Source organism: Macaca mulatta, chromosome 17, assembly GCF_049350105.2.
Source record: "Macaca mulatta isolate MMU2019108-1 chromosome 17, T2T-MMU8v2.0, whole genome shotgun sequence".
Taxonomy (NCBI): domain Eukaryota; kingdom Metazoa; phylum Chordata; class Mammalia; order Primates; family Cercopithecidae; genus Macaca; species Macaca mulatta.
Window position 1 is genome coordinate 6723716 of NC_133422.1, and position 144179 is coordinate 6867894.

Below are 144179 nucleotides of genomic sequence, written 5' to 3' on the forward strand. Positions count from 1 at the left end.
ATTGATAAAAATGGTACTTAATCTCTGTATTTGGTATGTGAATTACGTAGCATTTATTTTAGGAGATTTCCATGGAATTCCATTTATCTCAGCAGTTTTGAGGGGAGAAGATAATACTGTAGATGTAATTTGCTGGAGTACTTTAATTTTAATTCTGTTGACTGTTGCTGTGTATAGGTTTATTACCACTTTAATTTCTTCAGTTTACTTTGTATGTGGAGTTGTATAGTCACTGAATCATTATTCCTGTGCTCAAAGGTTCTACAAAGATGAGGCCTTCCTTACATCTCTTCTAGACTTTGAAAGAAGCGTCCTGTCACTGGAATATGGATGATAGTGGATGATGGAGAGAATAGGGCCAGAATCTGGATCTTGGTACCCTCCTACCTTCAGGGTTGACAGATTCAGCTGGCATTTTATGCAGAATTCAAGTTATTAACAGAAAACTCTACAAAATCTAATGAAACTTTAGTTAAATAAACGTGAGGATTTCAAATATCAGAATATCTACTGTTTGGAATATCTACATTCCTGTACCCTTTCAGTGAGTACATTGGCCATTATTATCTTTGTTTGTAGAAAACAAAGAGGTGCTGGTTCAGGGATATTTGATACATTGGCCACTGACCTCAAGCATGAATTTTGTCATTTGGAGACGGATCAGTGCTGCCACCATTACCTCAAAGAGTGAGGATGTGGCCTGTCATCTGCATACACAAATGCAAAGATATCCACACTTCCTTTTTGCCAAGAGTGGGCTGAGTAAAGCTGCCAGATTGTGATGGGTGTGCTTGTCTGCCCACAGGGAGCATGTTTTGCTTTTAGTTGTCTAGAAATAATAACTACCATTTATTAAATGCCTCTGCTACCTTGCTATGTTCTTTGCCCATAAGACTTCATCCTCCCCGTCACATTTTAAGGGGAGGTATGATTAGCTTTATTTTTATAAAAGGGGAGCTTGAGACTCAAACAGTAATAACTCTTCCAAGGTCCAGAGCTTTTCGATGGTAGTGCCAGGGTGGAACTCAGATCTCTGACCCCATGCCTCCCATCTTTCCCCTTTACCATGCAGCCTCTGGGCTTCAGAAAATGTTTCCTACAGGATTATATTGGATGCCACTGATTAAATGATTACTGCTACTTAATTAATTGGAGATAGAATTTGATGCTAGAAATGTTTTTGGCAATAATGAGTTACTTAGGTGACTGAATTTTTACATTCATTTCTAGGAAGTCATTTTTTCCTTGTTTTTGTTTGTGTCTTCTCTCATAAATTGTAGTATTCTTGTGGCATGAAGGTGGGCCATTTAGTTCCCTGATTACTGTAGATATAGTGTGAGTTAGGTTTTGACTAGAGGCTCAGGGGCTTTGAATGTAGACATGTTGTAAAATGTTATTGCTGTGTTTGTCAGTCTTGTTTGAACACATAGGATCCCCTGTGGGTACAGGTTTATGAATCTCTTTGTTATAGTGGCCACTATTATACTGTATCCTCAGAGAGAGAAAAAGAAAAACTGAAGTTATTTGCTGAATTGCACATGAAATCTTTATGTCAGGTTTAGTATTATAGAGGTAATTTTGAAATATAGTTTGATTTTGGAGTATTTAAATATTGTCATGATAATAATGAAAAAAAATACCTCTGCAATGCAGTATTTACATCTTGCTATTTCTATTTGATAATATACAGATTTGCTGTGTATTTTATGCACTTATGTAATGATTTTCATTATTTTCTTTGTCCAAATGTAAGACTCAACACATTCAATGAAACTAAGTGGAAATCCTGATTTGGTTATGATCTAACCCATTGGTATCCAACAGATTGCTGACTGTGTGGTATTTTAGCCTGGGTTATTTGTCACCTGATTTTTAAGTCTTGAGCTTGAAGACGAAGGAGATAAGGGCCCATGGGGAGGTAAGAGTAATTGCTGTTGGTACCTCTGTTAAATGTCTTTCTCCTGAAACAGCTGTGGAAGTGCAGAGCTCCAGGAATAAGCTGAAGGTAAAAAAGACAGCACTATCCTTCTGGCCAGCTGTAGAAGGCTCAGCAGCATCTTGTGCTGGGGCCTGGGTGGTACCTTTTGTAGGGGTTGGACTGTGGTTAATATGAGGACAGATTAGAAACTCTGGATTCAGAGAGCAAAGTGAGGCTGGGAGGTAAAGGTGTTCCAGCACCTGAACAGGAACCAGGTGAATCTTCAGGAATCAAGGTAGGTGAAATCAAGGAAGTAAAAACACAAATAACTAGTTGGTCAGTTGAGCAGGTGCTCAGGAGGCAATACGAAGTCAGAGACCAGGGATGGAATATAGGCATAGGAGAAAGGCAGAGACTCAAACCAGTAAAGGATGTAAGGCAACTTTAAGCACAGCTAAGAAAACCTCTTTTGGGCTGTGCGTGGTGGTTCACACCTATAATCTTGGCATTTGGGAGGCTGAGGCAGGAGGATCACTTGAGGCCAGAGTTTGAAACCAGCCTGGGCAGCACAGTGAGACCCTGTGTCTCTCTACTAAAAATGTTTGTAAAACACATTAAAAAGGGGAAACCTCTTTTATACTTATTTATGATGGCCTATGAACAGCTTTAAGGATTTTCTGGTTGGAGGCAGGATGGTGGGGCCAAAGCTAAGGGTAATGCCCTGGTTTGGTTGCTGAAGTTAGGGAAAGACATTTGTTTACTAGATGATTCTTAGGTGGCATCATAAACAGTAGTTTAATGTGTATGTAAATACGAGGGCTTCTGATTGAGTTGAGAAAACAGAACCTAGGCCTCTGAAGGTAAATCCCAGTGGAAAGTAGCATGTGTTGGGTTTCACATTGGTTATACTCCTAGTGAGTTCTGTTGGAGTTAGGAGGATGGGGTGAACTAGCTGGGTTGGGGTGGTCCTGAAACCATAGTGAAGAAGATAGAGTCAGTCATAGAAGGAGTGGAGTTCGGAATAAACCTTGAAACTTAGGTGAGATCGATGTAGGTGAGTGTGTCTTTCACCTGTATTTACTGTGTGATTTTTTTTGGATGAGTCATTCTGTAAGACTGTTTCCTAATTTGCAAGATAGTTAAACTAATTCCTAACTTGCAGGTGTCAAGGTTGTAGGGGATTACATGAGATGATTTATGTGAAGGCCCTTTGTAAGTGGCACTGTGGATTCAGATGTAAGTTGTTATTAATAAATTGCCAGTTGCAGTGGGGAGCCTGTTGGATAAGAGCTTTGTTTTAATTCATTCATCGTATGTAAATGAGGTGGTACTCTGCAATCATAGCTGTTTAATGAAGGTCATGATTAGAGGGAAAGAGTCAGGAGGCTGTTTTTAAGTAAGGTTGGTATATGCCTGAGATTTCACTTACAACCTTATAAATACATAATTAGTATTGAAAATTACTGTTGAATGTGCATCCGAAGTGCTTTGCATTTTTTTGGTTGATAAAAAGAAATGTATTTGAAGAGTAAGTTACTGAGCTATAAAAAAAAAAGGAGTCCATTTAGTAGCAAAATTACAGGATGCTTCTCATTCTACGTTCTGAAACAGGCTATTTTTAGCGTCTCTTTGAATCAGGGATGAATTCTAGTTATAGGGTTCAGTAATTAAAGCTGAGAAATATACAAAGTAGTTTGGGCAAGAAAATCTTTTTACTTGGGTTGGATTTGTTTCAAGGTTTAAACTGTCATCTCAAGGGCCTCCCTGGAAGCCACAGTTTTTGTCATCTTTATGGGGTGAAGAGCAATAGAAAGTGCCAAAAGATCAGCCAAGGACACAGTGTCCCACTTTTTTAAGAACAGGGGAGTTTTAAAAATTCTGGAATCCTGTTATTTCCTAACTGGTGACCTTGTTGCATCTGTGTTCTCTGCGCAGTCCTGGACAGAGGCGCAGGGTCCTCTGGCCTCTCCCTGTCTTTCCTGTCCTCAGGCCCTTCCTTCTGGTCAGTGCTTCCACCCTCAGGACCTCTGCTCCTCTGTCCAGCTATCCTGCAGACCCTGGTTTTCCTCCAGTTCTCAGACTGCTTCTGAGTATCGCTAAAGAACACTGCTTAGTGATGCCCTTGGTACCAGTCCACATTTGTATTTAATGATGGTAGATTATTCAGAATGTTGCTGAACTAGCTTCTTGGTTCTAGTCAACAATCTTTCCTCAAACTGGAAGCCTTATTTTATCATGAGAAAGTTATTATTTTATCTTTTTATGCCCATCACAAAGAAGCTCATTAACTGTTTGGTGGAATTGAAACAACTGTTGATTCAAATTCTCATGCTTTATGCTTTTGTGGCACTTAAACATGGTGATCACAGAGCCAACTCAGGGTCACTAAATACGGGGCAAGTCCAGCTTTTCTAGTTGAAGTAGGTTGGGAAGATGCATTGTTTTTCTTTTAAATCTCTGCATTTGGGAAAAAAAATCACTTCTTTGACAAATGTTTTTGAGTGTTGTCTATGTGCCAAGTAATGTGCCAAGTGCTGGAATTAAAAAGAAAAAGATTTGTCACAGTGAAGAAGGGAGTTAGGGATCAAAGTATTAGGATCCACAGGTGGCTGCCCGGGGCCAGACCTGTCTACTGTGTACCTTAAAAACGAAGCTTAACTGTCACATGTAGGCAGAAACATCATAGGATTAGATAATCGAGTTTTCCTTTGAAAACCAATTATATTTACTATGGATTTCTAACCATTTTCAACTTCTTAAATTTTTTGGTTTCTAGTAGTTCTGCACTTTTTGTTGTGGTAATGAATAACTAGGCAAATTTAAGAGTAGGACTGAATTTGAACATAAATCATTCTGGTTTTAGGTTTTTGTTTGCTCATTTGTTCATTATTTGTTTTGTTCTGAATCCACATTGATTGAGAGGTTGCCATGAACTCCTTTCTATGTGAAACCCTGGGATTGGTACTGAGATGCAGTGGACATGCTCCCAGCTCTGTGAAACCCTGGGATTGGTACTGAGATGCAGTGGACGTGCTCCCAGCTCTGTGAAACCCTGGGATTGGTACTGAGATGCAGTGGACGTGCTCCCAGCTCTGTGAAACCCTGGGATTGGTACTGAGATGCAGTGGACGTGCTCCCAGCTCTGTGAAACCCTGGGATTGGTACTGAGATGCAGTGGACGTGCTCCCAGCTCTGTGAAACCCTGGGATTGGTACTGAGATGCAGTGGACATGCTCCCAGCTCTGGTGGGTTGTCCAGGCTGCTAGGGCGGCACCTGCAGTAACAGTGATTGGTGCTCTTTATTGCTTGTTAAATGAGGCAGACAGCTCTTCCCATGGGTTAGCTCATTTAATTCTCACAGTCTGATTTGTGTAGTTAGGGAAACGTAGGTTTAAATAAACTGCTCAGAGTTTTCTGTAGCCTCACAGGAGACGGACAGGTGGATACATACACGCTTTATCTCAGGAGCAAGTTCTGCATCTGGAGCTGTTCGACTAGGTCTCTTTTTTCCTTTCTCTCTCTCTCTCTTTCTCTCTCTCTCTCTCTCTCTCTCTCTCTCTCTGTGTGTGTGTGTGTGTGTGTGTGTGTGTGTGTGTGTGTGTGTGTGTGGCGGGGACAGGATCTCACTCTGTTACCCAGGCTGGAATGCAGTGGTGTGATTGTAGCTCACTGCAGGCTTGACCTCCCAAGCTCAAGCGATCCTCCCACCTCAGCCTCCTGAGCAGCTGGGACTACAGGTATGCGTCACCATGCCCAGCTAATTTTTTTTTTTTAGAGACTGGCTTTGCCCTGTTGCCCAGGCTGGTGCCAAACTCCTGGGCTCAAGCAATCCTCCTCCCTCACCTTCCCAAAAGGCTAGGATTACAGGTGTGAGCTACTGCCCTGGTCCTTTGACTACCTCTCATAGCACAATATTTAGATGGTGTTAAGAGTTTATCTTCACGTTGACTTTGTATACTCTTTGCATCTCAAAGGACAGAAATCGGTCTCTTGGTGTCACTGTTCCTCTCTTGTTTACTGCAGCTAAAACCAGTCTTCTGTCATAGCACTTTGCATGCTCAGTAGTCCCCCCATATCCGAGGTTTCACTTACCACAGTTTCAGTTACTGGCAGTCACCTGTGGTCTGAAAATATTAGGATATTTTGTGCATACACATGAGAGAGAGACCACATTCATGTGACTTTTATTACAGGATATTGGTATAATTGTTCTATTTTGAGTATTGTTAGTCTTACTGTGCCTAATTTATAAATTAAATGTGCCTAATTTATAAAATAAGTTATCCTAGGTATGTATGTATAGGAGAAAACTTAGTATGCAGGGTTTGGTACTATCCACAGTTTCAGGCATCTGCTGAGTGTCTTGGGCTGTATACCTTTCAGATGGTAGGGAGGATTCCTATGTCTCTCTTTTCACTTAACACTTTATAGCTTGTGGTGTGGTATTTTTTGGTATAACACATAGCTTTATGTTTGTGTGATTCATAGTTATATTTCTAATGCATAATAGTGGGCTAGTGTCAAAAGGCAAATTAAAAATCTAATTAAAAATCAAGATCTAATTGGCTTTTATTTGTGATTCTAGCATTGAATTGTACCTCATTCTATAAAACAGGATGGGTGTTCCAGTGAGCTGAGGAGAGGAGCGTGGCTTTGTAGGCAGAAAAAGGCTGAAGAAAGCAGAAATAAAGAATGAACAGCAGATTCGTTATTTCAGAATTACTTTCCTTATAGGGTTAAAATGGAGGAAACTTTATTATCTCAGCTCAGATAAACTGGGCCACTTCTGATTGGTTGCCATGAATCTCTTATTTTTTTGTTTTTAATAGAAAACTGGCTTGTTTCAGAGCAGTTTTTTTTTTTTTTTTGGTTTGTTTGTTTTGTTTTTTGGAAACAGGATCTTGCTCTGTCGCCCAGACTGGAGTGCTGTGGAGTGATCTCAGCTTACTCACTGCAGCGTCAGCCTCCTGGGCTCAAGTGATCCTCCTGCTTCAGCCTCCTGAGTAGGTGGGGCCACAGGAGTGTGCCACCATGCCTAGCTAATTTTTAAATTATTTGTAGAGATGAGGTCTCCAATGTGTTGCCCAAGCTGGTCTCAAACTCCTAGGCTTAAGAGATAATCCTACCTAGGCCTCCCAAAATGCTGGGATTACAGGCATGAGCCACCGTACCCAGCTGAGTTCAGTCTAAGTGACAGTTACCACAAGTGACTCCATTCTGGTTTGGTCTGGTCTACTAGGGCCTAGTACAGGGGCTCAGTCCAAAGTAATGTCCCCTGTCTCTTGTCCCCCATAAACTGTGTTGAACAGTAGTAAATGCTTGAATGAACTGATGTGCGGTTGATGTGGCCCAGATCGTTGTCAGGCTGTCAGATTCTCTGGCCACTCTTGGATCTTTACAGTGTCATATCAGGAATTGGTTCCTTTTTCTTTGTGTTTTACTAGGCAGTTATTGTTCATTAAATGGAAGGGAAATAAACTATTATCTTATGATTCTTGTATTTACGTCTGTGATAAGTAATTTTTGAGTGAATAAAGTACTCAAAACTGGGAGAATTTCTCTTCATTTGCTCTCTTTTAGTATAATTAATATAGTTTTATTGAAATTAAAATGTACCTAGCCGAGAATGTGATACACGTAGGTGTTCAGTGAATGTCAGCTAATGTTGTTCTTGTTTTAACTTACAGCAGTATCTCTTCTGCTACTTGTTTTGTATTTATTTGTGTTTGTTTACTCTTCCCCACCAGATCAACTTTTTGGGGGCAAAGACCTTACTACTTGACCTTGTTTTTGCCTCACTTTCTGTAACAGGTCAGTTATGTGTTGAATTGTATGGTGGGGCCAGCTAAAATATGTTCATGCTGGCTCTGACTTCTAAAGGTGTGGAACTGTTGTAGCAGTGGGGTATCAAAGCTCAGATAGTCAACCAGAGAGCAAGAAAGAGGAGAAACACAAAGATTGCTGTCTTGTTATGCTAGACGTAGGCTTTTTGCTAAAAAATTCGTACTTGACATTCTTATGAGATATATTTCTCTGAAGCTAGAAGTGGTTACATTTCTATAGTGTCTTGCAATCTCGTAAATAGAATGTTATATGTGAATAGTTAAAAACATTGGTGATGTGATCTCGTCGATAGAGGTGAAAAGAGCAGAATTTCAGGCTGGTTTAGGAGGTAAGGCTGGAAACAGAAGTGGTGAAATAGAGCTATATCTCGTGCTAGCTTCTCATTTCTGGGAAACTAGAATTTGGAGGCGTATGAGAGATGTCAGGGACTAAAATAGTAAATCCAAATACAATCAGATTAGGATAATATTGGTAGATTAACAGTGGGTCATTTAGATCCAACCTGTTCTCAGGTTAAGTGTTTTCAAGTAGCAGAATTCTTTATTTCATATTGATTTTGGATGTTGTGGATAAGTAAGATTAAAGGGCGTATTACTAGGGAAAATTTTATTATCATTGACCTTGTAAAATGCCCTGTAGTACAAAAGTAGGTATTTCATTAGATAAACTCTGTCATTTCTCTCATCAGACTACAGAGAAATGTAACCTGAATGTGAAGTGAGCTGCTGACGAGGTGAATGGTCTAAATGTATTTGAAATTACCTGCGCTCGTGTTGGCTGTCATAATGCTGTGTGGTCCCCTCCTCCCCTTCCCCTCTTCTTTTTGGAAAAAGACTTTTTGTTTTTTACTAGGCAGTTATTTTTCCTGGCTTGACTTTGGTCTGTGATTATTCTCTAAATTGTGACTTCCAGTGGTTTCATGATGTCATTTTTCTTTTCTTTTTTCCCTGAATGGTATAAAGAATTTTTATTTAGTAGTAGTATTTTAATACTTAAGCCTAGAGACAGCAGGATTATATTTTGTTGCTACCATATTGAGGTCATTATTTGGAACCTGAGCGAACAAGGATAAGTACATCTGTGATGGGATTTTAGCGGCAAGGGGTCCTTAAAGATTACCCAGTTTGTTCCTCTAGTCAGTGATTTGCTTATTTATTCAAATATTTGAGTGTCTATATGCTTTTCTTTGCAGTATTTCTTTTCCCAGATGTTGGTAATAATACCTTCAGTACAACTATCTCAAGCCAAAAATCTTAGAAGAGTACTGTCCAACATAGTAGCCACTAGCCACATGTTACTATTTAAATGAACATTCGTTAAAATGAAGTAAAATACTGAGTTCCTTACTCACATTGGCACATTTCAAGCTGGATCCAGCACTCCATGTGGCTGGAGGCTGCCCTGTGGGACACGGTCACTGTATAGAACATTTCCATCACTGCAGAACATTCATTTGGACAGCGCTACCTCAGAGTACTCCTTGACTCCAGGGGAGTCAGCATCCCCATCCACTTAATCTCCCGAGACCTATGTCTGTCAGATGTGTTCCACTTAAAGAATCCTCCCTTGTCTTAGTTTAGGACTTCATCACCTGTCTTCTGAATTACGGCTTAAATTCAGTGACCAGCCTTGTGAATCTGTCCCTGCCGCTGCCCCTCCAGCTGTAGCCACCTTCTCCCTTGTGCTCTGTGCATCCCCCACATACACCTGTCAGTGCGCTGGCCCCATGGATTGCTACCTGCTTGTTTACAGACTTTTCTTCTGGTGGACTGAGAGGTTCTTGGGAGTCCAGGATTGGGCTTTGGTTTTTCCAGGGGGAGGGGCAGGCATAGTGACTGACACATAACTACATATATATATGTGTTTATTGAGCAGGTAAAGGCATGGATGGATGGAGGCCATAGTAGGTTGCAGTTTGAAGGCAAGAGACCTTTGGATACCTGGAAACTAGACGACAGGAGGGCATTTGTGTCGGGGGGAGCGTAACGGATGCAGGGCCAGAGGTAGGAAGTTACAGGGCAATTCTGCTTCTGGACAGTAGCCACAGGAGAGCACTGTCAGCACCATTCAGAGTGTAGCCATGGACGGAAACAGAATTGGAGCGATGGTGTTGTATAGAAGCATGCTTCCCTGTTCTGGCCAGTATTGTACTTCTTCGTAGAGGTGCTGTGTTTCCAGTTAGCAGCCTTAATCTGTGACTTCAAAGGAGTTACTGATATGCTCTCCACTGTCAAATGAGGCTACGTATTAACAGAGTCTAGTGAATTCTTCAAGACTTTTATGGTTCCTGACTTATGTTAGAAATGTTAGCAGCTCAGCAGCAAGGAAAAATGCATGTGTCTGTGTCCAGAAGGAGACAATCCAATGTAGATATTACTTACTTACTCCTTCCTTCCTTTCTTCCTTTCTTCCTTCCTTTCTTCCTTCCTTCCTTCCTTCCTTCCTTCCTTCCTTTATTTATTTATTTGGTAGAGACAGGGTTTCGCCATGTTGCCCAAGCTGGTCTCAAACTCCTGGGCTCATGATCCACCCACTTCAGCCTTCCAAAGTGCTGGGATTACAGGTGTGAGCCACACCATGCCTGGCAAGAACAGTTACTTTCTAGTCAGACTCATCCTGACTCCTTTTTTGCCTACCTGTGTGATCCTCAGCAGCTCACTTTTTGATCCTAATTTCTTCATTTTTAAATGGAGCTATTGCCTGTGAGGACTAAGTTAAATGTATATGAGGTGTTAGCTCTATGCTTGGACCTGAGTAAAGCATTTACCAAATAATAGCTAATAACAAAAATGATAAGTCCATAGCCTTTCACACAAATGGGAAAATTCATAATTGTGTTTCAAAAAGGAAGAGTTAACATGTGATTCTTAAACAGAAGCGGTCATCCGGGAAATACATACGATGTTGGACATTTTCCTTATCCTTAGGCACAGTTAGCTGGATATAACCATCTCTTAAGTGAAATGTATAGTGCCAGTTACCCTCAAAATCATCAAGTCGAATCAGCTGATCTAGTAGAGGTAAAATTAGGCCTGGATAATCTAAACCCAGGGATAATTTTCTGTATTTGGAAATAAGGTGATCACTTACGCAAAGTACTTAAGAAAAAGCTCACTTTTCTCTTTTACTCAGCATCAAGAGCGTGCTGTACAGCTGCTCCGAAGGAAGAGAAGAAAATCGTGCTGCTTGAGTTTTAAATAAGTAAACTAGGATGTATAAAATAGAGTATCGTTGAATGATCATTCTGGTTTTTTTTTTTTTTTTTTTTTTGTACTGTTAAAAGGATGGTTGCGGTCTTAACTATGTGAGTTCTTAGAATCTACTGGCCTACATAGAATTGATGCAGGTCCAGATAATTCCTTTTAGTAGACTCAAAGTTGCTTTTCTTCTATAATGAAATGGCACAGTCTCTGCTTTCTCATGCCTGGACCTCCTTTCCCAAGCTTAACGCCTCCCACCCTTGTTTGACTTTCCTGAAGCTGCACCCCACCCCACTTCTGGGCCGCTGTTCTCTTGCTTTCTTGCATCTACCTTATTGTATTAAAATTATCTGCATTTATTTGTTACCCTCACAAGACTGAGTGCCTTCACAAACAGGCATTTTCTTACTCATTTTTATGTGTTCAGTGTTGAAAGAGGGGCTGACTTCTACAGGATGCTTGGTACACTCCTGCTGAGTGAATGGATGCCTGTTCACTAAAATTGTCTTGTATGTGTTCTTCCCAAGTGGAACATAATTCTGAGTGGGAAACTATATCATGCTTCTGGTTACCTCATAGCTCTAGCACATTGGTATACAACATTGATCAGTTTGCTCTGTAGCCTTGCTGTTAATGTCCAGTGTCCTGGAAACACTTTCTAAGGTCTATTTGGCAGTTATTAAATCTGTTACTATTTTATCCTTGTACCTACTATTAGAATATTTATAAAATGATCACCAAGACTTTTATTAAATGTGAATATTGTTAGGGGAAATTGATACAAATGCTCTTATTAGGTACAGTTCTTATGTGAATGATTACTATTATTTGATTCAGTCTGTAGGCAGTAACAAAACCTAAAATATATGTGTTGTTGAGTAAATGAATTGAGTAGTTTAGTTGAATACACTTAAACTTGACTTTTTGTGTTTCTGCCCTTTGGCTATTATTTACTGTGAGTCCTTGAAGTTAATTTCAGAGGTTTTTCCAGAATAGGGGGTTGGAATTATACAGGATTTCACACACCTTATTAGCTTCTTACTTAAAATAATTAAAAAAGAACTGGTTCAGGGATTAGAGCTCCCTTGAAATTGTTGAAATGTGAAATTTGAATTTAAGACTTTCTTGAAGACTTGAATGCATTTTGCCTACTGGTAATTAATTCTTTTTTTCTTTTCTTTATAGTTTTAGTTTTGATTGCTGTTACTCTTACTGATAACTGAGCCAAAGTGGTGATGCTACTTGAGGGGAATTTCTGCAACCCATCGTCAACGATTATATGGTAAGAGTGTGTGCCTTTTACCCTTAAAGCCATTTAATTCCTGTAACATAGTGTAGAAATTTAATTAGAAATAGAAATAGCATAAAATATTTTAATATTTTTGAGTATTAAATATTTAATATTAATATGCTTTAATATATAAATATTAACCACAGGTAATATTTTAGAGTTTTAGATCCTAATCAATAGTTTAGGACATTGAAAGAGAAAAAAAACTTGATATATTCATTTCCATATTAATTTTCTTGTGTGAAAAACATGGTTATGTAGTTTATGACTTATTAAGCTGAGATCTCAATTTTCCTCCATTTTTGCCCATTTACTTTTTCTTTCCTGGAATTTAACCAGTTCTTTGTTATCCGAATCTTGCTAATAATGAATGGGTATGAGAAGTCAAGATTTGGAAAGTTAAACCTAGTCAGATGGCCGGTGGCTCATGCCTGTAATTCCAGCATTTTGGGAGGCTGAGGCGGGTGGATCATGAGGTCAGGAGATCGTGAAAATCCTGGCTAACACAGTGAAACCCCGTCTCTACTAAAAATACAAAAAAATTAGCCGGGCGTGGTGGCACGTGCCTGTAGTCCCAGCTACTGGGGAGGCTGAGGCAGGAGAATGGTGTGAACCCAGAAGGCGGAGCTTGCAGTGAGCCGAGATTGTGCCACTGCACTCCAGCCTGGGCGACTGAGCAAGACTCCGTCTCAAGAAAACCCAAAAACCCAAAAGCAAACTTAGTCAGTTTTACTATAATTTATTCTGAACTGAGGTGGTGGTGATCGTGATAGTGGCTAAAATGAGGTTTTTGAATTATTTATGGATTTCAGTGAGCTGTCTTGCTCTAATTTTAAGGGGTAATTGAGGAGTAATGAGACATAGCAGACTACTAGGGCAAGTTATTTCTTTGAGCTTCACTTTCCTCATGTGCAGAATACTATCATCTATCTTGCCTGATCTATGGAATTATAAAAATCAAATGAGAGGATGTATATGGAATTTTCCTTCTCTTTCTTTTGAAAGGATAGGGAGAGAATAACACGTCTTTTGGCTTTAAGATGGTATTGAGAGGTGGAAGAAGGGCTGTTATACCAGAATTAGAAGCTGGAAGATTGATCTCTAATCCTAGCTTGCCTTGACCTTGGGCATATCATTACGTATTAATTTACCATAGAAAAATTGAACTTGATTTCCATACTTTCACTTTATGGGTAATTTTTCAGGAATATATCTGTGTTCTCTGACCACGTTTAATTAAGCTAGAAATCAGTATCAGATACCCAAGAAATTCCAAAATATTTTGAAATTAATGATCACATCCTGAAAACCCATGGTTAAAGAGGAGCTTACAAGGCAAAATACTTTGAATGGAATGAAAATGAAAGCATAATGTATCAGAATGTATGTGATGCACCTAAAGCACTACTTTAAGGGGAAATTTATAGTGTTAAATGCTTCCATTAGAAAACAAAAGTTAAATAGCTTTTGGGCTTTTCCTGTGTGTCATGATGGGTTACAGGCTGATTGTAGTTCTAATAAATGGTTTCTTTTGCTTCCTATCCAATTAATGTGAAGAGGGGAGATAGTTAAATTTTCTTGTCAGGCAAGCATTTATTTTAGTATTTGTGTTCCGCTGTATAGTTTTTTGGGGGCTTCCAGGTGCGTCATCTCACCACAGCCTTTTGAGATAACCAGGAAGATATTACTGCTTTCATATCTAAGATAAGGACTGGAGGCTTACGGAGGCCTCAGCTCTTGAAGAACGTGGGGCTTCTGCTTGCCACGCCATCTGCTTGTTTGACTGCCGCGCTGCATTTCCAGGCCTTTTGAAGAAGCGCTATGTGTGTTCAGACTGTTGAAGGTGGCACACTCGGATTAGCTTGGTGAAGCAGATTCTCTTCGATGAGGCAATTCTCTAGGAGGAGTATTTTTCTTAGTTTGTATTATGCCCATCAGAGGTGGCCTGTTATTAAGTACTGTTTTGGAGCTATGCCCGTCTGGTTGCTAAATGTGTCTTTCCTCTCTCATTTCTTTTATCTTGATATTTAGTCCTGTGTGGTGGCTAACAGTCGACTTATTTTTACTTGACCTTCATGTTAGAATGCACATATTAAATAAACATTCGGTGATCTCCTACTTTTTCATACTCAGATGATCTGTCTCCACAGATTCGGTTTTTTTTCTTTTTTTTGTTCGTTTTTTGAGACAGAGTCTCCCTGTGTTGCCAGGTTGGTGTGCAGTGCCATGATCTCGGCTCATTGCAACCTCTGACTCCCTGGTTCAAGCGATTCTCCTGCCTCGGCCTCCCAGCTGGGATTACAGGTATGTGCCACCATGCCCAGCTAATTTTTGTATTTTTAATAGAGACAGGGTTTCACCATATTAGCCAGGATGGTCTCGATCTCCTGACCTCGTGATTCACCTGCCTCTGCCTCCCAAAGTGCTGGAATTACAGGTGTGAGCCACCTTGCCTGGCCCACAGATTCATTTTGAAACTGCTTTATTGAGGAATGGTTGACATACAGTAAACTATGCTTATTTAAAATGTGTAATTTGAAATATGTCTACACCCGTGAAACCATCAATGTAGTTGAACTGGTGATCGTTGTTTCCTCGTGGCCCTTGGTTATCTTTCCCTTTTGTTTCTCTCCTACCCTCACATAACCGCTGGTCTGCTTTCTGTCCCTATAAATTAGTTTATGTTTCCTAGAATGTTATGTAAATGGAATAATACAGTATGTAGTCTTTTTGTCTGGCTTTCATTCAGCATAAATAGAGATTCATCTCTGTTGTTGCATGTATCAGTAGTTCATTCCATGTTATCATTGAATAGTACCTCACTATAGGGATGCAATGCAGTTTGTTTATCCATTCACCTGCTAATGGACACTTGGGTTGTTTCTAGTTTTTGGCTGTTACAAATAAAGCTGCATGAACATTCGTATACAAGTCTTTATATGGGCATATGCTTTTATTTCTTTTGGTTAAATACCTAGGAGTAGAATGACTGGATCATGTGATAAGTGTATGTTTAACTTTTTAAGAAACTTGCAAACCATTTTCCAAAGATGATTTTATTTCTCTTGAGCAGTGGCTGATAGTTCCAGTTTATCCATGTTCTCATCAGCACTCTGTGTGGCAGTCTTTTAAGTTTAGCCATTCTCATCAGTGTGCAGTCACATCTCCTGCGGTTTTAATTTGCCTCTCCTTAATGACTAATGCTGTTGAGCATTTTTCATGTGCTTGCTTGCCATCTGCATAACTTCTTTAGTGAAGTGTCTGTTCAAATCTTGTGCCCATTTTAAGAAATTGGATACTTTATTATGGAGTTTCAAGAGTTCCTTATATATTCTGTATCAGATCTTTATTAGATATATGATTTGTACTTTTATTCATTTTAATAGCATTTTTTTCCTTTTTACCCCAGAATGAAATTTTTGGGAGCCATATGGGATTATTTTTTGTTTGTATTTTTTGCACTTTCCCCAACCCCCACAAAAGTAGTTACTCTTTGTCATCCTCTTCCTTTTCTTCCGTGTTCTGTCCGGGCACTCAGTTTGTATTCTCTGTTTTCGGGGCTGTACATGAGTCAATACCTGTGAGGTGGTTTCCCCTCCCTTCAGGACAGAAGACCCCTAATTAGTGAATATGTTTGCATGGCTGGGATGGTCAGCTCTTTATTTCTGGAGGCTGGAGATCTGCCATTCCAATTGTCATCAGTATTGACTTGGCATCCCTGGGGTGCAGTCAAAGGACTCACCTGGTGTACTCCAAGGTCAGAAGCCAGAACAGGGCCAGATTGATTCAATGATGAAAATGCTGGAGACAATTTACCAATATCCCTTGATTTTTACATGTTCATTTCTAATTGAATTGTATTGTGCTTACTGTGTGATTGTAATTTTCTGTGTGATTGCAGTTAACTTTTTTGTGTGACCTAATTCATAGTTATTTCTTACGTTTTCCTTTTTTTTTTTTTTAAAAAAAAATATGCGTTCTCACATTTATGTATAACATTTAAAAAAAACTATCAATTAAAACTTGTTGGCCGGGCACAGTGGCTCAAGCCTGTAGTCCCAGCACTTTGGGAGGCCGAGACGGGCGGATCACGAGGTCAGGAGATCGAGACCATCCTGGCTAACACGGTGAAACCCCGTCTCTACTAAAAAATACAAAAAAAAAAAAAAAAAATACTTGTTAATTGTATTATTCAAATCTTGGTCTTTGTTGGTTTCTGAGAAAAGTATGTTGGGTCTTCTACAAAAGGATAATAAAAGTTCATAATTGTCATTTTTAATGGTTTTTTTTACCAATTGAATATGGTATGTGTCTTCACCTCCATCTGTTTTTGTTGCCTTCACCTTGAGTTTCTCTTGTGTCTTAGACCCTGACTCCCTTCAGTTGTTAGCATTTTCCTGGTGTATACTTTTAATCTCTTCATTTTTATCACTCCTAGTTATTTCATTTTAGATGTATTCTTGAATATTTATCTTACAAAACCCAAACAACTCAGTTTGTGTGTTGCTTTGTTCAGTGGCAGCTGTTTGGTGAGTGGTAAAGGACATGGACTGAGTCCAGGCTGCCTGGGGTTGAATTTAGGCTCTGCATAAACTGGCTGTGTGGTGTCTCTCCGGTTTACTTAACTATTATCCTGTTTCTTCCCTATACAATGGAAATATTAATGGTTTCTATCTCATGTTACGAGAATTAAATGAAATAATATATGTAAAATTCTTAACAGTGCTTGGCACATTCTGTAAGTGGTTTGGCTGTGTCCCCACCCAGAATCTCAGCTTGAGTCATAATCCCCATAATCCCCACATGTCAAGGGAGAGACCAGGTGGAGGTGATTGAATCATGGGGGCAGTCTCCCCCATGATGTTCTTGTGACAGTGAGTTCTGAAGACATCTGATGCTTTTTTAAGTGTTTAGTAGTTCCTCCTGCATTCATTCTCCCTCCTGCTGCCTTGTGAAGAAGGTGCCTTGCTTCCCCTTTGCCTTCCGCCATGTTTATAAGTTCCTGAGGCCTCCCCAGTCATGTGAAACTGAGTCAATTAAACCCCTTTCCTTTCTAAATTACCCAGTCTCGGTAGTATCTTTATAGCAGTGTGAAAACAGACTAATGCAAAGTCTTAGCCAATAATAGTGAGTTCGCCCATTCACACTTACTGTGATTATTTGGAAGGCCATAATCACTATTAATGCCTTCCTTTTGTTAAAAAAATTAATCCTTTCTTGTCCATTGCTGACTTTATTACAATTTTTTCCTGTGATGGTTTGTTATTGATATATCCAGTACCTTCTAATTGTTTGTACAAAATCAAAATATTGATTATGCACATAACACCTGAATATATATGTCTTTTTAAAACTTGCAACACATTTGCAGTTTAAGTACCTTTTGAGTCTCAGCTCTGTTCCTCCCCACTTAGAGGTAATCCATTATTATGAATTAGAGATGTTTCCTTCTCTGTCTCTCTCTCTTTCTCTCTCTCTCACACTCTCTTTCTCTATTTCTCTCCTCTTTTTCTTCCCTTCTCTCTCTCTCTCTCCTCTCCTTCTTCCTTCTCCCTCTCCTTCTATCTCCCACCCCCCACCCCACCCCATCTCTCATATATATATGTAGGACTGCATAGTACTTTTTACTAAATGGCATGCTGTAATTCTGAACTTTGTATTTTTCATTCATTGCTATGTTTTGGAGGTCACTCCATATATATATTTATTTTGTTTCTTTTAACAGCTGCCTTTCTCCTATTGGTAGTCATTTCCAATTTATCTCTATGTCATACTGCTGCTGTGAACATTCTTGTACATGAATTCTTGTGCACAAGTGAGAATGTTTCTCAGAATAAGGATGGAAATGCTAGGGTCAATAGTATACATATTCCTGGTTTTATTAGATACAGTTCTTTCAAAGGATAGTTTGATGATTGGCTGCCATTTATATTTCTCTGATGTAAATTACCTAGATCTTTTCATTATGGTTCTCCAACCACACATCTCATGGCCACAGTCCTTCCTGTCATATTTTTGACTTGTGGTTTCTTCCTTTAATCTCATTCTGTTGCCTTTCAACTTTGGAGGTTATCTATCATTTGTAATCCTGTAGTATTGTTGCACATATTTTGAATGTACATCTTTTTCATCATTTCTGTGGATTTGAAACAAAGGAGAGGCCTAGTCTAGGTGCTCTGTTTATTGGATTCTATTTCTTTAATCTTCCGTTTCAAATTATATAACTTTTGAAAGGATTTCCTATAAATGAGCTAAGGTTATGCACATATACACATGCCATACACAACCTGCTTGTCTGATTTTAATGGAGAAATATGCTTAGCATATGCTGCAGCCTTAAATGGAAAGTAGATTACATTTAATCCCAAATCAAGGAAATGGAGATTGTTGTTCTTCCTTGTCTGAGATATCACCTTAAACTGCTGTTTTCTTTAGTTTACCCGCAGCAGCATTTCTGTAAGTCTCCTTGGAGGCTGGGTATATATTCTAGTCTTATGCACACAGCTTCCTGTCAGACATCAGATGGAATTTGACTTACCAGATGTCGTACTGAATCATGGTCTGCAGAGATGTGGACGGATCGCATCCTTGGCCAAGGAAGTGGGATGGATACAAATATCTGGGTCAATTCAGTGGTTAACCAAAGTCAGTCATGTTATTAAAAAGTCATGTATATCAAAAATACAAAACAGAATAAGATAGGGGGTCTGAAGTTTATGCATGCAGTCAGCAACAAGGTAGTGTCAGGAGTTGAAGGACCAGACAAAACCATCTGTTTAATAAGATAATAAAATCCGATATAAAAGGAACCTTGGAAATGTAAACCACTTCCTTCCTTTTTGGTCAGAGCTGACTCTGCATGACAAATAATCAGGTGCTTAGAGGGTTAAGAATGGGGAAGGAGCTGCTGGGATAGAGGGAAAAAGAGTGAGTAGAAGCGTAGTATTAGAAGTCAAAGATTCCTTGGATACCAAAGCAGACAACTTTCCCCTCCTTGGCTGCCTTTTTATCCTAGTAAGACACAGAAATGAAGTAGCCTTGGCTTATTGGCGTATTTGTAAATGGGACCTGCAGGAAGTGTTTACAAGGAGGGTGTGGTGGGCGGAGCACCGATGGAAGTCAGAGACCGAGATTCTAGTGTCTCCAGGATGCAGGAGATTTTGGGTCTCTTTGTCTTGATCTTTGATTGTAAAATAAAGTTATGCTAGAACTCCAAGGTTCCATTTATCTTAAAAAGTTTTTTATTAAGTAGCTGATTTTATCTGGCTGGTCAAAACAGGGAAGGAAAATAGCTCCTGGTCAAAGCATCTCGGAGGTTCCTGGGTTAGTAATGTGCGTGAGAATACGTTTTTATGCATAATAAAGGACTATAAAACAGATGTAGGTTCAAAATTAAATGTATTCTTCAGTCCCACATGTTCTTGAGTATCTAGTTAAATGGACACCATGGCCTAAAGGGACTTAGAAATAAAATATGGGTATATTTTTAAAATATTTTATGTCTAATAGGAATTTAGTAATTTATTTAACTTTAAAAAGTCTGAACTGAAATGAACATAACACAGAGCGTAACAATTAATTGAAGTATAGATATGTAGAAGGCAGTAAGTTGTAGAACAGCAGCTGTTTTCAGAGCCCCCTTTACCCTGTCCATGGCTAGAAGAGAAGAACAGGGGAGACCAGAGTCTTGATCCTCACAGGCTCTCACACCACTTCTGTAATCCCCACCGTGATGCGTTGTTGTTCACTTTTACTCGCTTCGAGGTTTCTTCCCACAACAGAGAAACTGCAAGACAGGAGCTAATGGTGAAAACCCCAGTGGAGAGAGATCTCGACCTAGACTTCGAATCCTTCCCTTTTCAGTTAGAACCATATTAGCTTCCACCTGGAGGATCTTTAGGTGCCATTTTGTGGCCCTTGAAAGACAAACTGTGTCCCAGAATGTCCTCTAAAAATAGGTACTTGACAAAGGTGTTTCATTACATTATTCCATAGACACAAAGTTGCCTTTTTCTGGGAGACTTATTATTTAGTTGTTGAGGCTGTATAGCAGAAGCCAAGTGATGTTTTAAAATGGTGGAATGCTGCTTCTAAGCCTCGTGTGAGAGCATCACTCTTCCATCCTCAGACCTGTTGAATAGCTTCCCTATGCCGAGCAGGATGCTGGAGGGTCTGTGATGCCATGTCATCTCCCTATTCCCCACTGAGAATGGAGTCTTTCTAGTTGTGTTTTAATTTCCAGGAATGAGACATACCTTTAATGTAGTGCTTGTCACACTGTGTTGTAACTTTATTTGTACGCCTGTCTCTGCCACTAAACCGTTAGCATCTTGAGGAAGGGAGTTTGTTTTATTTTTGTTTGTTCAGTTTTTGCATTTCCACTAGCTAAAGCATCATGAAAACACACTACATGTTTGGAGAGTAGGTGAGTCCGATATGGTAGTTTCTGAAAGCCATCTGAATGTGTCACTGAAAGGGAAAGCATACCAGAGCTGGAGGGAACCCAGGAGAGCAAATCTGTTCTGCAGGAGAAGAAACTGAGGCCCACCCTGATGAAGAAACTTGCACAGAGTCGTGTAGTGTTAGTGGCAGAACTTGGACTAGAACCCCGGTTCCCCCAGTCCTGGTCCACTGCTGCTTCACTGTACCTCTGTCTCCCATCCTGTGGAAACATACAGACCACGTTTCAAAGAGCAAAGGAAGTGTGAACATTTGTCCCAGTGAAATGCGGTTGATTGAATTTTATGTGGTCGTTCTTCCTTCCCTCCCCCCAAATCACAACTTCTAATAAAGCTTTAAAAAGAAGCAGTGTGGCTCCAGAAGGCAGTGTGCCAAGTGAGGAGTTTAGGAAGCCGAGGCCCTTCCTTTGGCGGTGGGAATGTTACGTCAGTGAGTGTCTTTTGGGAGTTGTCAGTAGGCACTTGACTCCAAGCAGAGTGCTGTAAAGTGGAGGCAGGCAGACATAGCCCTTGTCCTTCAGAATGAAAAGGGCACACTGAGGGGAAAGGTCAGAGGCAGGGCTTGGGCCAGCATTGTGTCACTCTACTCTATGGGCCCTGGCTACTTTTGCTTGGGTCACTTTCGTTCTGAGGGCAAAACTCATACATACAAGTGAAACATGGTTAAAAAGCCAAACATCTGCAGTATACACACATTTAGTTTTGTGTGTATAATATAGCCACGTGTTTTGGTGCTATCATGCACTGTGCTCTAATTACCTGGCATGCAGCAGTCAGAGCAAAGGTTACCAGCACATAAGGACTAGAAGAGAGAATCATTAAACACTGTCAGGTTCTGCAAACTGTGGTTGTTCTGAAAGCTCAAAGGTCAGTCTTTAATGGCTGCATAGTGGAAAAGAAATCCACAAAATCTATTCAGTTAATTTTGTATAGTCAACTACCTCTAACTACCAGTAATATAGTTTTAAAATATGTAATAAAGACTTAATGCAGTTAACATGTTACTCTACATCCCATGAACCCTTACTGCAGTGGGGAATGATCACAGTTGTGGGTTTCAGTTGAATTTATATGCCCCATTACAGTATATTCTATGCATGAAAGCTGTTATCCATTTTAATATAGTGGCGGGGGGGGGGGCTTTTTTTTCTAAAATAGTCTGCTCACTTTGGGGTCTGCACACCGAAATTCTTAAGCGTGTACTCATATGTTCACTCATCAAGGATATCAGTTTACTTAGGCAGATGTGGTGGTGGGTGCCTCTAATCCCAGCTACTCGGGAAGCTGAGGCAGAAGAATCACTTGAACCCGGAAGACAGAGGTTGCAGTGAGCCAAGATCGCACCACTGCACTGCAGCCTAGGAGACAAAGCGAGACTCCGTCTCAAAAAAAAAAAAAAAATTCTGTTTACTATTCCTTTCTTTTTTTGTGAAAATAGTTACCAGCTCAATGTCTTAACAAAAGAAGAAGCTGATACATTATCCTTGTTCTTACTGTGGAGGTGGAGTTTCTTTTCCAATTAGGATATAAGAGAACATTGCTTCTATTTTAAGAAAGAAAAAAGGCCAGATGATCTACAAAGCAATAACTTTTCTTAAATCGCAAAGAGTGACAAGCCCGTCTGAGAGTAGACAGGACACTTGAACTGTTTCACATTTAGCGGAGCACAGGGTGAACAGGTAACCACCATAGAAGTGCATAAGAAGAATTCAGCAAAAATTGTAATGCATTCTGAAGGTTGAATATGGGATCATGCATCAGTTTAGAATAACCAGGCACCCCAGATATAAGGGGAAGGTTACACTTATTCATAAGCTGTTTTCGGTAGCCCTCCACTGGGTACTCTTAAGACAGCTTACGAGCAAGCCTGGAGACTAGACAGAACCTCTTCTGATTGTGCTGTCCTGCGGGAGGTAATCTCAGCTGCCACTGGGAGACAAGCATGATGTGACACCTGCTTCCCCACAGCCTTCTCTCCTATGACAGAGTTCCCAGGAGGGCAACAAAACCTCTAGCCCGTAGGACTCAGCAAAGATCTACTTCTGGCAGAGGTCTAGGAAGCCCTCTTTCCTGCCCTGTGATCAGCAAGATCCTCTGCTTCTGGGACAAAGGGTAATAGCAAAAGCAGGACAGCCTCTTAGGCTCATGATCTTTCACTGATGCAAAGCAAAGTTCTGTTTCTGCTGCATCAGGGATAGGAACTCTTTCATGCCCAAGACAGGGACAAATGTCAGGCAGAGTTTAGTTGCCTTGGAGAAGAGAGGCACAGATCCTGAGAAGGCCCCACTCTGAGGTCCAGGTATATGGATCATTCCTAAAATTTAGGCTGGGCCAGGGAGAGCAAGGAGCCTAGCACCTAGTAACATAGCAATAGCAGTCATCTCCAGAGAGCAAGAATGTAAAGAGGAATTTGTGTCACTTTTGTGATATAAATGTCAAGGAACTACAGCGTAGGCCAGGAACGCTGAAAAAAATCTAGCACACTAGGCACAAGACAGCAGCCCATGGCTAGGGGATTTTGATGCTTGGTGTATCAGATGACAATAGCAGCCATCTCCCTCAAACCCTAACTAGGTTGACTCAATCTGCCTTAGTAATGGCTTGCTAGAAGAACATGCAAATTCATTTCTGGACAAGAAATACGGTTTACTTAGTCTCTACTGCTTTGCAAATGATATCCAGCATTCAGCACAAAATTATGAGACAAAAAAGGCAAGAAAGAGTGACCTGTTGTAAATCAAGAGATAAAGCAATCAGCAGTCAATGGAAACAGACTCAGATAACTTAGATATGGGAACTTAAAAATAACTGTGATTAATATATTGAAAAATGTATTGAGAAAAGTGGACCACACACATGGACTTATGGAAAATATCAACAGAAATAAGGAAACAAGTTTTTAAGAGTTAAATGGAAACTGTTGGAAATGTAAAAACAAATTGGATTTATTAGCAAACTGGATGTAGCTGAGAAAATAATGAGAGCTAAATCAACAGACTATAGAAAGGAACAATGAAACAAAAGAAGAGACAAGGAAAGAGAAAAGTAGGGTGGGGAAGGGGAGGGATGACAAAACTGAACATCAAAGAACTATGGAACAGTATCAGTAGTCTTAACACACATGTAATTGGAAACCCAGAAGGAAAAGAGAAGATACTGTCCAGAAAAAAATACTAGAAGGCACAGTTGCTGAGAATTATCCAAAATTAATGAAAGACAGGAAACAATGAATAAGACAAACAGATCCAAGAATCTCAGAGAACCCCAAGCAGGATTTTTTTATTTTAAGAACCCTCCAAGTTCTAGAAACACTGGACTCAAGTTGCTGAAATACCCAAGGTAAAGGGGAAAGTCTTACAGGCAGCCATAGTTTAAAGAAAATGAAACATTACAAACAGAGGAACAAGAGTATAAGAATAACAGCAGACTTCTTGTCAGAGACTATGGAAGTCATTAAGACAGTGAAATAACATTTTTAAAATATCAAAAAGAAAGCTCAAACCCTGTGGATGCATAATTCTATACCCAGCAAAAATAGCTTTTTAAATTAAAGGCCAAATAAATAATGTTTCGGACAAACAAAAGCTGAGGGAATTTATTGCCACAGATGTGCACTGTAAGAAATGAAGGGAAGTTCTTAGGCAGAAGGGGCATCAGATGGCAGTTGGGATCTAAACAAAGAAATGAAGAAACCCTGAAATGGTAAAAGAGAATAAATACGTTATATTTTTTCTTATTTTTAATTACATTAAATGATAATTGTCCAGAGCGAAAACAATAGTAATATTGGGTTTATAAGAGGTAAAATATATGACAACATTGGACAAAGCATGGAAGAAGAAAATGGAAATATACTGTTTATATTAGGGGATCTCCAGAGAAATAGAACATACAGGATATGTAGATCTACGAGGAGATTTATTATGGAATTTGGCTCACACAATTACGGACGCAGACACTGGGGACGCAGGCAAGCCAGTGGTGTAACTCATTGTGCCTAGCTCATGGTGTAACTCCCAGTCCATTGCCAAAGACCCGAGGACCTGGGATTGGGAAGGTGGTGCAGGTGTAAGCCTTGGAGTCTGAAAGCCTGAGAACCAGGAGCTCTAATGTTTGAGGGCAGGAGAAGATGGATGTCCCAACTTAAGAAGAGAGAGAGAGAAGATTCATCCTTCCTCCACTTTTTTGTTCTGTTCAGGTTCTCAATGGATTGGATGATGCCCACCCATATTGGGAGGGTAGATCTTTATTTACTCAGTCCACTGGTTCTAGTGCTGATGTCTTTCAGAAGCACCCTCTCACAGACTCACTCAGAGATAATGTTTCAGCAGCTCTGGGTATCTCCTAGCCCAGTCGGGTTGACACATAACATGAACCATCACATTATTCTAAAGTTACAGTGTTCTCACACTATGCATGAAGTTCTTTACTATTATTCGAAGGTAGATGTGATAAGCTAAAGATGTATATATATATATAGAGTAAGCTCTAGAGCAACTACTATGAAAAATGTAAAAAGAATAAAAACCAGTTATGGAGATGAAATGACATCATAACAAATAACTGAAAGAAAGCAGAAAAAGAGCTTTTGGACCAAAGAACCGATGGGACAAATAGAAAACCACTAACAGGATGTGTTAAAGAAAAAATTGTTTAATAAGACTTGTTAAAGCATGGTAAAGACTTTTATTCAGGACCATTGCAGAAGGTGGAGGAGCCACTGTAACAGCATCTTGCAGTAGTGGGGAGAGATTGGGTTCAACTCTGAATACAGCGTGGGCAAGTGGGGACTTACGGCCAAGAATCAGTGAGAGGGTCAGTGGATGGAAAAGTACTAAGAGGAGGACCTCAGGGGTTAGGAGAATTCTGGCTGACGCCTAAGAGGATTCTTGCTGAAGATAGCCAGGGTGATCTGATGTCATCTAGGGGGTGGTGGACAGTTAGGAACCTGATGAGATATTGAGGATAGACAAATTTTGAGGATGGCAAGGAATTCTTGTTAAACACATTTAGCAGGGGTCTTTGCTAGAAACTGAATTTTACAAAGACGGTGCACAGATGGGCCGAGCAGAAGGTTCAGAAGCCTGACTAAAGTTTGGCCAAGCAAAGAATCTTTGTCAGATGGAAGGTTTAAATTCAGCCACATCAACAATTACATTGAATGTAAATGATCTAAACACCCGAGTTAAAAGTCAGAGATTGTAAAATTGGATAAAAAAGCAAGACAACCATATGCTGTCCAAAATAAATTCTCTTTAAATACATAGACCTGAAAGGTTAAAATTAGAAGGAAAAACTTGTAAACACAAATCAAAGTAAGGAATGACCGTTACATAAAAGTAGACTTCGGAACAAGGATTATTATTAGGGGTAAATGGGACATCACATAATGATATTGGGAACATTTCCCCAAGAAGACTTAATAATCTTAAATATGTGGCTACTGTCAACAACACATCTTTAAAATACAGAAACAAAAACTGATGGAACTCAGGGGAGAAGTTGACAAATATACAATTATTGCTGACATCTTCAACAGCTCCTCTCTGAGGACAGTAGGAAGTAAAATTAGCTACCCAGTTTGCTATAAACACATACAGATGTTGGATAGAGTATAACCAAGAAAGTAGAAAGTAGAAAGCACATTGATATGATTTTGAAATTCTTTAATAATTTGGCTTTAATTGGAAGAGTACCAATTGGAGAAGTTCAATGCCAGTATTCAGGCATTTAATTGCACTACATGTAAAATTAGAGGAGAAATTTAGGTTTAGATTAATTGCATGAGAAATAAAATCAGAGGGCAAATGTTAGTATCTTATTTTGGTAATGATACAAAATTAATTAAAATTATATTACTATCAACATCTTACACTGTACTTTTGTTTTTTTTAATTTTCATGTGAGCCTCTCAACAACCTGCAAGGCGGCAGGGAAGTTATAATAGCATTCCTGCACAGGGACTCATGGAGTTATTTTGATAGGGTAATATATAAATCAAGAGTGGAGTGTACAGTCATTGCTCTGCGTGCAACATTGTCTACCCCATTTCTTGTAACTAATATCTTCAATATCTATCTGGTTCTTCTTTTTGGTTTTTCACCTATACCTGGTCAAAGTTTATATGTGTTACTGTTTATTCATTCGGAATACATTTGAGGATACATTGGGGTAGGCTGGGGGGACGTGAAATGTGGTAGGTGTTGTAGTAATGAAGGGACGATTAAAACGAAGGCTAAGAATTCTTAAGAGAATCCTTGCAAATGACAGTAGGAAGTAAAATTAGCTACCCAACTTGCTATAAACACATACAAATGTTGGATAGAGTATAACCAAGTATGTGTGTATGTATGTATATATATGTATATATTTATATTTAAAATATATATGTATTTTAAAACATTGCCATGCTTGAACGAATCAGCAATCTTCCCTAGGTGTTAGGAGCTGAGAGAGTCAGAGGGAGGATGCATAGAGCTAGAGGCTAGAGTTTAATGCTGCCCATACATGGAAATGTGTTTCAGGCCAACCTGATGCAATGAGCTAGAACTGAGACCTCAGAATAAACGCTGGGATGTTCAAAGTGTCAAATCCCGTAAAAGTTGGGTAGAAAACCTGTGCTCGCCAGTCCTAAGAAATAGCTTGCCATGTGCCTGGGGCTCCAAATAGTAAGAAAACAAAACAAACAAATGTGTTAGGGAGAAATTAGAACCCCAGTCTTGGCCAGGGGCACAGCAAAAGAAAACATAAAATTGTTCTACAAGGGAACTTTTCTAAAACAAGGTGCAGAGAACAACCCCCTACCCCCACCATGAGAAAGAGTTTGCAATAAGAGGTTAGACACACTAGGAAGTGTCAGCAGGTGCTGCACATGTGTGAGGGCACACGCACGCAGAGAATTAGCACAGCAACTATGAATTAAGGTAGGTAATTAAGCTACCTGTCTCCTCCCAGGAGGAAGCGCCAGGTAGGGTTACAAGTGCAAGGATCCTGAATGGATCACCTGGGTTCCTTCTGCCTTCTTTGCATGAACACAGTCTTACCTCTTCCTGCTGGCTGGAGTCAGTTTCCTCTGCCAGTATGGAGATTCCTCTTTCCATTTTCTGTTCCATAGTAACGTGAGTCCAAAGTACCGTGGTGGCATCCAGAACTTGCAGTTCAGTGGGACCTTTGCCTTATTCCTAGTGTGTGTCCCATTTCAGACACCCTCCCCAGCATCTGTTGTTTCCTGACTTTTTAATGATTGCCATTCTAACTGGTGTGAGATGGTATCTCATTGTGGTTTTGATTTGCATCTCTGATGACCAGTGATGATGAGCATTTTTTCATGTGTCTGTTGGCTGCATAAATGTCTTCTTTCGAGAGTGTCTGTTCATATACTTTGCCTACTTTTTGATGGCGGTTTGTTTTTTTCTTGTAAATATGTTTAATTTATTTGTAGATTCTGGATACTAGTCCTTTGTCAGATGGGTAGATTGCAAACATTTTCTCCCATTCTGGAGGTTGCCTCTTCACTCTGATGGTAGTTTCTTTTGCCATGCAGAAGCTCTTTAGTTTAGTTAGATCTCATTTGTTTATTTTGGCTGTTGTTGCCATTGCTTTTGGTATTTTAGTCATGAAGTCCTTGCCTATGCCTATGTCCTGAATGGTTTGCTTAGGTTTTCTTCTGGGGTTTTTATGGTTTTAGGTCTAACATTTAAATCTTTAATCCATCTTGAATTAATTTTTGTATAAGGAGTAAGGAAGGCATCCAGTTTCAGATTTCTACATATGGCTAGCCAGTTTTCCCAGCACCATTTATTAAATAGGAAATCCTTTCCCCATTTCTTGTTTTTGTCAGGTTTGTCAAATATCAGATCGTTGTAGATGTGTGGTATTATTTTTGAGGCTTCTGTTCTGTTCCATTGGTCTCTGTGGTTTGGTACCAGTACCATGCTGTTTTGGTTACTGTAGCCTTGTAGTATAGTTTGAAGTCAGGTAGCGTGATACCACCAGCTTTGTTCTTTTTGCTTAGGATTGTCTTGGCAATGTGGGCTCTTTTTTGGTTCCATATGAACTTTAGTTTTTTCCAATTCTGTGAAGAAAGTCAGTGGTAGCTTGATGGTGATGGCATTGAATCTGTAAATTACCTTGGGCAGTATGGCCATTTTCACGATATTGATTCTTCCTATCCATGAGCATGGAATGTTCTTCCATTTGTTTGTGTCCTCTTTCATTTCGATGAGCAGTGGTTTTGTAGTTCTTGGTGAAGAGGTCCTTCACATCCCTTGTAAGTTGGATTCCTAGGTATTTTATTCTCTTTGTAGCAGTTGTGAATGGGAGCTCACTCATGATTTGGCTCTCTGTTTGTCTGTTATTGGTGTATAAGAATGCTTGTAATTTTTGCATATTGATTTTGTATCCTGAGACTTTGCTGAAGTTGCTTATCAGCTTGAGATTTTGGGCTGAGACGATGGGGTTTTCTAAATATATAATCATGTCATCTGCAAACAGAGACAATTTGAGTTCCTCTTTTCCTAATTGAATACCCTTTATTTGTTTCTCTTGCCTGATTGCCATGGCCAGAACTTGCAACACTGTGTTGAATAGGAGTGGTGAGAGAGGGCATTCTTGTCTTGTGCCGGTTTTCAGAGGGAATGCTTCCAGTTTTTGCCCATTCATTATGATATTGACTGTGGGTTTGTCATAAATAGCTCTTATTTTTTTTGAGGTACGTTCCATCAGCACCTAGCTTATTGAGAGTTTTTAGCATGGAGGGCTGTTGAATTGTGTCAGGGGCCTTTTCTGCATCTGTTGAGGTATTCATGTGGTTTTTGTCGTTGGTTCTGTTTATGTGATGGATTACGTTTATTGATTTGTGTATGTTGAACCAGCCTTGCATCCCAGGGATGAAGCCCACTTGATCATGGTCTATAAGCTTTTTGATGTGCTGCTGGATTTGGTTTGCCAGTATTTTATTGAGGATTTTCGCATCGATGTTCGTCAGGGATATTGGTAGAAAATTCTCTTTTTTTTGTTGTATCTCTGCCAGGCTTTGGTATCAGGATGATGCTGGCCTCATAAAATGAGTTAGGGAGGATTCCCTCTTTTTCTATTGATTGGAATAGTTTCAGAAGGAATGGTACCAGCTCCTCCTTGTACTTCTGGTAGAATTCAGCCTTGAATCTGTCTGGTCCTGGACCTCTTTTGGTTGGTAGGCTATTAATTATTGCCTCAATTTCAGAGCCTGTTATTGGTCTATTTGGGGATTGAACTTCTTTCTCGTTTAGTCTTGGGAGGGTGTATGTGTCCCGGAATTTATCCATTTCTTCTAGATTTTCTAGTTTATTTGCGTCGAGGTGTTTATAGTATTCTCTGATGGTAGTTTGTACTTATGTAGGATGGGTGGTGATATCCACTTTATCGTTTTTTATTGTGTCTATTTGATTCTTCTCTCTTGTCTTCTTTATTAGTCTTGCTAGTGGTCTATCAATTTTGTTGATCTTTTCAGAAAACCAGCTCCTGGATTCGTTTTCTGTAGGCTTTTTTGTATCTCTATCTCCTTCAGTTCTGCTCTGATCTTAGTTATTTCTTGCCTTCTGCTAGCTTTTGAATTTGTTTGCTCTTGCTTCTCTAGTTCTTTTTAGGGTGTCGATTTTAGATCCTTCCTGCTTTCTCTTGTGGGCATTTAGTGCTATAAATTTCCCTCTACACACTGCTTTAAATGTGTCCCAGAGATTCTGGTATGTTGTGTCTTTGTTCTCATTGGTTTCAAAGAACATCTTTATTTCTGCCTTCATTTCGTTATTTACCCAGTGCTGATTCAGGAGCAGGTTGTTCAGTTTCCAGGTAGTTGTGTGGTTTTGAGTGAGTTTCTTAATCCTGAGTTCTAGTTTGATTGCACTGTGGTCTGAGAGACAATTTGTTGTGATTTCTGTTCTTTTACATTTGCTGAGGAGTGCTTTACTTCCAACTGTGTGGTCAATTTTAGAATAAGTGTGATGTGGTGCTGAGAAGAATGTACATTCTGTTGATTTGGGGTGGAGAGTTCTGTAGATGTCTATCAGGTCTGCCTGGTGCAGAGCTGAGTTCAAGTCCTGGATATCCTTGTTAACTTTCTGTCTCATTGATCTGTCTAATATTGACAGTGGGGTGTTAAAGTCTCCCATTATTATTGTGTGGGAGTCTAAATCTCTTTGTAGGTCTCTAAGAACTTGCTTTATGAATCTGTTTATGAATCTGGGTGCTCCCGTATTGGGTGCATATATATTTAGGATAGGTAGCTCTTCTTGTTGAACCGATCCCTTTACCATTATGTAATGGCCTTCTTTCTCTCTTTTGATCTTTGTTGGTTTAAAGTCTATTTTATAGGAGACTAGGATTGCAACCCCTGTTGTTTTTTTTTTTTTTTTTTTTTTCTTTCTTTCCATATGCTTGGTAGATCTTTCTCCATCCTTTTATTTTGAGCTTATGTGTGTCTCTGCACATGAGATGGGTCTCCTGAATACAGCACACTGATGGGTGTTGACTCTTTATCCAATTTGCCAGTCTGTGTCTTTTAATTGGAGCATTTAGCCCATTTACATTTAAGGTTAATATTGTTATATGTGAGATTAATCCTGTCATTATGATGTTAGATGGTTATTTTGCCTGTTAATTGATGCAGTTTCTTCATAGTATTGAGGGTCTTTACAATTTGTCATATTTCTGCAGTGGCTGGTACCGGTTGTTCCTTTTCATGTTTAGTGCTTCCTTCAGGAGCTCTTGTAAAGCAGGCCTGGTGGTGACAAAATCTTTCAGCATTTGCTTGTCTGTAAAGGGTTTTATTTCTCCTTCACTTATGAAACTTAGCTTTGCTGGATATGAAATTCTGGGTCGAAAATTCTTTTCTTTAAGAATGTTGAATATTGGCCCCTGCTCTCTTCTGACCTGTAAGGTTTCTGCCAAAAGATCCACTGTTAGTCTGATGGGCTTACCTGTGTGGGTAACCCAACCTTTCTCTCTGGCTGCCTTTAACATTTTTTCCTTCATTTCACCCTTGGTTAATCTGACCATTGTGTGTCTTGGAGTTGCTCATATCGAGGAATATCTTTGTGGTATTCTCTGTATTTCCTGAATTTGAATATTGGCCTGCCTTGCTAGGTTGGGGAAGTTCTCCTGGATAATATCCTGAAGAGTGTTTTCCAACTTGCTTCCATTCTCCCCGTTACGTTCAGGTACACCAATCAAACGTAGATTTGGTCTTTTCACATAGTCTCATATTTCTTGGAGGCTTTGTTCGTGTCTTTTTACTCTTTTTTCTCTAAACTTGTCTCCTCACTTTATTTCATTAATTTGATCTTCAATCACTGATATCCTTTCTTTCACTTGATCAAATCGGCTATTGAAGCTTGTGCATGCATCATGAAGTTCTCGTGCCACAGTTTTCAGCTCCATCAGGTCATTTAAGGTCTTCTCTGCACTGTTTATTCTAGTTAGTCATTCGTCTAACCTTTTTTCAAGGTTTTTAGCTTCCTTGTGATGGCTTAGAACATGCACCTTTGGTCGGAGAATTTCGTTATTACTGACCTTCTGAAGCCTACTTCTGTCAGCTCGTCAAAGTCATTCTCTGTCTAGCTTTGTTCCATTGCTGGTGAGGAGCTGCGATCCTTTGGAGCAGAAGACATGCTCTGTTTTTAGAATTTTCGGCTTTTCTGCTCTGGTTTCTCCCTGTCTTTGTGGTTTTATCTACCTTTGGTCTTTGATATTGGTGACCTACAGATGGGGTTTTGGTGTGGATGTCCTTTTTGTTGATGTTGATGCTATTCCTTTCTGTTTGTTAGTTTTCCTTCTAACAGGTCCCTCAGCTGCAGATCTGTTGGAGTTTGCTGGAGGTCCACTCCACACCCTCTTTGCCTGGGTATCACCAGTGGAGGCTGCAGAACAGCAAATATTGCAGAACGGCAAATATTGCTGCCTGATCCTTCCTCTGGAAGCTTTGTCTCAGAGGGGCACCTGCCTGTATGAGTTGTCTGTCAGCCCCTACTTGGAGGTGTCTCCCAGTTAGAGTACACGGTGGTCAGGGGCCTACTTGAGGAGGCAGTCTGTCCGTTCTCAGAGCTCAAATGCCATGCTGGGAGAACCACTGCTCTCTTCAGAGCTGTTAGACAGGGATGTTTAAGTCTGCAGAAGTTTCTGCTGCCTTTTGTTCAGTTATGCCCTGCCCATGGAGGTGGAGTCTAGAGAGGCAGTAGGCCTTGCTGAGCTGCAATGGGCTTTGCCTAGTTTGAGCTTCTGGCCGCTTTGTTTACCTACTCAAGCCTTAGCAATGGCGGACGCCCCTCCCCGTGCCAGGCTGCTGCCTTGCAGGTTGATCTCAGACTGCTGCACTAGCAGTGAGCAAGGCTCCGTGGGTGTGGGACCTGCTGAGCCAGGGAGAGAATCTCCTGGTCTGCCGGTTGCTAAGACCATGGGAAAAGTGCAATATTTGGTTGGGAGTGTCCTGAGTGGGAGTGTCCTGGGTGGGAGTATCCCGTTTTTCCAGGTACAGTCTGTCATGGCTTCCCTTGGCTAGGAGAAAGAAATCCCCCAACCCCTTGCATTTCCTGGGTGAAGTGATGCACTGCCCTGCTTTGACTCGCCCTCTGGGGGCTACGCCCACTGTCCAACCAGTCTCAATGAGAGGAACCAGGTACCTCAGTTGGAAATGCAGAAATCACCTGTCTTCTGCGTCGATCACACTGGAAGCTGTAGACCAGAGCTGTTCCTATTCGGCCATCTTGGAACAGAACTTATTTTTATTTTTTACCACCAATATCTCTGCACCATCTGGGGTCTGCTGGATCATACAGTCTTAGCAGCCAGGCTGCTTGCACCGCAGCCTAGACCTGCTGAGGGGTCCTTTCTTTCTCTGAGCCCCACTCAAAGCTGGCAGCTGCTGTGTCATGCAGTCTGTGGACCAGAGCCATATCCCAGGTGTATTGCCCCCACAACCCAACCTAATCGGCACTGGATTGGGGGATGCAAGATATAGCAAATTGTCTTTTCCTTAGAAGGAGATATCCCAGCATGCCCCTGACCTCTGGGTCCCTCCAAACTTCACCGCAACTCCCAGACCCAGAATCTTCAGAGGGCTTATCTGCCACCTCTGGAGCATATGTGTCTTACCAAGACCTCCTATGTGCTAGCCACCCTGTGCTTGTTCTGTCCAGTCAGCGTGGCAGTGTTGCTCTCTTTCCTCTCTTAGGCCCAACACTGTCACAGCTAGGTTGTTGCTGGGATTCGTATTTTGTTATCGACTTAGCATCCAGAAAGAAGAGTTGCATGTAATGCCTGTAGGGGGAGGGTGCCTGCTGCCCGGTAGGGGAGAGGCCTCTGCAGCATCTTCCAGCTCAGCCAAGTGCAAGCCCAGAGGGTCCCAACTGGGGGACTTGCAGGTAGGTTGTTTGGACTCAACAATATCATAGGCATTCATCTAGAATTCCCCATCCCAGTTTTCAGAATGTCGGGTTTTCTCTCTCAGGGCCCAGACCTGCATACTTCACCTGCCTTGGCTGAGATTTAAACATTTCCAGCTCTTAACTCTCACAATTAGACCTTGGAAATTGGAAACCCACAGCTTTCCATTGTGTCTAACCATCCAATTCAGGTGGTGGCGAAGACTGCTTTGTACCCACTAGGAAGGCCCTGTTGCTCTCACACTTAGCTGGTAACTGCTTGTTAACTGCAGTTCAGTCTCCCATTATCCTTATGCAGGGCATTAGTGTGACTTTAGCAGTGACTAGCCAACTCCACTGCTTTTCTGGCGTTTTTCCGCTGAATCTGCATTATTGCCTTGGACATGAAGCATATCCCTTCATTTGGACATTTTCCAGGTCACCATCAGTGTAATCTTTAGCAATTGAGCCATGACCTGTGCCAGGGACTACCCTCCTATCAGTTAGGATAGCATCCTCAACTGCAGAGTTGTCTGTGAGCATGTACCAGACCCCCCATCCCACCACCTGCTTTCTCAGATCATTCTCAGGGCCACTTGGGTTAGTCTGAGTCTGAGCAACAGACACCAAGATGGGATCACAGTTACAGGATTTGATTAAGGATACCACCCACCTATGTGAAAGAAAAGGGGGTAGAGAGACTACTGGGGAGGCTGAGAGAGGCATCAAACCACAGTGCAAACCTGACCCTTGCAGTGGGGAGGAGAGGGGGTTGGGGTGTGAGCAAGCTCTCCTGGTCTGCCATGAGGTCTAAGGGAGATTCAGCAGAGCTGTCAGGGAATTCTTGTCTTTAATTCATCTTTGTCAACTTTTCTCAGTTATTTCGTCCTGCTTTCTTGCTGCAGACTAGTTTTGTCATTCCCCATTTCATGTGGTAGGAGTTATCCATTTCCGTAGTTGAAGAGAGCAGTCAGACCAAGCTGGATAGCATAGTCCCACCTCCCAATTCCTAGGGAAGGACCGTGGCCCAGTTTCAGCCATGTCTGGGATCTAGTTCACAGCTACGGGAACCAGGTTGTCTCTCTCTAAATTGAGGTATTTGCCAGAAAAGCCGGACAAACTACAGACCTAACACTAATAAACACTTTATATAACCTCTAATAGTCCTAAACATTTCATTAGCAATATTGTTTTATTCTTCACAGACAGACTTCGAAGAATGATTCAGATGGGTCATAGTTCTTCCAACAAAGGAATCGAGACGTACTTAAGTATTCTGTTGGTGACTAACTGGATTAGTTCGTTAAATGTTTGTTTTTGTAATTGCAAAGTATTTTCAAGGGTAATCACTGATCCAGCATTTTTTCCTTTGACTCTTCCTTGCTCTTCAATTTATTCAAAGCTGAATTAGTGTTAGAGAAGATAAAAACTGTCTGGGAGAAGAATACATTTGTTAGAGTACCGCTATGCTTTGGATGTGGTTTGTCTCCATCAAAACTGATACTGAAATTTGATCCCCCAGTGTGGCGACGTTGGGAGGTGTGGCCTAGTGGAAACCCTTATGAATAGATCAGTGCTTTCCCTGTGTGGTAAGTTCTCACTCTTGTGGGGATGGATTACTTCCTGTGAGAGTGGGTTGTTAAAAAGAGTCTGGCTTCCTTGGTTTCTGTTTCTTCTCTCACCGTGTGATCTCTTTGCCTACACCCACTGTCCTCCTATTTTCTAGGAGTGGAAGCAGCCTGAGGCCCTTACCAGGTGCAGCTGCCCAGAATCACAAGCCAAGTAAACCTCTTTTCTTTATGAACGACCCAGTCTCAGGTACTCTGTTATAGCACCACTAAACTAAGACAAGTAATTGGCACTGAATTTGAAGGCCATAAAAATCATTGCTACATGATTAGAACTTTAAAGAAGAGCTGCAAAGCCCTCTTTTCTGAAGTTGTAGACAGGTAGCATGGCCTCTGTCTGGTGTCTTTTGTATTTATACAGGCATAGGAGCTCCAAATAGAGGTTTAATGAACGTGAGAAATGAAGGCTGGGGATTAATTAGTCAAAGATGAAATCCTGGAACAACAATGTGTGAAGTACCCCAAGGGAAGGCCAAAGAGAAATATGTATGTAAATGTCTCTGGCTGTACAGTCAGCAAACATTTTTTGAATAATCAGGTTGTGTCGAGGACTGTTCAGGGCATGGTGGGGAACACAGAATTCATGGACTCAGTCCCAAATTCAGGCAGCTTGTAGTTCATCTGGGAAGAAGACAACTGTCAGTCCTGCCTCTGCCAGGCGTAGAGACTCCTGCAGTTTGCTTGGGATGGTAAATGGGGAAATGAATGAAGTGCCCACATATTTTCCCTTCCGAAGCCCTCTCAGAGCTCCCTGTTGTTCTAAAATAGAGTGTATTTATAGAAAATGTGAGGTATAGTGAAGCCAACAGGTTAGGAGACAATGCCATAGAAAAGATAGCTTGTTACCACAGTTCCCAAGAGGAGGGGTCACACCACACCACGCAGGGCCACATAGGAAGCCCAGCATCCCTCAGGAGGCAGAGCGGGAGGGGGAACTGTGGACCGGAGCCTTTTTTGTGGTTTCTGTGGGAAGCAGTGTACGAAGCAGGGGAAGCAGACTCAGGATTGGCGGGTTTGAAGTTTTGGTGGGCTGTCAGCTTGGGGGCTGTTTCTAGTTGTCTAGTAGTTTGGCCATGGGGTGATTTGCAGTGGGTAGTGGCTGGGAGTGTTAGAGCCTCATGGAGGAGGTGATAGGTATGTGGGCTGTGGGTTGGTTGGTTTGCATTTGAAGAGGGCCCTCTTAGGTGAGTTGTTTTCCATCTATTGGAATTAGTAACCCTGGGAGGATGGCACCAAGCTATCCACCCCCATGATCCAGAAGCTTCCCACTAGGCCCCACTTTCAACACCTTAGATCACATTTCAACATGAGATTTGGAGGGGATAAACAAACTGTATCAATAATCTTGTGAAAATGAAAATATATTCCAGTCATTGAATTTTCTAGTATTGTATGAAGATGAGGCTGGTTGTGTGATTAGGAGGTTTGAAAACTCTATAAACTTCTTAATAGAAAGTTGAGATTTTATTTACCATCTTTTTTTTTCTCACTGCAACCTCTGCCTCCTGGGTTCAAGTGATTCTCCTGCTTAAGCCTCCTGAGTAGCTGGGATTACAGGCACCCGCCACCATGCCTGGCTAATTTGTTTTTGTTTTTGTTTTTAGTAGAGACGAGGTTTCACTGTGTTCGTCAGGCTGGTTTCGAACTCCTGACCTCAAGTGATCCACCCACCTCAGCCTTCCAAAGTGCTGGGATTACAGGTGTGAGCCACTGAGTCCAGCCTATCATCTCCTTTTTGAAGAGAGGGGTGGGAGGGGTGAAAGGGATGCCTAGGATGTTGGAGAAGGCTTTCCTGAAGTGTCCGGTGATCCTTAACTCTTATTTAAGTCTGAGGCACTGGCGCTTGGGGAGATTTTGGCAGGTGTTAACTGCCTGGCTGGCAGTTTCAACAGGGGAAAGCCTCCCTCCCCAGTGTTCATATTTGTAGATCTTTTCTCTTCAGATATTCCCCAGGAAGGAATGTTCCAGTCTTTTTGGATGGGAGTAAAAACCAGGCTGCCTGTGTTCTAGGAGCCAAGTGGAACAAGGGGTCAGGGGAGCTGTCTCACCAGTCATTGTAGACTTTGATTTAATTTCCTGTTTCCAGTACATTTCCTCCCCCTACCTTTAGCTATGCCTGGAGTCCCAAGTTCAAATTCTTTAATTCACCTTTCTTTTCCAGAGAGTAAAACATCCTGGGTTGGGTGGAGGAGGGGCAGCCCAGGAAGAGAGAAGGCATTCTTAAATGGAGTTTTAAAAGCCACCCCTCCTGTTTTATCTCCCCTCAATTCCCGTTTTGCACTTACCTGGTGCCTCCTACTCCTGAGCCCTTTTGTAGGGAGGGGGAGGTTCTGTGGCTCAGGTGGGTTTACTTGCTTGGGATGGTAAATGGGGAAATTCACCTGCTGCCCCCAGTTAGCAGTCTAGGTGGACCACAATGCCAGAGGTTTGTCTAGGGCCAGTTGCCTGCCACACAGAAAGCCAATCACTGAGACAATGAGTGTTGTCAGGGAAGAAAGCTTTGATTGGGTGCCATAGCTGAGGACATGGGAGATAAGCCTCAAATCCATCCTCCTGACCTACTAAAATTAGGGGTTTATATATCAGGAAGAAATGTAACCATACATTTAAAAAACAGGAATTAGGGAGAGATAAGGAAGGGGAGTTGGTCAACAGGAAACAGGTGGTCTTAGGCAGTCATGATGGGTGAGGAGTCTGACTTCTCATGTCCAGATGAGATGACCTAGGAAGTTTTAGTTCTTTAATACTACCTGGAAGTCCTGATGGATGGTTGCTTGAGAAAGCAATTCAGATAAGACAAATGTAACTTGCTCAGGTTTCAAGACTCAGAGGGTCAATTTCTGTGTTTATTTAAAGAAACCATAAACACCAGTTCTGTGGGACAACTGGGGTGATGTCACAGTGATGGCCTTTCCTGTCTCTTAATCTGGTTAAGTGGCCTCAGGTTTGTGGCTTTTGTCTCCTCTCTTGCTCTTGGTACATGTGGACTTTCTGCCTTTCCTCTCTCTCCTCATTTTAGTGAAGAGAGAAGTCAGAAATATGGCATGTATTATTTTTCTATAAAGTGAGATTATACTGTACATAGACCTTCAGGATCTATAAAACTCACTACAGTAATTCACTGTTTGTTGCATTTTAGCTGATTCTGTCACATAGAAATTTTAGGATAATGAAAATTCCTGGAAAATTATCAGTTTTCAAGGGAATTAAAATTCCAGATTTGTTAAAATGTGAATATGAGCTTATAAAGAATGTCTTTTCAATTTTCAGATTGTGAGCCATGCCTTTGGTGAAGAGGAACATTGAGCCCCGGCACTTGTGCCGGGGAGCTCTGCCTGAAGGAATTACCAGCGAACTTGAATGTGTGACCAATAGTACTCTTGCCGCTATCATACGCCAGCTGAGCAGTCTGAGTAAGTCATCTTTTTTCTGATTACCAGTGACATTACCTTTTTGTTAGCAAATTGATTTTAATAGTTAAGTATTGTCCAAAGAAGAGATTGCAGCTTTAAGGAAAAGATCCTTTCTCCTTCTGTATGTCCCAGTGTGAAATTGACCACTGCACCCATACTGGGCTTGTGATGCTTAACTTCAGGCAATGAAGATGTGATGCTGTTACCAACTCAAAAATTGTTAGATAAGATCAAATGTGCAGATTTAAAATAGTGTTAATTTTTAAAAGCTTTTGAAAATGAAGATAATTGGTAGTTTTTTTTTAAACTACCGATTATGATGAATTATTTGTTAAACTTGAGTAGGACCAATTGTTTTGTTTTTTAAGTGTAGTAGATTGAAAACTAGTTAACACCTGTGATATGCCTGGCACATAGTACCTACTCAACAAATATTTGTTGATTGAATAACATCCCAAATGAACCATAGTGTAAAGCCAAACGATAGATTTGCCGATTTTAACCAACTAAAAGTTAAAATGCAGATACTGACTTCCACATTGAGGTGAACAGCTCAGCTGATTATTGTATGTATGGTACCAGGTATGTATTTGCACGCATAGATGTATGGCAAATGCAAGCATAGGAAGAAAAGGCTGCTTCTTATTCTAATTTTGAATATTAACATTAAATATCCGAAGAATATTTTATAAGACTCAAATATGCATGAAAATGCTTTTTCCTTCAAAGCTTTTTGAAGTTGCACTATCTTTCCCCTAACTTTTACATTTATTTCGTGATCTCGTTTTCTCACTTCATCCTACTCCTTTTCAGTTTAGATGGTTTATGTGGCATTTTTGGTGACAGGTTTTCACAGTTAAATTTTGCAGAAACTCTGTTAATAACTAGAAAATCTTCCATGAAATGTCCCATATTGGTAGCCTCAAGCAAAGGGCAAAATTTTTTTAACTCAATTACTTTTATTTATTTTGAAGAAACGCTGCAGATAAGTATTGGTTTCTTTAATAGAATTGTACTATATTGTTACTGATATATTTTTAATAATATCTATAATCATTAGCTAAGGCAAAAGTATGTAAGGAAATTACATAAAATGTTTTAAAATAAAATTTTTCTGGAATCTAAGCTCTATTATAATTGATTTTTGGTAGTGGCTACTGATAAAAATATGCAAATTCACATAATTACATGAAGACTCCTTATAAATTATTGAAGGGTAAAATTGTTTTTGTTTGTGTTTATTTTTGTAGGAATGCTTTTAGTCTTTTGTTTTGATGGCTGAAATGCCTGTTGGCACAAAGTGTAAGTGATGAAAGCCAACATAACTGTCAGAGTTTTAATAATCAATCTGTATCTCATGCTATAATATTCAGCGGAGTGTTGTATTAGTTGTGTTTATGGTGTTTGCTTGGCCACAGTCTCCTGTAAGTGAATCTGCCCACACAGTATGCCTTGTTCTACATGGCCCTTCTGGTAAATTGAATAGTAATAGCCCCTCCAGATATGTCCATGTCCTTATCCTTGGAACCCGTGGATGTGGTATGTTATGTGTAAGAGGGAATTAAGGTTGCTGTTCATCCTGGTTTACATGGTTGGGTTCAGTATAATCCACAAGGGTCCTTTAAATGGGAAAGGAGGGAGGTAGAAGAATCAGCACCAGGGTGACGTGATGTGGGAAAGACCCAGCTGCCATTGCTGACTTTGAAGATGGAAGAAGGGGCCATGAGCCAAGGAATGCAGGCAGACTCAAGTAGCTGGAGAAGGCAAGGAAATTGATTCTCTCCTGAAGTCCCCAGAAAGAACACAGATCTGCCGGTACCTTAGTTTTAGCCCAGTGAAATTCATTTCTGACTTCTGCCATCCAGAACTGTAGGATAATCATTTGTGTTACTTTAAGCTGTTACGTTTGTGGTAATTTGATACAACAGCAATAGGAAACCACTCTAGCTTTGGTTGTGTTTTGTACCACCCTATCCACTGTAGCCTCATGATTGGACCACGGGTGGGAACCTGCCTAGTGGATAGTCAGTTCTGAGTTAGGCTACTGCAGTGCATCTCAGCCTGGCTTCTCTATCAGAATCACTTGGAGAACTTTAAAACAGGATGCTAGGAATCACCCCAGAGATTGTGCTTCTGGTAAGCACCAGAGGTGACCCACAGAATTAGATACACACGTGTCTAGATTGAAACGATGAGCTGGGTCAGTCAGATACTTTCAGGAAGTTCGAACTAAGAAATGCAGTGAATTTGCTGGTCTCTTATGGGACCTACAGCTAAAATGTCATCTGGGGTTGAAAAAGCCATAATGACCACCTGTTAGGCAAAGTTGTGGGAGGGGGCAAAACCCAGGAGGAAACTGAAGGAAGCCAGTTGGTGAGGAAAGGCAAAAGAAGGATGTACAAAGAGAAGCAAGAGCGTGAGCGAGACCGCGAGGCCCACAAGGTGGAGGCAGCAGCTGTTTCTAGACCTGCCCAGGATGGCTTTTCCCTCCCATTTGCCGTACAGGGCTTGGGAGTCCTCACAGTGACCCTTCCTCACTTCAGGTTCCTTGAGTGCATCTGGGGCTTACAACCCAGAGAGCCTTACAGAAGGCACAGTGATACATACTGCCAAGGATGTAATTTTGGAAAATGAAGATAACTGAGTGCAATGAACTGTGTCTCCCAACAATTCCGCATTGAAATCCTAATCCTGATTGTGATGGTCTTTAGAGCTAGGATTTTGGGGAAGTAAGAATTCATGAGGTGGAGTCCTCATGCATAGGATTAGTGCCTTTATTAAAAAGTCCTGAGAGAGACACCTTGCCCCTTTTGCCTAGTGATGCCATAGCAATGAGGCACTGTCTTGAAGAAGAGAGAGCAACCCTCACTAGACATCAAATCTGTTGGCACCTTGACTTTGGAATTCCCAGCCTCCAGAATTGTGAGAAATAAATTTCTATTGTTTGTAAGCCACCTACTCTGTGGTCTTCTGTTATAGTAGGTCAAATTGCCTGTGACACTGAATTACTGATTGGTGATAGAATATCAAAGTAGATTATCTGAAGTTTATGAGTGTTTATTCATTCAGCTCCCCTCTAAATACAGGAGACAGCAAATAACTTTGAATTGGGTTCTACTTAGAAGTTAACCACATTTATAATTTAAAAAATACTTGGTAAGTCACATCAACAAGATTATAAAGTAGGAAACAGATATGCAGTTATTACAACCTGCTGTAAGACAGCACTAGCACATAGTAAATGACATTAATGTTTTGCATGAATCTTTAGTTGTTTGTGGTTTCCCACTGGGTATTAATATATTACAGGGGATGAGGAAAGTAATATGCAAATGTATATGAGCTCAAGTTGTTAGGAAGAATAAGAGAATTTAAAGGAATGTTTTATGTTATTTTTAAATTTTGTAATAATTCATCAGGTATTTAAAGAGATTTAGGAATGTATGAACCTATAATATTAAAAGTCTTCTTTTACAGTGTATTCATTCCTATGATAAAGTCAAGACATAATCATTTTTAAAATTCCTTTGAGGACCTACCTGGCCATTATTCAGTGGGTTCAAATGAGAATGGATCATCTGAATCCTCCTCACTTCCCTGCTCACCCCCACACCTGTGTCACTCGCCTCCCACCCTTATCTCCACTCCCCACAGTAGAAAATCATTTTCAGGTACAGATTGCGATAGATGATGTATAATTATCTGCTTCCTATAAGTGATACAGAGGGGGACTAGACTTTCTTTACATGTGTATCTTAAGGGAAACACCAGCACAACTTAGGGATTTGCCTTGAGCCTACACTGGTCATCACTGCTTGAGCAGCGGGGACTTGCCCTGGGAGACCTACTGTGAAAACCAGGGCACCTAATTGTTCTAGGGAAGGAAAAACAGACCAGGACTCCACAGGGAGTTTCTTTGGTGTTTTCTAAATAGGAAGAGAATTACCTGATCTTTCTGATTCTTGTCACATTTATGGAGACGGTTCAGGGTTATGAGGATTTAAATGACTTTGCATAAAGCAAGAAAAGTATCTGGTCTTAGATAGCTAATGGAATTCTGAAGGTCCTACAACTTTACATAACTTTTGGGAAATCTGTAGGTTTTTAGCTCTGGATATGCTTTTACTACATCCAGATCAGACACTTGACTTCAAGGGCCAGAAATTTGTCAGCGTTAAATTTTTAACAGGCTTTTTAGGGAATTGAAATCTTTCCAGTGAGACTATATTGAATTTAGTAACAGTCATAGGGATGAAAGAGAGGAAATTTGTAACATGAATGACCATATAGTTTAAAAAGATCACCAGTTTCACAGGTTTGTCCAATAAATTTTTTTAAGTCTTTCTTAATTTTCAGATTTTTTTCTTTGAGTGTTACCTCTGATACAGTACAGTGTGAGCAGTCAGAGTGGCCGGGGGAGGAAAGCCGCTTGCCAGACAGTTTTAGGTGTGTTACTTGGTTTTCCAGCTAGGGAATTTCATTATCTTTTTCTTCAAATAATGACAGTTTAGTGTAGCAATTAACATTAAACTAGGAATGCTGTTTCATCATTTTCCTTGATTAATCTGAATGCTCTTGTTCCTGTCAGCTAGTTGGTCAATTAAAATCACAGTATCTTGTAATCAAATTCCTACTGATACTGTGATGTAGTTTCAATATAATTTGCTTAAAAAGGAGATGACATTTTTGCCAAGATGACATAAATACTTCATAAGTTTGATTTTGCTACTTTTTTTTTCTTTGTTCTTGTGATAATAGCTGTTTCTCCCTCCTCCCCCTTAAAATTCTTCTCAGGATGTCACAAAGAAAGGAGTTAGAACTTTAGTGAGCCCTGCCAAAAAAAAAAAGTTTGGGTACGTTAATGGTACTATTACGATAACATAGAACATTTAGCACAGAAACATACAAAAGAGTCAACTTTACAAAATTCCATTAATCAGAAAAAATTATTTGTAATACTTTGAACATATCTTTATACAGATGGTATCTCATTGTACATATAGTTTTATAGCCTGTACTTACTGTATAGTAAACGTATGTGTTGATTCTTATAAGACACATTTTTGAATAGCTGGAGATTATGATATTGATACACCATAATTATTTAACCATTTTACTAATGTTGGACATATAGTTGTTTATTTGTAGGGGAACACTATTATAAATTCTTATTCAAAATAATTACATACATCTCTGGTTATTTTTGATTTTTTAAAAAAAGATTTCTTATGCCTGAGGAGTCATCAGGCTTCCTCATAACAAGCAAAGATAGTCATCACAAATAGCCCATAATTCTGTGACTCCATTAATTTTAAATATGCTTCTCTCTTTATAAATCATTATAAAATCTATTTTTATTTAATTTTCACGTGTGGAGTAATTGTACAAATGAGAAAGGAAGTCTGTGTTCTTCCGAAGGGTTTCTAAGTGATTGTTTTTATTAATGCTCCTTAAGATAGACGTTGTGTTTCCCACTAAACCAAATGCCCTCTCATACATTGGCTTTATATAAGTGGATCTGAAATTTGGAGGTGTGTTAAGTGACATAAGTGCAGTTCTACTCAGGATAGAGATTTTAGTATTTTAAAGGCATGCGCTGAATAAATTTCTTGGATGATTTAGCCAAACAAGATTTTGGGGGAGAAGAGGAGGATAAAACATGGGTTTTGAAGGAACTAGATTGTAAGTACATTTCTATACAGTTTGAGGCTAGGGTTGTGGGCAAGTTAAGATAAAATATATTGAGGTATCTGGACAGAAGTTGACTGGAAGGAACACAGCAAGAATTTAAGAATATTTAATGCTGTGAACTTCGTTTTTGCATCTCTCATGAACAAAGAAAGCCAGTGCAGGTAAGTAAAAAGTAATGTGTACTTAGGAAACTAGAAGATAGAATTCTGTCAGCAGGAGAATTGAAGGCAAGTATAAAAGCCCCACCACCCCGACAAAAGGCAGTATTATAGGGGATTTACAGACTCTCCTGACCCACCATGTGACCCGGAATGTCAGAAATACTTTCTTAAGGGTATTGTAGAAGTAATTATTAGTTGGGTTGTTTTTTATTTTTCCTTCCTCCATATGGATTTTAATACAGCAAGATTTAATTCATCATAATTCTTAAGAGCACAAGTTAGAGCAGTTCTGGCTGTCACTAAATTTATCTGGCTTTATCATCTCTCTCGTTGTATTTCATAGAATTATATCTCATATCAGGTACATGATTGTGATTATCAGCAGCCTAAAGTAGTAGTCTTCCTTAAAAGACCCCCTTTTAAAAAGGGAGTAAACATTCTCCGCTTTAATCTACTGTTCTTTTACACACATTGTCTGGCAAAATAAATATAAATATGAGATAGGTGGAAAAGGAAAAATATGTGACCTGTAATCAAGAGAAACAGAAGTCAGTCAGGAGAAGCAAGACCCACAGATGACTCCAATTTGGGAAATAACTGGTAAGTACTTTAGAGTAGTTATGAAGAATTTATTGAAGGGGTGTCCAGTTTCTGGTCTGGCTTTATAGAACTTGGAAGTCACTCATGTCTACACAGTAAGAGGAAGCTCAGTAATCTGAAAACCAACCTTTTGAAAGATCCATCAAAGAAATGAAGTTACAGGACAAACTGATGCCCCCAAATCTGGAAACACAGAAACCCATGAACAGAAAGCCTTGTGGGAAGCATTTCAGGGTTGCAAAAACTTGGTGAGTTGCTGGAGGCTCAATGAGGACAAGTTTGAGAGTTAGAAGCTCCAGAGGGGCCCAGTCAGAAGGGCTTCCATACTTGTGTATTTTACTGTGAGCAACCTTACCAGGTTCTTACACTGAAGACTGGAGAAAAATCTCTGTTCGTCCATTCAGGGGAGAGGGGAATGGACTTTAAGCCCAAAACATCTGGGCATAGTGGCTCACACCTGTAATCCCAGCACTTTGGGAGGTCGAGGCGGGTGGGTTATGAGGTCAGGAGTTCAAGACCAGCCTGCCCAAGATGGTGAGAACCCATCCCTCCTAAAAAAATACAAAAATTAGCCAGGCGTGGTGGTAAGCGCCTATAATCCCAGCTACTCGGGGGGCAGAGGCAGAGAATTGCTTGAACCCGGCAGGCGAAGGTTGCAGGGAGCAGAGATTGCACCACCACATTCCAGCCTGGGCAACAGTGTCACTCTGTCTCAAAAAACAAAACAAAACAAAACAAAAAACAGCAACAACAACAAAAATGCCCAAAACATTTGAGTCTTTTTAACCTGCCTGCCCTCCAAAGAAATTATTTCAGCAGAGTCTAACAGACTGAGATTTTACCAGAGCTTAACAGACCTGGTTGGAGGGAAATACACAACAGCTCCAGTCCCTTCTGGTCTTCCTGCCTAACCTGAGGGGAAGTGGGAGTGAGACCCAGGGTCCCAGGCTCATTAGAAGACTGAGACCCCAGTCATAGGACTGTGGAACACTCCCTTTTCACACCCAGCCCCCCACCCCCTGACACCTTACCAGCCCAGCACTAAGGGCCTGTGTACTGGGATTCCTTTCACCTTGTGTGTCATGTCTGGTTTTCATCAGAAAATTACAAAGCGTACTAAAAGGCAAAAAACACAGTTTGATGGGACAGAGCTAGCATCAGAACCAGATTCAGATATGGGAGGAATATTGGCATTGTCAGACCAGGAGTTTAAAAGAACTGTGATTAACATGCTGAGGGATCTAATGGAAAAGTAGACAACATGCAAGGACAGATAGGTAATGTCAGAGAGATGGAAATTATAAGAATCAAGAAAAATATATTGAATGTAGTGCAAAAGTCGAACAACGTGTGAGGAAATAGAAATCATTTTTTTTTTTTGTTAATGCTAGAACTGAAAAATACAGTATCAGAAAGAAAGAATTCACTTGTGGGGACCTAATAGCAGACAGGACACAGCAGAAGTGATTGGTGAACTTGGAGACAAGTTAATAGAAATTATCTAAACTGATTCACAAGAGAAAATGAATTTAGAAAGAAGGCAACAACAAAAGTTTAGCGCATCCAAAGTACGGGACCATATCAAATGGTCTGACACATACATAATTGGAATTCCAGAACAAAAGGAGAAAAAGAGAAGGAATAGAGCAGAAGAAGTAATGGAAGATAAGTTTTGAATATTGATGATAGATATCAACTAACAGACACAAGAAGCTCAGCAAAGTATAAAGTATACAGAAGGTATAAAGTATACAGAAAGTATAAAGAAAACCACATCATAATAAAATTGCTAAGGAGGCCAAGGCGGGTGGATTACTTGAGGCCAGGAGTTCGAGATCAGCCTGGCCAACATGATAAAACCCCATCTCTACTAAAAATACAAAAGTAGGCTGGTATCGTGGTGCATGCCTGTAGTCCCAGCTACTTGGGAGGCTGAGGCATGAGAATAGCTTGATCCTGGGAGGCAGAAGTTGCAGTGAGCTGAGATCATACCACTGCACTCCATCATAGGCAACAGAGCGAGACTGTAAAAACAAACAAACAACAACAAAAAACAAAAAAAAATTTTGCTAAAGGAACAAAGGTAAAGAGAAAATCATAAAAGAAGCAAGAGGAAAAGTATACATTATGTAAAAGAAGGGAACAATGTTAAGGATGACAGCTGACTTGTCATCAGAAACATCAGACCAGAAAACAGTGGATAAGTGCTAAAAGAAAGAAAATTGTCATTCTATAATTCTATAGTCGGTGAAAATATCTTTTAAAAATGAAAGACATTTTGTTCAGACAAAAATCTCAGAGAATTAGTCTTCCAGCAACCTGTACTACAAACAATTCTTATGCTGCAGGGAAATGATACCATTTGGAAACCTGGATCTGCAGGGAGTCCAGATTACCAGAAAAAGTAAATAGGGGATTAAATAGAAAAGGTCATCAATAATTAGGTCTATGTCTTCTTAAAAGACTAGTAACTGTCTAAAATTTATGGCATTTATAATCTATGTGACAGTAAAATATGTGGCAGTAAATGCTGAGTGTGAAAGTGATAGACTTACACTGTTGTGTTTTACGTTGTTTATGAAATATTATGTTATTTGAAAGTAGAGATGAGTTAAGGGCACATAGTATAATTTCTAGTAACCATCAGGAATAACATACAGATATCAAGCAAAATCCTAAAATAATGATTTGATTATCCCAGAAGACAAGAAAGGAAGAACAAAGGAAGAAGAAACAGAAGGGCTAAATGGAAAACAGTCAGATGATAGATTTAATCCTAACCACATCAATAGTTTCTTTAAATAGAAACATTTTAAACTTTCTCTTAAAAGGCAGAGATTATCAGGCTAAATTAAAAAGTGAGACTAAAATACTTGGATTTTGAGGATGAAGACACTGATTTAAAGAAAGTTAATGAAAAAATATGCCCTGCAAATGCAAGATGTAAGAAAAAATATGCCCTGTGAATACAAGATATAAGATATGGTTTTGTGAATGTTAGATAGACTATAAAACAGATAAGCCAGGACCTTTAATGGTGGTAAAAGAGTCAAGAACACAGAGCTTTAAATGTATATGTACCTAATAAGAGGGCTGCAAACTACATGTAATAAAAATAGAACTGAAGGGCGAGGTAGGCAAACTCAAAATCATAATCGGAGATTTTAACAAGTACCCCTCAGTAATTGAAAGAACACGTGGACAGAAGATCTGTAAGGATATAGGGGGTTTGAAGAATATACCAGCCAATCTGACTTAATTCATCTTTGTATACCAAACTCCCAAGTTGTAGAATACACATTCTTTTAATTTCCCATGAAACATATACCAAAACGGGACATCTGATAGGCCATAAAATAGTAAGTTTAAAAAGATTAATATACAGAGGGTGATGATAATGGGATAATTATTATCTTTTTAGATAATTCTCAAATATTGGAAAATCAAACAGTATTTAAAAATTAATCCTCGGGTCAAAGAAAAATTCAAAAGGGAAATTAGAAACTATTTCTAACCATGTGGTAATGAACACAAAATACCAGTGTATTTGTGGGATAAGTGTGTAGAGAAAAATTAGTAGCTTTAAATGGTTATGTTAGAAAAGAAGAAAGATTTAAAATCATGAGCCCATGCCTCAGGTGGGCCCTTGGTGTTGCTCTGCACTCCTGTTGTAATCTCTGTGTTAGTTTTTGTGCTCCTAGTTGCCTATTTCATGTCTTTCCACCTCGTACCTCCCTACTCTGCTGATGACTGTGCTTCTTATTTCACTGGTAAAAGAAAAGCAATCAGAGGAGCAGTAAAGGTCTCCCTCTGACACATTGCACGCTGATAGGCCCCGTACCCATGTGTCCTGCTCACCCTCCCTTAAATGGACGGACTGTTCCTGCTCCTATCCAAGCATCTCCTCCAGCTGAGCACTGGATTCCATACCCTCAGGCTCCTTCCAGGCTACATGCACCTTCTGTCTTCTCTGTATTTTCTTTTCCCCTTCTTTCTGTGTCATTCTCATCAAGTATAAATATGTAAAGAAATCTCCCAATTTGAGTACATTTCAAATCATCCTCTCTCTCTCATCCATTTCTTGCTCCCACAGCAAGATTTCTTGAAGGATGTATTCATAGTCTATATCCCACATTGTCTGTTGTCCCCATTGAGATTTCGTCACACTCATGCTTTTGAAACTGCTCATTGGCATGGCCAGTGACTTGCATACTGCTAAAATCCAGTGGCCAGGCTCCCTTGTTACTTCATCTGTGACTGGCATGCGACTCAGAGATAACTGCCTCCTCTGGAGAAACTCTCTTCACCTGCACAGTGGTCTGCCACCCCACTCTGGTGTTTTTCCTACCTCACAAGCTGTTCTTTGTCTCCTCAATGATCTTCCCCACTTGGCTCTTCTCTGCCTGTTCTCATTTACTAACTGACCTCATCAGGTCCCATGGCTCAAAATAACGTCTTTATGCTGATGATGTTCAAATGTATGTCTTCAGTTCTGACCTATCTCCTGGTTTCAGACTTACATACAACTATACAACTGTCCACTCAATATCTTCACTTGGATTTCTAATAGGTATCTCTAATCTCACATGTCTAAAACTGCAACTACGATTTCTTTCTTTCCCAGCCATCCCCCATCTGTCTTAGCAAGTGGAAACTGTCCTCTTACAGTGCTTTTGATTATCTTCTTTCTCTCATATCAGAGACATCCAGTCCAATAATGAATGAGGTCAGTCATCTTCAAAATGTATAGCAAATCTGTATGCCTGTTAGCTGCCCCGATGTCACTATTCTGATCCAAGTCAGTATGCCTCTCGCCTTCTGTCGGATTTCCAGTCACTCCCCTCAACCCCCTCCCCAACACAAAGGGAAGGGCATCCATTTCTCTGTCCTCTTCTTCTGCCCTTTTCCCCATCACTCGCTGGGCTTTAGCCACACTGGCCTCCTTGATGTTGCTCATATACACCAAGCATGTATTTGTCTTCTGTCTGGAAGGTTCTTGCCCTAGATATTCATCTTCCCCCTCTTCAGTCAGTTGATACAATCTTATCAAAGAGGCCTTTTGTGACCACTGAAATACCACCACCCACTTCCTTCCACTCTGTTCTCTATAAAAAAATACGGCTTTATTTTCCCCGTAGTGCTTATTTTCACCAGTCACATTGCTTGTTTATTGTCTGTTTTCCTCAACCGTAATATACCCTTCATGAGAACAGGGCCTGTGTCCACAAGTGTATTTCTTCAAGCAACAAGGACAAGGCCTGATACACAGTGGATGCTTGAATATTTGCTGAAAAAATGAATACGCTTAATAATCAATGTCTGTTAGTTCTTAAAATGCTTAGAAAGAATATTGTAATGAAGTATTTTAAAAGTTAATTGTAGTTAATTATGGTTGACGTTTCTTTTTATTTTTCTGAATTTTTCAAATTTTCCATCATGAGCATGTGTTTTATAATCAGGATGGTAGCAGTAGAGTCTTTAATTGGACTTTGGGTCATTTTTCCTACTGTTTACTTTCCTGTATTTTCTGTATTTCTTACAATAAGCATGTATTGCTTTTATAGGAGAAAAAATACTTTTAAAAAAGAGGGAAAAAACTTTAAGCCCAATATTATGACTTGTTATTTTATGGAATTCAATAGGAACTGACATTACAGATACTATAATGAAGTTTCTTTTTTAACTTTTCATTTTGAAATGATTTTAGACTTTAAAAAGATCAAAAACAGTACAAATAATTTCCATAAGCTTTCACCCAGATTTCCCAGATTTTGTTTTACGTTTCTTCTTTTTCTCAGACCTCTCTTCCACTTTCCCACCATACATATGCATGTATGCATATATATTAAAAATGATCTCTTTTTTTGTTTCCTTTAATCTGAAATAGTTCCTCAGTCTTTCTGTGACTTTTATGACCTTGACGCTTTAGAAGGGAACCAGCATTTATGTTATGGAATGTCCCTTGGTCTGGATTTTCTCATATTTCCTCGTGACTAGATTTAGGATATTGACAGAAATACCACACGGGGATGATATGTCCTCCCCTGTGCGTTTCATTAGGAAGCTCGTGTGTCTGCTTGTGCCATAACTGGTGATACTGATTTTCATCAGTGGATTGATTACCCGAAGTTTCTGTAATGCAAAGATTTTTTTCCCTATGTAATTAAAAAGTATCATATGGGGAGACACTTTGAGACTGTATAAATGTTCTGTTTCCCATCCTTCTTTGAACTCACTAGTCTCAGCATCCACTGATGATCCTTGACAGAAACAGTTGCTGTGGTGGTTGCAGAATGATGATTTTTTTGGTCATGCCATAATTTCTTCAACATTAGTTAGTTAGCATTCTGCTGCAAATGCTTTCACTTATTTCCCTATTTATTTACTTGCTCATTTATATCAGTATGGACTGATGGATTATTTTATTCTGTGGTTTATAATCCATTGACTTATTTTGATCCTTACATTTTTCTACATTTGGCTGGTGGGAGCCCTTTCAGACAGGCTTCTGTGTCCTTTTGACATCTCCCCACCAATCTCAGAAGTCAAGTCCTTTGAGCACTTTACTCTTTCTAGCACAGCAGTGCATTCTAGGCTCATGTGGTTTTCTACCCTCCGCCCTGGAGTCATTTTCCCAAGAAACCTGTTTCCTTTTAGTGGAGAACAAAAAGCCAAAATCTTGACAAACCGAGATCTAGGTGCTAGTGTGTGTGCTGAAATTTATGAAAGCTCTAGTTGTGACTGCTCTTTTGTTCCCCGGGAAGGACTCATACAAGATAACTTGGTTGTTTCCAGTAAATCTTCACTTTTAAATACAGCTGAAAAATCCATGTACAGTTTTTATGCTTTGGCAATTTAGAGGTGTGAGATAAAGTCAAAATATTAGTGATTTTCTTTATACTTTGTTTTCCAAAGTAAGAAAAGTTTCTTTTAAGCTATTCATGTCTTTAAACAACTGAGTATAGTTTTGTAAACAAATTAAAACATTTACCTTTTTCTTTACCTAAACTCTCTTTACCTAAAACTCTCCAGAATTTAGAAACTATTTATCAGTGGCTAAGGCCAAAATAATTGTCACCCAGTTACTAAAAATAATTCATTATTCAAAAAATAACATGTAATTTTGTGTCATGACTGACCCCATATTACTGACAATCTGGCCAGCCTACAATAAATAACAAAGTTATTTTTCCCCACCAAGAAACATGACTTCCTGGTAATAAACCTTCCCAACACCAAGAAATAAAAAAAGGTATTATTCTAACCCAAACAAAAATTAATCATCAGTACTTCTATAAAAATTTTTAATTTAAAAGTGCAGTTAGTATACAAATATATCCCAATTTTGTTAGTTATGTTTTCTCCGATCTATAACTCACTTTTATGCTATTTAAATTAATTTATTTTAAATACTACCATATATAATCTATAGTTCCTTGTAATAGTCCCATTAAAAAATATTAGGTACAGAAAAAAATGACATCAAGCAAAAAACGAGATCATATGAATTAAAAAAATAAATACAGTCCAAAACGTGTTTTCCAATAAATAGACGAGTATACACACCAAACCCGATACTCATTCCTTACGACTGTGACAACTGTGACTAAAGACTGTGGACTTTCCTAGACAAGAGCCTTCCCGACTACATAATACAATCACTGCTGCTCTTGTAGATACAACCAGAGGGTGGAATTATGACCAGAAGGGGGAACTTGTGAGCCCTTTGCTCTTTGCCAGCAGAATTTCACAAAATCCCTTGTCAACAAAACTTCACAAAGTGCCTGACTCAAGAACTGAGAGCAGCCCTCTGGAGGAATGCCCTAAAGATGATACACGGGGTAGAGTGCAGGTTCCCGCATCCCCTGCCTAAATCACTGCATTTTCCAAAAAAGGTGAATCAATAATCCTAGCCCTTATCTTCTCCTCTGCAGAAGATAATGTCTATTGATTTTGCTTTTATCATGTATAACCAGATGTATCCTCACATTTTACTCTATTGTAACATCTATTAGGTTGGTGTAAAAGTATTTAATATAACTTCTAAACACATTTGATGTACCTGCTAGACACAGGCAGGGCCACCATCACTTATATATAAACTGTGGTCCAAAATACTACTTTAAAATAGTCTAACAACTCCTGAGAAGCCTCTCCCGGGTTACATTCCTCAGTAAGACTTACAAATAAAGCTATTTTTCGAATTCTTCAAAAGCCTGGTTTTTCTTTAGTTGACAGAGGCATTTATCTCAACCTGATGTACTTGGATATGAGTTCATGTGGTACTAGTAAGTCCAGAAGTGGAACCTTTGTCAACAAAGAATGAATAAATTGCATTTACCTCAATGTGGTCCGTAATTCAGAATTAGTTTAGCTATTAATGGACTTGCCATTGAAAGAGTGAGTAGAATTCAGCTTTTCAAATCATTTGCTGTTTGCAAAACTGAAGGCTGTAATTATAACACTTTATTCTTATTCATCAGAAAATATAGCTCCTTCCATTTTTTTCTCTTCAGACACTTGTCAGCTTTCAGCAGCTGGCAAAATATTAATTATGCAAGTCTTTAAATTTTATGTCCCTTTATAAATTGAGAACTTCTGAGTGGAAATGCAGTATCAGTTGCATGTTTTTCAAGTAGGGTTAGGCATCGGACATAGAGGCAAATGTTGCCTGTCCTTTTCTGCTTATACAGCATTGAGCTGAGAGTACATGGTGGTGTTCTCAATAGTAGTTGCTGTGCTTTGAGAATATTGTTGTCACTTTTGCAAGAGGCTATGGGATACACTCCCATATTCTTGGTATATATGCTGTCCCTATTAATTAGTTTTCTGTACAGCCGAAGGGGATGGAATGGGAGCTTTTAAGTTACACTGGAGTATGTGTATATATAGAAATTTATTTTAAACTGTGAATGGTCAAGCAGAAACACAAAAATTGGTTTCATTTTGTGACTATGTCAGACATTGAGAAATAAAGAACTGATAGACTTGAATATGAAGCATTCGGAACATGGTGTTCATCTACAAATCACCCAGCATTTCACCAAATGGATTCTATAAAACAGTAGTTTTGAAATATGTTATTAGGTGTTTCCAGGCCCAGTCGCTATAAGAACATGATATGTGAGATGCTTCTCTTGCAGATTGCCAGTGCACATTAGCTTATTAATGACTCTGAGACACCCCAAGGCATAGAAACATGTTTAATCCTTTAGCTCCTCATTGCCCAGCCTTCCTTGAGCAGGAAGCATTTGTTCGCTTTGTGCTTGTTAGCAAGAAACACTGGCATAGATCATGTGTTTTTTATTCAGCTGGTAGTTGTTGAGCACTGGCTGAGCACAAGCAGTGCAGAGGTGAAAGGCAGAGCTCCAGCTCTCCTAGAGCTTAGATGAATGAAGGCAAAATTAGAGTTCTCTGACGAGTCCTGTGATCCAGGTCAGCTCAGGGCATTGTGGAGCACAGCGGGGGGGCAAATGCTCTTACAGAGCCCAGTCTACATCCTGAGTTAGCCAGGACTCAGTTCTTGTGTTTTTATTCACTTATTCTGAAATCTTTTCTGAGTACCTACTACAAGCCAGGCGTGCTCTAGACATTGGAGACTGATAAAGCAGTACACAGAGCTAAGGGGAATCCTTGTCTTTGTGGATCATATGTTCTAGTGATGGGTGACAGACAGGAAACAAGATGAATACATACAAGTGCATAGTTTATTACTTGGTGATTAGTGCTAAGCAGGAAAATACAGCAGAGCAGGGATAAGAGGGGTGTGTGATCACATGTGGGATGAGGTGATGGCATTTAGCCAGGGCTGCTAGGAAGTCCTCACTTAGAAGGTGACATTTGGGTGTAGAGCTAGATGAAGTGAGGGAGCAAACCACGTAGTCTCTAGAGCAGAAGTGGTCTACACAGAAGGAACTGGAAATGCAAAGAACTCGGGAGAAGGGGGATGCTTGGCATGTCTGAGAAACAGTGAGGAAGCCAGGGTAGTTGGAGTGGGACATGCAAGGGAGAAGTTAATAGGAGATGAGGCCCTAAGGTGAACGGAGCTAGGTTGTGTAGGAGCTTATAAGTGGTCATCTGGCCTTTAACTTTTATTCTGAGTGAATTGGTAAGGCATAGAATGGATTTGAAAACTCAGAGGAGCAACAGGACCTGAGGCTGGTTTGGACAAGATGGCTGGGGCTGCTTGGTTGAGAGTGTTCCGAGCAGGGGCGTGGATAGAGGCAAGGTTGCTGGAAGGCCAATCCCTTGGCAGTTAGGGAGGTCGAGGCGAGTGGTGATTATGCCTTGGGGCAGGGTAGGATCAGGGCAGGTGGTGCAGAGCAGTCAGACCCTGGATGTATTCTGAAAATGGATGTGTGTGACAGTTTGCTGGAGAGCCAGTGTGGAGTGTGAGTGCAATGAGAGATGGCAAGGATGACCCTAAAGTCTGGGACTGGAGCAACAGGAAGAATGGAGCTGGCTCTTCCAACAGGGGAAGACAGGAGAGGAGCAGGCTTATGAGGGGTATGTGGACTCCATTCCGGCCAAGTTATACGTTCAGTTATTAGACACCCAGTGGTGCCGTCGGTAAGGAGCTTGATACATGCGCCAGGATCTCAGGAAGAGGTCCATCTGGAGGTAGAAATTTAGCAATCGTCAGCATAGAGGAAGTGTTTACAGCCATTAGGCCGGATGAGATGCCTAAATGAATGTTGATGGAAAAGAGAAGAGGTTGGAATATTTAACACAGAGCTTTTTTTCTGTGTCAGTAGTTTTTAAAAGTGGAGTTTTTGGAAATATTAAAACACTAGGTTTAGAAGCAGAAGTAATTAGTTTTCGTTTGTTTGTTTTTGTAGCAAAAAGAACTTTTGTTAAAGAAAAAGAAAAAGCCAAGACCTTGAGCTCTGGGCTCCTGCAGAGTTTTGAGTCTGGGGAGGGAGGAAGCAGCAGAGGGAGTGGAGGGCCTGTGAGGCGGGAGGGCACCTGCAGGCTCTTGGCAGGCAGGCAGGCCTGGGCATCATGGTCAGCACTGGGCCGTGCCACAAGAGGCCGGATGGATGAGACCTGGGAACTGGCCCTTGACTTAGCAGGGAGAGATGGTCTGCCGAGTTGGGTCAGCCCTTTCATAGAGTGATAGGGCAAAAACAGGACTGGCGTGGGGTTGGGCAGAATGGGGAAAGGGGCGAGGACAGAGCTTTGCTGTGAAGGGAAGAGAAAGAGTATAGGGTGAGGAGCAGGGGAAGAGGGAGGGTTTTTTCAGTGCAGAATTCTAGATTTTTATGATTTTCTTCTCCAGGTTTTTTTTTTTTTTTTTTAATTGTGATAAAATTTACATAACATTAAATTTACCTGAACCGTTTTTAAGTGTACAGTCCAGTAGCGTCTTTGTGTGTTGCTGTAAAGGAATACCTGAGGCTGGGTAACTTATAAAGAAAAGTTTATTTAGGTGATGATTCTGCAGGCTGTATAGGAAGCATAGCACCAGCATCTACTTCTGGTGAGGCCTCAGAAGGTTTCCACTGATGAAGGAAGGTGAAGGGGAGCTGTGTGTGCAGAGGGCACATGGAGAGAGAGAGGAAACAAGGAGCGGAGGTGCTGCCAGGCTCTTTTTAACAGCTAGCTCTCACAGGAACTGCTAGAGTAAAACTCGCTCACTCAGGGAGGGCATTAGTCTATTCATGAGGGATCCACCCCCGTGATCCAAACAAATTCCATTACGTCCCACCTCCAACATTGGGGATCACATTTCAGTATGAGATTTGAAGGCAACCAGCATCCAAACTGTAGCAAGTAGTGTTAACCACTGTGTACACATGGTTGTGCAGCGGATCCCCAGAATGTTGTTATCTTGCAGAAGTAAAACTCTGCACTCATTAAAGAACTCCCCATTTCCCTCCTCCTCTGACCTCTGGCAACCACCATTCTACTGTCTCTATGAAATGGACTACTTTAGATGCCTCATATAAGTGGAATCATACAGAATTTGTCTTTTTGTGACTGGTTTATTTTGCTTAGCCTAATGTCATCCTCAAGGTTCATCCATGTTGTAGTATGTGTCAGAATTTCCTTCCTTTAAAGGATGGATGATATTCCATTGTATGTGTGTACTACATTTTGTTTATCCGTTCATATATTGATGGACACTCAGGTTCTTCCACCTCTGCTACTATGAATAATGCTTCTGTGCACATAGGTATGCAAACGTCTCTTCAGTCCTTGCTTGCACTTCTTTATGGGTATATACTCAAGTAGAGTTGCTGGGTCATATGTTTAATTTTGGGGGGAACCACCACACAGTTTTCCACAGCAGTTGTACCATTTTACATTCTCACCAACAGTGCACAGGGTTCTAATTTCTCCACATTCTTACCAACAGTTTTCTGCATTTTTGTTTTTGTTTTTTAAATAGTGGCATCCTAATGGGTATGAGAGGTGGTGGTGAAAGGGATTTCAGTCATTCTTAAAACTGTTAAAATGACTGAAATCATGGCAGATTTGTAAGAAGAGAAATGGTAGGTAAAACACGTAGGCTTTGGTCCGCCCCGTGAGTGCTCAGGAGTGTCAGCTATTACTGTGAGGAAGGGGGTGCCCATGCGTGAGGCAGAGGGAGCAGAGCAGCTGTGCAGAAGCACAGACAGAGTGTGAGGAAGTGGGAGAAGTGTGGGACTGCAAGTAGTGCATTCTGGCTGGAGCACCAGGCAAGGGCAGAAATGAGGTGCGGCCAGTTAGAAAGGCTACTATTAAAAAGTCAAAAATAACAGATGTTGGCAATGCTGCAGAAAAAAGGGAATGCTTACTTACTGTAAACACGGTGGGAATGTAAATTAGTTCAGCCACTGTGGAAAGGAGAACTTAAAATAGAAGTACCATTCCGTCCAGCAATTCCATTACTGGGCATGGACCCAAAGGAAAATGGATCATTTTACCAAGAAGACACATGCACTCGTATGTTCATCACAGTGCTATTTGCAGTAAGAAAGACATGGAATCTACCTGAGTACCTGTCAGTGGTGGATTGGGTAAAGAAAATGTGGTACATCATGGGATACTACACAGCCATAATAAAGAATGAGGTCATGTCTTTTGCATCAACATGGATGCAGCTGGAGGCCATTATTGTAAGAGAATTAACACGGGAACAGAAAACCAAATACTGCATGTTGTCACTTACAAGTGGGAGCTAAGTATTGGGTACACATAGACATAAAAATGGGAACAGTAGACACTGGGGACTACTGGATGGGGAGAGAGAGAGTGGGGCAAGGGCCGACAAACTGTCTCTTGGATACTATGTTCACTACCTGGGTAGGGATCATTCATTCCCCAGACTGCAGGGTCACTCAGTGTACCCATGTAACAAACCTGTACATGTACCCTCTGAATCTAAAGTAAAAGTTGAAATTATTTTTTAAAAACTGGGGAAAAAAAAAGAAATGAAGTGCGGTGCACAGGGCCTTCTTTGTCATACTGAGGGGCTTATTAGATTTTATCTTGAAATGACGGGGAGCAGTAAAGAATTCATATAGAAATGACGTAGTCAGTTCTTCCTGTTAGATCATTTGGCAGCAGTGCAATGCATGGGTTCAGGGGTGGGAGGTGAATCTAAAAGCTATTGATGTAATTCAGGAGAGAAATGAGGATCTGGGGCAAGATGGCGGTGGGTGTAAAGGGACAAGACTTGGTGTTGAGTTAGCCATAGAGAGAGGGAGCTGTCACAGTGACACCATTTCTGGCTTGGGCTTCATTTTGGATGGTGGGTGCTTTTCAACATGGGGATGCAGATTTGAGGTAAGGTGAAAAGGAATTATATTTCAGCTTGTACAGGATTTGAGAGTCTTAACAGACATCAGCATGGAGATGCTCAGTGGCTAATTAGATAACAAGTCTGGAGCTCAGGAAAGAGTTCATAAAGCAGTAAATGAGCATTAATTCTGGATGCCACAGCTAGTTATAGTATGTTAAAATGTATCTAGTTTGTGTGAAGGCTTTATTTTTTTGCCTTTGTGGAACCATTTTGCATATTACGGGAATGGGAACTTTCGACAGAATATTAAGTGAACACAGAAGACCATGCTGTGGATATTGAGCTTTAAGAGAAGCAATTTATTGCTTAGCTGAAGGCTGAAATCTGGATTTTTCTCTCCTTTTTTGGTGAGGGATGGGGTACATGTTTATTGATTTATTCTTATTTTCTAAGAGAAATTCTTCTTGTTAAAACAGTTACACAGAATCTAGGAAATTATACTAATTTTAAACTCGTAAGAATTCATCCCCAGTGTCTAGGTGTAACCATTTAAGCAGTAAAATATTTTAGTCCATTTCATTAAGTAGATAAGAAATTATCGAGTGTTTCATGGCATGAAATAATTCATGAAGTTTGCAGCCAAGGGAGTCCAGGGAGCTACGTGATAAAAGCAGAGAACTAAAAGTTAGAAGACCGTATTTTTGTTTCATCTGTCTCTGCCTTGTACTAGCCATGGGATTTGGACAGATCACCTTTCTGATCCTCTGTTTAGTCAGCCAGAGAATGAAAACATTAACTTCCTGTTTACCTCCCAGACTCACTTATTCATTGAACAGGTGTATGCAGGAGACATCACACAGGTGGAGTTCACGGTCTCATGGATTATAGCAAAGGGTACAGAAAGTGGCTGTGAAAGCAACGTATAAACTGTAAAGCACCACGAGAACTTTAGGGTTATTCTTAACTCTAATGAAGTTTTCTTCCTGGGAGGTTCAGGTTCTCTTTCTCATTTGAGTGGTAAACCAATAGAAAATAAAAATAAAAAGAAGTGGTAGGTATCTCTTTCAGAAAAGTTAAGGTGAGATGTGTCTTACCCACTCAGAGTAGGCAGCTATTTAATATTTGTTGAATGGATAAAGTAACGGTGTTAGGATTTGGAAATTCAGTGTAAGCAGATAATGATTCTTACCTTGCTTGCTAAATTTTCAGAAATGTTACATTTTAAGAAAAGAGGGAGTTATATCTAGCACTCAGAGGAATGTAGAAATGAGCCATGCAGAAAAATTTAACTCAGAATTCAAAATCTTGGTTTATAGAGAGTGCGTGAGTTAGCACTATATACCTAGATTTCAAATTATTAATTGGAAGAATTTAATGCCATTGGAAAGTGTTAGGCACAAATAAGATATCTAATGTTTCTGATTGTGAATGAGATAAAATCCCAAATTTAAAGGCCAACATGATAATTCAGTTATCTTGGGGAATAAAGTGAAAGTTTGGTTCCTGAGATTGTACACTTAAAGCATGAAAAATGAGAACTTAAGTTGCAATTAGTGGGAAGCAACTTGAGCGATAGCTCATATAGCAATAAAGATTCTATGCTATCTGGGGTATTTTAAAATTCTACAGCTTTGAGTCAGTTTCAGATTTATAAGAGTATCTCTAATAAACTTCAGAAGTTCTAAAGGCCTTGGACTGTGACACTTTATTTTCGTACTCGTTTGCACAAAATCCCACATGTTGACAGGTGAGGATGTGTGAGGGCCGCTTCATCAGCTCCCTAACAGATGGCCTTCTCCATTCATTTTATTCTACAGGCAAACATGCTGAAGACATATTTGGTGAGTTGTTTAATGAGGCTAACAACTTCTACATCAGAGCAAATTCTCTTCAAGACAGAATTGATCGCCTCGCTGTCAAAGTCACCCAGCTGGATTCAACAGTGGAAGAGGGTAGGTAATTGCTTGAAAGCAGTGAGCTAGAAGTGATGTTGACAAGATGGTAGTAATTAATTGCAGTGTAATTACTGCTTTTTCCTTGGGGTGGTATGCTGATGTTTCATCATGTCTTTTCCTAGAAGAATAGTGAGGGGGAAAAACCTACAACTTTGGGTTAATTCACAATGAAAAGATTCATATCTGGTCTACTTCATACTCTACTCTTTTTTAAGAAAATTACCAATATAGTATTTGTTTTAAAGGCTTCTTTGAATACAGTCAGTATTAGAAGCCTCAATTTAGGTTACTGATAGTTATTTTTAAAATAGTTTCTTACCTAAAAATTACAGAGCCACTCTAGGGATATGGTCCACCCGAGGCAGTCTTACACATACCTTGTGTGACACAAGCACCTGGTGCTCTTAGGATTGATGCCTGTAACATCCTGGTGATTCTGCTGATTTAGAAATTTTATTAACCTTCTCAGAAATAGCATTTACTGAAAGCCTTTAGGCTGCAGGCTTTAAAATAATGTTAATATTGACAAGCATTGTATAGTTAACTGATAGTCATTTGATGATACACCCTGAAATTGTCAGTCTCAACAAAATTGAAACTATCAACAATCCCTTTTTAAAAATTTTACTTTCAGTATCTTGAATGAAAGACTGAGATTGAGCTGGAGAAAATATGCTAAAAAAGTACAAAATATACTACTTCGTATTTATTTTGAGAAAAATATTTAGGTTAAAATTTAGTTTTTAAATAATGGCAGTTAACAGTTTCTCTTGTTGCTTTGTAAAGATCCTAGTGTCTGATTTTTGCGCTGTATCTATAGAGTAGTATTGGTAAAAATAATACTTTTTTTTTTTAAAGTAGTTATTTGTAGGAGTCATCCCTCATCATTTAAAAAATATATGTTACCTCATATTCAGGTCTTTTTCAAAGGTCAGAATTTCATTAGTGAATTACAAATATAACAAAAATGTAGAACATTGATTTTAATATCCATTATAGAAGCATTGTTACTCACTTTTCCAGCAATAAGTATTACTTGGTCTGTTCAGGTAAGGAAATCTTAACATCTTAAACCAATCAGTCACGTTTTAAATTAGTATCACAAGTGATTTTTAATAGCTATTCATATTTCTTCAACTTTTTGTTGGCTGTTACCATTAGAATGCTTATGATAACCTTACCCTGGAAAAGATTAATCTGTAGATTAAATTTTATGAGATTTTATAGTACATGTCATATCTTTAAAATCCTTTTCCAAACAAGATTTTACCTTATTACTTTTCTTGGTCATGGATGTTACAGTAGAAGAAATACTTGACTGAAAGTTAGGAAGTCTGTATTCTATTTTGGTCTTGCCACTTTTTCGCTGGAGTTCTGAAGCCCAGCTTCAGTGGTTGAATAGGTGGGTTGATAGCCTAGTCTGCCCACCTCAAAAAGTTTGAAGAAAGTCAGATGAGTTAATAAATGAAATGTAAAGTGCTGTACAAGCACAAGAAAGAACTTTACCCGGCCCCAATTTTCTGAATCCTTAGTGTAATTTTGTATCATCCATCAAGCTACTTAATTTTTGGGACTAGATGCATGTTGAAAAGCCTTGCCATCTTTCCTTAATGTTTGTTGCAGAAAACCTTAATGTGTTATTTCCATTTGTGTAATTTTTGCAGAAGTATTTCCCACATGCATTATATTTAAACTAATGTTGTTTTCCTTAGGGTATTGAAATCTGTGCATTTACGTGCCTGTAACATTCATAGCTATATTCCTATGTGATTTCTGAGAAGTGCTATTTAAATAAAGAATGTTACTCTAATATTAGGGTCAGTGAAATAATTAGATTACTACAAAAAAAATCATGATTTGACCTCATTTCATAGTGATAGCTATTATCTGTGAAAGGGAAGGAATGCACATGCTATTAAGCATGGTTTTAAATGGACAATAAAAATATTATTTGGTTGTTCTAGGAGGTGCTTTTGATTGTAAGTCAAGTGGTACTTATTTCTAAACAGTTAAAAATATTTCTGTATAACTCACCTGGGGGGTTTTCTCTAAATAGTCTCACTACAGGATATCAACATGAAAAAAGCTTTCAAAAGTTCCACAGTCCAAGACCAGCAGGTGGTTTCAAAGAACAGCATTCCTAATCCTGTTGCTGATATTTACAACCAGAGTGATAAGCCACCGCCTCTGAACATCCTGACACCATACAGGTATGGCTTCATGCGCGCCAGAACCTTTCCTAGAGATGAGGGGAGAGCTGGGCAGAGCTGGGAGCAAGCTGATGCGTTGTGTGGGAATGTCCTTGATGGCTCATCTGGGTTAAAATTCAGAATTACTTCAAACTTTGAAAATAATAATTGCATTATATACAATGAAACTACTCATTGGTACATAATTATTAAAGTTACAGTATTTCAGCATAGTGATACTTTTAACAGTAGAAACGTGAGCTCTGATTTTAGCTTTTAGATGTAGCTGCCTTAAGTAGAAGTGAGTGCGTTGCCTGACAGTATTGTGTGTGGCTATGTTTTCAGATTCGATGTCAATATGAAAGGAACTACAGAATTCATTTATAACGCAGCAAAATACGGGTCTCAGCACTGCAGAGACATTTGCTGTTTAATTCAGAAAAACCATATTCTGTAGTGTTAGGGTTTTGAAGAGTGAAAATATAGTCAACAGATTAACCTTCTCTTACTGGAAAATGGTAGGACACGTTGTCAGGACCAGACTTCCAAGAAAAACAATGGAAAATAAATAGCGCAAAAAAATAATATGAAGAGACTAACTAAAAATGCTCTTTCTAAACACCCCTCCTGCCTTCTCCCAGCTCAACAGTTTCTTCCCATACCTGCTGTCGCCTCCTGTCCCATATCCCTCTTTCAAACACTGTCCCCCCGTCCCTTGTGGTATGCCCTGTCCTCTCCCCACCTCTGTGGCCTCCTGTGGAGCTCATCCTTCGGCCTCTGACAAGCACAGACTGTGGTGGCCAGTGATCCTCACAGCCCCAGGCCGACTCGCTGGTGATTCTCCTGTGAGGGCCTTCCAGGAGCCTGCGAGTTCTCCACTTCCATTTACTGCCCTCTCAGCAGTCCTGCCCTTAGGGGCCCTTTGGCCCATCTCAGGGAGTACATACAATTTTTCTTGGTCCGAATTCCTGTCCTTTCTCACTGTCCACAGGGAGATGTTTGGAGCCACCCTTGTTGCCTCTGCTAGGAAAGTGCAGTTCAAAGTACATCACTTTCTTTCTGCACAGACAAGGAGAGGCTCTCAGAAAAACAAGCCACATGGAAACTGGTGGCAGAGGAGAAAGATGCCCACGCCTTGTTATGGAAAAAGTAGACGTTTCTGGAGGTTTTAGCACGCTTATTTAAAAAGATTAAGGATATGTGTGAATATAACATTATAATCCTAACGTTTTAATTTATGGCTTTGCATTTATTCAGTAGGCATTTTCCTGGGGCAGTTTCATTTTTACTTAGCACTGAAGCCTCAAACACAATATAACATGTAGGGTTGCTCTTGAAAACTTTCTACCTGCTGTTACTAAGAAACCTCACTGGAAATTCTGTTCTAAAGGAAAAAAAATCAGATAACCCAATGAACCACTTACATAGATTAATCTAGATCATGATAAAATATTTGCAGTGATCTATAGTTTTTAATTGCATCAAAACTGATTTGACTTTCACGTGTGTGTGTGTGTGTGTGTGTGTGTGTATTCAGTCTTATGGAAAATAAAGCATATCTTTGACTTTTTTTTTATTTTTTGAGATGGGGTCTCGCTCTGTCACCTAGGTTGGAATGCAGTGTCGCGATCTCAGCTCACTGCAACCTCCACCTCCCAGCTTCAAGTGATTCTCCTGCCTCAGCCTCCCAAGTAGCTGGGATTACAGGCATGTGCCACCAAGCCCGGCTAATTTTTGTATTTTTAGTAGAAATGGGGTTTCACCATGTTGGTCAGGCTGGTCTCAAACTACTGACCTCAGGTGATCCACCCGCCTAGGCCTCCCAAAGTGCTGGGATCACAGGCATAAGCCACTGCGCCCAGCCTAAGTGACCGAAAAATTAAGTATTTAGAAGCTATAGGAAACAACAGATGCTGGAGAGGATGTGGAGAAATAGGAACGCTTTTACACTGTTGGCGGGAGTGTAAATTAGTTCAACCATTGTGGAAGACAGTGTGGTGATTCATTAGGGATCTAGAACTAGAAATACCATCTGACCCAGTGATCCCATTACTGAGTATATAACCAAAGTATTATAAAGTATTCTACTATAAAGACACATGCACACGTATGTTTATTGCAGCACTATTCACAATAGCAAAGACTTGGAACCAACCCAAATGCCCATCAGTGATAGACTGGATAAAGAAAATGTGGCACATATACACCATGGAATTCTATGCAGCCATAAAAGAGAATGAGGTCATGTCCTTTGCAGGGACATGGATGAAGCTGGAAACCATCATTCTCAGCAAACTAACACAGGAACAGAAAAACGCCACATGTTCTCACTTATAAGTGGGAGTTGAACAGTGAGAACATATGGGCACAGGGAGGGGAACATCACACACTGGACCTGTTGCGGGATGGGGGGCTAGGGGAGGGATAGCATTAGGAGAAATACCTAATGTAGATGATGGGTTGATGGGTGCAGCAAACCACCATGGCACATGTATACCTGTGTAACAAACCTCCATTTTCTACACATGTATCCCAGAACTTAAAGTATAATAATAAAAAAGAACATATCTGTTTATATTCTTGTCAAGGTTAACATTTGCTTACTTAAGTGAGTTCCTGCCTTCATTAAGGTACTGGCTCCATTTTTAGAAAAAGAAATGTACATCTTACACGTCTTAAATTTTGCAGCTTTTTCTAGACCTCTACCTATATTCAAGGCCTTGGTATCTTAGGGAAACAAATTATCTTTCTCACAATAATGTTATTAATGTAATATCTATCATGCAGGTTGCCTATCAATTAGGAAACTAGGAAAAGAAAGGAAGGACATCAGTAGTCAAAGGTTAAGGTGTAGTGTGAGTTGCACTGGCTCTTCAGTGATTTTCAGACATAGTGACTAGAATAGCCCCATAGGCACCCAGGCCTTGGTATTTGATGGTAAGACACTTAACAGGAGATGGCATAGTGGGGGCTTTAATGACAGACCTTTGCTTTCTTCTGAACAATTAGCCTTCTTTGACTGGGCATCAACTCTCCTATGCTCATTTAACTGATTTGCTTCCCCTGTGTTCCTGGATAACTCATTGAAATACTGATATGAAATAATATAAAATGTTCTGCCCCCCCATTTGAAGGTAGTCTTCAGAAGCATTACTAGAAGACAGTGTTTACTTTGTATCATGATGGTTTTGATCATGACTGTTGATTTACATGACAGCTTTGGACCTCTGCTAGCCGCATCATTGGTTTTATGATAAATGAACTACTTGTATGAAGACTTAAAATATTCTTCAGACCACAGTAATTGCCTGTGACAGTGCTTTAAAATGAAATGGCTACAGGTGAATAAAGTTTCTGTGTAGGTTACTTCCAGTTTGAAAATACATAGTTTGTCTCTGTTTTTCCTCACATTTATGCCCCATAAACATTTTGCTTCTTTCCTAATTGAACTTATAGATGTTGGGCAAACGTTATTGAGAAAAAGGGATAGAGTACTCACTAATTTTTAATCCTAATAATGTTGAAGCTCCAGTGTAGAGTGAACGTGTACTTTCTGAGAATCATCCATCTCTGTGTAAGTCCCGTGCTGGAACAAGCAAACAATTTCCTGAAGTAATTGAGGTATTATAAATTGCTGAGTATGAGCCATGTTGTGATTTTTTTTTTCTGAGCAATTTTCTATACTCAATTCTAAATTTGCAAGAGTACTTTTAACCTACAACAGGTTATTCTACAATAGGTTGCTGTTTTATGTTTTCACATTTTTTCAAATAAGGAAACTTAAAGACTTAATTTGTATAGGATAGTTTAAGTGCCCCATGTAGATGTTATAATCCCATGAGTTCAAATCAAGTTAACATTAACCTGCATATGAAAGTCTCTGACAGTATTTTCTTCCCTGACTTACAACCCATTGATTTGTAGAGATGACAAGAAGGATGGGCTGAAGTTCTATACTGATCCTTCCTATTTCTTTGACCTCTGGAAAGAAAAAATGCTACAGGACACAGAAGACAAAAGGAAAGAGAAAAGGCGTCAAAAGGTAAATAATTTCAGTATGGGAAATGTGCATATCCGTGTTTAAAAGGAGATTCTTGTTTAGAAATAGTAAATTATTTAAGCGGTTGAGATACTGGATATAGTGCTGAAGTTTTTTTAGAGGTTGTATTTCTCACGAAAGATCCTGACAATTCAGTCTAACGCAGTAATACTATTTTTCAATAAATACTGATTTGTTCCCCAGCCCTTGCTTTGCTTTAACAAAAGTAGTTCCTGAACTTAGTTTTGCTACCATGTTTTAGTAACTTCTCTCCTGCTTTCTCAAATTTTTGTAAAGCAGTCAGTATTCCAAATCAGATACAATGATGTGCTTGTGTCTTTTTAACATTTTTAATTGTTGGGTTGCCTTCTAGCTGTAATTAAAATCTTGGTGAGATGTTCACGTGGGATTGAGAGGCATACGTGATTTGCACATTCAGGGGATAGGATTTACTGAAAAGGAACTTCCCTTTAAGGGGTAGGGGTAGGAAGAGACTTGCAAGTCTGAAGATTGGGAAATATCTGCATTGCAAGCGGTCATCAAAGGAGAAGCCCACTCTACTAAGGTAAAGGGATTTGTGTTTTGAAAATTGTTCCTTTTGGACCCAGAAATTAGACTTAGGCCACTGAGAGGAATAATTCTCTAAGGACAAGTATTTTTTAAATATTTTTATACGTCAGCTATATTTAAAAATGACCATCCAGTTTGCTTGACAGATTAGAGCACTTTAGTTAGGAGAAATGCTTAGCATTTTGTGAGCTGATAGCCTTAGGGTTTTGAGGCATTGAGGGTGTTGGCCCAGTAGGAGTGACAGTTTGGCTTGGAGGAGAATCTGAAAATCAAAAACAGCATTTAACTGAGAACAGTTTGCAGACTGTGCTGTTGTAAGACACTATGACTGGTTCCGGGAAAGGGGGATGCAAAGGACTTGGTCACTCACACAGTCTTCTTGTGTTCATGGCTTTGGGAGATTTAACTGGGATATATCCTGGAAAAGTTGCTAGATTTTACAGGGCATTCAAGTGAAGAAAAAAGAAAGATACCAATCTTTTGAGTGGAAAAGGAACAAATATTTAAAAAGCATATTTGTCTTAGTCCTCATGCTTTTTTATAGTTACAGGGAAAAATGCTGGGGCTTACCTGCCTTTAAAATGTGCCTGATTTTTTAAAAGGCCTTCTGGGTTTCCTTTCTCAATGATGCTTTTGGCAAAACTGTTTAATTTTTTGTCACTCTTCTTGAAGGGGAAACAATTTTTATGTATGAATATTGTGTCTTTACAATCACTTGTTATTTCCTGGGCTGTTTTGTCTCATTCTACTTTCCTCAAACACATAAAATTCTGGTAAGAATTTCTTTCATTCACTTATATAATGACTTGATGTTGAATGCCTTCTAAATGCTGGATAAACAGTGGCAGAAAAAAAACAGGATTAGCACCCTCACGGAGAGGACAGTATAATGAGGGACACAGGCCTTAAATAATCAGGCAGCCCTCGGAAATGCGGCAAGAGGGAGAGAAGTTTCAAAATGTTCATATAGGTCCGCTTCATATGGAAATAGAGAAGGAGGCAAGATATTCTTTATTTTCCAGGATTTCAGAAACCCAAATCACGTTCAATTTGCAGTTGACAAATCTGAAGGAAAAATTAGTTTAGAAAATGTGAGGATTAAAAACCCCACATTTTTGAACTTTGTTTCCTTTAGTTTGATGCTTTAAGAACATTAAAAACCTAATTACACAAACATGAAGCTTCAAATATGTAATTACACTGTTGGTAAGTGTGGTGAAGGAAAAGTACAGAGCGCTCTGAGTGAGATGACCTGTGGCATGACTGTGTACACACAGTGAGAGGTCAAGGAAGACCTCTCAAGGAGGCGTCCTGCAGGCTGGGATCCACGGGAGGGGAGCAGAAGTTAGCTCAACAATGGGAGGGTGCTGCGGGGAGGCTGGAGAGGTGGGGAGCAGATGAGGTGGCGTGCTTCCGAATTGAGGAGGCTTCTAGGTAGCAGTGCCTAAGATCATCCTGGGGGAGGAACTGGTTTGGCAGCTTCTAAGGATTTTAATGTAGGCCAGTGTAGCTGGAGCCTGGATTCATCACTGTTCATATTCTTTCATGTTTGGTTCGCACGCGCTTGTGTGTCCTGTGTGCATATTGATAGGCAGATTTGGAGACTGAACCATGGTGAAGAAAGTTGCAGATATCATAACACTTCATGCCTGAATTTGTCAGCATACATCTTTTAAAAAGTAAGGGGAATAGTTATTCATTATTTTTAATACGATGGTTCTTAATCAGGATGCATATTGGAATCACATTGAAATCTCCCTCCCTCACTTTTTTCCTTTGGTTTTTCAAAGTACACACCCAATACATGCTGGTTGTAAAATGTTCAGATAGCACTCCCTTCCCTGAGAGTACCTAGCCACGGTTAACAGGTTGGTTTGCATCTTTTAAGACCTTTTAGCAGTCATAAATGTATGCATAAACATTTTACAAAGCATTTGTGTATACATAGTTATACTACGTATGACTTACACTGACATTATTTAAAATGTACTTCATCCTTTTTAATAGTTGTGTAGTATTCTGAAATATAAATGCTTCATAAATTACCCATTACTGTTGCTCTTACAATACTGAAGTGGTTATCCCTGTACTTAGGTGCAGATAATTTTTTAGGATAAATTTCTAGAAGTTGAATTACTCTTATTGAAGAGAATGTGAATTTTAAATTTTGAAAGATAGAATTATATTGCCCCTAATCTTTAAAAGACTGAAGAACTAGTTTATGTTCTTACCAGGTCTTCTCCAGTCCTAGATATTACTTTCTTTTTGACGGAAGATTGAATCTGTGTTACGTCTTCTCGTATGCTTATTAACCATTTCTGTATCTTCTGTGAATTTCATGTTCACATCCTCTGTGGATCCATGACTAAAGCCTCCTGGATGCCTCTGAAAACGGTCCAGTTTTCTGTCTTCACCACACCCTTGGACCACCTGCCGTTCTTTTACCCTGTACCCACTTAGTAGCTTTCTCACTTGTGTCCCTATCTTCCCTCTTTTAATCTGTTTTCCGCAACACAGAAGGATCTTCTCCAATGCCTCCTCAGCATGCCAGCCTTCCCTTCTCGTTCTTTAATGGGTTCCCATTGCTGTTGGGATAAAGGCCTCCAAGGTTCTTCCTGCCTTTCAGATCTTGGGCCATTCACCCCAGTGTACCATTTGCCTTCTTTTATTTCTCTGAGTACAGTGCCATCCTCCTCCCCAGAGTCCTCGCACAGTCTGTCCTCTCCGCTTGGCATGTACCTGACCCATACTCCTCTGCAGAATTGATGCCACTTTAAATACACTTTCAATACCCTCAGTCATTCCAGGATGCCTCCCTGACTTCCAGACTAGACACACACACACACACACACACACACACACACACACACACACACACTTAAACATAAAAATATATTTGTAAAAATAAATACATTTACTTTTATAATACATTTTTTCGTGTCCTCTTATGGACTGCAGGCTCCATAAGGGTAGATGCCGCCCGTGTGTTGTGTGTGTGTGTGTGTGTGTGTGTGTGTGTTTGCCATTTGTGTTGTCAGTGCCTGGTGATTTGTGTTGTCAGTGCCTGGTGCAGTACCTCGGGCATAGCACTAGAAGTTCATGCTTGCTGCCTGGCTGTGGATTTGATCATTTAGCCAGCATGCATTGCGTGTGTATTCTGTATAAAAACTATGTTGAGATACCATAAGACAAGAGGGAAATGTGGGAAATAAAGACACATGATTCTCATCCTTAAAGATCATACAATTTTATGAAGGAGGCAGGAAAAACTTACAGGCACACATAGAAATAACTTCTCACCTTTCAGGAAGCACCTGTGTAAAAACTAAGTATTTGTTGAATGAAACATTTTCTGGCCAAGTAGGGCTAGAGGAAGAATGACTCGTTTTATGGGCAGGTAAGTTTTTATCTTGCTTAGTTTTGTGTTAAACTATGTACAGGATTCACTTATTCTATAATATTTTAGAAATTGGGAACAGAATGTTTTGAATTATTTTCTTTGAAAGATAATTGTATGTTAAGAAGTCAGTCAAAATTGTGTGGTGGCGGGAAATAATTTCTCTGTGTGGTGTTTCCAGGTCGTTCACCTGTATAATATAGATCTGAAAGACCTTGTTTAGGTTTAAAACAAGTTACAAGCCTATTCAAGTGAAAGTTTTTTACTTTAATGAAAACAATGGTAAGCAACTCCTACAGTTGTAGCAGGGTAACTTTTTGTTGATTCTGTTTTGTCGGTTCTGTTGGGTAAGAGGAGTACGCTGCTTTAGAGTTTCTGTAACATTAGGGTAATCGAAATGCGAATGTGTCTTGTCTGTTCATCAGGCATGGGTCTTGTGCATTATAACTGCATTTAACCAGCTGTTTTCCTTTCCCTTCTGTCTTGGCATGCTCTCTTTCCTTTCCTGGACATCAGGAGCAAAAGCGTATAGATGGCACCACCCGTGAGGTGAAAAAGGTTAGAAAAGCCAGAAACAGGCGCCAAGAGTGGAATATGATGGCATATGACAAAGAGCTTAGACCCGACAACAGGTTGTCTCAGAGTGTGTACCACGGAGCGTCTTCCGAGGGATCCCTGTCCCCAGATACTAGGTGTGTGTGTGTCACTGCTCCCTCAGCCCCCATGCTTGGGCCACTGGGTACTACCTGGTTTTATTTTCATTTGAAATGCACCAGTAGCTTCGGGGTTTATATGGCCCATGATGCCTTAAGATTTTCCTTAAAACTTAATTATCTGTATTTTGATTTCGAAATAATACTTGAAGACAGTGTTATTTTACATTGGGTTCTTTTGATTTTAGAAAACCTCTCTGACTTAAAATGTGTTGTTGAGTTCACCTAGGTGTAGTGTTTTAACACTGATTCTGAATTTGGGGTAACTGCTTATGACTTAAGTTTTTACTATAATAATCATTTAATCCTTTCTCTTAGCATGGAGTGTTGAATTTCCTTCGTCACTTGGTATCTAAAAATGATTGGTAGGTGGTAAAGTAACTAAGGAGTACCTTCATTGTTCCCTTTAGTAACCCTTTGAAAAAATGAACAAAAGAGAGATTTACTTCTTACTTGAGATAACTTATATATTCTAATTTCAGGAGAAGAATTCTGTTGGCGTTTACTTTAAAATTTATTAGCAATTAAGTAAAAATATTTCTTGCAGGCGTGAATGATGTGGTCATTAAGTCACACTTGTCACCAAAGGCATTCATTGAACGACAGGAAATGACTAGTCAATTTTAACGTTTGATTCGATTTTCTATTTCTGCTTTTGTAAAGTTGTAGTCTTCCATTTGCATAAACCCTCATTGGCATTTAAAATTTTGAATAGAGAATTCTTACAATATGTGATCAAGAATGTTTCAAAACAGCAGCCACCTGGACTTTGGGTTATATCTGTGTCCTTTTTCTCTTTTTCTACCTTTGTAAAACTCAGTGTTTAGCACAAACTCTTAACATATTACGTGCCTTCAGTGTTCGCACCCCAGAAGGTCTGTAAGTCATTGGGAGGATGTGAGGCAAGTTCTGGGTAATTTTTCTGTACAAACTGTTATTTGTTAGATATTAGAGAATTATTGGACCTTTAGCTGAGTTTTAGCCTCGTTTGAATTTTAGTGTGAGTTTATTTCTATAGAAAGTAAGAATTGCAACATAGTTCTGCTCATAGTTCTTTGGGTAGGGAGGAATGTATGAACTTAATAGCTCCCATGATATCAATCTGCTTTTTCGTTTTTTCTAAATAATTTAGCTATGATTGTTTACTCATGCAAAACGTATACTTTGTTTTTATCCTATATAGACTTTTCAAAAACAGATGCAGATGGGAAAATGATGGATTTTTAAAAATCTGTCAGTTGAATGATATTCCTTCTAGCACCTAAGATTATTCCATGTTGGGTATAAAATGGATGGTTATTCAGATATAGTCTGCCTTTGTATTTATGTTGCTTATGTACATCTGCATTTCTCTTAATTTTCAAACAGTAAATCTGGTTGTCAGTTTTATTTCTTCAGAATTCCTTTTGTTGTCTCCTATTTCCCATGGCTTCTCACTATTTGCATATATTATTTACTATCAGAGGAATAGATTATAACTCATCATTGTATTTGGATTATAACCCTTAATTTAGAAATTTTTAATTTTTTTTACTACAGTCTCAGTTTTTTATTATAAAATAACACATGCTTATTATATCTGGAAGTTACAGGAAGAAATTAAAATGAAATATGATCTGTAGTCTCACCATCCGAAGAAACCGTTGTATGCATTTTAGTGTATTTCTCTTTAGTCTTTTTCTATATATGTGTTTCTTTTTTCTTTTATAAAATTGGAATCATGCCATATTTTCTTTCGACTTTTAAAAATCATATCCCATGTTTTAGGTGTTATTTAGAAGCGTGATTTTTAATGGTTGTATCTGCTCATCTGAGTGCATCCAAGATACTGAGGGAAATTTGAATACCAGGTTTCGTGGTGTGTGTACATGCCGTTATATAAGTAATATACTGTAACCCATCTTACATTTTTGCTCTCTCTCTAGATTGTTAGGAATGGCTTGTTCCTGAGCATGAATTTAAGATTAGCGCTGGGAAGTGCTTGCCTGCTGTATGACCAGCTCTCTGTCACTGCCACTCAGGGAGTCGCGCACCTCCATGCCCGATTGTTCTTATTTTTTCTCATCCAGTTTTGGGCCCTGGTGCAGATCTCTGACTCTGCCCGCCTGTCTACCCAAAAAACCCTGGGGATTTATTGGCCTCTTCACACTGAGTCTCTACTGCTGTGCCTGCTTCCTCCTGTGTGGTGTCGTCTCTGGCCTTCCTGGCCCTCTTCCTCCTCCTCCCCCCATGTCGGTGTCGTCTCCGGCCTTCCCGGCCCTCCTCCTCCCATGTCGGTGTCATCTCCGGCCCTCCTGGCCCTCTTCCTCCTTCTCCCATGTTGGTGTTGTCTCCGGCCCTCCTGGCCATCCTCCCATCGTCTGCGGCCCTCCCAGTCCTCTTCCTCCCGTGTCAGTGTCGCCTCTGGCCCTCCCAGTCCTCTTTTCTGTAATAGGTGATCACTGACCATCATGCGGCCTTGGGATCTCCACTCCCTCCACCTTGGCCGTGTGTCTGCAGCTGGTTTCTGCCTCCCCACTGGGAGTGGGGCTTATCTCCAGCAGCTGCCTGCTCCTCCCTCCTCCTCCTGCCTGCTGGTGCATCCCTTTTCTATGGTCCTTCCCTCTTCAACTGACCAGTCCCCTCTTCCCCCAGCCCCCGTCTTCCTGATGGGCACCCTTCATCAGGGTTCTACCCTGTAGAAATCTCTGGTTTCTACTTCAGATATTTATTGTGTCTTCCTTCACTTCTGCCTCCATCTGCTTAGCCCCTTTTCCTTGCTGGCTTTCTACCCTGTGTTGCCAGGCTCCTTGACAGGGATAGCCCTCCCAGTTATGCCACAGTATTTATGGTTTCCTGCCCTCATCTCATCAGAAGCTGTCCAGATTTGGCTGGAGGACTGTTTCCTTTAAAAGGTTGCACTGTAGGCCAGTGACTCGTAGTCAGGTGCAGAGTCAAGCACACATCATCAGTGTCTCCAAGGGATATAGGTATTTACATTTTTAAAATGTGCTAAATCTAAATACAGGTCAGGTCCTTCCCCCATTAAATATATTTTTAAGTCATTTACTAGCAGCTCACCTAGTTCAAAAGACATAATCAGAAGTGAACCATAATCCAGAATTCATACTGCAGTTAGGGAAGAAAATAATGAGTAGTTAGTAGTTACACTTCACTTAAGGAAGGGAAAGGGAAAAGCAGCTGTCTCTTCTCATTTAGAAGGTTTTTCTCTGCTACACTGTGCCCCAGTTAAGAAATGCCACCGACTGGAATCCGAAGGTGGAAATGCAGCGTGCATCTTCCCTGCTCCCTCAGCACCCCCGATGTGTGTTTGCTGTTTCCTTCAGAGAGAGAAACACAAGCTGAATCCTAACAGAAACCAGCAAGTGAATGTGAGAAAAGTCAGAACAAGAAAAGAAGAGTGGGAGAGAAGGAAAATGGGCATTGAGTTTATGAGTGACGCAAGGAAACTGGAGCAGGCAGGGAGCACCACAGAGGACAGAGTGCCCAGCGGGTTTGTTGTTTTGCTTTCTTTGGGTTCCCAGACCCAGGCTGCCCCTGCTTCCGCCGCCATGAGAGGATGTGCAGCCCCTCCCAGCCACATGTCCCATAACCTGAGCCAGGCACGTGTGACTGTCTTACTAACGCCCGCGGCGCTGCCAGGCTGCCACACTGCCACACTTGGGTCCTTCCTCTCCTCCTGAGGGCTTAGCCGGAGTCCCATCGCTGCACCCCATGCCTCGCTCAGCTCTGCTCCACTAATCCAAGATTCCATTCCTTTCGGAGTTTCACACCCAGCGTATGTGCAAAGAAGGCCTTTCCATAGTGCACCACATTGCTTTCTTCCCTTTTCGTTACATACATTTCTTCCGTGTAAGAAAAATATGATTCACTATACTGTATTCTCGATTTCTTTTCCTGTTCTTACTGTTAATATTTATCCAGTTCACCTGCCATTTTATATTTTCTAATTATATGCTGTCAGTTTCATTGCCACCAAAATCTTCTGTCTTATATCCTGTTTCTAAATGCAATGGTTTCTCTCGTAGCCTTCTTTCTTAGAGAAAATGTATGCTGAAATACTGTGAAAAGGAGGCTCTGCTGTTTCCTGCTTGCCGGTCTGTGTGACTTATTCACTTCAAAGCTGTGAATCTGAATCCATGTAACACTGGGGCTTGCTGCTGACTTATAATCATTATGTTGTTGCTTGGAATCTCTCACGGGGCTAGACCTAGTTGATAGTAAAGCAAATTTATGTCTGATTTTTGTGTATGAGCAATGTTATTATTCAAATACATCCATATGCCTGTTAGCTGACAATTTTTAACTTAATTTAAATTTCCCCCACCTCTTGTTTTCATGCCAGGTCACATGCGTCGGACGTTACGGATTACTCTTACCCGGCTACTCCCAACCATTCTCTGCACCCCCAGCCGGTGACCCCTTCCTACGCAGCTGGTGACGTGCCACCACATGGGCCTGCAAGCCAGGCTGCGGAGCATGAATACCGGCCCCCGTCTGCCTCGGCGAGGCACATGGCCCTCAACAGACCTCAGCAGCCACCGCCCCCGCCTCCGCCTCAGGCGCCAGAGGGGTCCCAGGCCTCTGCACCGATGGCTCCAGCAGACTATGGGTAACTCAGTGTGCCTTGTACCCTAATCCCTACTGGCCTTACATTTGAATCTTGCTGTATGTGGTAGGAGAATTTTAACTCTGTTATTTTAGAGGCCAGGATAGAGTCAAGGATGACTGGATGTAGATACTAGCAGCTCTAACATTCTGTGTGAAATAAAGCAGGTGCAGTGTAAGCTCAGACTTACAGCTGAGTCTCAAGCCACACTGTGCACGCATGCGTGTTCCCTCACACACACTCTGGGTGTTTGAATGACTCTCTAAGCCAAGGCGTTGATAAAGGGTATTAAGTGCTGATTTTGTGAACCTGTCCCAAACCCTCAAGTTTCTGGACACATCCTGGGTGGACCGCAGAGAACTGTTATCACAGATGAGACGACCACACCATGCAGCTCCTGTGCCTCACATCTCAGGCTTGACCAAAATCTCCTGTCATGACCTCTGACCACCCAGACATCATTCTGCCCCACACCCTCCTGTTTCCTGACAAGTAGCATTCAGAGACCTTCATGTTCAGGCCTTTATCAATTTAGGCACCCACCTCTCTTTTTTTGGCTTTACCCTAGTCTTTAAAGACTTCATTCCTCAGAGTTGGTGCCCAGGAAAGTTACTGTGTGTTGGTGTCCACTGCTAACACGTGTCTGCGCACCCCTGTCCGAATGAAAGTCCTTCTGCTGGCAGAAGTGCCCTCCCTGGCCATGCATGCCAAGTCAGGTCCCCAGAGTGGCTTGGGGCTGTGTCAGGCCAAGGGAGGACCCATGGTCCAGTTAGTTTGGAAGACTCTTGGCTGACTAGAATTCAGCAGATTTCTTGGCTGTGTGACTTTTCGAAGCTTTTGATACATACCTGGGCACTGCAGGCATGGCGCATTTCCATGGGGGTGGGCTAGAGAATGTAGAAAGCTCCCAGTCTGGTTGACCTTAGGACCCTTCAAAGCCAAGTTTGTGAGCTACGGCCTTGAGATCCCAGTGCGAAGGCTTCACCGCGCTGCCGCCCTGGCCTCTGCCGTCAGCTGCTTGATTCTGCCTTTCTTCGGGGAGTGCCGCGCTTTTTGAGTGGTCCTCCTTTTGGTACATTTCAGTAGCAGGTCTTGACTTCTGTCATAATGAATAATGTCAGACTGTGACAATAACTGACCCAAGGTGTGCATGTTCGCATCCTGCCATGATTGAAGTTCAGGTGACAATACGTGTTGTGTCTGGGGATGGCTCTGTTAGGCGTCTAAGAGCTCACAGGACGTGACCCTCTCTTATTCCCTTGGTGATTGTGTGCCTCGTATCTCTCTCAGGATGCTCCCAGCGCAGATAATTGAGTATTACAACCCATCAGGACCACCTCCTCCGCCACCTCCTCCTGTGATTCCCTCGGCACAAACTGCCTTCGTCAGCCCTCTCCAGATGCCCATGCAGCCCCCGTTCCCCGCATCAGCCGGCTCCACGCACGCGACTCCTCCTCACCCACCCTCCACTGGGCTCCTGGTCACAGCCCCGCCACCCCCGGGCCCGCCACCTCCCCCGCCAGGCCCTCCTGGCCCTGGGTCTTCTCTTTCGTCCTCCCCAATGCATGGCCCCCCAGTCGCTGAGGCAAAGCGGCAAGAGCCAGCACAGCCACCCATCAGTGATGCTCGAAGCGACCTGCTCGCTGCTATTCGAATGGGTAAGTGGAGCCCCCAGACACACAGCCTGCCTTCCAGCGAGAAGTTTCCTCGTGTCTCCAGCCAGCTGCAGCCTCCTTGTCTTCAAATGACTCCTCACTGTGTTTGTAAAAATAGAGTTAAAGGGGTCTTACTTGATTGTTTTGTTTTGTGTTTTTGAATAGTAGGTGTGTTTTTGTCCACTGTAAGGTAAACATTGTGATAAAGAATTGAGAAATGGCCGGGTGTGGTGGGCTCATGCCTGTAATCCCAGCACTTTGGGAGGCCAAGGCAGGAGGATTGGTTGAGCTCAGGAGTTTGAGAGCAGCCTGGACAATATGGCAAAAACCTGTGCCTACCAAAAATTCAAAAAAAATTAGCTGGGCATGTTGGCCTGCACCTGTAGTCCCAGCTACTCAAGAGGCTGAGGTGGAGGGTTGCTTGAGTGTGGGAGGTCAAGGCTTCAGTGAGCCGTGGTCATGCCCCTGCACCCCAGCCTGGGCGACAGAACGAGACCCGTCTCAAAAAAAAAAAAAAAAAAAGATGAAATTAGGAAGTCTTTACTTACCTAGAAACCAGAAACCCAATAACTGAAGTGATCAATTAATTAATTGGATCTCTGCATTCTACTCTAAGGGGAAAAGTATAAATGAAAGAAAGTAAGCTCATATTAACGATACCTTTAAAAAGAAGACTTTGTCCTGGACTTGTCATATTTGCCTGATGTCCTAAGCCAGTGGTTTTTCAGCATCTATAATATTGAACAGTATAACCCTTTTGTCAGATGAAAGTCCTGCACTGACCCCTGACCACGAAACACATGGAAACAGAGCATCTCGGGTGGACTGGGGTGGAGAGTCTGCCTTCGCCTGTCTTGGGCTGCCCAGAGAGCCCATGGCCACCTCTAGTCCACACCATGGATTCTGAGGCAGGTCCCAACCCAGGTTGGTCGAGGGTCACTGACATGTTATGGGAATATCTAAGAGCTTCTCGCCTGTGGGGAGCCTCACAGACGTGGTCACAGTTTAGTCATCTCATCTGGAAGTGACCGAGCAAGGAGCCTGGCTGCAGCCCGCCAGCTCAGCGTCAGGGATGTCCTTCAGAGGAGCTGTGATGCTGCGGCCTCTGCGTTTTTCTTGTGTGCCCAGGAACCAGGCCCGCAGTGGGGCCCACGCACCCCTCTAAAGACACCAGGGTCCTCTGTATACCTGGACATCATTGACACACTTTTATTTTGTCAAGATAAAAAAATTCCTAGAGGTATATTAGCTCATGAATAGCAAATTTGGGGTCATTGTAGGACAGTGTTGGATTTGCCTTGTTTTGTTTTGTTTTTTAACACCTTATAAGCCCTGTTTACCAAGAGTGGATACATAACCTGTATCTAATCTTGAGGAAACATCTGATACACCCAAATGGAGAGACATTCTGCAGACTAGCTGCCTGTATTCTTCAGAAATGAGAAGGCTGTAAAACACAAAGACTGTGAAGAACTGTGCAGATTAAAGGCCATTAACAAAACTTGACACCACTGTCACAGATAATTTCCACTGGATTCTGAACCAGGGGATAATCTTTTCCATTTGCAATTAGATTGGGTCTTTTTGCAAAATTTGAATAATATTTGTAGGATAGATAGTAGTATTGTATCCAAACTAATTTTGTGATTTTGATTTTTTGGGCGGGTGAGGGTTGGTAACACATGAACATTTTAGGGGTAAAGGGACATTATATGCTGTTCACTCTCAAATGGTCCAGAGAAAAGTGTCTGTGTCTTTCTGTGTAAAGATGATAGGGGAAGATTGGGAAATAAATGTGGTCAGATGTTTGCATTTGGGGAATCCAAGTATATGGGAATGTTTTTCTGCTGGTCTCATAGCTGTTCTGTAAATCTGAAATTATTTCAAAACAGTTAAAAAATGAATGGATACCAGCTTGGGCAGCACTGCAAGACTCTATCTCTACAAAAAAGAAAATACAAAATTTAGCTGTGCATGGTGGCGTGCGCCTGTGGTTCCAGCTACTCAGGAGGCTGAGGTGGGAGGATTGCTTGAGCCCAGGAGGTCGAGGCTGCAGTGAGCCGTGATCGTAACACTGCACTCCAGCCTGGGTCACCGAGTGAGACCCTGTCTCAAAAAAAAAAAAAAAAAAAGGGTAAACGTTAACATCATCAAATATCTTACTTCGTTACTAAGCTAGAAAGTAGATGATGGTATTTTATGTTCATTTCCACAGTAGTTGTTGAAATAAAGGTTTCTCAGTTACTTCTCGGGTTAGCTGAGAGTGAGGAGCGTAGAACACTGTTTCTAAGGCTCCGGATGCCGTGCTGCCTGGTAGATGTCCTGGGATGATAGAAATGTTCCAGCCTGCAGCGTCCCAGAGCAGCCACTAGCCACATGGCAGTTCATGCTTAGAAGGCTGTATGTGGCTAGTGGCTGCTGACTGGGATGGTGCAGCTCCAGAATTTTCTCTGATGGTGTTCATGTATACTGAAATTATGAATTTTTAATATTTTAGCACATTTCTTTGTTACAAAAAATCTTCCCACTTTGAATGTGTATGTTTTTGCTTTTCTCCCCTCAAATTTCCAAAACTTTCTATCCTTAGTGTCAGTAGGAAAAAAAAAGTCCGATAGACGTATTTGTTTGTTTACCTTTAATTTGGAGCCAGCAAAAGGATGTGATTCTGAACCACGGGTTGTGTCTGCAGGAATTCAGCTGAAAAAGGTGCAGGAGCAGCGGGAGCAGGAGGCCAAGCGGGAGCCTGTGGGGAACGACGTGGCCACCATCCTGTCCCGGCGCATTGCCGTGGAGTACAGCGACTCTGACGACGACTCAGAGTTCGACGAGAACGACTGGTCCGACTGAGCGGAGGCCGGCGCCGAGGCCACGTGTGGGAGCGTGTTGAAGAGTTCAAGTGGTCTCTACACCCAAATAGTGGTATTCTAATCCCGTAGCATAGCACCTTTTGTATAAATAATGTGATATTGCTTCTGCACATCCAAAAATTCTGGGTCTTTTCAGTATTTACTGTGTAATACTTAAGTGCCACTGAACATAGCAAATTGTGCTACACATGGGGAAATAGGCTGTCACTATCGCATTGTCCTGAAAACAGCATCTGCTTTCCTCTTGACCATGAGAGTATTTCGTGCAGTTTGGGTTTACTCTTACTGATCAGTATAACTCTGCAGACTTGCTGTGTGTTTGTGAAGCTGCCTGGTGTTAGGTCTCTGCAAGACTAATGACTATGTCAGAGTGATGTCTTCCAACCAGTAAGTGATATTGTTTCACCGCTTTGGGTTTTCCTTTTCTTTTTTTAAAGGATGTGTTTCTGAAGAAGTTGGTTTTAGAGGGAAAGGTTCAACAAATAGGGAGAATCCAAGGTTTCTGCTTTCAGTTTCTTGGCTTGGTAGCCTCTAAGTGAATCTGAATGCTCTGCTGAATAATTTCATTGCCTCTGCTCACGCCTGTCGAATATGAAATTGGAAGGGCCCTTTTCAGGCTGGGTTCCCTGTGGGCCTTTGCTTAGTAAATGCCTGTTGATGGTTTTGCAAGAGAGTTCAGCAGCTCAACAGTAATGAAAGTGAAGAACAGAGTCCTTTTTCCTTCCTGGGGCCATTGGGGATGACATTCAAGATACTTGCCAGCCTCTCCAGTGTGGGCACCAGCTGGCCAGAACAGATGCGAGCAGTCCATGACTCTGGGAGCTACACTGCTGAGCTGGGCAGAGCTGTGGCACAGGGTCTGGGCTGCAAAGGAGCCCTGCTCCTTTAATTTCCTGACAGCTGTGTCCTGAGTGAGCCGCAGGAGTTCTGAGCTCCTCAGCGAGCAACAGACAGCGCTTTGGATGGCACCTTTCGCCACTTGGTCGGAATTTTAAAAGCTTAGGTTTAGGTGAAAGTAGATATTGACAGCTATTCACCTTTCACGGTGCTGGAGCCAGATTAGGGATCACTCCCGTGAGGAGGGCCTTCACCCTGTCCTAGAAGCACATGGTTCTCCTCTCTCCTGTTGTTGGCACATTACATGATAAAAAGCACCTCCTGAGATTCCCTTGATCAGCCCTGCTGCTGTAGTACAGCGCCGCGCCCTCGCCTCCGCCCTTCCTGCTGTTCCCACGTGGCAATACCAGGGACCCACGGGGAAACTCAAGAATGAGAGCTTCTGTATTTTGTAATTCTGGATGAAAGATAACTGTGTTGAATAAACAGGTGCTCCAGGCTTTGATTATAGATGTGACTTCAAAAATATGCTAAGACCCTTGACTTACTAAGGACTTTAACCTACTTAACAGTATTTCATATGCATTGTGGTTAGTTACTTGGTTATGATGGGAAGGGAAGAATCTGAAGCTAAAAGCAGAGCTGTTTGAGGTGACGGTAGGAATGTCAGCAGGATGGTGACGGGGGTTTTAGTTAATGCATCTGAGCAAGTCAGCCAGCCCCGAAATCCCCTCGGTGTGTGTGTCTCGAGTGGACACCTGTTGAGCTTGCGGGCAGTGACTGCACAGAGCCTGTCCATTGGGTTCAGTCATGTAGATCTGAAGCCCTGAAAAGCCTCATGTCTGCATCCCCTTTCCAAGGCTGCTTCCCTGGCGTGTCTGTTCTCTCCTCTGTCCCAGGCGCTGGGAGCGGCCTCTTCAGCGTCTTTTCCTAGAGCTGGTCACCACTAGGCTGTCACTATAAATTCCTTGAGTAAAAATAACAGTTATTAATGAACTTCTAAATTTCTAAGTTCTCTCTCTCTCTCTCTTTTTTTTTTTTTTTTTTTTGTTGTTGTTAAAAAGGGCCTACTACACTGGCATTATTCTTAGGACTTCTGTGGCTTTCAAAGTCTGACTTACTCGGCTTTCTTGTTCCTTTTGTATTAGGAGTTCCTCGTGTGGGTCTGGAACTCCCATTTGGTAAATGCTTCTTTGTTTTTAATGGCCCTTCTGTTCTCAGGATGGAGAGAACACAGAAGCTACTATCCATGTCAGGATTTATTCTATTTATATCTTATTACAATGAAATTAGTGGCACTTTATTCATAAATATTCTTGAGCCTGTTAATTATTAGTTGTCTTCCTGTAGTTGAATCAACAAGTTATTTTCAACTCAGTTTTATGACTTGTGAAAAAGCTTTTGCCCTGTTGTGTACCATAACCTTTAAAAGAATGGAAAATGACTGAAATCCAATTTAGATTATTTTTAGAGTATTTTTCCAGCAAATTCAACTTATTGTGAAATTTAAATCCAGATCTTTTCTAATATGGTATTACATGAAAAGAATAAAGAGAAGATTTGAATTTTCAGTTTCATTTTCAAAAACTATTTACCAAAACAAATGGAGAAGAAACATTCAAAAGCACATTTCATTTCTACGAACTTTATGTTATAAATGACAGTTATAAATTGTAAGGTAATTTTAAATTGTCCCTTGTATTATTTCTCCATGTCTGTTTTAGTTTAATGTCTCCTAAGCATTTTTCTCATAGCGTAGCCCTAGGGAAGGGATGGGAAGGTTGCCCAGTCCCTGATGGCTGTGCACACAGGAGACGGTGGAGCACAAGGCGAGTTTGCACTGTCAACCCCAGACCGTAAGCTTGGCTACACTGACGTTTTTCTTTACTAAGGATACTACTCAAAAGTTAACATTTTCACCTCAGTAAATTTTTAGAACATCAAAATGTTTTCTGAGCACCAGTGGCTAGGTTGTAAAAGTTTTGTAATAATTTGCAATTAAAATACATGATACATTTTAATCCATTAAAGACTAGTGGGAATGTATCAGCCAGAGTAGCAAGTAATTTTTGTTTTATAAATCATAGTATCTGTCATCTTGCAGTATTACCAATGCTGTTGTAAATTGAATTTAAAGTGGTATTAAAAAAAACTGTTAAACAATTTTTATCTGTTTGTATATCTTACTATAGATTATGTACAAGTAACATCTAAATAAAATTACACTTTTAACCCTAAGAGGTTTTGCTTATTAATAACAGTGTTGTACGTTTGGCTTTTTTGGAAGAGAACTCGGTGTTAAATGGTTGGTTGTTTTTGCTTTTGTTTAGCATTTTCCTTGTTAGACAACAGAAGACACTGCTTTGGTTTCCATTTCTGCATAATTTTTGTTGTCACCAGGAGTTCAGATTGAATTCCTGAAGGACTCGGGGCAGCGTTAGTCTGGTTAGAAAGAAAGCCACGCTAGGAGTAGGGAGCCACCTGTTGAGAGGATAGAGCCTGGGGCGGGCAGGAGGGTCTTAACCACATTTACTCTCAATGGTAAAAGTGAATAGCACGCTGTGGTATGTATTGCTTATGGGATGTTTTCATTGAATCCTTACAATAATCCTTAACATTCTGTTTCATGTGTGGGAAACTAGAGTGAAGCTAGGTTACCCTGTCAGGGACCTTAGTCAATAGAAAACTCAGTTCTGGGGCAGAATCACACGTGGGGGTAATGGGAGTCGAGATTGGGTGGACTAGTGTGGCCACATACATCAGAGACAGCCAGACTGGAGGTCAGGCTTCCTGTAGTAGCTGCTTTCAAGTTCCTGATGCACACAGTGTGTACCTCTACCATGGCACACATCATGCTGGTTCTGTGTGTAGCTTTTCACTAGACTGGGTGTTCCTTGTAGGCCTAAGTCATCTTTGCATCCTGAGAGCCTTGGCACAGCACCCAGTCTCCTAGGCAATGAATGAGCAGCTGCTTTTTGCATGATTAGATGAGTGGATGGATTTCTGAGTGGTTTTCTTTAGCAAAAAGTAAAATGTGAGCAACTTTTTAAAACATGGCAAATTCTACCAAATACCTTGCATTTCCTCCTTAGTACTTGTCGTCTGATGTGCGGCTCCCTCTTTGTGGTGTGTATTCCCCACTAGACTGAGCTCTGGGAGGCAGGCAGGGGCCTGTTCTGCTGCTGTATCCTGTGTCTTGAGCACAGCGCCTGGCACTTTCTAGGTGTCACGTAGTTATTCAGGGATCGTGGTTCATAGGGAGAAAGGGGAGGCTTCTTCAGCAACTATTTGTGAGCCTAATAAGATTTTAAATACATGGATATGCATAAAACACTTGGAAGAGTGCCTGGTGTTAAGCAGACACCCAGTGGATGTGACCGCCCTTTTCGTCTACAAGCCACTGGCTGGAAAAGAGTGGCAGGCCGGGCTCCGCCCTCATGGGGACTGCTCATCTAATGAGAAAAAAGGACATTAAATATTGTCAATTAAGTAATTTAGAGCATTTGACATGTGCTTAGTTTGGGGCGGAATGAGAAGTGCCCAATCTCAGTGGGCCAAGGGAAGCTGAGATTTGAGAATGCACAGAAGTTAGCACAGGGAGGGAAAGGAGTTTTTCAGTAGAGGGAACAGCATATGCTTTCCCTAAGGTGGGAAAGACAGTATGGGGTGAGAATGGAACTAAAGTGTCAGTGGAATAGAAGCACTTAGAGGAGGAAGTGTCATGAGATGGGATACAAAGACGCTGGAAACCTCCCATGCCCAGCATTTGGGATTTAGGGAGCTTTCTGAGTCAACAAACCCCACCATGATAACATATCTGCCATAGCTGCACACCTATCAAAATCTTCGTATTTACAGCCTATTGGTTTTTTATTGATCTTGATAGCCTCATGCCTTAGATGGCATTAATATTAGAAAGGATCTTAGGTCCGTTTTACTTATATGTATTTAGAAGGCATCTTAGTGCTCTGCTAGTCTAGCTCCTAGCTTTAAAGATGGGGAAAAGGCCATTGCTTCCATTGATGGGGGCTCAAAGCTTGGTCTTTTTTTTTTTTTTTTTAATTATACTTTAAGTTCTATGGTACATGTGCATAACGTGCAGGTTTGTTACATATGTATACTTGTGCCATGTTGGTGTGCTGCACCCATCAACTCGTCAGCACCCATCAACTTGTCATTTACATCAGGTATAACTCCTAGTGCAATCCCTCCTCCTTCCCCCCTCCCCATGATAGGCCTCGGTGTGTGATGTTCCCCTTCCTTAACTCTTGAATTGAAAATTCAGGAGTTCAAGAGTTCCATAAAGTTGTTCAGTAAACACTCATAGACTCCTCTCCATCTATTCATCAGTTATTTTTTATGCATTTCAAAGTAATGTGTATACTTCACCCCTGAATTCTTCAGCATACATATCATTAGAGTTTAATATTTATAACGTAAAATATACTTAGAGTAGGTTCAATGACTATTCAGTCATCCGTGACATAATTTGCTCTTAAGCCCATCTAGTAAATTTTTTATTTCAGACATTGGATTTTTTCACTCTAGAATGTCCTGATGGTTCTTTTTTGTTGTTCATTCATTACAAGCTTATTTTCCATCTTTGAGCATAGTTATACTGGCTTTTTAAAAATCTGTGCTAATTCCAACATCTGGATTTTTTTTTTCAGGATCAGTCCCTATTGCTTGTTTTCACCCTTGAGTGCATGCCTAATAGTTTTGGATTGTATTGTAAACTTGGTGGATGATATATTTTAGAGACTCTGGATTCTGTTATGTTCCTCCAAAAACTACTGATTTTTTTTTTAAGGAAGGAAGGCAGTTAACATGGCTAGATTTAAGCTCTCAACTCCCCGCTGCCCCCATCACCCAGCACACACACAATGGATAATAACGGAAGTTTCTTAAGTTCTTTTAACCTTAGCCAGGCTGCTTGGAGTTTCTTTGGCTCACGCTTGGTTACAGGATCAAACAGAGACTCAGGCAGTTTTACACAGAATTTTTGGATCCCCCTCTGGCTCTTGTTTGTAGGAACACTTCACTTTCAGTCTTCTTTGATCGCTCTGAACTCAGCCCTCTCATTTTTTTAAGCCAGTAAGATTGTGGGTTAAGTCAGCCAGCCAAGACTGCAGATTCTCTATTCAGGCTTAGCTGCCTGCTTGGCAGAACAGGGCCTGCCCTCACCAAAACGCCTTTAATAATCAGAAACGCAAAGCCTTTTTCTTCTGCCAAGCATCAGCTACCCCCTCGGGTGTTTCTGGTTTTGATTTCTGTGCAGTGCCTTCGGTGGCTGTGAGGTGTATTTTGTCCAGTTCATAACTGTTGTCATAGTAATTTGGTCTGAAATGAGCTAGTTCTCCAGTACCAGAAGCCTCATTCTATAAATATTTGATGCAACATTTATTTTAAAAAATGTTAATGTAAATTTAAAAATGCGGACCGATATTTAATACCTAATTACAACAAATGATCAGCGTCTCCATTTTTCTGCCAGGCAAACTTGTGTTTGCAAGGACCCCACAATAAAACTGGTGACATAGTTCTTTAACAAAGTGGTATCCAAGTATTGCATGATGTGATAGGAAACACGTGTCTGCATCTTCTTATCTGTGAATCAATGTTCTTTAAGGCCGGGTGCTATGGTTCACGCCTGTAATCCCAGCACTTTGGAAGGCTGAGGTGGGCGGGTCATTTGAGGTTAGGAGTTCGAAACCAGCCTGGCCAACATGGTGAAACCCTGTCTCTACTAAAAATACAGAAATTAGCCGTGCATGGTGGTGTGCACCTGTAATCCCAGCTGCTCAGGGAGCTGAGGCAGGAGAATTGCTTGAACCCGGGAGGTGGAGGTTGCAGTGAGCTGGGATTGCGCCACTGCACTCCAGCTTGAGAGACAGAGCGAGACTATGTCTCAAAAATAAAATAAAACAACCAAACCCAGAATGTTCTTTAAACCATACAAGCAGAACAGTATGTGAGTCTCATGGGCATTAGGACTACTTTAACAAATCGTCAGCCTTGCCCCCAGTCTCCATTTTTATGTTCACCAAATAACTTTAATATTTTCACTGAGTTTTATAAATTTAGATTTCAGGAGTAAATCTATACACATTAAATATTTACTTTTAATTACTGGGGTTCATTTGAATCATGGGTTCCACTACCTAGAAGTTTGTAACCACCGCCTAGCATCACCACTATATAAGAGTTCGTATGGGGCCGTGGTATGGGACCGTGCACTGCACTCAGATTTGGTGTTCTGTGAAGACAGTCCTAATACAGAGTTGTGTCACAAGCTTTCGAGGACATGGATATTTAATTTGGAGGTGTGGGTGACTTGTAGAGGTATCCCAACAGGGAACTAGATGAGAAGGAGATTTGCTTCCTGAGTATACTCTCTTCTCGGGCCTGGCACCTGGACATTGATTTGTCGAAACACATGAGCACTGTCCTGTGGATGTCTGTACATGTGATCTTTTAATTGCCCCTCTGCATTTACCCTGTGCACTTGTGATGTGAGTAATTAGCTTGAAATACAGCACCATGATTAGTTAGAGGTGGTGAATTGGCCGATGATTTACCATGAAGAAAAATTAAGAAAATATGCCATTTAAGAGTAATTCAAAAACCTACCAAGTGGTACTTAACGTGAAGTGACATTTAAAAGCATTTCACATTCGAGGATGTGCGTCAGCTGCTGTGGCCTAAAACCAGTTTAAACAGCAGTTTGATTCTGCCGCCGGCATGTCCTAAACCTGTGAACGTGACTTAGCATCCGCATTTAGAAGACGTTTCCTTGCCTGTGTGTAGGTGACGGTGGTTTGAAGTGTATCTTCTACTCTTGTGAGAGCCACACTTGAAGATCTTGATAATTAAGTTAGGGGAGCAGCTTTCAGCTCCTTCGAAATGTCTTTTAATATTTCGGAGACCTAGCCAGGCATGGTGGTGGCTCATGCCTGTAACTCCAGCAATTTGGGAAGCTGAGATGGGAGGATCACTTGAGCTCAGGAGTTTGAGACCAGCCTAGGCAACATAGCAAGACCCCATTGCTACAAAAAGAAAAGGAAATTCGCTGGGCATAGCAGCTCACTCCTGTTGTTTCGGCTACTCAGGAGGCTGAGATGGGAGGATTGCTTGAGCCCAGGGGGTCAAGGCTGCAGTGAGCTATGATCGCACCACTGCACTCCAGCCTGGGTGACAGAGCGAGACTGTCTCACACAACAACAACAACAACAACAACAAAAACCATGCACACACATCAAAGAATCAAAGACCTGGGCCTTCATTTGGGGGATTCCAGTTGGGGGATTTCAGCGACGTGCCTTGAGGTCCGCGGCAGGAAGCGGCGTGGTGATCAGCACTGGATGATTGACATGAAGGGCCCCAGGTCGCCTCCTCCCAGGGCGCCTGGCCACATTTCCATCTGCACAGGTCAGTGTTGCTGTGGCTCCAGCAGCCCCATGTCCCTCCTGTCCCCGTCTCTGGCTCGCCTTGTCACTGCAAACCTCCCTCTTCCACCAGCACAACTTTCCTTGCCAGGCTCCTTCCTCACAGAGGCCGCGGATCCCTGTGGCCCCCACATCGCCTTGGCTCCTGCCATCCTTCCCTCTTCCCCCGACAGGTGACCTGTCCTCTCCTGTCCTCCCCAGATGCTTCCACAGCCAGCCCGGTCAGACCCTGCCACACTGGGTTTTGGGGGTGCAGAAGCCCACATAAGTTAACAAAGGAGCCGGCCCTCTCAACAGAGATTAGAAATCCCAGGCTCATTCCCACAATGCCTGCCTGGGATGCGTGTTCAAATACAGATTTCCAGGCCCCATCCCAAACCTACTGCATCAAAACCTTGAGCACAGGACCCAGAATCCACAGTTTCCCTGGCAGCCTTCTGGAGCGGTTCTTACTAGGCACGCCAAAGTTAGGCCCTGCCCCTCGTGCTGACCTGGAATGATTGACAGGAGCCCAAAGATGCCACCTGCAATGCTCTGGGCTATTGGATGACGAATGGTGCCTCATGGACTCCAGGGGGACCCAGCGCCCTCTCCAGAGGCGGTCTCTTCCTCCAGTGTCTGGTTGGCAGCAGCTGAAGCACTGCCCACAAAGGTGCGCTGGGTGTCAGCGCTACAAAAAGAAAGGGAAATTCGCTGGGCATAGCAGCTCACTCCTGTTGTTTCGGCTACTCAGGAGGCTGAGATGGGAGGATTGCCCAGGTCTTTGATTCTTTGATGTGTGTGCATGGTTTTTGTTGTTGTTGTTGTTGTTGTGTGAGACAGTCTCGCTCTGTCACCCAGGCTGGAGTGCAGTGGTGCGATCATAGCTCACTGCAGCCTTGACTCCCTGGGTTCAAAGATGAACCCAGTCATGTTCATCTTTGGACCCCAGATGCAAAGATGCAGAGCTGCCATCCTTAATGCCTATGTTCCTCTTGGAGCAGCTCTCTCTGTTCCATATCCTCTTGCTGTCTGCACGCCCCCGAGCTTCTCGCTTGGTCAGGTCAACGGTGCTGGCCGCACAAAGCATGTGGGAGTTCACGGTCCTGGCGCAGGTCATTCAGGAGCTCCTTCCTATTCAGGGCTTGGGGAGGAGAAGGGGCCTGAGCTTTGCCTGTGGGCTGTCCGCACTGATGTTACTCACTGGATGGCCTTCCTGGGCTGGAGTGGGGAGAGGATCCTATTCTCTGCTGTTTCTACTGCTTGGGTCCTTGTGGCAGACACAGGGGCTGGCACACTGCATGCAAGCAGAGAAAGCATGGCCTCTCCCAGCTTCCCCCCACCGGATGCTGTGGACATCAGCCTGGCACTCTTACGTGTCCCTGCATGGCCCCCATGTCCTGCCCCCTGACTTCTGCCCTAGGCTGTTTGCATGATGCATCTCCTGGCAGTCCGGCCAGCCCTCCCTCCTCCTCCAGCAGACAGTGGAGACCTAAGAGGTGATGCATCACGGCAGCAGGACCCCATCCCTTGGCCTCAGCTGGGACAGGCAGCATCAGAGGACGCATTTAAGGTAGCAAAGGCCTGCACTGATTTCTTTTTGGGTCACGCCTTTTACAAAGATGTTTTGCTGTTCTGTGGTCTGCCACGCTTCGGTGGAGAAGGAAGCTTTCTTCCCCTTCTCTTCCTGACCGGCTTCCCTTGGGGGTGCTCAGATACTCCACCTGCAGGGGCCACCCATGGGGCCTGCCCCAGATCCACTTTCCCACATATTACTTGACTTTAAATGGGAAACAGAGTAAACATTCTTGGGTGACCCCCATACCTAGGAATCCTGGTTATCTGCCTTCTGCTAAGCCCTGGGCCAGAGACTGGTTTACACCTGGTGGGCCCCCGACCTCGTTCTGACAAAGGCCACGTCTGTGTTGAACCTGGTGGCCCAGGAGACTGGAGTCGGTCAGTGCCTGTCCCTCCCCATTGCCCAACTGGACTTGTTCCCAACTGAGCACTGAAAGGGAGCCCCGCTGTCTGTGCTAAGGCCCTTGGAAGGAAGAGATTGTGGAAGGCGATTAGGATGAGTGTCTCCCTGATTCAGGCCTGGTGAGGGAGGAGGTGGGGCCGCCGGAGTTCAGCGGCTCGGTGGCGGGTGTTAACTGGGGAGCAGTGCGAGGTGCAGTCAGGGCAGGAAAGGAGGACAGTCCCGCCCTCTGTGGCCTGGGCCGCTGACAGCAGGGTCGGGCGGTGGGGAGCGGGTCAGTGGAGCCGGGAGTCCCCAGTCCTCCAGCTTAGCGTGACTTAGTGTGTGAACCCCTCACTGGGGACCCCTCTGTGCCTGACCCCGCCCAGAGGGGCAGATGACACGAAAATCAACCACTGCATCCCCAGGACTGCCACACGTCCGCTGAAGGAACAGCTGCATCTGCCGGAGGGATGCTCTGGGCCCTGCGGGGTAAGCAGGTCTGAGCCTCAGCCTGGTGCATCTCTGCTGGAGTGTGGTGACATCCTCCATCGCATTTCCCGCTTAGATGAAGCAGCAGCAGCTTTGGGATGAGCAATCTTTTTTTTTTTTTTTTTTTTGAGACAGGGTCTCGTTTGTTGCTCAGGCTGGAGTGCAGTGGTACGATCATAGCTCACTGCAGTCTCAAGCTGGAGCGATCCTCCTGCCTCAAATCTCCCAAGTAGCTGGGACTACAGGCGCGCACCACCACACCTGGCTATTTTTAGTAAAGATGGGGTCTTGCTATGTTCTATTCCATGCCCAGCCCTTCTGATGCCAGACGCTGAATCCCTGGCCCTGAGCTCCTCCTCCCCAAGGGCTCTTTGCAGGAGGAAGCTGGTCAGCTCCCAGCCATTCAGCTGCTCTGCCTGGAAGCTGTGGCCCTGATTGCCACTTGGAGGGTGAGGGCTGGAGGCCCAAATGGACACCCAAAAGCAGATGAGCTTGATGCGAGGAACAAGGAATAAGGAACAATGTGGCCTCTTTCAATGCGAGGCTGCAGGGCTAGCCTCAGAGGGTGGTCTGCCCCCAGATTTGGCCTAGAAGCCAATGGCTAAACTCCCAGAGCTGTAGGTTGCTCCCAGGCCTGACTCCCACCCTCCCCAGTTCCACCCTGGGTCTGGGTTGAAGTAAATGTCTGGGACGGAGTAGGGGACATCTGCCTGACTCACTTCATTTTGAAGTTTACCCACGATGGAATCGTCCTGACATCAGAGCTGCACTGTTGAACTGTCCTGCCTTTTTCCCTGCAAATGTTGAAGGAGGGTGTTTAGGGAGGCAGGAAGCAGGGCTGGCCCCATGGGTGAGGGGTGAGGGTTGGGGGTTCCTGGAGAGCAGCCCTGCGCTGCACAGGCCTCCTCCAGGAGCATGCACGGGGCACTGGCTCTGCACTGGGAGCATGCACGGGGCACAGGCCTCCTCCAGCAGCATGCACGGGGCACTGGCTCTGCACCGGGAGCATGCACGGGGCACAGGCCTCCTCCAGCAGCATGCACGGGGCACTGGCTCTGCACCGGGAGCATGCACGGGGCACTGGCTCTGCACCGGGAGCATGCACGGGGCACTGGCTCTGCACCGGGAGCATGCACGGGGCACTGGCTCTGCACCGGGAGCATGCACGGGGCACTGGCTCTGCACCGGGAGCATGCACGGGGCACTGGCTCTGCACCGGGAGCATGCACGGGGCACTGGCTCTGCACCGGGAGCATGCACGGGGCACTGGCTCTGCACCGGGAGCATGCACGGGGCACTGGCTCTACACTGGGCAGAGGAGTAGGGACAGAGGAGTGGTTGTTTTGGAGAGCGGCTGCTGAAGGGTAGCTGCGGAGTGTCGAGGAACAGGCAGCTGTGTGAACAGGCTAACTTCAGAGTGGCCTGGGAGCTGAGGATATGGAGGTCAGCCTGCACACCATGTGGACAGAGAGCGGGGTGGGGTTGCCAATGCGGGCGTGGGCTGGGAAATCTTGCTTGACATCCCCCAAACCCTGGGATGCCACACCCCTGCCCCAAGGGCTCCCTGAGCAGGGAGGGAGGCAGGCCAGGCTCAGGACTGTGGCTTAGAGGCCCCTCAGGAGTCAGCTGCATGACGGTGGAGTGGGGCCGGGGTGGCCTCTGTGACCACCCTGGAGGAGATGTGGGGGGCGCAGCGTCACCGTGTCCCTGGCCTCTGCAGACCTGTGTGCCCGCTTCTCCCAGGGCTAGGGTGCAGGCCTAGATATTTGAACATTTAAAACTAAAACCATTGGAAATCTGTCTTTGAAAGTGTTGGGGCTCAGAAAATGCTACCCCAAAATGGAGGTCTCGGAAGCAGCCTCAGAAGCAAAAGATTTTCCCTGACCTCCTCCCACCCTCCTGTCTCTTAGGCCCATTCTCCCCCGAGGCTACACACAGAAACCAGAATCCCTCTTCCTCAAGATGGGTCATAGAAACCAGACCCGCTTCTCTCCAAAGCCAGCCATAAAACCTGTGACTCTTTTTTCCTTCTCTGCCTTTCTGTGTAAAAACTGGTCATAAGGAAATGATCTGACCTACCTTGTTTGACCTCTGGTCCTAAGACCCCCTCATTCCAGAAGGAAGGAATCGGTGCTCAGAGGCCAGGCAGAATCTAGCCGGACAGGCCTTGCTGGGTGTCCTCACTCGGTGTCGGCGCTGGATCACACCCTTCTTGTCCATCATATTCCACCCGGCCGTCCATACTTTGTTGGACGGAAGCATAAAAATGGGCAAGTTCGGCCGGGCGCGGTGGCTCACGCCTGTAATCCCAGCACTTTGGGAGGCCGAGACGGGCGGATCACGAGGTCAGGAGATCGAGACCATCCTGGCTAACACGGTGAAATCCCGTCTCTACTAAAAATACAAAAAATTAGCCGGGCGAGGTGGCGGCGCCTGTAGTCCCAGCTACTCGGGAGGCTGAGGCCGGAGAATGGCGTAAACCCGGGAGGCGGAGCTTGCAGTGAGCTGAGATCCGGCCACCGCACTCCAGCCCGGGAGACAGAGCGAGACTCCGTTTCAAAAAAAAAAAAAAAAAAAAAAGGGCAAGTTCCCCTGTACCTTCGGCCTTTATTCTGAAGGCTCCTGTGTACATATGTTACATAAACGTTTATGCCTTTTCTCCAATTAGTCTGCCTTTTGCCAGCTGATTTTGCCCCCGGGCTCCCGAAGAGGACAGGGCGCTTCTGAGCTCCGGGCCTGTGGTTCCTGGCGGGTGGACTTTACACAAATGTCAGAGGCCCCTGCGCTGTAAAAAGCAGGTGAATGTAGAAAGCAGGTGAAGTGAAAAGCGCGATTCCTGCTTTCCCTTTAACAGTTTATCAAGGGCATCCACGTTTGGTTTAACACCGAGACAGGGATGTTGGGAGGCGCTGGCCTCGGCCTCCTGGAAGCTGGTTAATACCGCTGCGGAGCCAGGGCGCCCTTCTGCGCGTCTGTGGGGAAACACCGCCCTCCCGTGGCCAGATGATGAAGTGCGTTCGCTGACGACCAGGCTCACAAGTTCAGCTCCCTTTCACTTGCTCAATCCTTCCTTCATTCCTTCATTAAACAAACATGTATTTTTCGTGCACTGCTGTTGAGAGTGATCTGGTGCGAGTTCTTTGGAGGTCAATTTGGCAATTTAGCAACCCTGTATCAAAATTAAAACTGTACATACCCGTGACCGAGCAATTTCGTTTCTAGAATCGTATATCTGAGGCAGGCTGGATTTTCCAAAAATGCTGATGACAGTATTTCTGGACCTATATTATCTTCCAGAATCTTGCCACTCCCTATCAAGAGGTGTGCCCTGTTTCCCTTTCCTTGAAGCTGGTGGGATTTTGGAAGTGCCCGGCTTCCAAGGTTAGACCCTGAAAGGTAAGGAGGCTTCTGCTGGGCTCTGTTGCTTAGAATACCGCTGGAACTCAGCCGCCATGTTGTAAGGAAGCCCAGGCCGCATAGAGGGGCCACACGTGAGGGTCTGCTCCCAGCTAGGGTCTTGACCACTGCAGGGAGACAGACAGGGCCCAGCCTTACTGAGCTCTGCCTGTCAAAATGGCAGATTTCTGAGCAAAAATAAATATGGTCTCCATTTTAGATTACTTAGACTTGGGGTAATTCATTATACAGCTTTCATGACTGCAACAGATATACATTTCAGATTTATTTGCACATGAACAAAAGGACATATTCAATTCAGCACTGTTTGAAATAACAAAAGATTAGAAAACATCTTACTGTTCTTGCAGCATAATATTGATTATAGTCTATGCACATTGGAATACGCTGCAGCTGTAAAAAGAATGAGGCCATTTTCACTGAATTAAAATGATCTTCGAGATAGATTGTTAAAGTAAAAAAAAGCGAGGAGCAGAAAAATGTGTATATAATATTCTATTAGATTTAAAAAGGAAAAAACAATATATATCTTCATTTACATGTGCATACAATATTTCTAAAACGATCCACAGGAGAGTGATAGCATTACCTCGGGGCAGAGCCCCTGAGCATCTTGGGGTAAAGTGGCGGGGAGATCTCTACTGCAGACCTTTTTAGTACTTTTCATCACGTGAGTGTTTACCTATCTAAAAAAAAGTCCTAATTATTTTTAAATGTAAAAATTCTCTGATATGCTAGGCGGAGCGCTGTTGAGATGAAAGACACAGTTCCTGCTAACTATCACAAAATTTACCTTATTGCTCTACTATCGAGGCAAAACAGTAAAGCAATGGGGATTGTATTATTCAGGGTTTGCCAGAGAAACAGAATCAGTAGATGTGTATATATGTATGTATAAAAAAACATATGTAATGTTTAACTGAACAGCCAGTGGCCCAGTCAAGTTGACATACATATGAAGAGATTTATTATGAGGAATTGACTTACACTATTATGGAGGCTGAGAAGTTCCATGACGTGCCATCTGCAAACTGGAGACCCAGGAGAGGGGCAGTGTGATTCCAATCTGTGTCCAAAAGCCTGGGAACCAAGGGGCCTCCGGGTGTAAATCCCAGTTGAAGAGCAGGAAAAGATGAGATCTGCCCATGCAGGCAGGCAGGAAGCAAAAGGGGCGGATTCCTTCTCCTGTTGTTCTACTCAGGCCCTCAAGGGATTGGCTGAGGCCCCTGTACATTAGGGAGGGAAGTCTATTCTACTGAGCCCACAGATTCAAATGCTCATCTCATCTGCAAACACCCAGAAACACTGTTTAATCTGGGCACCCAGTGGCCTAGTCAAGTTGACACATAGAATTCACCACCACAGGGGCAGAGAGAAGTCACAGAATCAGACTGCTTGGGTTCAAATCCTGGCTCTGTTCTGTGACCTTGGGCAAGTTACTCAAATGACCAATTCTCTAGTTTTCTCATCTCTGCAGTAATAGTGCTTACCTCAAAGGGTTATTCAGGTTTTGGTAATTGGCTGTTGAACTATTCTTTTTTTTTTTTTTTAATTAATTAATTAATTAATTTTTTTTTGAGACAGTTTCACTCTTGTTGCCCAGGCTGAAGTGCAGTGGTGTGATCTCAGCTCACTGCAACCACTGCCTCCTGGGTTCAAGCGATTCTCCTGCCTCAGCCTCCTGAGTAGCTGGAATTACAGGTGCCTGCCACCATGCCCAGCTAATTTTGTGTTTTTAGTAGAGATGGGATTTTCACCATGTCGACAAGGTCTCGAACTCCTGACCTCAGGTGATCCACCCGCCTCAGCCTCCCAAAGTGCTGGGATTACAGGTGTGAGCCACTGCGCCCGGCCAGTGTTTCAAGTTTTTAAGAGAATGTGTCCATTTTCCCTTCTCTTTTTATTTTATTTTTATTTTTATATATATATATATTTAATTTGAATGGCTTCTCTCTTTTTCTTGATTGGTTTTACTACTGGCTTGTCTATGTTCTAACTTTTTTCAAAGAAATAAATATTTGGTTTGATTCATCTTCTCTCTTTTTGTATTATTCTCTCCTTCATTCATGTCAGCCCTTATCTCTGGGGTTTTTGTCTGCTTGCTTGGGGTTACTCTTCTTCTTTGTGACGCTCACCTCGTTTGTTGTTTTTTAACGAATGCATTTAAAATTAGAGTTTTACCTCTAAATATAGCTTTCTTAGTCCTACAACTGTTGACATGTGGTCATTTTCTTGTCATTCAATGTGAAATATTTAATAATTTTCCTTATTTTTCTTCTTTATTACAAAGATGATTTACGTGTTGTTTTCGATTTTCATCCATATGGGATTATATACATTGATCCTTTTGATATTGAATTTTTTTTTTTTTTTTTTTTTTTTTTTTTTGAGACAGTCTCGTTCTGTTGACCAGGCTGGAGTGCAGTGGTGCGATCTTGGCTCACAACAAACTCCACTTTCCGGTTCAAGCAATTCTCCTGCCTCAGCCTCCCACTTTTGGTACTGATTTTTTAAATTTTATATAATGCTAGAGAAGATGGGCTCAATGCTGCTAATTCTTTGGTATGCATTGGGCGCTCCTTCATGGGCTTATGTATTGCTCGTGTTCATGACTGTTCTGTGTGCACTTAGAGGCAATGTGCATTCTTTCTTTAGTCTCTAATTAACCAAGACTATTCGAAATATTAATAGAAGCTTCTGTGCCTTTGGTTATAATTTGTCTGCTTGATCTGTTCGCTTCAAAGGAATATTTTTAAATATCTAAGTTATATTTTTAATACTCTTTCCTTTTCTTTCTGATTTTTAAAATTTTGGCCTTAAAAGTTTTGATACCAAAATTGATATACAGCTTTCTTTTCCTTTGTATTTCCCTGGGATATGTTTAATAACTTAAAAGAAACTTTCCGTATCCTTTCATTTTAAATATGTTTCACATACATACACATGTTTGTACGTATATACATACATCTATGTAATGAATAGCTTTCTTTTCTAATCTTTATTTAAAATAGCTTCATCAGATTAATAAAGTTTCTTTCCACTTCTAGTTTAAAATTTTGTTTAAAAAAAAACACAAGTAGGTGTGGAATTTCACAAATGGCTTTCTATATTTATTCAGATGTTCATGTGACTTTTCTCCCACAACCCGTTAACTACAGATTACATTATTTTGTTACTATTTTGTTTAGAAGTTTTATATTTATTTTAATGAGTGAGATTAGTCTACAATTTTCCTTTTAAAAACTATTTTTATTTTGGGAACAAGGCTGTGTTGGCTTTATAAAATAAGCAAACAAGCATTTTTGCTGTTTTCTATTCTGCAGAAAAGCTTTTAGAAGATTGGCACTTTTGGTCTTTAATTTAAGTTTTGGCCGGACTCAAGAGTGAGGCCATCTGAGGCTGGGCTTTTTTTTTTTTTTTTGGTTTTTGATGCTGATTCAATTTCTCTTGTTTGTAGGGCAATTCTAGGTTTTCATTTCTTCTTCAGTCAGTTCTGATAAGTTATCTTTACCTAAGAATTAGACTATTTCTTCTAAATTTCAGGAAAAAGTTATTTGTTATATTCTCTTGTCATCTTTTTAATGCCAGCAACCAGCATCGTGATGCTCTATTGAAAGCGGTTTGCACTGTCTTTTGCCTCCGAGTCCGGCTCACTGGTGCTATGCCAAATTTATTAGCTTTTTTTTTTTTTTTTTTTTTTTAAGAAAACAACCTTTAGCGTTGTTGGTCCTCTTTATTATGTCTGTGTTCAATTTTATTTATTTCTGCTCAGAATTTTATGATTTCTTTCTTTCTCACTTCTGCAGATTCGTTTTACTGTTCTTTTTCTAACTTTGTGAGATGGACTCTTAGTTCATTATTTTTCAATCATCTTTTCCATCACACACATTTTATGGCTATAGTTTTACTACATTCTGCTTAATTAAATTCCATCAGTTGAAATATGGAGTCTTTTTTTTTTTTTTTTTTTTTTGAGACAGAGTCTCACTCTGTCGCCCAGGCTGGAGTGCAGTGGCGCAATCTCGGCTCACTGCAAGCTCCGCCTCCCGGGTTCACGCCATTCTCCTGCCTCAGCCTCCTGAGTAGCTGGGACTACAGGCGCCCGCCACCGCGCCCGGCTAATTTTTTGTATTTTTAGTAGAAACGGGGTTTCACCGTGGTCTCGATCTCCTGACCTTGTGATCCGCCCGCCTCGGCCTCCCAAAGTGCTGGGATTACAGGCGTGAGCCACCGCGCCCGGCGAAATATGGAGTCTTTTAATTAACATTCAGTTCAAGATATTTTCTAATTTGCATGTGTTAGTAATTCAGAAGCAGGTTTCTTAATTTCCAAATAGATGAGGATTTTCTGCTTAGGTTTTTGGATTTTAGTTCTCGCTTTATTGCACTGTAGTTTTAGAAGACACTTTGCATGATAGCATACATGCTGTCTGTGAAATTTGATGAGATTTACTTTATGATCCAGGATATAGCCAGTTTTAGAAAATAGTGTACTTGAGGTTATTGGAGGCAGTGTTTTATATCTGTCCATTGATTTAAGTTTTTGTGTATTGTCCACTCTTCTATATTCTTACTGAATTTTTATTAATCACTGAGAGGATGTCTGTTAAAAAAAAAAAAGTCCAGGCCAGGTGTGTGGCTTACGCCGATAATCCCAGCACTTTGGGAGACAGAGGCAGGTGGATCACTTGAGGTCAGGAGTTGGAGACCAGCCTAGCCATGATGGTGAAACCCCGTCTCTACTAAAAATACAAACATTAGCTGGGCGTGATGGTGCGTGCCTGTAATCCCAGCTACTCGGGAGGCTGAGGCAGGAGAATCACTTGAACCCAGGAGGTGGAGGTTGCAGTGAGCCAAGATCATGCCACTTCACTCCAGGCTGGGTGACAGACCGAGACTCTGTCTCAAAAAGAATTCGGACTATTTCCTTCACATACTTTGATACCTATTATTAGGGTTTGTAATTTCGTGTCCCATTTATGTAGTGCCTGCTATGAACACCCATGTCAGGCATTGTTCTGACTGCCTTCGTTACATACTAGCTCCGTTATATCCTCACAACCACCCTTAGAGGGAGGTATGAGTATTATCCCCATTTTCACAAGAGGACAGTGAAAGTAGCAGAGATTAAGTAACGTGCTGAAGATCACACACACAGGAAGGAGCAGAGCCGGGCTGAGACAGGCGGGCTGACTCTGCACTCTGTTCTTTTAACCAAATGTGTGTATCTTTCTGGAGTGAACTCCTGGCTTTATGACATGAACTACATTCTAGTAATTATCTTTGTTTTAAATCTATTTTGTCTGCTATTTTTAATGCTCCACTGACTTTTTAAAATTCACATTTTCTTGGTTTATCTTTTCCTCTCCTTTCACTTTCAACATTCTGCATCCTTATGTTTTAGATATGTCTCTTGTTAACAGCAAATACTTTTGTTCTTTCCATTCTGACAGCTTTTGTATTTTAGTTGGAAAACCTTAGTTTAATATGACTTCTTATATCTGTTGTTTAGAGCTAACAGGTGAAGTTGTACTTTTTCTTTGTCTGTTCTTTCATTCTTCTCCCCTCCTTTTTTGCCTTCATTTGGATTTATTTTTTTAATCATTCTAATTTTTCCTTTATTTTTTATATTTTTAAAAATCATTAAGAATTACAATACGGAAACAATGTATCAAAGTCTAAAGTTAACCAATAATTTTTCCCAGGGGTTATTAAAAAAATGATAGGCTGGGCACAGCGGTTCATGCCTGTAATCCCAGCACTTTGGGAGGCCAAGGCGGGTGGATCACTTGAGGTCAGGAGTTGGAGACCAGCCTGGCCAACATGGGGAAACCCTGTCTCTAATAAAAATACAAAAATTAGCCAGGCATTGTGGCAAGTGCCTGTAATCCCAGCTACTCGGGAGGCCGAGGCAGGATAATCACTTGAACTTAAGAGGCAGAGGTTGCAGTGAGCTGAATTTGCGCCACTGTACTCCAGACTGGGTAACAGAATGAGACTCTGTCTCAAAAAAAAAAAAAAAGAATTTTAACAGCCAGGGTGGCGCACACATAGATCAGTCAGAACGCACACCGGCCAGGTCATGCAGGGGAATGCGTGGGTGTTCACCACTGGGACACAGCTCCGTGCTCAAGTGCCTCTGGATGGCACACGGGCCTTACCCCGTTTGCCTCTGTGTTAGTCAGCTCAGGCTGACATCACAAAATACCACAGACTGGGCAGCTTAAACAACCCAGATTAATCTTCTCACAGTTCTGGAGTCTAGAAGTCTGAGATTGAGGTGCCAGATGATTCTGCATCTGGTGAGGGCTCTCTTCCTGGCTTGCAGATGGCAACCTTCTCACTGTCTTCACATGGAGGGCAAGAGAGGGAGAGACAGAGAGAGAGAAAGAGAGAGAGAGAGAAAGAGAAAGAGAGAGAAAGAGAGAGATGGCTCCCTGGGAGGCTGTTCTTCTAAGGGCACTAATCCCATCCTCTTGACCTGATCTAAACTACTCACCTCCCAAAGGCCCTGTCTCCAAATACCAAATACTTCAACATATGAATTTATGGGGGTTGGGAGGCAGTTCAGCCCCTAGCAATCTTTTTTGTCTGACTTACATGTTTTTTTCTCTTTATCATAAGCTCATAAGATAGAATTGTTTCATGTAGTCAGTGTCCTTTCAGATTTATCACAATGTTTATCTTTATATTGCTCATAATTTCTTTGTATATTTTAGACCTTCCATTTGAGGTCCTTTTCTTTTCTCCTGAAGTATGTTATTTTAGAACTTTCTTTAGTAAGGATCTGCTGGTGGCAAACTCTTACTATGCTCATCTGAAAAGATATTCATTTATTTATTTTGAGATGGAATTGATCTGTCGCCCAGGCTGGTGTGCAATGAGTGGCGTGATCTTGGCTCACTGCAACCTCCACCTCCCAGGTTCAAGTGATTCTCCTGCCTCAGCCTCCCGAATAGCTGGAATTACAGGTGCCCACCACCATGCCTGGCTAATTTTTTTGCATTTTTAGTAGAGACAGCATTTCACCATGTTGGCCGGGCTGGTCTTGAACTCCTGACCTCAGGTGATTCACCCACCTCGGCCTCCCACAGTGCTGGGATTACAGGCGTGAGCTACCATGCCCGGCCTGAAAAGATCTTTATTCGACCTCTGTTCCAGGTATGGAGTCTCTTAACCCCAACGTCCTCCTCCACACCCTGCCTTGACACCAAGCTGGTACCCTGTCCCCCGCCTTCCCCTCCTGTCCCCCGCCTTCCTGCCTTCGCAAGCAGCCCCTGTGTAGCCCTACCAGTAGGGGGCTCAGCCGGTCAGCTTCCAAGCGGAAGACAAGCTAGACTGGTTATTTAAATTAGAATATTTTAATATAAAGAAGTATTAGGTAGAACAGGATAAGGTGGTTCATTATTAAAAGAGGTAAAAGGAGACCCACAGGAGTCCAGCATTAGTAGATGCAAAAGAACAGCTACTGCCTCTAGTGCAAGGAGGACAGTGAAGGAATGAAGTACAGCAAGTCCTTGAATAATGTCATTTTGATAAACGTCATTCATTATATTTGATGAGAAAAAAATATGCTTCCCAGCTGGGGCACCGTCTGTGTGGATTGTGCAGTTGCCCCCACGTCTCGTGTGTTTTATCATGGTTCTCCAGTTTCCTCCTACACCCCAAAGTTGTGCATGTTAGGTTCATGGTGTGTCTACATTGCCCCGGTCTGAGTGAGTGTGGGTGTGTGGGTGAGTCCTGCAATGGGATGGCGTCCTGAGCAGGGCTGCTTCCCATCCTGCACCCTGAGCTGCTAGGATATGTTCAGGCCATCCATGACCCTGAACTGGAATATTAACAGTGTCATCAGCCATTTCCATCTGGACAGCTGCTCTCAAAGGTGCTGCATTGTGGCTCTGTTGCTCCAGCCCACAGGTTTGCTAGAGAGGAGAAAGTGGGCTGACCTAGGGCCACTCAGAACAGAGCTCAAAGTAGGGCCTGAGTCCAGCAAAGGGGCAAGCCCTGAGTGTCCCTGTGTGTGTGCATGCACTCACGTGTGTGTACACGAGTGTGTGCATGTGTGTGTGCGTGCATGCACGTGTGTTTGCATGCATGTGCATTTGTGCATGCATGTGTGTGTGCCTGTGTGCATGCATGTGTATATGCATGCGTGTATCCCACCTGCCCCATCACTCAGCACGGAGGCCCGATGGGAAGGTTCCAGGCAGTGTTGTGTGCAGCCTGCCTGCTGGGGTGGGGGCGGTGGGGGAGTGTGTTAGAAAGTGAAGGGTGCTGACCTTGGAGTCATGTGAGTCATGCATCTGCCCCTCAGTTACTATGCGGCCCTGGGTAGGTTGCTCCCCTTTGGGAGCCTTGATCCCTGTTAAGAATGGCACCTACCCCTTAGAGTGTGGTATAAGCATCAATGAATCTAAATTCCATGACAATGAGGACTCTTCCTTAGCTTGCTGGGGGCTGGGAAGTAATAAAACAATGTCAGGTATTGTTTTATTACCATCGGGATGCATGTTGTCGTGAGTTTAGATCACAGTGCCAGGCCTTCTAGGAAGCCAACTTGCAGAGAAGTTCAAAGGCTTTCCACTGGGTGTCAGTGGTGCTCAGGATGCCTTGGAGGCATCCCTGTGTCTGAGCAGGTTTGAAAGGACTAGGATGTTCGGAGATGCCAGGTGTCACCAGGGCCCCTCAGCTCCCCTGCAGGTCCAGGAGTGGTGCCTGGAGCCCTCCCACCTGCCTCATCCCCCTGCCCCTGCCACTGCCTCTCCCGTGCCCTCAGGTTACCTGGCTGCCCAGTCCCCAGGTGGGCACCACCCCTGGGCCTTCTCATGAAGGGTATATAATTAGAGGAACTCGTTCTGAACCCCCGGCTTCCCAAGACTGACCCTGTTTGAAAGTGCACGCTTCCTACACGAAGGAGCGTCTCCTCCGCGGAGCCTGGGAGAGGGAGATCCTAGGGGTGGCAGGCGGGTGGAAGGTTTTTGTGGAAGTGCTGTCTGACATCCGGAATCTCTGTTTAACTCCCAACTCCCTAGAGGTTCTTCTGTATTTTCTCTGAATAATCCTGGTGGGGACTTTAAGAAGTAGAATTAGTTGGGAAGAAACATATATACATAACCCCAGAGACATAATAAAGCTCACATGCAGTGCATCTGTGAGTGCTGAGGTTTCCCGGCTGCTTCTCATCCCTGGAGCTTCTCATCGCCTCCTCTTGTCCTATTGGTTCGTCGTCTCCTTCTTGGTGTCCCGATCAAAAAAAAAAAAAAAAAAAAAAACTGGCTTCCACTAGCTTCTGGGAATTTCTACTCTCCTTCAGTAAAGCTGGACTTACAACTATTGTTTTCCTATCCCCAGGGTGTGGAAAGACTAGGCTGTGAAGATGCAAAGGCATAAGAATGATGCAGGGGACTCTGGGAACTCACGGGAGAGGGTGAGAGGTGAGTGAGGGATGAAAGACTACACTGGGTGCCGTGTACACTGCTTGGGTGACGGGTGCACCAAAACCGCGGAAATCACCACTGAATAACTTCTTCATGTAACCAAACACCCCTGTTCCCCAGAAACCTATTGAAATAACAAATACACTTAAAAATAAAGACTAGGCTGGACTTCAAAGAAGACTCTACCTAAGCCCAAGGAAGATCAAAAAGACGCAAACATAGATTGCAGCATGAAATTAGATTTTCCGGAATATGAGATAGGACCTATTTGCCTTGACCTCACACGCCCCTCTGCCCAGCTTCGGGAACTCCTGCAGGGGCTCCGTGTCAAAGCCCTTCTGTGGCGCTCTCCTGTAAAGACGTGCACAGAGGAGCAGGCCTAGAGCCTTCACAAGGGAATGAGGCCCAACAACTCCTAAATACCCAGTTCTCACCAGCAGCAGTCCTGCCCTTCAAGTTTTACATTCGTATGAAGACAGCGGAGAGGCACTGCCTTCGCCAACAGGATCCAGAGTAAGATCCTGGACAGCAGGACAATTCACAGCACACCACTGTCAGCCCACTGAGGGTGACTCTACCCGAGGCTGCCCCGGCGACTCTGACAGTGTGGCCTGTGCCACCAAGACCGTCTGCATTCAGTCTGCATTTGCCAGGAGACCTCTGGTGTTCTTCCTCTCATTCCTCACGGCAAGTTGTGAACGGTCTGTTTATTTACACCTCGGAATGTCTGCGTCTTTGTAGAGTACGCTGAAATCTAAGGCAGCTCTTTGGAAGACCGTTCCACCTGGAAACCAACGATCTAATTTTGTTTCAAAGCTTCCCCGTCTCTGTAGAACTCACAGCGATCTTCACAGCCACATGCTACAAGCTTGCTCACCATTCCCTCGAGGCTGCAGAAATGCAATAATAGCTTCTGAACCCTGCCTCTCAGGGGTCTGCTTTTCTCCGGTCAAATGTCCCACGTGTGCCCAGAACTGTGTGACAGCAGTGAGGGAGACCACCAAGGTGACAACTTACTTACTGTCACTTGGACCTTTCTCACCCCTCCCTGGGACCTCAGCCTGCCTTTGCTCTAAGAAGGGCCAGGAAGCACTGTGCTGGTGAGGAGACCAGGCCAGGATTCAAGGGCATGGGCAAGTTAGAAAGTGGTCTGGACACCCCTTGTTGCCATTGGAACTCCCACTTCACATCCAGTAAGTCAGGATTCTGGGGGTGGGGCTTGGACACCAATATTTTCTAGAGCTCTGAAGGCGATTCCCATATGCAGTGCGGGTTGGGACTTTACCTCTACTGCTTTGAACACAAAGGCCCTGCGGGTGCAGAGGTGACGGTGTTTTCCTTATGGGGAGTGACATATGCAGGTGGGCCTCAAACTTCAGCGGGCATCAGAGTCACCTGAAGCATTTGTTAAATTGCAGATTGCTGGGCCCCGCCCTCAGAGTTTTTGTTTCTGAAGGTCTGGGGTGGGACCAAGAATGTGCATTCCCGACAAGTCCCCAGGCGAAGCTGGGGCCGCTGGTTCGTGCTGGGAGCATTTCTGCCCTTGGGGACTGTGTTTCTTCTCATCCAAGGATGGGAGGAGTCCCTTTCAGAGGTGAGGGGGCAAGCGCATCACAGAGGCTCGTCTTCGTGGTCTCATGGCAGTTAATGCGATGGGCTTCCCGCTGGGGTCTGGTACTGAGCTGTCATCACAGGTCACCTGACACAGGACAGCAGGTGCTCTGGGCTGGCGCTTGCTCTCGCCCTCTGTATCTCTCTCTCTCTCTCTCTCTCTCTCTCTCTCTCTCTATCACCCAGGGTGGGAGGAGCCAGCTGAGGGGCTGGCAGTCTCAGGCTTCGAAATTCCACCAGTTTCCATGCTGTAAAGTGGGCCATAACCCCTTTATTTGCTTATTGCTCTGAACTTCTTAAATTTTGTAAATGTAAGTTTTTATTTGTTTATGGTGGTAAAATACTCCTAAAATTTACCATCTTAACTATTGTTAAGTGCACAGTTCAGGGGCATCAAGTACTCTGTTGTGCCACCGTGACCACCCCCCACCCCCAGAACGCCTTGCACCTCCCCAAGCGGAGACTCTGTCCCCATTGAACGGTAACTCTTCTCCTCCCCTCTGCTCAGCCCCTGGCCACCATTCCACTTTCTGTCTCTGTGGGTTTGATGCTGTAGGTACCTTCTCTTGGTGGAATCATGGAGTATTTGTCCTTTTTTTGTCTGTCAGATTTCACTTAGCCTGATGTCTTCAAGGCTGCACCAGTTTTTGATCAGTCAGAATTGTGATACCAGACCAGTGTAGACAGAACACGGGCTTCGGACTCATGCATCTGAATCCTGTCTCCACCTTTTCTGATTGTATGACTTTGGACAATTTACTCACTGCCTCTTAGACCTCAGTTTCCCCAGAACTAAGGCAAGTCTTATACTATTTATCTCATGAAGTTGCTGGGAGGATTAAGTGGTACAGCAGACATAAAGCCCTTGACCCATTTAAGGTAGTGAAAAGCTGGTTAGGTTTCCACTCCTTCCCTACCCGGGAAACTGAGACACAAAGGTTAGGTAGCCGAAGCAGGGTCTTGCCGCTTCCTGGGTGGGCGTTTTCTGTTTCCTACAAGCAGAAGTCTTGTTTTTACAAATTGAGCTTGGACTACATCCACGTCTGCAGTGTGCTATGTGTGAAGGGCTGTTTTTTGCCTTTTGAGAGTGTTTTTAAAATGAGCTATCTGCTCTGTTCTTTTTTCTCTTCTCTTGTTTAAAATGCAGTGCTAACAAAATATTTCTGGCATAGTAAGCATAATATATTGAGAGATTTTTATAAAGGATTAATGTAAGTTGGAATCCAATTAAGGCTAAGAAAGCAGTTCTCATTAAGATTCCAAATTATGCCACACAGTACAATTTTCTAATGATTAGGATAGGAAAAATAGCAAGATAGCTGAATTTCACAGCATAATGCAAACTTGAAATTATCATTTAGGCCGGGTGTGGTGGCTCTCGCCTGTAATCCCAGCACTTTGGGAGGCTGAGGCAGGTGGATCACTTAAGGTCAGGAGTTCGAGACCAGCCTGGCCAACATTTTGAAACCCCGTCTCTACTAAAATACAAAAATTAACTGGGCATGGTGGAGGGTGCCTGTAATCCCAGCTACTTGGGAGGCTGAGGCAGGTTTATTGCTTGAACTTGGAAGGAAGAGTTTGTGGTGAGCTGGGATTGTGCCACTGCACTCCAGCCTGGGTGACAGAGCAAGACTCTGTCTCAAAAAGAAAAAAAAAGAAAGAAAGAAATTATCATGTAAAGCTGGCTGTGGTTATTTACCTGTCGTCAGGTAATAAGCCTTGGTGAAGTGAATCACAAACGGACAGCCCAGGTGCCTTGGGCTGGTGGTCCCCACCCTTGGTGCATGTAAGGATCATGTGGAGAGATTTTAAAACTCCTAGTGCTCAGTTGGTGCACCAGACCAATGACATCAGCATTCGAGGGGAAGGAACTGAACACCAGCATCAGTATTTTTTAAAGCTCCAGGTGACTCCAGTGTGGAGCAATGTCGAGAACCCTGCTCAAGTCCCAGTGTTAACCCAACTGCCCTGCCTCCCCATGTCCTTTTGTAGTTTTCCTCATCTAGATCTTGTTCATATTTTGCTAGAATTACACCTAAGTGTTTCATTTTGGGGAGGTCCCTCCTCAAGGGAGAAGACAACAGAGACTTTCGCAGACTCCCTTGCAGGAGACAGACATTGCATCTGCCAATCAGACATGCCTGCGCTGGGTTTCACTCAGGAAGCCAGTCATGGGGAGGCAGGCAGATGGCACAGACTCCCGCTGGCCCACGCAAGGGGGCGCTCTCAGAGGCGGAATGACAGAGGTCCAACAGCAGTGTCCGGAGCTCGTGACGGCAAAGGTCTGTGTCTGGGGCCAGTGAGTTCCTCTCCTGGAGCAATTCTGCGGGAGGATTGGACATTGTGTAGCATTCATCCTGGTTCTCTGGCCTTCCTGGAGCTTCCTTATATCTTTTTAAAAAAAATCTCCTTTCTGCTGGAACAGGTCCGAGTGGTCTTCTGTTTCTGTAAATAGGAACTCTGACTGAAAGTAGAAGTTGCTAAAACAAGGACTTGGGCTCAGAGTAGCAAAGCAAGAAACCCCTGGATGGGCCTGGGCCTTGCTTTGCTACAGGGCAGCTGGGGTAGCCTGACTCTTAGGTCAAGATTCTGCAGAATTGTGGGGGTCAGATAAGAAAGGAGCAGGAGAGAGGGCCTGATATTCCTTTCTCAGATATGTGCATGTTAGGGACCATGACAAACCGTCTCCCTGGATGGATTGTCCTTGGGCTCTGGGCATGGAGGAGAAGGCCCTATGAGGCAGAGACTGGAACTGTCGCAAGCGCTGGGACACCAGGAGCCACCATAAGTTGGAAGAGGTAAGGAAAGAGTCTTCCCTAGAGCCCTCAGAGAGGGCATGGCCCTGCTGACACCTTGATCTTGGACTTCCAGCCTCTAACACTAGGGCACTGCAAATATTTTAAGCTACCTGGTTTGTGGTCATGTTTAGGTTATGGCAACCCTTACAAATGAATACATCAACACAAGACTCAAATATTTTGAGGGCTGGGATTGATTTCCCTAAAGGCCTGAGAGCAGTATTCCTTGGCTGAGTTGAATAAACTCATTAGCCAGCAGATTTAATTAAAGGGTATTATGCAAATCCCATCCGAGGAGTCCTTGGTCCACCTCCTCGCAGTCCTAGTTGTGTGAGGGGAGCAGGGTGAGAAGGGTCTCCCGCTGCATTTCTCCCTCACGGTGGCTATTAATGCAGTCACAGGCCAGGATCCTCCAGGGACCCCTTTCTGGAGGGCTCATTTGGTCTCGCCAGTTAGGTGAATACTGTATGTAAGTGCAGAGTTTTGTAGATGTGAGTTCATTTGAGATTTAGGGAAAAACCTGCAGTATCAACGTACTTTACTTTCAAGTCGACTCATAGTCTAGGGCTGGCTTGGCACTGGAATTCAGTGTTTCATTTTCTACATCAGCCCCTTGACCTAGACAGGTTTTTTCAAGGGCCTCCTCCTGCCAAAAGATACATCCTCCCCGTGTTCCCAGAAAGCAGGGTAAGGAGACTGGGTGATATTGTTCAGAATTCTTTTCCACGGCTAGCAAGAACCCAGATCTAAAGAGGCCATTAACATTTTTGCACGGTATTTTGAAAGCCGTATGTTGCTTTTTCCAGTTGCAAAAAATCCACTTGTGCCATCTCAAACTGCCTCCTGATGAAAGCAATGAGTACTTCTGCCCTGGCAGGGAAGGGGCCCCGGGGAAGCAGGACGGCTGCCTGGAGGTGGGGGACTATTAGGGAAAAGTCTCCCACAGCATTGGATGTAGCTTTTGAAACAGTGATAGGGAGGAAGTGACTGAGAATGTACGATGTGCTAAATTTCAGGTGTTGTCACACACGTTTCCTCCTTGGGTCTTCGTCAGAGATGAGGAAATAGACTTGGAGAGGGGAAGGAGTTGGCAAATCATACATCCAGCAAACGCGAGGACTGGGTTCAGCTGCCTGTTCTTCCACCTCCTGTCTTGTGCTTTTCCCAGCATAAAGCCATGCCGGGGCTTCCTAGTGGTGAGGATCCCGGGGACCTCAGCCCAACCTCCCTCAGCCCTCAGCGGGCAGGGCGGGGGCGTCCCCACTCTAGGGCTGTGTGTGCCAGAGTGGAGAACATGGGGAAGTCCTGGTGGTGAGAGTCTAGATCTTAGCCCTGGGCCAGGAAACTGCTCTGGGGGATGTTTTAGTTGGTAGTGGGAGTGGTCACATACTCATTTTTTCGGTTTTGTTTTGTTTTGTTTTGTTTTTTGTTGTTGTTGTTTTTTAGACAGAGTCTCACTCTGTCACCCAGGCTGGAGGTAAGTGGTTTAATCTTGGCTCACTGCAGCCTTGACCTCCTAGGCTCAAGAGATCGTCCCACATCAACCTCCCAAGTAGCTGGGACCACAGGCGTGCACCAGCACACTGGCTAATTTTTGTATTTTTTTTGTAGAGACAGGGTCTTCCTGTGTTTTCCAGGCTGGTCTTAAACTCCTGAGCTCAAATGCCTTGGCTTCCCAAAGTGCTGAGATTATAGGTGTGAGCCATTCATTGCACCTAGGCCATTTTTTTCTTTTTCTCTTTTTTTTTGAGATGGAGTCTCACTGTCACCCAGGCTGGAGCGCAAAGGCACGATTGCGGCTCACTGCAATCTCCCCCTCCCATATTCAAGCAATTCTCCAGCTTCAGCCTCCCAAGTAGCTGGGATTACAGACACCCGCCACCACACCAGGTTGATTTTTGTATTTTTAGTAGAGATGGGGCTTTGCCATGTTGGCCAGGCTGGTCTCAAACTCCTGACCTCAGGTGATCTGCTCACCTCAGCCTCCCAAACTGTTGGGATTACAGGCGTGAGTCACCACGCCTGGCCCATTTTTTCAGCTTTATCACATTTAGCCAGGTGGCCCCAGTAACCCTGCATGCTCTGAGTAACCCTCTCTCACTGAAAGCTGCCAGCTGCTTGGGCCCCACTGCCCCACAGTCCCCAGAGTACAGCACGAAATGAACGAGCAAGCACCCCTGGGTTTGGTGGTCAGTGACAGACATTTCCGCTGACATGTTGGTTCAGAACCCAGTGTGGGCCAGTCCCTGTGACCTTGATTGGGCACCCGAGAAGCAGGAGGGACCCCCACTCAAAGCTGAGCCCAGACGTGGAGACTGGGGAGACCACACACACAAACACACACACAAACACACACCAAGAGGGTCCAGTAGGTTTATGACGCACGTAATGAGGACTTCTGGGGACAGCAGGGCAGGCATCCAGCAGGCCCCACATGCCTTGAGAGAGCAGAGAAAGGAGACTGGCGTGGGGTTTTTGTGTTGTTTAGGGAGCTGGTCAGAGGGAGTGAGGGTCCTGCAGGCAGCGGCTCGCATGCTTTGAGTCTCCCCCAGGTTCCAAAGGTGAGAGCTCTGGGCTTCCTGACCAGCCATAGTGCAGAGAGGTGAGGCTTAAAAGCCGTCCACGGTCAACTGTCAACAATGGGAGCGTGACCCTCTGTTCAGGGCCCTGTCTGCTGCTCGCTTCTCAGGGAAAGGTTGTGACTGATGGGATTTGCCCTCCGAACACCTGAGCTTAGACATTTTTCTTTCCCACAATGGCTGTCTGTGAATTGAGTCGGCATTTCCAAGTTTCTAGGAGGTATTGCAGAGGGTGTGCAGTGGGGCTCAGCTTCCCTTCCTGAGATTCCAGGAACTGCTGCAGTGAGGACGGGAGGATGAGGACTTAGCAGAGGTATGGAGAGACATTCTTCTTCTCCAGAAATGAGCTTCATCAAGGTTGCTGTGGATACCAGGAGAGATGTCTCAGCCAAGACATCCCTAAGGCGGGGGCTTTCAGAAAAGCGCCTGGAGAGGCATTAAATGAAATTTCCATGAGATTCCTGGAAGGTTTGATTAGGACATAGCCTTGGGTCTCTTTCAGCAAGCTGAGGAGCAGGCTGTTGCCTGGGGATTTCCATATCCCTTTCTTACAGTCTGTGAGACAAAATATCCCCACGTGGATCTTTTCAACTTAGATCATGGCCTCCTTTTCTTGCACAGACACTCCTGTGTCTGGATTATCCACTGAGATAAAAGCAATCACAGGAGCACTGACGGTTCTCATGGTGCTGTCCCAAATATTTCTGGGCACCTCTGCACAGTGTGCCAGGTGACCACTTGCCCTTTGCGGAGGATTAGGACTACCATTGCCCCTCCTGCTGGGTCAGGTCTTCCTCTGACCACAGAGGGTTTGTCAGTGATGCCCTGCAGAGGGAAGAGAAACCACCCACCCTGGGAGGTCCTCGCTAGTAGGTGGATCCACATGTTTCCAGGTCACATACCCACCCAGGTCCACACGTGGACAAGTCCAAGTCCAGCACCCTCTAGAACCTTGCCCTAGAGACGGTCTCTAACCCTAGTCCAGCCCCTTCCCCTGGGTGGTGCATTTTTTTCTGAGGAGCCTTGAGCTTTCTCCTGAAATCTGACTGTTCTGCCATCTGCATCATGAGTATCAGATCATGGTGATGATCTGTGGATATCTGGTTGCAAGTCGCAGATGAAGATTGAGCAGACTCACCAACAGAAAATCGTGGGTACAAATAGATCCTCAAGAAAGCAGACACTCCACCTGCTGGACAACTGGAGCCTCAGCTCTGGCCCGGCCGGGACATCTGGTTAAACACACTCAACAGTCCAGGGCTCTAGACAAAAAAGGAACAGGAAACAAGCCACAGCAGGAGTCAGCAGATGAGCCAATTAATATCAGACTTTCACACCTTTAGACTGTTATTATAATCACCATGGTAACCACTAGATGAATATGAAAAATGTGCAATTTCTAAGCTAATAGAGATGGAAATGAAATAATAAAAATAATCTAAAATGTACAATTTCATTAACTGTAAATGAAATGCTCTCATTAATACAAAGTTTGTCAGATTATGTACTTTTTATGAGAGCAACTGAAATATAAGGAAGATACAGAAAGGCTGAAAGAAAGGAATTTTAAAAGATGCCGCATACAAACCCTAACCAAACGAAAACTCATATTGTTCTATTAATATTAGACATCTTTTCCTTAGGATAAAAAGCATGATCGGTATTATCCTAGTTAAAGAGAGACAATTCATAATAATAAAAGGTTTAATTTTCCAGAAAGATACATTCTTATGATTTATGTACACAGAATAATATAGCTTCAAAATATATAAAGCAAAATGTTTTGGATTAAAAAGGATAAAAAGACAAATTCACAATCATTGTGAGATATTTTAATATCTTTTATTGGATATTGATAAATGGATAAAAATTTATTAAGAATATAGAGGAATACAGAATGAATAATATTCTGTAATCAGCAAGCTTGAACTAATGAACATATGTAGAAGACCGCATTTAAGAGCTGCAGAACGCACATCTTTTTCAGGACGCTGTGACATGCTGACCATATGTTGTGCTGTTAAACAAGTCTGGAAAATTTTCAAAGGATAAAAATTAGATGATTTTTTTTTCTCTTCAATGCAATTAAGCTAAAAATCAACAACAAAAAGATAACCAGAAAATTATTTTGTGTTTGGAAATTCAACAGTACCTTTCTAAAGAACCTATGGGACAAAGAAGAAATCATAATGGAAATTAGAAAATAGTTTAAAATACATTATTATTAAATATTATATATAAAAACTTGTGGGATACAGTTAAAACCATGCTTGGCGAAAAATTATAGCCTTAAAGTTTATATTAGAAAAGAATGAAGGCTAAAAGTCAATGTGCTAAGAATCTATCATAAAGTCTCGGGGGAGAAGAACAGAAAAATAAAGCAAAGAAAGTAGAAGTAAGGATACACAAGGATACAAGCCAAAAATAATGACTTAGAAAAATTAACATACGAAGGAAGATCAAGAGGGCCAAAGAGTGATTCTAGGAGGTGAATGAAACTCAACTCCGTGGCAAGCCTGTTACAGGAAAAGGGGAACTAAAAAAACTAAGATAATAACCAGTGGTCAGGTACTATGAAGTAAATTTTTGCTAACGACCTCACCATCATTAGAAAGATAAGTGAATTATGCCAATAGGTTTGAAAATTTAGGGGAAGTGGACAAAGTCCTAGACTCATAGCAGGGGTTCGGCAATGTTTATTACAATTGATACCTAAACAGGTTAGACCCTGTATTGCTCATCCTATGCTCTCCTCTGGAACTCGGTCTTGGACATACCAGACTGATGTGCATGAGAGAGAGAAGCTTAGTGCGAAGTTCAGAGTGGGGGAAGGACGTGGTCACCATCTGACAAGATCCTCAGGAGGCTTAGAGGCGGGAGAGGGCATCTGCCTCCCCTCTGTGGCCTCATGGCTGCATCCGCCGCTCCCTGGATGGGGCTCGGGGGTACCTGGGAGCATGATGCGTCCTGATACTCTTCTCACATCAGTATCTAAAGTCAGAGTTTACAGAACAAGGGAAACTGCCTAGAGTAAGGCTGGTAACCGAGTGGCAAGGGTTTTCGCCCACCTTCACGCAGTTTAATGTCACGTGCCTCCAGACTGTGTTAACACAGAGCCTCTGCACAGTGTCCTTCGCGGTGGCCTCAGACATCTCCGGAACTGGTTGTCAGAGGGTAGCCCCCGCGCAATGCCAGCTTGCAGAGTGCAGAACTGGAAGCCACCGGGACACCGTGTTTCTCCAAAGAGCAGTGCAGGCCCATTCAGCGACCTCTTGTGGTTCAGCAAAAAGCAAACATTCAAAGCAATCCCTGCGGGCTCAGCGTGGCCACCAAGAGCTGATTCTTCTCCTCGCACAGGACCACCAGGGCGCATTGGTGGCGGTGGGAGGAGGCTCTCTGCAGAGCTGCTGGCCCCAGCTCCACATTCAGCCTCAAGTCGCACTCTTTGTACTGGATGTTTTCAGAAAAACAACAGACCATTCCCTAACAGCCTTAATGAGCCTTTTGACCGCGTCTGCTCTTAACAGCAAAAATTAGTGCTGAACAATGAGACCCTCACTCATGGGCTACTGTGGTCTGGCAGTCAGGAGGGGTGGGTGGTCCTCGCTGCCAAGCACTCACCCGTGGAGGGGACTATTTTTAGACTATGCTTCATTTTCCCATAAATACGGTATTTAAACCACCCGTAGTCATAGTGGGTCTGCTTTTACAGCCCTCTACTTTTTATTTTCATCTCCATAGTGAGTGAGGGATATTGATTCTTTCCCAACGCTCACTCTAGTATGAAACTTTCTTTTTTTCTTTTCTTTTTTTTTCTTTCCAATTCATGTAAAACAATAATTTGGGAACACCTGCTATGTGCAAGTCATATCAAAGTACCTGATTTTTATCTCCTCATCCAGGGGTGCCTCCTCCTCAGTGGAAGCTGGTGGGTTCAGAGTGGTGCATGATACAGATCTTTGAAGTAAGAAGAGCTGCACTGAAATCCAGCCTCTGCCACCTCCTCATTGTGGGGTCTTGGGTGCATCATCAAAGGCTCTGAAATCCACTTTGCTCATCTGCAATGGATGGACGTAACTGCTTTAGTGAGTTACAATCTTGGTTGAGCTCTAAACAAAAGGGTCTTGCTTTCCTTATTTGCCCTTCTAACTGTGCTTTGTGAACCTCCGTTTTCTACTGCTTCAAGAAATGACAGCTTGGCCAGATTCCATATCACTTCACCAACTTCTTTTTTTAAATTCTTAATAGAATTTTGAAAAGAGTAATTTTAGGTTTTCAGAAAAATTGCACAGAAAGTACAAAGAATTCCCATATACACTCTCTGCACCCACACAGTCTCCCTGTGATTAACATCTTGCGAGCGTGATACGTTTGTTACAATTGAGGAGCCAATATTGACGAATTATTATTAACCAGAGTTAAGAGTTTTCATAGGTTTCACTCGGGATTTTACACTGTATGGGTTGTGGCAAACACATAATGACAAGTATCCACCATTATAGTCTACAGAACAGTCTCACTGCCCTAAAAATCCCGTTCTCCCCTTATTCATTCCTCCCTCCCACCAACCCCTGGTAACCACTGAACTTTTTTATTTTTATTTTTTTTTTTTGAGACGGAGTCCCACTCTGTCGCCCAGGCTGGAGTGCATTGGCGTGATCTCGGCTCACTGCAAGCTCCGCCTCCCGGGTTCACGCCATTCTCCTGCCTCAGCCTCCCGAGTAGCTGGGACTACAGGCACTCACCACCACGCCCGGCTAATTTTTTTGTATTTTTAGTAGAGACGGGGTTTCACCGTGTTAGCCAGGATGGTCTCGATCTCCTGACCTCGTGATCCGCCTGCCTTGGCCTCCCAAAGTGCTGGGATTACAGGCGTGAGCCACTGCACCCAGCCACCACTGAACTTTTTTACTGTCTCCATAGTTTTGCCTTTTCTAGAATGTGTTATAGTTGGAATCATTCAGGTTGGCTTCTTTCACTTAGCAATATTCTTTTCAGGTTCCTCCTGAAAAGAGAAAGCCACTATGTCTTTTGGTGGCTTGATCGCTCAGTTTTTAAATTGATGAATACTATTTAATTATCTGGTTGTGCCACCATTTGCTTGTCATTCACCTACTGAAAAACATCTTGGTTGCTTCCAGTTTATTCCAGTGCAATTATTAACAAAGCTGCTATAAATATTTGTGTGCAGGTTTCTGTAAGGACATAGGTTTTCAACTGAACTGGGTAAATATCTAGAAGCACAATTGCTGGATCGTATGTTAAGATTATGTTTAACGTTGCGAGAAACTTCCAAACTGTCTTCTAAAGTGGTTGTCCCATTTTGCATCCTTACCAGCTGTGAGTGATAATTCCTGTTGCCCCATATCCTCACTAGCATTTGGTGATGTCAGCGTTCTGGATTAAGGCCATTCTAATAGATGTGTAGTGGTATCTTATTTTAATTTGCAATTCTCTTATGGTGTGATGTTGAACATCTTTTCATATGCTTATTTGCCATCTGTGTATCTTCTTTGGTGAGATGTCTGTTCATGTCCTTTGCCCATTTTTGAACTGAGTTGTTTGTTTCCTATTGTTAAGTTTTGATAGTTCCTTGCGTATTTTGGACACATGTGGCTCGTCAGTCACATACAGTGTCTTTTGCAGAACAGAAGTTTTTAATTTTTGTTATTGTCGTTGTTGTTGTTGAGACGGAGTCTCACTCCGTCAGCCAGGCTAGGGTGCGGTGGCATGATCTTGGCTCACTGCAGCCTCTGCCTCCTGGGTTCAAGCGATTCTCCTGCCTCAGCCTCCCAAGTAGGTGGGACTACAGGCATGCACCACAACACCTAATTTTTGTATTTTTAGTAGAGATGGGGTCTCACCATGTTAGCCAGGCTGGTCTCAAACTCCTGACCTCAAGTGATCCGGCCTCCTCGGCCTCCCAAATTGCTGGGATTACAGGTGCAAACCACTGCTTCTGGCCAGAAGTTTTTAATTTTATGAAGTCCAAACTTAACAATTTTTTTCTTTCATGGATTATGCTTTTGGTGGTGTATCTAAAAGCTTACTGCCAAGTCTAAGATAACCTAGATTTTCTCCTTTGGCATCCCGCAAATGTTTTGTGTTTTACATTTAGGTCTATGATTCTCTTTGAGTTACTTTTTGTGAGGTTCTGTATCTAGACTCATTCTTTTGCACGTGGGTGTCTAGTTGTTCCAGCGCCATTTGTTGAAAAGACTGTTTTTGCGCCATGGAACTGCCTTTGCTCCTTTGTCAAATGTCAGTTGACTGTCTGTGTGAACCTGTTTCTGGGCTATGCTGAACGCCCGTTTCCTGACATGCAGGGAAATGACAATTTAGATTCCACTTTGCTCTTTAAGACAGCCTCACTTCAGTAGATATTTAACCCTGTTCCTGTTTGTTTATTGTTTTGAAGCCCCTCCTTTCTCCTCCCACCATAGAGGCTACACCTGTGTAGTGATTTTGAGTGTGGTGGGAAAAGGTGATGTGCTTTTTTGTTTTGAACCTTTTAATGAAGCCCAGTGAACATACAGAAAATTGCAGAAATTGGAAGTAAATGTTTTTCTCGAACAACACATTTGTGTAACTAGCACTGACATGAAGGAAAGGCATAGTACCAAGGCCCCTGAAACCCCTTTACCTCCCTTCCAGCCACCACCTCCTGCCCTCAGGGCAGCCACAATCCTAATTTCCAACAGCTCAGACAAGTTCTACCTGGGTTTGCGGTTTTTATAAATATAATTATACGGTGTGTATTCTTGTGTCTAGCTTTTCTCACTCAACGTTATGTTTGTTGCTTATTTTTACTGCTATAGAGCAGGGTGTCCAATGTTTTGGCTTCCCTGGGCCACACTGGAAGAAGAAGAACTGTCTTGGGCCACATGTAAAATACACTGACAGTAACAATAGCTGATGAGCTAAAAATAAATTGGAAAAAAAATCTCATAATGTTTTAAGAAAGTTGACGAATTTGTGTTGGGCCGCATTCAAAGCTGTCCTGGGCCTCATGCGGCCTGGACAAGCTTGCTGTAGAGTATTGTAGGAGTCAGAAAACTTTATAAAGGGCCAAATGATGAATACTTTAGGTTTTGTAAGCCACATGTGATCTTTGTCACATTTTCTTCCTCCTCCTCCTCCTCCTCTTCTTGTTCTTTTTTGTGAGGTTCAGAGATTAGTTATAACACTTTGAAGATACAAAAATGGTTCTTAACTCTCAAGCTGTACAAAAACAAGCAATGAGCTGTAGCTTGCTAATCCCTGGAGAGTTCCATCCTGCAAATATGGTGTATTTACCCACTGTATTCTTGGTGTGAATCTGGGTAGCTTCCCTTTTGGGGCTACTGTGAGTAGAGCTGCTATAAACATTCTGTTGCATGTCTTGTTGTATTACTTGGGATGGGATTCCTGGGTCAGAGAATGTGCGTATTCCAGCTTTAGTAGGTATTCCAAGCAGTTTTCCAAAACTGTAACACTCTCGCAGGCAGCACCTGAACATTCTGGTGGCTCCACACTCTCACCAGGGTTTTCCATCCTTTCCGGTGGACCAGTTTTGTTGGATGTATGGTGCTTTTTCATTATGGCTTTAATTTGCATTTCACTTTGATTTCCATTTTTCTAGGTTGAACACTTTCAAAATGTGCTTGTTGTCCATTTGGATATCCTTTATGCAAAGACTTTTGCCCATTTTTTAATAACTTGCCTTTTTCTTATAGTTCCAGACTTTTTTTGTTTGTTTGTTTCCCTGAAAGCCTGATGCCAGCAACCATTCCTGGTGCCAATCTCTTTCCATTAAGCAGGGTAGTTAGTCACCAGCAACAGCAACTCGTCTGGTTGGTCATGTGTTAGTTCAAGGTGAGGGGGCAGATTTATTATAAGGAATTCACTCATGAAATTATGGAGGGTGAGAAGTCCCAAGGTGTGTAGTTGGCAAGCTGGAGACCCAAGAGGGCCAATGGTACAGTTCTAGTCTCAATGCCAACAGTTTTGAGGCCCAGGAGAGCTGATGTTTCAATTCAAGTCCAAAGGCAGGAAAGAAACACGTGTTTTTCAAGAACATCAGGCAGGAGGAACTCCCTACTTACCGATGGTGGGAGGATCAGCCTTTTTGTTCTCTTCAGATCTTCAGTTGACTAGATGGGACCCGCCCAGGGGCCCACCCACAATGGTTGAAAAAAATTGCCTTACTCTGCCTACTGGTTTAAATGTCAACCTCACCAAAAAATACCCTCACAGAAACATCTAGAATAATGTTTGACCAGATGTCTGGATATTCTGTGGCACAGACACATAAAAACCATCACAGAGCCCAATTCTGGAACTTCAAGAAATAGGAGCAGGCAGATAAAGAGCCGGAGAGGCAGGCTCAGGGTTTGGGTAGCAGGAAAACGCCCTTGATTGCTCTGCAGAACTCTGTGCCTGGGGGGCAGGGGGGAGGGATTGCATTGGGAGTTATACCTGATATAAATGACGAGTTGATGGGTGCAGCACACCAACATGGCACAAGTATACATATGTAACAAACCTGCACGTTATGCACATGTACCCTACAACTTAAAGTATAATAATAATAAATAAATTTAAAAAAAAAAAAACAAAAAAAACCAAAAAACAAACAAACAAACAAACAAAAAAGAACTCTGTGCCTGAGCACACGATGCTGCAGGAGCCCTGTGGTGTCACGAGCCCTGCTGGTCCACCTGCTGTGCCGGAAACTGAGTGAGGCTGTCCTGGCCCCCACAACTTCTGCCAAATCTGGTTCAACAGGATCCTTACTTCTCAGCACCACAGCAGGAGAGTGATATTCTGGCATCCTTGGTTTTACACTGAGAGGTGGAAACTCATCCAAATAGTGAAGACACGTTCAGGAATTGGTCGTCAAAAGGGGCAACATTGTCTGTTGCCTGTGTCTTTCACTGACATGGTGTTTTGGAGTCTGGTTACATCTTGGCCGTGAATTCCAGTCTCCCTGTTTGGGGCTGTACTTTAGGTCCACACTTAACAGTTGTGGATGAGTACGGAGCCAAGTCCAGGTTCAAGTTTAGCTGTGATTCACACCTTTCAAAATTGGGGTGGGCGTGGCTTGACGTAGTAGGGCTGATGTGTTTCGAACCTCTCAGGATTGTTCAGCCTGGGGGAGGAGGTCAGTGAGGACTTCCCCTCAGGGGAGTTAGCCTCTGATATTTCACTTGCCTCACTCTGCCCATTCTCAGCACCACTTCCCATGGTTGTCTACTCTGTAAAGCACGCTTCTTGTACTTATCCTTGACTCAAGGGAGAAGGATCTGGGATTTCTGACAGTTCTCAGCATGGGGATTTGACGGCTAAGATGGTTGCTGTAGCTCCATATCACATATACATTCTAGCCAGGTAGAATAAAGAAGGGGAAATGGGGTATGTTTCCAAGTAAACTACATTTCTAAGTAGCTCTAGAAACCATCTCTGCTTATGCTCCATTGGCCACACTAACTGCAAGGGATGTGGAGAAGCATCGTTTTTATTTTGAGTGGTTATGTACTCAGCTAAAATGTGAGGTCTAATACTAATGGTAGGGAAGAACTCATATTAGGCGAACAAAATCTTGTCACGGGATCTGGAGCAATTTTAATTTTATTATTATTTTATTTATTTATTTATTTGGAGACGGAGTTTCCCTCTTGTTGCCCAGGCTGGAGTGCAGTGGCGCCATCTTGGCTCACCGCAACCTCTGCGCCCCGGGTTCAAGCAATTCTCCTGCCTCAGCCTCCTGAGTAGCTGAGATTACAGGCATGAGCCACCATGCCCGGCTAATTTTGTATTTTCAGTAGAGATGGGGGTCTCTCCATGTTGGTCAGGTTGGTCTCGAACTCCCTACCTTAGGTGATCCACCTGCCTTAACCTCCCAAAGTGCTGGGATTACAGGCATGAGCCACCGTGCCTGGCCTTAAGCAGAAATCTCATCCAAGTTTGTCTGTCACCATTTTCCAAGACGGTGCTCCCACATGGACTAGGAAGTGAGGCAGAAGGTAGTTCTCAGCCTTCCTTCCAAGTCTGCTGGAAGCCTTTCTACCTCAGCAGTGTCTCTTCCCCCTCTAGCATCAGACTGAGCCCCTGAAAAGCTGCCACTGGGGTATGACCTGCAAGTGAAACTACTCACTCAACACAGTCATCAAAATTGTTCTGCCTTTTCCCTTATCTGTGCAATGGACACCAGAACGTCGTCAAGTCTACTGAGGACATTTACATGTTTGGCTGGTACGGTTGTGAAGAGCGGGTGGAGGGCAATTTCAAATTCAGATACAATTATCCCTCTTCTGGGATTTTTCTAGGGCAAAATCGTAGGCATGGGCAAACATACATGGGGATATCCCTTGAATCAGGTTTCCAGTAGTAAAACTGGAAATGGTCTGGATTGCCGATAAAAAGAAAATTGGTTAAATCAGCAATGGTATTTTCATTTTGTATCATTCTAGGGAATCATTCAAATTACGTGGTAGAAGACTGTGTCATGCTAATAGAAATGCGTTGATTGTACATTAAGTGAACACACAGCATGTTTGAAAAATTATGTTATATAACAGAATGCTGGTAAAGCACTTAGCACTCTGCCTGGCTCTGGAAGTGTTAGTTATCATCATTTTTAAAAGCATAATCTCAGGTTTGAGAGAAGCAGTTATAATTAATGAAAGAAAAGAATACATGACAATTTCAAGTGGTTATCAATGAGTAGAAGGATCATGGATTTGTGTGTCCTTGTTTGTGCTTTTTGAATTTTGTGAATTGTCTGTCATGAACTAGTACTTTTACTCTAGAGTGACAAAAGAATCTTGCTGAAAACTGCTAACTTGCCCTGCCACCATCAAGGTCTTAGACAAAGCCTTGTCCTGGGAAGCGGGAGATGCACCACCGCTTCCCTGTACCTCCGAGCTATGACTTTAGATATTTCCCTTCAGCTTTCTAGGCTTTGTTTACCCTTTTGGGGATAATAGCTGACTTTTTAAGGTTAGGGGATACCTGCTTATACTGACATTCAGGAGAATTTTCACTCACAATAATAAAGATAGTTCCACATCATGAGCCCCTAGTAGACACTGCTGTATACCCACGACACCCTCAGCAGCATCTGATGGGTGAGGACACTTAGGTTTGGAGATATGATACCCAAGGTGACACAGATAGAAGGTGACCACCCCAGGACTCGGACAGGTCTATCCAACCCCAGGACCAGTTGACTGCCTTAGCATAGGAACCTGGCCCCCGGGGATTTTTCTTGCAATCCGGCTCAAGCTTGTGACTTCTATCCAGGATGCGCTAAAACGAAAGGTGTGTGATGGGGTAGGGTTGGAGTTTGGGGTTATAGGAAGCCTGAGAGAGTGAGGCCCCAAGTGGATCTAGTGTCCCCAATCAACCCCAGACCTCAGCGTCCGCACATGGGATAGAGGAGCAGCTGAGGGCTGGTCCTGGGTGAGATTTCTGCCTCAGAAGGAGAGGTCCTCACTGCTGGCCTTTGGTGAGGAAGCATTCTCATGAAAGCCCCTTGACCCTAGGGGCTGGGAAGCTGAGGGCACTGAGTCGGTGTCTGGGGAGGGTGTGGTGTACACCTGGGCTCTTTCCATGGGCTCTGTGAGTTGCTGCCAAGCCCAGGGGACAGGCTCATGCAGATGTGTTCTAGGTAAAGCTGACCCATGTCCCTGAAAGCCTCGTCCCAGAAAATTGCCTGGGTCGCCATTCTCTAAATCCAACCGATATCACCTCACCTCGCTTAATTCTAGACCGGAATACACAAAGGGAGCCGAAGCCCATGCTGCGGGGAGCCTGCGCTCAGGAGCAAGGTCCGTTTTGGGGAAAGGCCTCACTCCTGTGTCCCAGCTGGACAGTAGCACGGGAGCCCCTCTAGCTACCAGTTCTGGCAGCCTTCCTTTGGATTGCAAGCTTAGGACAGCCCCAGTGCTTCCACCCTAAGCTTGTGCGAAAGTTTTCAGAACAGAGAGAAACAGGTCTCTGCGCTGTTTCCTTTCCCCTCGGCACCCCTTCAGTAGGAGACAGTTGCTGTCTTTTTGAGGTGGGGCTGAGTGGGCCCTCCCTGCTCCTCAGCAGTACCCTAGACGTGCTAGGAAGACGACACCCCGAGCCCTGCTCAGAAAGGGGGCACCACTTGCGAGTAGGTCCTGACCAACAGGAGAGAGAGCCTTTGCCCAGACCACGCCTGTGCATCTCCCCCAAACTCACAGAGAGAAAAGGACGCGCTGTCGCTGAGCGATTACTGAGCCCAGACTCAGGAGAGGGGATCCTAGCCCTGCTCCTCCCCCAATCCTTTGCTGTCTGTCCCTGTCTGGAAGAAGGTGTGGCCTGACCGCTCTAAACCTGACTCTAAAACTCACAGGTCAAGGAAAACCTCTGTGATGTGTGGTGGGGCGGTGTGCTGGCAGCTGGCGGCATCCTCGCCTCGGGCCTGTTTAGAACCCAGTCCTGGCCTTCTTCATTTGACACGCGTCCCACGCAGGAGAGCCGGCGGGGCCACAAGGGAGCTCCTGGTACAGACTGCTCTATAAAGCACAGGGGAGGGGAGGGGCGGCAAATTCCCACCCACAGGAGAGGTGCGCTCCCTGGGTTCGGTCTTCCTCCGCACCCACCCTTTCTGGGCCATGCTCCACTTAAAAACCACATGTCCCTGGCACAGGCTGCGGTGGCCTGGCAGAGAGATGGGGAGGGGGGCTGGTGACCTCCCTCCCAGAGCCCATGGGCAGGCCACAGGTTCACCTGCCAGAGTCAGACTTCACGGGCTCTCTCCAGCCCAGAAGAAAAGAGTGCAATGCAAATCTGCTGTAGAAATATTCTTAAAACAAAGTAAGTCCTCAAAGCAAATTCAGAATTCATTGTTTTGGGTACATGTAAATATGTATGTGCTGCTTAACCTATGGCTCAACCCATATCATCTTTGCACTTTTGTACATTCTATAATTGTTTAGTTTATGCAAAAATCAGTGTAATCGGGATCCTGTAGAAATGTAATTAAATTTTGTTACATTTACAATGTTTTGTTTTTCTCAGATCTAAACTTACTGACTCACACTCTGCATTTGAGACATAGGTAATCCCCTGTTTCTAAATGGCGTATTTAGGTAAATTGAAAACAACGACAATGTACCTATTGAACATTAAGAAATGCACAATCTTTTTACAAAGCACTATTTGTCATATATACCACGTATGAAATGTCACGAAACTCAGACAACTCTTTTGCTTTTAACTAAGCTGTTATTATGTGAGCTAGAAAGCTGTATATTTTCAATTCAGCAAGAGTTACAACACAGTGCAATTGTGATATTTGACAAACAATTACTGTTTTAAAAATTAAAGTGCATTATCTATCATGCAAATCACATGAATCTGATTTTAATCCACAATTGAAATCTTGACATTGAAGACAGAATTTAATATATTTTCAGTCTTCAACTTTTTAAAGATCAGATTTCTAAGTGTCACAATAATTTTTTAAGAGGCTGTATGAAAGTTAATTACAGAATCTTCACATAATCATTCAGTTGTTAACATTACTGTGAGCAGTGGCCTCTCAGAGCTCACACACAGTCACACCGTGGAGTTAATGCGGTCTGCCTTCATTAGAGGCACTGGGGCTCGTATTGTGAGCATCTTGTGCTGAAATCACCTGCTGAGATTAAAGCAAATTAAATTCCCTGGGAAAAGTGATTTTTGAAAAATTGTATAGAAGGAAGACTACTGTAAATTGGTGTGCATTTTCCTACTTCTCTCACTCAAAAGTCCATGGGGAGCCGGGTGAGGTGGCTCATGCCTGTGATCCCGGCACTTTGGGAGGCTAAGGCAGACAGATTGCCTGAGGTCAGGAGTTTGAGACCAGCCTGGCCAACGTGGTGAAACCTCGTCTCTACTAAACATGCAAAAATTAGCCAGGCATGGTGCTGCACATCTATAATCCCAGCTACTTGGGAGGCTGAGGCAGGAGAATTACTTGAACCTGGGAAGCAGAGGTTTCAGTGAGCGGAGGTTTCAGTGAGCCGAGATCGCGCTACTGCACTCCAGCCTGGGTAATAGAGCCCTACTCCGTCTCAAAAACAAAACAAAACAAAACAAAATAAAAACCTATATTTTTTTAAGTCCATGGCGGTGAGGGAGAGAAATGTAGAACATGCACAATTTCCAAGATAAAAGTGCTTTATTAGAATCAAAAAAATGTCCTCAGTGCAGGTGACCTGGTGAGTGAGCCTGAAGGCAGCTGTGTTTGTGGTGACCATCACCCTTTCATCTGCTTCCATGTCCACTGCTCCTGGATGTAGAAACCTGACTGTTCCCACTTTTATTGCGGTCCTCCCTCTCTGGTGCCAGCTTGCCCCCCAGTCCTGGACACTGATGTTTCATGACCGATGGCACTGTTTCTAATTCTAACCTCTCTCCGCTCCCCCTTGCCCTGCCCCGCGAGCGGTCACCCGCCACCTGATCTGAGCCCGAGGCCACCGCTCTCTCCCTGCCCCAAGAGCGGTCACCCACCACCTGATCTGAGCCCGAGGCCACCGCTGTCTCCAGGAACTCGCTTGGTGGATGAGAAGTGAGTCTGCCTAGCACACTGGCTGCAGGTGAAAGGCTTAATCAACACAAGAATGCGGACAGAGATGATGATGGAGTCTTTTTGTGGCAAACATTGACAGGAGCCTTTTAAAATTTTCGAAAAGGAGGAATGAAAATCAAAAGCTCCAACTGAAACTGTCTTTTGGAGAGAGGTTGATATGGGAAGGAAGTCCCTTCAGTGTGTGTTTGTTGGAGAGACAGGACCTGTCCTGGTCCCAACCTTACACACCTTGACGAGCATCTCCTCGGCTCACACTACTGTGACAAGCAGTGCACAGACGTGGAATCCCAGTCTAGACCCGTGACCCAGGTGAAAACAGGCACGTGCAGACCTGGAGCTCCACACAGCCTGATGTTTGTCACTGGAACTCTCCATGGGGTTCTGTGAGTTGTTACTTTCTGAAAATAATTCTTATTTTAAAGGCAGAAGGAAAAAAAGCAAATTATTTTAAAAGGATAGTGGCGAATCTTCTGAAGTAATAATTCTTGCCCAAAGTGATAATCACTCCTGATTTTTTTAGCTTAATCAGTTTGAAATCTCTAACATTGGATTTTCTTCAATTGTGTTGTGGTGACTAATTTCAAGCTGGTAGACCAGTCAGGAGGACCACAAGGCAGGGACCTGAGCTCTGAAAATAGGACCTATAGTTATACTAGTCTCCATGGGAAAATTAGTTTATATCTAGATCTTTACTGCCTACTACAGTGTCTACCAGTCATGTGTGCCTTCTTAAATTGAAGTTGCTTAAAACTAAATAATATTCAAAATTCAGTTCCTCAGTTGCACTAGTCACAGTTAAAATGCTCAATTGCCACAGTGATCAAATAATAATTAATAATAATACAGTTGATAGAGGTTTTTAAATAAATTACCATCTAAACTGGACAGTTCTATACTAAATATTTGCCAACTAACATTATATATTCCAAAATATGTATAGTGACATTGAAATTTTAAAAACTCCATACTTATTGAATTGTGTACTTTTAAAGGTATATAAAAACACAAGTTTGGAATGACTCAGTAGGTGTTTGTTTGGCACGAGTCTCGTCATTTTGTTTCATATCTCTTACAGAAAAAAACAAGCTTGATTTTACATATCTTCAATAGTTTCTCACTGCCAAAATCTAAATGTGAACACATAGATTAGATGTCTACTCTAATGTGTGTACACACACACAAAACCACACACACATTACTGATGTCGCTTGCTGTAAGGATTATTATTCTTGGACTTCAAGGTCAATGCGTCAGCTGATTGCTCTATTGAAACGGACTCTCCAAATCCATCACTTTCAGTGAACTCTGTCATCAAATACCAAGTGTAGGTCATCTTCTTTAAAAATCTTGCAAACTTGGCAGACGGGAAAAGAGCCAATCTATGTCTTTTCTCACGCAGTGGAACTAAGAGAGCTAAGGAACTGCGTTCCGTTAAAAAGAAAAAAAAATCCTATTTTTACTGATTAGCTGACTTCGAGAATTTCTTCAGATTTTCTATAATTCTGTAATTTCAGATGTCTTCTATGCTTTCTTTGAAAAAAAAATATTGTTTGAGACTCATGAAATAATCTTACATCAAGAGAACCAGTGCCCCACTGGCCCAGGGAGGGGGAGTGACGTGGAAGCGGAGGTGGAGCCATCCTCTGCCCACACGTTTTTTGTTGCTGTTGTTGTTGTTGTTGTTGTTGTTGTTTGAGACAGTCTGGCTCTGTCGCCCAGGCTGGAGTGCAGTGGTGTGATCTTGGCTCACTGCAAGCTCCGCCTCCCAGGTTCACACCATTCTCCTGCCTCAGCCTCCCAAGTGGCTGGGACTACAGGCGCCCACCACCGCGCCTGGCTAGTTTTTTGTATTTTTAGTAGAGTCGGGGTTTCACCACGTTAGCCATGATGGTCTCAATCTCCTAACCTCATGATCCGCCCACCTTGGCCTCCCAAAGTGCTGGGATTACAGGTGTGAGCCACCACGCCTGGCCTGTCCCACCTGTAATGCAGTTGACTTAAGTTGTGTTCAGGTGTTTATTAGCAGAAGCAAGGAATCTGGCCCCAATATTGGTAGAAAATAGCTTTCTATTTAGAGGCAATACAACGAAGAAATTCTGAGGGTCCATGTCTTCCAGCAATTGCAGTTGGTGTGAATATCATGTAGTGGGGCCTCAGAGACAAACACCAGGTTAATCCTCGAGGACAGACAGGAAGCAAGTGTGTCTAGCAGTAAAGAGGGCCGTTGTAGGCTTGGACGGACCTGCCACTTAACAGGTGCCACTTAACATGCCACTTATTATCTTGGCATGTTACTTAGTCTTTCAATTCTTAATTTCCTCATCTGTAAGAAGAAGATAATAAAAGTGCCTGAATGTCACTGTGTCATTGTAAAGATGAAAAGAATTCACTTATGTAAAACACCTATGCCAGTGCCTGGAACAAGAAATACTCAATACATTGTGCTGTTTGCTGTGACTTTTAATAATAGTGTCATTAGTTTTTGTCATTCATTTTATTTTTTAATTCTTTATTGATAAAAATACATGTATATATTTTAGGGGTGCATGTGATAATTTCATACATTCATATAATCAAATCATGGTACCTGGCATATCCATCACCTAAACATTTATCTTTTTTTTATGCTAGGAACACTTCAAGTATTCTCTTCCAGTTATTTTGCAATGTACAACTGATTAATGTTAACTGTGGCATCTTACTGATCTGAACACCAGGTTTCATTTCCTCCATCTAACTGCTATATTTGCACACATTCATCTAGTTGTGTCATTATTATTTCCACAAACTCATCACTCTGCCACGTGTGAGGTTTCCCTGCCCCTTCTCAAAAATGCGAGAAAGATACACTGGTGAGGTCTGGCAAGGGATACACACTCTGGCAGGATAGACATGGGTTCTGGAATTTTGCCTACCCCTCTTCATAGCTTGCCAGAGACAACAAAGAATCACAATGACTACTGTGTCTGTCAAATTTTGTACTGATACGGTAGGCACAAAAACATAATACAATCTGTATTGAAATGCAATGGCTTCTGAAATGCAACCTTGATTATTAAGCCAATAAATCGTTGAAGTGTCTTTGGCCCAGACATAGTGAAAGTGTGTTAAGCTCCAGGGATGTGTACAACACAGGATTAGGAGACACAAAAGAAGGGTTGTAAGAATCACTCTCAATTTGCATGTGTGAACACTCCCCTTTTAAAAAGTAGAATTAATGCTACAAAATATCATCTTTGTGGATATGGAGAATAAATAAGTCAATATACGTAAAGTCGTTAGCATGACCCCTGGAACAAAGTGAGTGCAGAGAGTGTTAGCCCTTATAGTGATAGTTATTATTTAACTATAACTGGGATTTCTTATAGCCAGTAGTAATTACAAAGTATTCAAACTTAAGGCTTGGTGTGGTGGGGTGCACCTGTAGTCCCAGCTACTCAAGAAGCTGAGGCAGGAAAATTGCTTGAACCCAGGAGGCAGAGGTTGCAGTGAGCCAAGATTGCACCACTGCACTCCAGCCTGGGTGACAGAGCGAGACTCCATCAAAAAAAGAAAAGAAAAGAAAAGAAAAAAATTATTCAAATCTAGAAAGCAAACACTAGACAAAGACTTTCACTTTTCAAGCTTTTCCTTGTCAAGGAAAATCTGCCTGAGAACAAAGTTCTGGACAAGGAATCACAACTCCAGGTTCATGTTCTGGGTCTGCTGCTCCCTGGCTAATGACTTTGCCAGGTCAGAGCTTGTCTGGGGCCTGGGCTTCCTGGTCAGTGAAGTGAATGCTTGCAAAGTCCTTTCCTCCCAGTACATCTAACAGGTTTATTTAAAATGAAAAATTCTGAGTAAGTTATGTTTTATGTTTGAAAAGTACACATAAAATAGTTGATTTTTTTAAGTAAATATTTTTTATTTAGGTAAATCCATGTCTATACAATTGCAGACTTTTGATCACTAGGTTCTTTTTTGGAACACACACTTTGATGGATTTCAATAAACATGAACACATTTTTTTAAATCTTACATTTATAAATTTTACAAAGCACCTAAATGTGAGCTTTTAGTGCATATAAATATAGTTTGCAGGATTTTTTGAGACTTGGTTCAAATTAAAATGTCGTTTAAAAAAATGTCAATTGTGCCCCATTTCAAATAAGCTAAAGTCGCTCCCTCTTCACTCCTTTGAATCCCATCACAGTTACTCCTCCCAGAAAACTCTTTGGTCTTCTTTACACTTACCTAGGTCAGGTCTGCCCTTTGAGACCCATCAGCATCCCAGTTGTCTGTCTCCTGGGAGTCTGCTTCCAGAACCCACGAGGCAGGCCCCCCGAGTGCCTGGGTGTGTCTGGGCCACTCCTCTCGAGCTGAGCTTGGGCTGTCTTTGAAGAGTCCTCTTACCTTTTTATGCACAGGCTGGTCTGACTGGGGATTTCTTAGCAGACATTGCTTGTTTCTAAGCGTTCATGGGAGCTACATAAAGGCTGTGTGGTTTTAGGTAAGCCACTCAACCTCTCTGTGTATCAATTTCCTTATTTGTAATGTAATGGAGAATATCAATGCAGACCTCATAGCATTGATGAAAAGATTACATGAGATTATGTATGTAAAGCTTTTATCTGGGTTTCTACCTCACTAACTAGTGGAAGCAATATTAGTAATTGACAGGTTTTGGGTAAGTAGCAGTAATAATAATACCAATGCAGCAACAGTAGTGGTAATAATACTACTGGAAAGTAGCATCCAAGTAGATATGTGCCAAGTACTATATTAAACCGTCCATATGTTTTATCTCAACCAACACCATGAGGAAAGTTCTTGCAGCATGCTCATTTTAGCAAACCAACACATGGAGGCTCAGAGAAGTTAAGTAACTTGCCCAAAGCCAGTCAAGTAGAAAGTGACAGAGATGGGAAATGGACCCAGGCAGCCTAAGTCTAGAGCGAGTGTTCTTCATCGTTTTATTAATGAAGACTATACATCAGATATGGTGGCACGTGCCTCTAATTCCAGCATATTTGGAGGAAGATGGGAGGACAGCTTGAGGCCAGGAGTGCAAGAACAGACTGGGCAACATAGCAAGACCCCATCTCTACAAAAAATAAAAAAATTAGCCAGGCATGATGGTGTGTACCTGTAGTCTTAGCTACTTGGGAGGCTGAGGCAGGAGAATTGGCTGAGGCAGGAGAATTGCTTGAGCCTGGGAGCATGAGGCTGCAGTGAGCTATGATCACATTACTCCACTCCCACCTGGGTGATGGAGCAAGACCCCGTCTCTAAAAATATTAAATAAGTAAATAAATAAAAAGACTATGGAACTGTCAGTTTACATCGCAATGGCATCTGTCATCAACGTTGCTTGTTCAAGCCATATCACTCCATCAGGGTCTGCAGGTCGAGGGAGGTACCCTGAAGCCATCAGATTTTCTTTTCCAAACCTCTTCAACCTCTCCAGACTTCCTGGAATGAGTCCCTGAGAGCCAGCTAGTAACTAGAGGGGGGAAAATGTCTAAAAGTGGAAGAAACTGCCTTCGCATGAACAGTAAGCTGGTTAGAATGGATAAGCTTCAAAGCATACTATGTGGGAAGCACTGTCAGGGTTTGTCAAGTGGTCCTGGACTGAAACAATTACCTCATGCAGAGTGAAGACTTTTCCATAAGAACAGCTTGAAATAGGCTGCCCACAGCCCCAGGCAGCTCTGCTTTTTCACCCTCTGGGCACGGTTTGTTTGTGTTCAGTTCTCTGGAGTGTGAGGGTGGGAAGGAAACCTTCATGCCTGTGACAAACTTTATGAGGAATGCAAACAGGAGGGGACACAAGACCCACCGGGCACGACTCACGGTTTTTAGCTCCTGGGTTAGGGCTTAGGAGAGCAAAACCTCAGTCTTTTTAGTTACTTTAGTTGTCATCACCTCTGGATTCAGGTGTTTCAGAAACAACTAGATCTTCATTTGAGATGTCTCAAAAGTCTCAAGTGAAAATGCATCTACATCTGAAAACCACTGGGTCGTTGGACTGAAAGAGTAGCCACCTCTGTCCCAAAGTCCACTCAGCGGTGAAAAACCTCTCTGTAGCCTGTACTGTGGGATTTACTGCTGCTTAAACTGGATCTTGAACTTAAAAAAGAGCGTGTGTTCAATAAGAAACATTTTTGGGCACTTAAACTATGTTCTCTTAGCGTCAAATATTCCTAAAGAAAATTGATGGAATTGATTTAGTAATTTGAAAGGTTAAAGAGCACTCATGAAAATGACATCCTAGGCTGGGCGTGGTGGCTCGTGCCTGTCATCCCAGCACTTTGGGAGGCCGAGGCGGGCAGATCATTTGAGGTCAGGAGTTTGAGACCAGCCGGCCAACAAGGTGAAACCTCATCTCTACTAAAAATACAAACAAACAAACAACAAACAAAATCAAAATCAAATCAAAACTAGCTGGATGTGGTGGTGCACACCTGTAGTCCCAGCTAATTGGGAAGCTGAGGCGGGAGAATCATTTGAACCTGGGAGGAGGAGGTTGCAGTGAGCCAAGATCGCGCCACTGCACTCCAGCCCGGGAGACAGAGCAAGACTTTGTCTAAAAAAGATAAAAAGAAAAAAGAAAAAAAAAAAAGAAAGTGTCAGTAGATGCAACTATTTCATAGTCCCAGCCTCAAGTCAATCCCTAGAATTAAGAAAACTCCTATGTAAAATGTGTTTATTGCTTTTATTTATTGAACTTTCTGGACTATGAACCACAGCATCATGAGGTTAGTGTAGAAGTGGGGTGAAATGTAAACCAACCTGTATCGTAGAAACTGTCCTCAGTCTGGAATCACGGAAGTGTTTTTATCCTGACATAGGCTTGCCAAAGGTGTGCCTGTCAACACCACAAAACTAGCGTGACAGTGAGACCCTCCATATCACTTCCGTGTTTGAAGTGAGAACAACTGCCTTAGTTCTCTGGACTTCCTCACTGAAGATTTCTGGTCTGGGATAGTAGAAGGACAGTGGAAGGGTGTGGAAGTATGAGAGAGGAAGGTAAAGGGTGTGATTGTGCACATGCACACGTGTGTGTGTGTGTGTGTCTGTACATAACTACAGACCAGAGATGGGGGAATGGATGGACAGTCAATGCACTGCTGCACAGTTGAGGCTGCAACTGTGGAATATTCGGGTCAATTTACAGACAGTAACAAATAGGAACAGGAAGACTTATCTCCAGGATGCCAAGAAAGAAGTCTGATTGGGTTTTTTCCTTCTCACTGAATTGTCTTTCTGTGTGAGGCACATGACAGTGATATGGCTGCAATGGAAGGGGCAGAAGTTTAATTGAACTTGATGAATTAGAAAATAACCTTGAAAACAGCAAGAAGTTCCAGTGAAATCAGTGCAAGGCAGCATATCTACAAACAAAAATCATCTATGATTTGCTGCAGTACAATATGAGGACTGCCTTGCATAGACATAGCAGAAAAAGCTGAGAGGTCCTAGTACTGCTGAGATATTAATGTCATTAGTAATGTCAGGAAGACTTTAGGATTCAGTCAAAGCTCCGTGGCATGGTTCTCAAACTCTAGCGTGCATCAGAATCACTTGGAGGGCTTATTAAAACTCATATTGCTGTGCCTCATACCCTGAGTTTTGAGCAGTAAATCTCGGGTGACTGCATTTTTAATGTGTTCCCAAGAGATGCTGGTTCTGCTGGTGGGGGCCCATACTTAAAGCACCACTGCCATCCAGTAACCAGAAGCAGAGAATAATCCATCATTCTGCTCCATTTAGTAGATTATTGTATCCTCATTCTGATGGCTAGATTTGAAAAGGCGTGCAGAGAAATGGTAAATGATATGGAAAAAGGGATCAGGAAAATGATCAAAAGGATATAAAATAAAATCAGAAACACATTACATGAATAATTGAGTGTTTTATTTGAAGAAGGAGAAGAAGAAAGCAATATTGTTTAATGAATATTTTCAATATATCAATGTTGACTGGGATTAGGGGGTTCTCTGTACCTCCAGGGACTTGGCCAAGACAAAAATAGAATTACAATATGATAAGAAAGATCACGATTTGGAATATCAAAACACTGCAAGGTATTGAGAAAAAAAGTGTACAATTTCAGTTTCCAAAGAGAGCTTGACTTAGGTGATTTAGATTTGATATAGAAAATTCTACTCCATATGTTTTCTTCCAATTATTAGATTCTATAGAATCCCAGAGTAAATTTGTTCATGCTTCAAAAGGATTTGGAAGGAGTAAGGGTATAGTTGGCTCAGAACAAATTTTCCCTTAGGTTTTATCCCAGTAACCACATACATCTGTAAAAGACAGGCCTTCATTTCTCCTTATGTGGAAGGTTTGTATTTTCATCAACCCAAATAAGAATCCCGTAGATTCAAAATATGTTGTTTGGTGAGAAATGCAAATCCAAGCCATACAGAGAATTCCATAAGATGTTCTTTTGCCTTTTAAAATATTCTATTTGTAACTGTCTGTTCAAACAGTCAACTACCAAGGCAATCTGTGCCCTAGTAAATGTTTTTATTTATGTCCCAAACTTATTTTCAATTGAAATTTGTTCACTTGAGCTTGATGCTAGTATTTGAATTTTTTATGATTAAAAAATTCTTAGATGTCTTCTGTAAGTATCTTATACAGTGGACATATATAAGTTATATATTAAAATCCACTTTAACTATGTATTTTAATGTGCTTCTATTAGATTTAAAAAATGTTCTCATCTCCTTGGGCAGAAAGGAAGCAGAGTACCTGTGACCAGGGTAACCATTAACATTAATAGTATTTTTGATGCTGAAAAATAAAAGGCTACAGATAAGTGTCAAATGAAGGTGAGCTATTTTTAAATTTCTCTGATGTACCTGTCTAGAAAATGTTGCTTTGTAATAAGTTCAGTTGAATTTTAGAACTCAGAGAACAAAGGTTTTCATCTCAATCATCTCAAGATAAATTCATGCAGACACATGTAGCCCCCAAACAAAAACCACTCAGGTCCTAAAGAAAACTGTCCTTGGAGAAATGGAGGTGAAAACCTTTGTTGCCAGGTAGGCACACACACACCTAGAGAAATGCACTGCATCTACATAAAGCTTCTGAAAGAACTAAATTAAGATAATGATCATTAGGATTTTAAAAAGTTAGTTCATTAACATGGAAAAAATATATTTATGGGTCTTTATTAGACCCTGAGAAGCTGTAGGAAAAGTTCAAAGTTTGTCTCCATTGAATACAGACTAGTTATTAACCTCTGACAAAAATAAACCCTTCAAATATATATTATTTGTATGTTATAGTTACATGTTATATATATTCAAATATATACTATTTATATGTTGTATTTATATGTTATATATATATTTATATGTTATATTAAAAGTGTGACACTTATCACTGTGAATCAATGTTATCTATAGACCGTCAGCATCAGCATCACGGGAGCTTGTTGGAAATTCAGCCATGCCCCAGACTGACTAAAGCAGATTTGCATTTTAACAAGATTCTCAGGTGATTTGTATACTCTTCAAACAGTTAAAGTTTGAGGAGCTCTAGCCAAAATTACCAATTTTTTTTTTTTTTTTTGAGACGGAGTCTCGCTCTGTGGCCCAGGCTGGAGTGCAGTGACACGGTCTCGGCTCACTGCAAGCTCCGCCTCCCAGGATCACGCCACTCTCCTGCCTCAGCGTCCCGAGTAGCTGGGACTACAGGCGCCCGCCACCAAGACCGGCTAATTTTTTTGTATTTTTAGTAAAGACAGGGTTTCACCAGGATGGTCTCGATCTCCTGACCTCGTGATCCGCCCGCCTCGGCCTCCCAAAGTGCTGGGATTATAGGCGTGAGCCACCGCGCCCGGCCTGTAATTTTTTTAGAAGACGGATTTGTCTGTGAATTCAAACCATGATGTATAAATCTATAAGTTTGTGATTCTTAAAATTCTAAACAGACATAGAGGTCCTAACCTTATATCGAAACATTCAATAATTATGACAAATTTTAAAGGGGACAATAAGGCAGTCTTTTCCTTTATTATACCAGGCATACAATCAACATAGAAACTTAAACATTATTCAAAATCACAACATAGTAGTCACTTAATACGTATTTTAAATCTGAAATGGCAAGTCATCCTAATGTCATATTATCATATATTACTATAAAATAAAGTCAATCATTATTTTAATAATGGATTAAGCATTTAAAAAAAAGCGTAAGAAGTCTCCACGATATTTTTATTGGCATTAAGTATCTCTATTCTTCATCTGCTCTTTTAAACCTCTTGTTTCAATCCTATTTTAAATCCTGGGGGAGTCTAAGACTATTTCTTCATGGTCAAGTCAACCAAAGAATCCACCCCTGCCTCCTTAATGTAGGCTCCCAGGCAAGGAGGGGCTCTACCTCCACCCTGCTTCCCCACCCCAGGTACTAGGAGGGAGGCGATCCCCTTAACCTTTAAAAACAAACTTCACTGATAGAAAGAAATAAAGAGTTAAAGGAATAAAAAGAAACAAAACCCTAGGTAGTCATGACTTGGATGACTAGTTTTGACTAATTCAGGATTCTGGTAAAGTAATGGAATTGTCCTAGTTACAAGGATAACTGTTTCTACTGGAAAAATATCAATTCCTTGGTAGCTAGAAATTTTAATTATGTGGAGTAAAAGATTGCCTGCTACCTCAGGACTGTTGGAAATAAGACAGTTTTCCATGAGGTCTTTGGTCCTGTTGCAAAGTTAATATTATTGGGTATACGTATGCATAAATACATGCATACACACATGTACCTTGAGATGTGTGCACATTTCAAAATAATTAGCTCCATAAGAAAAAAGAAACCTTGTAGAAAACCACATAAATGTCCAACATTTTTCACAATTTAAACAGTAAGGGCATGTTATTAGTTGAATTGAAAAATCTCTTAGCTGAAACTAGATGTTTTAAAAACACAGGCCAAAAGCAACCACTTAACTAGTGTAATTTTAAACAGGAAATTTTATGCCTTTTTTTTTTGAGACAGAGTCTTGCTTGCTCTGTCACCCAGGCTGGAGTGCAGTGGTGTGATCTTGGTTCACTGCTACCTCCTCCTTGTGATTTCAAGCGGTTTTCCTGCCTCAGCCTCCTGAGTAGCTGGGATTACAGGCACCTGCCACCACGCCTGGCTAAGTTTTTTATTTTTTAGTGGAGACAGGGTTTTACCATATTGGTCACGCTGGTTTCGAACTCCTGACCTCAGGTGATCCACCTGCCTTGGCCCCGCAAAGTGCTGGGATTACAGGCGAGAGCCACTGCGCCAGGCCAAGTTTTATGTCTTAAATGCAGAGCCAAAACTCTGCGACAGGAACATGTTACAAATCAGTTTCCACAGCCCTGGTATCCACTGAGGGATGAAAGCTTGCAAGGTACAGGGAAGGAGCAAGACTTAGACTTTGGAAAACCTGGCTTCAAATTCTGACTCTATCCTTGTGCTTTGTGGCCTCAGGCACATTTTTTATCTGCTCCTCTCTTAGTCTTAGTTTTCTCACCTATAAAAGTAGTAGTTTTGTGATTATAGTAAAACACCCAGCATGGGGCCTGGCACACATGTGGTCACAACAAGTACATATGATTCTCATTATAATTCTGACTATTGGAGATACGCAAATGGAGCCACTATTTTTTATAAAATCATCATTTATTCCTTTAAAACCTCATTATGGATATTTCCCAGCCCCTGTCAAAACCAACTTACCTTTGTCAAGTCTCCTATGGTGATGCTATTCAATTTTAATTAATTAAAAACAGACTCATCATGTTCAACCTACTAACTCCATCGAATGTTCAAAAGAAATGTTTTAAAGGCATCAATTTTATTAGATTGATCATACAGTGATATGTATTGAAAATTATTTCCTATTTCTTAAGTATTTCAGTCCCTCTCCTGCTTCCGTAAGTAACCTCAGCGAGGAGACGCAGATTCAAGTAGAGGATTTATTCACACGTGTGCTACATTAGGAGAAGCGCTGGAGAGAAGGCATCAGCATGCAGGACCCCCGGAATGGTCCTGAGACCACCCTGGGCATCACATCTGGTACAAACCAATGAGGTTAATTTATTACAAATGACTCCCCAACGACCCTGAAATACTGCTTTTGCTGCCATCTGAATGGGCTAAGTTGATATGCGGCCAAGAATTTTTTCCACTGATTATATAGACATAACTCTAAATCCATTGCAAATGGAGGAAAGATACCTGTGTCTACATTTGTCTGCATGAACAGAAAAGAAAACAGAGACACATTGATTTTACAATGTGTTTGAAGTGAATTCTTCTTTGCAATGTCCTGACTACATTCTTGCTCTCTGAAAACAAGCAATATGATTTTTATTGTGTATAAATTGGTTTTTGGTGAAAAGGAGTTAAAAGATTTCAAACTTAACTTTTCATCAACAGCCAATGGTCATTCTGTTTATGACCTTACAGGATATAGGTTATATATATCACAGTCATAGATGGATGCTGTGCACTCACAAACAAACCTAATCATTAAAACAGGGGACTGCCTGTTTCAAATGCATTATACACCACAGACAGTATGAGCCAGACAAAAACTTGGCCTATAATATTTATTCTAACTGTCTCAATCAAGAATAACTATTAATATATTCTTAGAGAGAGGAAAGGTGATTTTTTAAAATTTCATGATAATGTCACATTAGTTTTTTTCAGAATATATTAAAATAAATTTAATCTACTTTCAATTGCTATAATTAAGATTTTTTTCCTTTTGTTTTCTGAAAAGAATCAGACAATAGCTTAAGAAACTACAATCGTAGATCTAATCAATCCTACTTCATATGAAAATCAAAACCTATTTCAGGATTCATTTTAGAAAGTACATATTGAAAAACTATATTGAAAAATGACCCGTTGGAATCTAGATTGACATGGCAACATTTGAAACTAGTGGCCTAGCTAACACAGTCAACCATGCGGAAGGAGTTGCAACATTTATAGAAATACCGAAAGAATTCTTGTGAACAGTAATTGCCGAAAGGAAAGAAAGAATGAATAAGAATGGTTTCAGGGTTGCAATGTCGGTGACATTACTGAGTTCATGTTAGCAAAATCAGGACCCTTCCAAACACAATTATGTAAACTATTTGCATTGGATTGAAAGGGGTCATATTCTGTTACATACATGCAGCATTAAAAAATCTACCATCATGTAAAACAAAATAGTCTGGAAAAAGTAAGTCTTCCTCAGTTTTCCTCAATCACTCAAATTTATTTTAAAGTCCAGGTAAAAACTCTGAAACTCATTGACTTTTTACAACATCATGGGCGTATCATATCCCTTCATTTCCTACCCCCAATCAGCCCTCCAAACAAAATATAAAAGGAAACCCCTGCCCCCAAGCAAAACAAAATAATATTGCGTGAAGATCTCAACAATATTTTTTTAATGGTGAAAACACCGGTAACATTATTTTCACTTCAATTACTTAACTCATCTAAGCGATGTCATTGCTTCACGAATGCTAAGTGCTCCTGTGGCTTGAGAGGGAATCCGATGCAAGGAATTCAAGGCAAGCATCTCAAACCTTGGCCAGGCAGTGGAAGTGCTTGGTAAATGCAGAGTCCTCCTGGGTGCAAGGGTGCTACACATCACTGGGCGAGCGCGCTCTCTGGGCGAGACTGGACGGGATGCAGCCGCAGCAAATAAGACAGAGCGCTTTCTGGATCTCTTGGTTTCTGAAAGCATATATGACAGGGTTGATGATGGAATTGTAGGTGGCGGGCAGGAGGGTGGCGTAGGTATAGATGGAGGGGTAGGTGTAATCTGCTATCAAGGAATAGAGGGTGAAAGGCATCCAGCAAGCAGCAAAGGTCCCCAGGATGATAGCCAGGGTGGAGACCCCTCTCCGGGTGGTCACATAGTGCGACGTGGCCAGGAAGTGGTGCTGTAGGGCTATCTGATGGGCGTGCCTCATCACAATCTTACAGATCTGGATGTAGAGCTGAAGCATGAGCGCAAACATGAAGAGGAAGGACACCGAGAGGATGGCCGCGTTGTTCTTGGTGAGCGGTCTGACCACGCTGCAGGTGGTCTCGTCTCGGAGGCAGTTCCAGCCCATGACGGGCAGCAGCCCCAGGCAGATGGAGGTCCCCCAGAGCATGACGAGCATGACATAGGTAAACGTGACCGTCCTCTCCGAATGGTACGTCAGAGCGTAGTACAGTGAGAGGTAGCGGTCAACAGTGATAGCCAGCAAGCTGCAGACAGAGGCAGAGAAAGAGGCGACAATGAGGCCGATGGTGACCAGCTTGGTGGCTTCTGACTGAAGCAGGTAGGCAAAAACAAAATTGATGATGAGTCCAATGCCGGCCAGCAGGTCTGCAAGAGCCAGACTGCCTATCAGCAGGAACATGGGCGCTCGCAGGCTGGGGTTGTGGAAGATGATAAGGACCACAATGGCATTTTCACAGGAGATGAGGGTTCCCGAGGTACACAAGACAATGTCCCAGGGGTTGACTACGAGCTCAGGCTCTGGCTTTACGGCAGGAACCCGGGAGGAGACAGCAGCCGAGATGTTCTCCGCAGCAGCGGCATCTAAATAATCCCGAGGCAGCCCGCTTAAATTGACCTTCAGGTCTTCATTCATTTTAACCCCTGTCCTCTTCAACGAAAAGACAGGTTTTTTAATGTTTAGATACAGCAGGGTGACGATCCGAGATCATGCAAAAGACACACAGACAGACAGAAAGCCAGCCCCTGCTCAGACACCAGTACCAAATGCCACAAGCTTCGGGAATGAGGAACTGTTGGGAAATGAAACAAAAGCCAAAGTCTCTGTGGTTTAAACCCCACAACACAAATGCCGTTTGGCACTGGGGAAAACACAGGGTTGGACTTCAAAACACCAGCGTGAGCGAGGCAGACACACACGGACTCGCGGCGGTCTGTTTGCAAAAGCGCTGGGAATGCACATTGGAAAATCACATCTTGCATGCTGAAAACCAACAACTGTTTGACATCTGGGCTGCTGCCGAGAAAACCACGCGGCAGCGGCAGGTCTTGAGTCAGGGGCCGCCATCCTCGATGGAATATTTAAATCGCCTATTTCCATCGAACTCCCACCCTCCAAACGCATCCCCCACGCGCGTGCACACCCTCAAACGCACCCCCGACCGGAACAAAGAGGGGCTCCCAGACTCCCCCCCGTGCGCACGGAGCAGTCGGGAGGGCCACGAGAGGGAGGTGTGTGCAATGGAAGTACCGAGACAGACAGACAGACAGACAGATGCCCATGCACTGCCTCCGCTCCCCTGGCAGCGGGGACTGGAGTCGGACGCGAGAGGGACAGACAGGGTGCGGGGACAGGCGGCCCGCGGGGGCGGGGGGGTCATCGAGGGGGTCACCTTGGCGCGCCCAGGCCGAGGGGGCTCCTCCGGTGCTTCCGAAGCGCGCGGGCTACTCGTGTCGCATGTCGGCGCAGGCGCCCGCTGTGGCAAAGGGCGGAGGCCGGGCTCCGGAGCGGGCCGGGAGGGCGCAGGGCGCGCGCTCCGCTGCAGGTGAGCGACGCGGCTGCAGGTGAGCCGCAGGCTCGGCTCGCGCGCCCAGCTTTCCCCGCCGCGCCCGCCCGGCCCACACGCTCCCCGCGCGCGCTCCGCCCCCGCCCCGCGCGCGCCCGGCCGCCCGCCAGCCCGCGGGATCCCCGGGAGGCCGCGCGCGCCTCCACGGGTCGGGACTGCTCTAGGGTGCGGGCAGGCGAGGGCGGCCCCGGAGCGCGGGGCAAAAGAGCCGGGAGGCTGAGAACTGCATGGTCGCCCTGCCCGCCTGCCGCGCCGCGCGCCCCACCCCAGCCGGCGGACCCGGGCTTGCACCGGGCGGGGCAGGGGAGCGCTGCCTGGGAGCCCTGTGACCTATTTCGTTCCTGTGGTTTCCCCGGGGAGCTCCAGTCTCCACAGGCCTGGCTTTTCCACGCCTTCACCTAAACCGCTACATTCAGGGCCAAAAGGATTGCTTAGGATGGTATTCACGATCAGCAGCAGGGAGGCGGGGTGGACAGGTTGAGGAAGCAGATCTTTAAAACAACAAAATGCCCCGCACGCTTTTTTAGAATTGCCCATGGTCTTGGACCTGGTTCATTATCACTGTTTCCCAGGAACATTTGCTTAACTGAATAGATGCTGCTGCTCTGTGTATCATCATTATCATCACCAACTTGCACTTATTAAGTGCTCTTTGAGCTGTGTTTTCAAATGGAAATCATTTACTGAGTTCTTGTAGAAGCTTCCTGCAGACATTGGCCAAACCCCAATTCATTTAGATACTGAAGTGGCACTATTAATTTATTTTTTCATTTTGCCACATCAATGGATTCTGAGATGAAGAACCTGATAGCTGTCTGCTTTTCTGAGCCCAGGCCTCCTCTGGATATAAAAACCCAAGCACCTCGTAGATCTTAAGTTCCAAGATGATCCTCCAGTTTAAAGATGGGAGAAGGAAAAAGTGTTATAGTCTTGTCTTGCCCTGTCAGAGGTGAAAGTTTTCCCACTACTTTTCTTCCACTTCCCCAGGGGCTTTTGTATGAATGGAAATGGTCGGCAGGCAAAGGACCCTATGGGAGTATCATCAGCTGGCCAGCCTGCCTTCCCCTGCTGCTCACGGCTTCTCTATCCCAGCCCAACAGACTCGGAGCCTCAGTCACCCTTGACTTTCTTCCTGCTTCTCCTCCCCTTCTTCCATCAATCAGTTTCTGGCTCTGCAAGGTCGCTCCAGCTCTCCCTGCATGCCACTTCTCATCATCCTCAGTTCCCTGGTTGAGGCCCTCATCCCCTCTCACCTGCATTTCTGGTACCCACCTGCTTCTCCCTTTCCCAGCCTCCTCGATTTGGCACATCTATTCCATGATGTCCAAGACCTCCTGCTACCTCCAGAATAGTCTGAACTTTTTACAGCGACAGATTCTGCTCAGTAGTTCTGGGGGTGGGTGTAGCTTCTGCATTTGCAAGCCTCTTCTCCATGCTGCTGCTGCTGCTGCTGCTGGTTCACAGGTCACACTTTGAGAAGCAAGGTTTTATGGAGTTTTCAGAGTGGCTTGTTCGTGGTGGGGAGGCGTCAGACACGTGTGTGTCCCAAGAACAGGGCTAAGGGCTGGGCACAGAAATTCAGTAAGACATGGTCTCTGCAGGCAAGTGCGCACTCTGGTAGTGACACACACACGAATCAACAATAATGCCAGGCAGCAAATGCTGTCATGAAGGGATGTAATCTTCTTCTCAATTTCTGTGTGAAGCATCAGAGAATTTTAGAATGAAGCGATGAAAAATGAGCAGTCGTTTAACAAACATGTAGTAGTTTTGGCATAATATAGCTCAAGCTATGTGGCAAAATTTTAGGCACCTCACGTCAGCAATGCAGTTTAAGGAAAGCGAATGCATAGGGCTGGTCAGACACTATTCCAGCCAATAACACTGACATGGCCCTGACCTCGCGGAGCTTAAAGGGGTGGGACTTTTTAATTCAGTCATTAATGTGTTTGAGAAATTAAAAAAAAAAAAAGAGCTGAGTGTTGGAGGAGAGAAAAAAGTATTGAGGTGAATGGCAGAGGTATATGGATTTTTGTAAAGAAAAAATGTGTAAAACCTGGGAAGAGTCAAAGGAGGAAACTGAGACAAGTTATACCCGGGGCTCGGATACCGCCACTGGGGAGAGCCCAGGAGTCAGCAGCTAACAGTGCTGTGGACACTCAGCTCC

General features: G+C 42.6%; 2 protein-coding genes across 2 annotated transcripts; one reads left to right on the plus strand and one right to left on the minus strand.

Annotated features, from left to right (window-relative positions):
• Positions 1-12146: 12146 nt before the first annotated feature.
• Positions 12147-83108, plus strand: WASF3 (WASP family member 3; the record flags this gene model as incomplete). Its single annotated transcript, NM_001266598.1, is given in 9 exon segments — positions 12147-12244; positions 39005-39147; positions 61143-61277; positions 63337-63490; positions 67394-67511; positions 71992-72167; positions 76534-76800; positions 78088-78455; positions 81142-83108. Coding segments are annotated over 8 exon segments (1509 nt in total). The 3' UTR covers positions 81300-83108.
• A 53325-nt stretch (positions 83109-136433) lies between these two features.
• On the minus strand, positions 136434-142012 carry GPR12 (G protein-coupled receptor 12). The gene is made up of 2 exons (XM_001094268.5): positions 141839-142012; positions 136434-141096 (listed from the first exon to the last, which is right to left on the minus strand). The coding sequence occupies exon 2, from the start codon at positions 141079-141081 to the stop codon at positions 140077-140079; it is 1005 nt and encodes a 334-aa protein (XP_001094268.2). The 5' UTR covers positions 141082-141096; positions 141839-142012; the 3' UTR covers positions 136434-140076.
• Between the last annotated feature and the right edge of the window lie 2167 nt (positions 142013-144179).

Coding starts and splice junctions, on each gene's coding strand:
- GPR12 (XM_001094268.5), bottom strand. CDS start 141,081: ATGAATGAAGACCTGAAGGTCAATTTAAGCGGGCTGCCTCGGGATTAT.